This window comes from Ipomoea nil, unplaced genomic scaffold, assembly GCF_001879475.1.
Source record: "Ipomoea nil cultivar Tokyo-kokei standard unplaced genomic scaffold, Asagao_1.1 scaffold0579, whole genome shotgun sequence".
Lineage (NCBI taxonomy): Eukaryota > Viridiplantae > Streptophyta > Magnoliopsida > Solanales > Convolvulaceae > Ipomoea > Ipomoea nil.
Window position 1 is genome coordinate 467,258 of NW_017617007.1, and position 144,179 is coordinate 611,436.

The 144,179-nt window shown below is 37.5% G+C and overlaps 9 protein-coding genes and 1 pseudogene across 11 annotated transcripts in view; 4 read left to right on the forward strand and 6 right to left on the reverse strand.

The window, feature by feature from the left end:
• The window catches only part of LOC109174253 (probable sugar phosphate/phosphate translocator At2g25520), an 18,491-nt gene extending 407 nt beyond the window's left edge, over positions 1-18,084 (reverse strand). Inside the window, exons 1-2 of the mRNA XM_019323497.1 lie at positions 17,641-18,084; positions 8,594-9,182 (exon numbers count right to left, since the gene is read on the reverse strand). Of these exons, the coding sequence (XP_019179042.1) occupies positions 8,594-9,182; positions 17,641-18,084 (1,033 nt within the window). The remainder of the gene's footprint in view (positions 1-8,593; positions 9,183-17,640) is intronic.
• LOC109174290 (high affinity nitrate transporter 2.4-like) lies at positions 9,780-12,028 on the forward strand. Its single transcript, XM_019323537.1, has 2 exons — positions 9,780-10,735; positions 11,192-12,028. The coding sequence occupies exons 1-2, from the start codon at positions 9,810-9,812 to the stop codon at positions 11,856-11,858; spliced, it is 1,593 nt and encodes a 530-aa protein (XP_019179082.1). The 5' UTR covers positions 9,780-9,809; the 3' UTR covers positions 11,859-12,028.
• A 1,092-nt stretch (positions 18,085-19,176) lies between the features above and the next one.
• LOC109174254 (clumping factor B-like) lies at positions 19,177-20,859 on the forward strand. The gene is made up of 2 exons (XM_019323498.1): positions 19,177-19,185; positions 19,780-20,859. Exons 1-2 carry the CDS (start codon positions 19,177-19,179, stop codon positions 20,857-20,859), a joined length of 1,089 nt encoding a protein of 362 aa, XP_019179043.1.
• Positions 20,860-43,656: 22,797 nt separating this feature from the next.
• Positions 43,657-67,600, forward strand: LOC109174256 (annotated as a pseudogene).
• Positions 47,505-49,642, reverse strand: LOC109174289 (high-affinity nitrate transporter 2.1-like). The gene is made up of 2 exons (XM_019323536.1): positions 48,688-49,642; positions 47,505-48,313 (listed from the first exon to the last, which is right to left on the reverse strand). Exons 1-2 carry the CDS (start codon positions 49,611-49,613, stop codon positions 47,647-47,649), a joined length of 1,593 nt encoding a protein of 530 aa, XP_019179081.1. The 5' UTR covers positions 49,614-49,642; the 3' UTR covers positions 47,505-47,646.
• A 3,557-nt stretch (positions 67,601-71,157) lies between the features above and the next one.
• LOC109174257 (pre-mRNA-splicing factor CWC21-like) lies at positions 71,158-71,616 on the reverse strand. Its single transcript, XM_019323499.1, has one exon. The coding sequence runs from the start codon at positions 71,614-71,616 to the stop codon at positions 71,158-71,160; it is 459 nt and encodes a 152-aa protein (XP_019179044.1).
• A 1,263-nt stretch (positions 71,617-72,879) lies between these two features.
• LOC109174284 (pentatricopeptide repeat-containing protein At4g21065-like) lies at positions 72,880-81,966 on the reverse strand. Its single transcript, XM_019323529.1, has 2 exons — positions 81,955-81,966; positions 72,880-75,014 (listed from the first exon to the last, which is right to left on the reverse strand). The coding sequence occupies exon 2, from the start codon at positions 74,816-74,818 to the stop codon at positions 73,025-73,027; it is 1,794 nt and encodes a 597-aa protein (XP_019179074.1). The 5' UTR covers positions 74,819-75,014; positions 81,955-81,966; the 3' UTR covers positions 72,880-73,024.
• On the reverse strand, positions 75,869-80,010 carry LOC109174285 (delta(7)-sterol-C5(6)-desaturase-like). 3 transcript variants are annotated; one of them, XM_019323532.1, is made up of 5 exons: positions 79,784-80,010; positions 77,781-78,195; positions 77,583-77,634; positions 77,329-77,447; positions 75,869-76,394 (listed from the first exon to the last, which is right to left on the reverse strand). In XM_019323532.1, the coding sequence occupies exons 2-5, from the start codon at positions 77,998-78,000 to the stop codon at positions 76,102-76,104; spliced, it is 684 nt and encodes a 227-aa protein (XP_019179077.1). In that variant the 5' UTR covers positions 78,001-78,195; positions 79,784-80,010; the 3' UTR covers positions 75,869-76,101. The 3 variants fall into 3 exon arrangements, with proteins under 3 accessions (XP_019179077.1, XP_019179075.1, XP_019179076.1); XM_019323530.1 differs by having other exon boundaries at positions 77,329-77,634; XM_019323531.1 differs by having other exon boundaries at positions 77,329-77,634; positions 77,781-78,004; positions 79,784-79,999.
• Positions 81,967-113,736: 31,770 nt separating the features above from the next.
• On the forward strand, positions 113,737-115,812 carry LOC109174258. The gene is made up of 3 exons (XM_019323500.1): positions 113,737-114,561; positions 114,677-115,228; positions 115,348-115,812. The coding sequence occupies exons 1-3, from the start codon at positions 113,737-113,739 to the stop codon at positions 115,810-115,812; spliced, it is 1,842 nt and encodes a 613-aa protein (XP_019179045.1).
• Positions 115,813-119,540: 3,728 nt separating this feature from the next.
• On the reverse strand, positions 119,541-138,586 carry LOC109174240 (kunitz-type elastase inhibitor BrEI-like). The gene is made up of 2 exons (XM_019323485.1): positions 138,215-138,586; positions 119,541-120,057 (listed from the first exon to the last, which is right to left on the reverse strand). Exons 1-2 carry the CDS (start codon positions 138,549-138,551, stop codon positions 119,711-119,713), a joined length of 684 nt encoding a protein of 227 aa, XP_019179030.1. The 5' UTR covers positions 138,552-138,586; the 3' UTR covers positions 119,541-119,710.
• Between the last annotated feature and the right edge of the window lie 5,593 nt (positions 138,587-144,179).

The following is a 144,179-nucleotide window of genomic DNA, read 5'->3' on the forward strand; positions in this document are numbered from 1 at the left end:
TTGATGTAGTATTGGATACGGTGGATCTATGGGTCCAATTGCACGGAGTGCCGAAGGGATACTCGTCCTCTCGGATCTTGGAACAGATTGGAAATTTCTTGGGCAAGTTTGTTAAGAGTGATGACCGCTTCGACAATGTACCGTGGAAGGTGTTTCATCGTATTAGGGTTTCGTTGTCTGTTGATAAGTCCTTGAAAAGACGGATGAATTTTATTAAACGGGATAAGATAAGCTGCTGGGTCACATTCAAGTATGAGCGCCTACATACGTATTGCTATTTTTGTGGGATGCTTGGACACTCGTATCAGTTTTGCCGGGGAGCCAGGGACTCAAAAATCTCGGTTGGGGAATACTTGATCGGCCCGGAATTGCGGGCGGGGGGGAGTCGTGGTCCTAGGCCGGTGGGCGGTAGCTGGCTCCTACCGTCAGGAAGGCACGCCGTGGGGTGGAAACAGCAGACTGACCACGTGGCTGCGGGGCAGTCTACGGTGGTTGATAACCGGTCCGTAGAGGCCGTAGAGGCGGATGTTGTAGCGGTGGCCAAGCGCCGCCGGGAGGATGTGGAGGGTGGGGGACGGTGGTATGAAGGAGAGGATGTTGTTATGGCCGAGCTTTCAAAAAACTTGCAGCTGGCGGGTTCTGGTTCCCAGACCCGCCCGGATCAATGAGTACCCTCAGCTGGAACTGCCGTGGCTTGGGTAATCCACGGACAGTTCGGGAACTTGTGGACATGGTGTCCCGTAAGCAACCCGACTTTGTATTTCTGATGGAGACTAAAGTTGCACGTGATCATGCAGAGCGTTTTCGAGTTAAGATTGGTTATGAGGGGCTTTTCTATGTTGATAGTGATGGTTTAAGCGGTGGTATAGCGTTATTGTGGAAAAGGAATAGTACGGCCCGGCTACTAAGTTACTTAACGAACTATGTTGATGTTGTGGTAACTATTGCTGGCTTTCCGGAATGGCGAATGACAGGCTATTATGGTTACCCTGAACGAACAAAGCGCACTGAGTCATGGGATCTCTTGAGAACTTTATCGGGTCGGTTAAACCTCCCATGGGTTGTCATTGGAGATTTTAATGATTTACTATATCAGAATGAGAAGAGAGGGGGGAATCCGCAATCGAATAGCCTTCTACGTGGTTTTGGGGAGGCTATTGAGGACTGTGGGCTTGCTCAGTTGCCTATGAATGGATATCCGTACACATGGGAGAAGGGGAAGGGGACTGAAAACTGGATGGAGGAGAAGCTCGATAAGGTACTGGTAACAAATGAGTGGCGGGGTATAGTGATAGGGGCCAAGGTGATGAATCTGAGAACCCGGAAATCTGATCATTCGGCTCTCTTTCTGGGGATCCATGAGTCTGTTGGGAGAATGGGACCTGGTAGGAGGGGATTCTGTTTTGAGATGGCATGGTTGCATGATGAGGGGTGCAGGAATGTGGTAGAGCAGTCTTGGCAAGAGGGGAGGGGGCAGGGTTTACAAAGCTGTATTCAGTACTGTGGGAATCGGTTAACACGTCGGGGTGGAGATCGGTACCACAAGTATGGAAAATGAATTAGTGAGCTGACAAGAGAACATCAGCGACTCAGGGGACGCACCGACCCGGCCTCGCTCGCAGAGTTTCAGCGCCTAGAACAACTGCTAAGTTGTACTGAAGCTCAGGAGGATGCCTATTGGAGACAGAGGGCCAAGCAACACTGGCTGAAGGAGGCGGACTCTAATACGAAGTTTTTTCACAGGTATGCCTCTCACCGAAAAAAGAAGAATACTATTTCTAGATTGATGAATGATGATGGGGATTGGGTGGAGGGGGAGCCTATGAAAAATGTTATTTTACAATATTATAAACGTATTTTCTGTGCTGGAACCCCGAGAACTGGGGAGGGGTTTTTTGAGGGGATTGCTCCGCGAGTCACGCAGGCACAGAATGAGTCTCTGCTACGGCTTTTTGAGTTGGATGAGGTTAAGAGTGCACTGTTTGCAATGTTCCCGAATAAGGCACCGGGCCCGGATGGAATGAATCCGGGTTTCTATCAGCACTTTTGGGATGTGGTAGGGGGGGATGTGGCGAGCTTTATAATAAATTGTGTTGAATCCTGTGATTTCTCGCCTGGTTTGACTGAAATCGATGTTGTATTGATCCCTAAGAAGAACACCCCGGAATATGTGACTGACTTGCGCCCTATAGCTCTCAGTAATGTGGTTTATAAAATTATGGCAAAAATGCTGGCTAACAGAATGAAGCCGTTAATGGAGGATGTAATATCTGAGTCACAAAGTGCTTTTATCCCGGATAGGCTGATTACGGATAATATACTTTTAGGTGCGGAAGTGGGGCATTTTTTGAACAGGAAACAGTGTGGAGTGGGGGGATGGAGTGCTCTCAAATTGGACATGGCAAAGGCATATGATCGTGTAGAATGGTCATTCCTTCGCAAAATGATGCTGGCTTTGGGCTTTCATGGTGGCTGGGTGGAATTGATTATGAAGTGTGTAACATCAGTTTCATACAATATTCAGGTGAATAGCTCAAGGTGTGATCCTATTATACCCACTCGTGGATTAAGGCAAGGGGATCCTTTGTCCCCATATCTATTTATTATTTGTGCAGAAGGATTGTCCCTATTGTTACAGCAGGCACATAATGTGGGAGCAATACATGGATGCAGGGTAGCGAGGGGTGCCCCCCCAGTTTCCCATTTATTCTTTGCGAATGATAGTCTTCTGTTTTTTAAGGCCAATGTGGAGGAAGCAAATGAAATTAAAAGGTGCTTATCTGTGTATGAGGATCTATCTGGGCAGGCGGTTAATTATCACAAGTCAAGCATATGCTATAGTAGAAATACAAGTAGTGTTGACAGGAACAATGTGGCTCAGATTCTAGGAGTGACGCAGGCCCCGAATTTTGGCAAGTATTTGGGACTCCCCTCCTTTGTTGGACGACACAAGAAAGCAGTTTTTGCATATGTTGAGGATAAAATCAGGCAAAGGATTGGCTCATGGAATAAGAAACTGTTGTCGCAGGCAGGTAAGGAGATTTTATTGAAAACTGTGGCACAATCTATGCCCACGTTCTCAATGAGTGTTTTCTTGCTACCCATATCAGTGTGTACGGCGGTGGAAAGAACTATGAATCGGTATTGCTGGGATTCTGGAACTGACAGGCGAATACATTGGAAGGCATGGGACAAGTTGTGTGTCCCTAAGAAGTATGGGGGTTTGGGGTTTAAGGATCTGCGTGCGTTTAACTTAGCAATGCTGGGAAAACAGGCATGGCGAATGTTGACTAAACCTGAATCTCTAGTGGCACGGGTGTATAAGGCTCGTTATTTTCCGAAAGGAACGTTCTTTGATGCACAAATGGGAAATAATCCCAGCTTCTGCTGGCGAAGCATCATGGCAGCAAAGAGTATAGTTTGTGGTGGGGTCAGGCGCAGAATTGGTAACGGGGAGACTACATTTATATGGACCCACCCCTGGTTACTGGATGAGAATGACCCTATGATACAAACGGAAATGCCAGTACAATTGCAGGAAGCCAGAGTGGCAGGGTTGATTGATCAACATATGGCTACTTGGGATCCCTCAATCTTAACAGATTTATTTCAACCTGATGATGTGGCAAATATTATGAGAATACCCATCTCCTCGGATTATGATGATGCCTGGTACTGGCATGGGGACCCAAGAGGTGTGTACTCTGTTAAAAGTGGATATAGGACTAGTAGTTGGGGACTATCAAGAAAATAATGAGACATTTACTAAATGGCTACCCTTATGGAAACTCAAAATCCCACCAAAATGGAGAATTTTTCTCTGGAGAGCTATTAGTGATATATTGCCTACCACTACAAACTTTCTTATGAAGAGGGTGGATGTGGACCCACGATGTGCCATGTGTGGAATATTTCATGAGAACACAATGCATGCCTTAGTGTTGTGTGATCTTGCAAAAAACATTTGGGACAAATCCAACCTTACAATCCCCAATATAGTCACAAATGTTTTTCATGTTTGGTTTGGTGAACTTCTAAAAATTCTAGACTCTGATGGGATGTTATATGCAGCAGCAATTCTTTACAATATATGGTGAGCAAGGAACCGGGCGGTTTGGGAGGCGACGTTACCACGCCCTGAGACTGTGCTAAGAGCCGCCGCTGCCGCCAAGCTAGCGTGGACACGGGCACATCCACTGCCCATGACCCGTGCTGCCCAGCTGCTACCCGAGCCGGCCCTGCTGCAGGAGGATGCCAAACTGCATGGCACCGAAGCCTATGCTGCCGAACCGTCACATGGACTGCCGAGGAGAATTTGTCGAGTGGATGGGGGTTTTATGCAAGAAACAAGCCGTGCTGCGGTTGGGGCAGTCCTACTCGACACGGATGGGGGTTATGTCTCGGCGTACACCGCACCACTCCGGAATTGCTCCTCACCACTTATGGCTGAGGCGCTGGCATGTAAAGAAGCTCTATTGTGGTTGAAGGATCGGGGAGAACAGAATGTTGAGATATACACAGATTGTTTGACACTGCACCGCTATCTTACTACACCAACTGTTGGGTTGTGCACGTACCTAGGCTATGCCATTGACAGTTGCAGACGTATTGCATCTTTGTTTCAGTCTTGTTCGTTTTGTTTTTGTCCTAGATTAGACAATTATCTAGCTCATGCTTCAGCTACTACGGCTTATCAACAGTTCGTTCCTATGTACTGGGATTTACTCCCACCTGATATTATTTCGGCCTATTTTTAATGGAGCACCATATATTTTTCAAAAAAAAAAAAAAAAATCTCCCTTGGGCACGTACTGCACTACTCCAAATTCTACTCTGTTCCGCCACCGGACAACCACCGCAATGGGGAAAGGAGCCGCCCTCTCTGACGGAGTGGTGAAGAAGATAATCCTCTCCTACACCTACGTGGCTATCTGGATCTTCCTATCCTTCACCGTCATTGTCTACAACAAGTACATCCTCGACCGGAAACTCTACAACTGGCCATTCCCCATCTCCCTCACCATGATCCACATGGCCTTCTGCTCCTCCCTTGCCTTCTTCCTCGTTCGCGTCGCCGGAGTCGTCCACCTCCCTGCCGCCACCCTCTCTCGCCGCGTCTACCTAACCTGCATCATCCCCATCGGCGCCCTCTACTCCCTCTCCATATGGTTCTCCAACTCCGCCTACATCTACCTCTCCGTCTCCTTCATCCAGATGCTCAAAGCCCTCATGCCCATCGCCGTCTACACAATCGGAATTCTACTCAACAAGGACTCCTACAAACCCTCCACCATGGTCAACATGGTCTCCATCTCAGGTATCAAACTAGTAATATAAATTTTTCTGACCAAATACAAATTTTAGTTCCACGAGTATTAACAAAAAAATAATTTTGGTCTCACATGTTCAATTCCTACCAATTTTCATCCACAACGATTGTTTTAGTATCAAATTTTATCTACGACTATTGTTTTAGTGTCAAAATTCATCACGCTGATAACCCTTCCGTTAAGACATGCCGAAATCGAAAATTTTAAGGGTATTTTCGTCCTTTTTAACTTAAGATCCCAATTTGAGCATGAATAAAGAGATTTAAGCCCTAAGATCAATCCCAATACGCAGTTGTCTTCCTCATCCGGTTTGCTATCATCTTAGCCATAATTCTGTAAAGCACATTACTCAAAGCAATCGGTCTCATATCCCCCACCGTCTCAGGTACATTTTTCTTAGGAATTAGAACCACATTTGTATCATTCAATCCATGTGGGAAGACCCCTGAGTTGAGGGAATTTACAATGAACACAGACACATCCTGCCCAACTACATCCCAAAAATGCTGGTAGAATCCTAGATTCATACCATCTGGCCCCGGGGCCTTATCGGGAAACATAGAAAATACAGCTGCTTTAACCTCCTCAATATTAAAAGGGCGCATTAAACCAATATTATGGGTCGGGAAAACCCGTGGAGTAAAATCATCAAATAACGGATCACTGCATACAGAATTACTATAGGCAAATATTTTTTCAAAATAATCCAAAACAATCAAATTCATATTCTCCCCTTCAACCCACTCCCCAACATCATTCTTTAATTTGGCAACATAATTCTTTTTCTTACGGGCAGAGGCATACCTGTGATAAAATTTCGTATTGGCATCAGCCCCACGTAGCCAGTGCTGCTTTGCACGCTGCCTCCAAAAAATATGAAACTCAGCTATCGCATCTGGATCACGCATGTGTCTAATAGCTTCCTGACTCGTTCGCAACCGCTTAATACGGTCCCCTAACCTGTGAAAATGGTCGCCACCCCACCGCATCAGACTGTGTCCACAATTTTGCTGACAATTCAGCAAACCCTCAGTCCGACTATTCGGCCAAGCCGTCTCAACCACCTCCCTACACCCCTCATCCAACAACCAGGCCATCTCAAATCTGAAACCCCTCAGACTCCTTCCCCTTTGCATGCATGGTGCATTGATGTTGAGGAATAAAGCCGAGTGATCCGATTTACGAGTCAGAATATTCTGTACCTCCGCATGGTGATTAACATCCCCCCACGATGCTGCTGTCAAAACCTTATCCAACCTTTCGTCAATCCAATTACTAGTGCCCTTACTCTTTTCCCATGTAAACTGATGACCTCGCATAGCCATCTGCGCCAAACCACACCCTTCCACTGCCTCCCCAAAACTGCGCAGGAGACTATCTGGGTGCGGGTTCCCCCCCCCCCCCCCCCCCCCCTTTTTTTCTCGTGTTGATATAGGAGGTCATTGAAATCCCCTATTACAACCCAAGGAAGTGAGGATCTCCTGCCTAGCGTTCCTAGTATTTCCCATGATTCCCTTCTTCTATGTCGTTCTGGGAAACCATAAAAACCTATCATTCGCCATACCTTATCATTACCCATTCGTACCTCCACATCCACATGGTTTTTAGAGTAGCTCAGAAGTGTAGCAGTATTGTTTTTCTTCTAAAGCAACGCTAAACCACCACCATAGCTCGTGTTGTCAACATAAAATAACCCCTCGAAACCAAGCTTGATACGTAGGCGTTCTGCGTGATCCTGTCCAACCATAGTTTCCATTAAAAATACAAAATCTGGCTTCTTATGGGACACCATGTCCACAATCTCCCGAACTGTCCGTGGATTGCCCAAACCACGGCAGTTCCAACTTAGAGTACTCATTGGGTCGGGCGGGCCTGGGAACCAGTGCTCGCCTGCGGTAAGTTTTTTGAAAAATCTATCATCACAATATCATCCCCATCCAACCCATGCCGCACACCTCCGTTTCCCAGACCTTCTCGCCGACGCTTGGACACGGGTACCACGGCAACCTCATCGTCAGTACCATCCATACCCGCCGGCCTCCCTTCCGCCGTTTGCCGCCCCACGGTAACACCCCTCGCCCGAGCAGTACTACATATTGCCGTAGCCAGCGGTAGCAACCAGCTGCCGCCAACTGGCCGCAGTCCCCGGGTTCCACCCGCTCGTAGCTCCGGCCCATACGGATAATCCTCCACCGGCACCACCGAGTCCCTCGCACCACGACAAAACTTGTAGGCATGCCCAAGCATCCCACAGAAAAAACAATATGTATGTAGCCACTCATACTTGAAATAAACCCAACAGGTCGTCTTATCACGCTTTATGAATTTCATTCGGCGTTTCAAAGGTTTATCCACTGACAGTGTATCCCTAATTCAATAGAACATTTTCCATGGCGCATTCTGAAACCGATCATCCCTTTTCACAAGCACCCCCAGGTAGTTTCCAATCTGCTCTTGAACCAACTCAGATGTATACCCTGTTGGCAAGTCATGGATTTGTACCCACATATCAACCGTATCAAGCTTAACATTCACGGGCAGAATACCATCAGGAACTTGTTTGCACACAAAAGTACTATTATCAAACGACCGTGGCCCCTCATCAAGGACCCGGTGCACATCCGTTATATGATGAAAAATGAATAGAAACAGCCCCGGTTGTATCTCAGAAGCCTGTCCCCTACTTACCGGTTGCCAGACGGATGCCATAACCTGACTCATAAATTCAAGCTTAACAAGCTTCCTCGTCACGAAACGACCTACCACTCCCCCACGACTCCTCCTACACCGCGTCGTCCTGCCCACCGCCGTTCTCCTCCTCCTGGGGCACGAACGCTGCCTCCTCCTCCTCCAAGACGAGGTTGGCTCACCTGGCCGTGATACCTGCCACCGCCGTAGCGTCAGATGTCGACGAAGCCATGCGACCAGACATTCAGAGATTTCACATAGTAGTATTCCGTCCGCTCACTGTAGCCTTCCGTGCGCTTGGTCCGTTCAGTTCGTACGTGATCGCCGGGAGTTACCAGAGAGATTGTCCAGAGAACCGACCGAAACCCTAGAAACCCTAGGTAGATAGGTGATTATCGTTCCCAATTAGCTGTTAGCTTATTACATGCAAAATCATTTTTTTCAAAAAATTGATCGAAAAAGTTACTTACAATTTTTTGAATTTTAGCATTTTGGAACAATAAATTATTACAAAAACTTAATTAATTAAGGCTTTTAATCAAGTCAAACATCTAATAGTACTCAAATAAATTAAAATTCTTTGTCACTCAAATTTCTCCCACTCTCATCATCGCCCTTTGAGCCTTCTTCTGGGCTTCCTTGGCATTCAGGCTTCAACGCCTGCAATTTGGAGTGATTATAGTACCCAACCCCCCAGAACGCCACCCCATAGCCAAGCAAGTTAACAGGGGTGACACTATCCTTAATCACAGACCAAGAAAACGCAATGAAGAGCCAATCTTTAACCACTCCACCCACATTTATGGTCAGGGCCGAAGTCTTGCCCACCAGCAAGAAAACAGCCAAGTTGAGCGCAAAGGCGCAGAGGGAATTGGTGTCGAAAACCAAAAAATCGAACCGGAAGCCGCCGGAGCTCTCTCGGAGAAGCGGCAATTCGACCAGAACCCAAGGGATACACAGGAAAACGAAGCAGCTGGGAGCGACATAGTACAAGGATTTTATGGGGTTTAAGCTTATCCCCTTGGAGGTTAGCAAGATCTGTATCATAACCAGCCGGGTGGACTCGGGATCGAAACCCACCGCCATTAATTGCAAAAACACTCCCCAGGAGTCATTTTTTGCCTCGCCGTACGGGGCCACTGCAACGCCGATTGAAAGGGCAAGAATAGAATAATAAATAGTAGTAGAAGCAGAATCTTTATATATAATAAAGCAGAATCGTGCGATGAAAACAGAAAATGGAAAACAGAAAACAGTTTTCTGTTAGTAAACGGACTCAGAATATTTTCTAAAAAATGACACATTTTCTGGAAAACATTTTCTAGAAGTCATTTTTCGGGTTTCTAAACGGAACTTAAAAAGGAAAAGCTTTTTTTTTTTTTTTTTTTTGAATGCTTAAAAAGGAAAAGCTTAGTTTGGAAGTACTTAATAGGTTGCGAGTTACCCTAGACTGCTGCGTAATTTTTAATTCAATGTAAATGTATACAAATATCTAATTAAACAAAGATAAGAACCAATTACAATGTAGTTGATTCTTGGGATATTCAGAAGCCCAATCCAGTTGGCGATGACTAATGAGGTGAGATGTGGCGAATATGGAATCCTCAAGTGGATCAATATATATGTTTTTTAATGTTGTCTTTTAGCCACTGGAATCTCCATAGGCTATATAGTGACGTTCGCAATATAATGTCAACGCTTAATCCCTATATAAACGGTCATTGTTTCCCAAGATTCAGCAGACTTTTAAGTATCCTTAAATAGTACTAATTTCAATTCGAAGAGACATTAATGGCGGATATAGAAGGTTCTCCTGGAAGCTCCATGCATGGAGTGACCGGCAGAGAGCCGGTTCTGGCTTTCGCCGTGGCCTCCCCGATTGTGCCAACTGATACGACGGCGAAATTTGCCCTGCCGGTGGATTCAGAGCACAAAGCCAAAGTGTTCAAGCTCTTCTCCTTGGCTAATCCCCACATGAGAACTTTCCACCTCTCATGGATCTCATTTTTCACCTGTTTCGTGTCCACGTTCGCCGCCGCTCCGCTTGTTCCCATCATCCGCGACAACCTTAATCTGGTTAAGTCCGACATTGGGAACGCCGGAGTGGCCTCCGTCTCCGGGAGTATTCTCTCCAGGCTGGTGATGGGCGCGGTGTGTGATCTCCTGGGCCCGCGTTACGGCTGCGCTTTTCTCATCATGTTAACCGCCCCCACCGTGTTTTGCATGTCGTTCGTGTCCTCCGCCGGCGGCTACGTGGCGGTCCGGTTCATGATCGGATTCTCACTCGCCACCTTCGTCTCCTGCCAGTACTGGATGAGCACCATGTTCAACAGCAAAATCATAGGGCTTGCCAACGGGACCGCCGCGGGATGGGGGAATATGGGAGGCGGCGCCACCCAGCTTCTAATGCCGGTTCTTTACGACATAATCCGGAAAGCCGGGGCAACTCCGTTCAGCGCCTGGAGGATCGCTTTCTTCATTCCGGGTTGGCTTCACGTCGTGATGGGAATTCTGGTCCTCACCCTCGGCCAAGACTTGCCCGACGGCAACTTAGGATCGTTACAAAAGAAAGGTAACGTTAACAAAGACAAATTTTCAAAGGTGTTTTGGTACGCTATCACAAACTATAGAACCTGGATCTTTGCCCTCCTCTATGGATATTCTATGGGTGTTGAATTGTCAACTGATAATGTCATTGCTGAGTATTTCTTTGACAGGTTAGTTGCTTTCTTTAATTTATTTTATGTTTTACTTTTTATATATATATTTTTTTGTAGGTCACTGCTGAAAATTATGGAATTTCCGACCACCTGAAAGTGATTTAAGCAAAAGTGGTCGGAAATAGCAAAAAAAGTTTTTTCGGATACCAAAAGTGGTCGGAAGAAGCTTTCGACTTTTCGACTTAATTTAAGATCAGTTTCATCTGATTGGAAATTTCATAATTTCCAGCAGCGGGTATAGATGTTTTTAGTGTAACATTTAGTATCTAATAAGACTAATTCAGATTTTGTTAAAATTATGTTAATTATGTAGAGACAATTTGACTTGGTAATTATAAGTTTTCAACTCTGAATTATATTAAAGTAATTTATTGACATTCTTATTAGTTTACCTACTTGTAATTTTTAGTATGTTAGGGTTTTGTATGGTTAATTTAAATTTTGTGTTTCCAGGTTTGATCTAAAGCTCCACACCGCTGGGATAATTGCGGCGACCTTTGGAATGGCGAATCTGGTGGCGCGGCCATTCGGAGGATTTGCGTCGGACTACGCCGCGAAGTTCTTCGGAATGAGGGGGAGGCTATGGACCTTATGGATCTTGCAAACGATGGGAGGACTTTTCTGCTTCCTTCTGGGGCGGGCGAATACGCTTCCCTTAGCCGTGACATGGATGATCATCTTCTCCATCGGAGCTCAGGCGGCCTGCGGGGCCACTTTCGGCATCACACCCTTCATTTCCCGGCGGTCGTTGGGGATCATCTCGGGGCTGACCGGGGCCGGAGGCAACTTCGGGTCCGGATTGACGCAGCTAATATTCTTCTCGACCTCAAAGTTCTCGACGGCGTCGGGGCTGTCGTACATGGGGATAATGATCATGGCGTGCACTCTTCCGGTGACTCTGGTCCACTTCCCGCAATGGGGAGGCATGTTTTTCCCTGCGTCAAAGGATGCTGTGAGAGGAACCGAAGAGCATTATTATTGTTCTGAATGGAACGAGGAGGAAAAGCAGAAAGGTATGCACCAAAACAGCCTCAAATTCGCCGAGAACAGCCGCTCTGAGCGGGGGAAACGCGTCGCTCCGGCTGCTACGCCGCCTAATGTCACGCCTGATCGTTTCTGATGATTCCCTGAACAATCCAAACTCTATATTCTTGGAATCAAATACACATTAAATTAATCCACGATTCAATTCACTGTTTATCTGCAGTATTTTGTGCTTTGAGTTTTATGTTGGGTAAATCATTAAAACCAACAATATCGGTAACTGCTGGGTACGGTGTTAGTTTTCGCAAGCCAAAAATGTAGAACTATGGTCAAAATCATTCATGTTATTGTGTAATATCTCTAATTTACCGGGTATGTTTGTGAGTAAACAGAACTGTATTGCTTCAGAGTCTGAGTACAAGTTTTAGTGTGTCCTCTGTCTATCAGAGGGTCTAATATTGGTACTCGTCCCCTGTCTATTAGAGGGTCTAATATTTATACTCCAAGAGTACAAGGGCTTCTATGCCTAACGTAACGAATATCTAATAACTAAAGAGGTTTGGAAGGACGAGTCCAACCAGCATCCTGACATTGCAATGTGGCGTTAACTACTGTACAAGCAAAGTATATGAAATTAAAGAGGTGTATTTGCTACTAACACTAATATAGAGGGGATAATTAGTTTTTATTATTAAATTTTTGTTTTAAACTAAATATATTTCCGTCAATTTTGAATATACTAGTAGTTGCACCCGTGCGATGCACAAGTATATGTATAGTATAATATATATACCGTATATAGAATATACAGTGTAATATAATCAGATGGAAAATATACAGTTTGAAAACCTAATAAATTTAAAATGATAAACTTTTAAATTTTATTACACGTTGTGGAATACTTATTTGTACACAACATTTTTAGTCGTACTTAGACATGTTACATTTTTGCCACAAATCAAAATTTTTGAGCCCCTTGTGTTACTAACTCTTGAAACAATCCCACTTCTGAGAGTGTTTGTCCTTGGCTTTTGTTTATTGTCATGGCATATAAGATAGCATCAAAGAAAATTACTTTATTTGAAATTTGAAATGCAATCTTGGATCTGACGGTGTTAGTGATATTTTGGAGAATTAAGACCTTTGTTCCTCCTAATTATTTTCTATATTAACATCAAATGCAATCTTTTTATATATGAGATTCACAATTGTTGTTGAAGCTTGAATTGTGCATCCTCAAACAGATGGTTCCACACAGCTTCCCAAATAATCTATCATTATGTAATTGAGTTCTCCTCAAATTACATTCTACCATCTATTGACTTGCTTATTCTATTGCATCAACATATTCTCTGTCATCATTAACTAACACTCTAACGTAACACACATCTCTAAAAATATTGTAATGTACACCATCAATTATTTTTATATTAGAATAACTTGTAGGACTGCGAACTTGATTCAATAAATAAAACATAATAAGACAATAATATATCTTAAATTGTTAATTATATTAATGAAAACAATTTAAACTTGCAACTATTACAAATTAATTAATGATTAAGCATTTAGTAATAACAATTTTTTTACAAATGATTGAAAACTTTCCAATAAATAACATTTTTAGTTGTACTTATTGATTCTCCATTTGCCCATGTGCGATGCATGGCATAAATTAAAATTTATGTAACATTACTGTTGATCATGTTTTTATTTTAAAATGATAAAATCAAACATTAATCATGAATATTCATTTTGAGATGTATTTTTCTTTAGAAATATGAATTGAAATTGGATGTTATATTGAATATCCTGTGATACTATTAGCATATATTATAAAGCATTGTGTTATTAGATACCACATCATGTTTGAAAATTTTACATTTAAATATATATATATATATATATATATATATATATATATATATATATATATATATATATATATATATATATGGATGTACTTAGGTGCGAATAACTGTCCAGGAAGGAATATGCGAACGAATCAGCACGCGACACGTGTCCATATCTAATAGCTTAAACAAATGCGGTGGCATTTTCGTAAATAATTGAACATCGAAGTGCAAGTAAAATCACTTACAAGTGCACCTACTTTCATCTATAAGTGCATGTAATTTTGTCTTGTTAACATTCACTTCCCACATGGGTGCACCTACTTATAACTATAGGTGCAACTATTTATAACTATAGGTGCACCTACTTTCACCTATAAGTGCATGTAATTTGCCTTGTTAACATTCATTGATCTGAGTCCAACGGGTAGTAATACCCATAAAAACCACCCGTAAACATTCATGCACCTAGGTGCAACTACTTATAACTAAATGTGCAACTACTTAGAACTATAGGTGCAACTACTTATAACTATAGGTGTACTTAGTATTGATGCTCAGTATAAATTTTTACTTGCACCTATAATACATTTTACATGCACTTGTAATACATGTTACTTACACTTCGATGTTCAATTATTTACAAAAATACCACCGCGCTTATTTTTAAAAATCAGTGTTTCACATCCATTAGATCTGGACACGTGGACGGACAAAATTCATTCCTATTTGGCACATATATACATATATATATATATATATATATATATATATATATATATACATACATACATACATACATACATGTATGTATGTATGTATGTATGTATATATATATATATATATATATATATATATATATATATATATATATATATATATATATATATGGCCATCATTTTTCTAATAGCCAATAATGGTATATATATATATATATATATATATATATATATATATATATGGCCATCATTTTTCTAATAGCCAATAATGGCGGAAAAAAAATAGCCAATAACAAACAAAGGCTCTTTGGTTACTGGATTACATTTATTAAGAGAAAATTGTAAAAAATGCCCCTCTATAATATGTCAATTATCAATGTCACTCTTGAATTATGAGTGGTGTAAATGTTGCCCCTCAATTATTAAAACGGTGCACATATAGCCCCTCCCGTAACGGACATGTGGTTCCCCATTAGTGTATGACACCGTTAAGTCGGAGTAAATATGTAATTTAGTTGTTTTTTCCCTCCCTCGATTCGAAGTACCAGCGATGGACAGCGGTGGAGAACCACAGGTCCGTTACGGGAGGGGCTATATGTGCATCATTTTGATAATTGAGGGGCAACATTTACATCACTCATAATTCAGGGGTGACATTGATAATTGACATATTATAGAGGGACATTTTTTACAATTTTCCCTTTATTGAATAAATACCCGTGGGACTCGTTGGTATTTGCAATAATTGAAAATAAGTATTGATGTCCAATGAGACTCTTTGGTATCCACAATAATTAAAAATAAATATAACTATCCTATAAATACCTCAACTTCAATCTCAAAGTTAAATATACCTTATCATGAAGAAGGTGGCAAAAAGATGAAACATCTACCAAAAAACAAAGGTAAGTACAAAATGTATCCTTTTTATTATGTTTACAGTTTAGGTATACAAAGAAAATTTCTTCTCCCATCTATCTGCATACTTGCAGATTGGAAAAAAAACTCTTTTTGTTAATTGGAAAAATGTGGAGCTACACGACTGAACAAACCCAAATCATCTGCGGTAAGAGAGAGTACAAGGTAAGGTAAAACGATTGCAGTAAAATAGACTACAAGGTAGAGGTTAACAAATTCAGAATAAAAAGAATTTATCTTCTATAATAACATCGTAATCTTGCAAAAAATCTTGTGGTATAACTCTATTTTTTTCCGATCCATCCAGTGTCGATAAGGATTTTTCAGCCACTGAATTGTTTAGAAGAACAGACGTGAGAAACATATCGTCCCCGTAGAGGATCTTGACGTTTTTCAAGAGGCGGTGGAATATGAGTAGATTCTATTGGTGGATAAAAGAGAGATGAAACCAGAGAAGAAGCTGACGAATTTTTTTGATTGGAAGAATATGAGGAAGATGAACCGTTTTCAACTTATATAAACCTGTTAGGGTTTAGGGTGTTAGTTGGGCTTGGGTAACAGTAAAATGGGCTTGGGAAAAATAATTTTGTTAAGTCTCATTTGTTTATTAAATAAAATTTTTGTTGGACTGATTTTTAATATGTAGTTATATTTTTTTATTTTCGTTATAAGTTATATATATATATATATATATATATATATATATATATATATATATATATATATATATATATATATATTTAATAGGTAAATTTTTTTTATTATGATTATTAATTTTGTAATCTTCAAAAATAATATTATTGCAAACTTATATTTCAACAACATAATTAAAATTAAAATATTCATAATGGGTATCCTTATTCGAATTAACGAATATGTAGGCTTAGGGTTATACCATGGGTCGGGCTTTTGTTTATTATTATTGTATTTGGACCTAAAGAATGAATTATTTATGGGTCCAAAATATTTGTTTAATTTGTAGGTAGTTATATTTTTATGTATCTATACAAGATTGTTTGTATTTTTTCCTTTTTTTTTTTTTTTTGGAACTTCTTTATTACTCCATATTATTTAGTAAATGGTGATGGTGAATAATAGTCATTCATTTTTTAAAATAGACATGCATATTTTTTTGAAAGTAAATACACATGCATATATTTATTTATGGATACTCATCTTTAATTCGTGCATCGCACGGGACAAATACTAGTTAATATAAAATTAGAAAAATTTGAGCAAATACCAATTTTGGTCCCGCAAGTATTACTAAAATGACAGTTTTGGTCAACATGTTTAATACTATCAATTTTCATCCACGACTATTATTTTAATACTAATTACTATTATTTTAATGTCAAAACTCATTACGCGGTCACCCCTTTATTTAAGACATGTCGAAATATGAAATTATTAAGGGTATTTTTGTCATTTTTAAATTAATATCCCGATTTGAACATGAATAAAGCGATTTAAGCCCTAAGATCGATCTCAATTTGCAATTCTTCTCCTCAAATTAAGGTAGGATGAGGAAGACAGTTGCGAATTGGGATCGATCTTAGGGCTTAAATCTCTTTATTCATGCTCAAATTGGGATTTTAAGTTAAAAAGGACGAAAATAGCCTTAAAAATTTTTATTTCGACATGTCTTAAGCGGAGGGGTTACCAGCGTGATAAATTTTGACAATAAAACAATAGTCGTTGATAAAAATTGATACTAAAACAATAATCGTAGATTTAAAATTGGTAAGAATTAAACCTGTAAGACCAAAATTATTTTTTTTGTTAATACTCGTGGAACTAAAATTTGGAGAAAACTTCAATTTTGGTTCTATGATTATAGAGGTCTTGTTAATTTCAGTCCTCGACTTTTAAAAGTGTCAATTTAGTACCTTGACTATGCAATTTATGTCAATTTTGGTCACTCTGGTAAAATTGTCGGCCAAATTTTGCCGGAAAATTTTAATAGTTGAAATAATGAGGGTATTTTAGTCATTTCACATCTCTTTTCTTCTTCTCCTGCGAGTCTACCATGTTTCAATTGTTTCCGGCGAGTTCTCCCGGCTTTGAAAGTACAGGCGAAGTGGCTCAAGGCCTCTTTTAAAACCAAAGTGGCCTTGAAGAAAGGAAAACTGAGGAAGTACGAGGTCGCCAGCAGGTCAGAGAAGAAAGGAAAAGGGTAAAATGACTGAAATACCCTCATTATTTTACCTATTAAAATTTTTGGGCGAAATTCGACCGAGAATTTGGCCGGAGTGACCAAAATTGACAAAAATTGCATAGCCAAAGTACTAAATTGACACTTTCGAAAGTCGAAAACTGAAATTAACAAGACTCCTATAGTCATAGGACCAAAATTGAAATTTCCTCTAAAATTTGTATTTGCTCAGAAAAATTTATATTACTAGTTTGATACTCGAGATACGGAGACCATGTTGACCATGGTGGAGGGCTTGTTGGAGTCCTTGTTGAGTAGAATTCTGATTGTGTAGACGGCGACGGGTATGAGGGCTTTGAGCATTTGGATGAAGGAGACAGAGACGTAGATGTAGGCGGAGTTGGAGAACCAGAGGGAGAGGGAGTAGAGGGCGCCGATGGGGATGATGTAGGTTAGGTAGACGCGGCGGGAGAGGGCGGCGGCATGGAGGTCGACGAATCCGGCGACGCGGACGAGGAAGAAGGCGAGGGAGGAGCATAAGGCCATGTGGGTCATGGTGAGGGAGATGGGGAAAGGCCAGTTGTAGAGTTTCCGGTCGAGGATGTACTTGTTATAGACGATGACAGTGAAGGATAGGAAGATCCAGATAGCCACGTAGGTGTAGGAGAGGATTATCTTCTTCACCACTCCATCGGAGAGGGCGGATCCTTTCCCCATTGCAGTGGTTGCCCGGTGGCCGTGGCGAAACAGAGTAGAATTTGGAGTAGTAGAGTACGTGCAGGGAGATATATATCACTTGAATTAGATTAATTGTGTCTAATATATAATAAAATGGATTTCATTTGGGCTTCCTATGAATTTATTTAAGATATTATGTTATATATTTGGTTAATGTTTTATTTTTGATAATTAGGAGTTTTAATAATGACACGATTTTATATTTTATATGCTTGCATTTAATTTCGATCTAATATGATTTTTAAAAAAAATATGTAGATAAATAATCTCTATTCCTCATTCACTTTATTTATATTCCGAATAGAGATATGACTGGTTTGGGAAGTAATGGAGTGCCTATATTCACCACCCCACCTAGCTTATCATTTCAAAATCTACCCTGCCCCACCCTGCGATAAATGTACATTTTTAAAGTGCATACTAATTTTTACCTTAATAACTAGTTTGCACGAATTAGCTAATGTCCATTGTTTATATTTAAATAAGTATTTAGAAATATATCAATGCAAGATTATATAGGCAGGATAAGTTCATACATAGGTAATTGATGAATGTCGAATTTATTTATTTAAATAGGTAATTCAAAATATATGAATTCAAGATAATATAGGAGATTCATTATTGACAGAGTAATGGCTAGCACCCGACCCGGGTTGTCAACAAGCACCTGACTCGGCACCACGTGGAAATCCAACGGACAGAATGCCAATGGGGGAAACATTACTACGGGTCATTTACTACGCCCATTGAAGAAAGAGAAATAAAGGCTCAGCTCCTCATTATGTCTCATTATGTCATTACCGTTAGGGACTTGATATAAGTAGAGCTCTCCTCAACTAGAGGGGGGACACGCTGAATATTCTGTACTGAAATACTGAAGCAATACAATTCGTTATTCTTATATTATATTTCCGGTAACATACTTACCGTCATTGGTGCTTTTATTGAGAGCCTGAGATCAATACTCAAGCAGGCAAATACACACAACTTTCTCTTTCAACAACAAGCTTGAAAGAATGGCACGCTCAGGATCCGGCAGCTCCAACGGTTCCTGCAACTTGAACAACGGCAATGCCTCAGGTGATCTTCGAGACCAAATCACCAACAACCGTGGAGGGGACCTCCGAGAACAACTCAATAATGGAGGAACAAACCAAATCATGAACCTCCAGGGGTGACCGCCGAAGCCATCTAGTAGGCGGCGACGACACTAACTCAGGCAGTACGTGGCGGGATTGCAGGGCCAAGTGCCCCCGCCGCGGTCCCAAGAAATAGAAGTGGAATCCCCACGAACGATGGAAACTCAGCAACAATAGGACACAACCCGTGCGGCGATGGACGCAGGGCGCCACACTAGGACAGGGGCCCTAGAGGAGGAGGGCGCCCAAAGAAGTGGACCGGCCAGACGACGACCAGGACCCTCCCAGTCTGCCCTCGAACGGTTGGGACAAATGTCGTCCGCATGGCAATGGTTGGGATCGCGGGCCGAGGGGTCCTCCACCCGTCTTCTTTACCTGGTTTAGTATTCATGTGATATGATCACAAGTTATACTCCTCGTTATGGGCCTATGAGAGACAGAGTTTGAACGATTGGTTATGTTCTTCTCAATTGTGAATGCGAGGAAGCGAAACGACAGGAGAGAGTTGTAGGAAGAAACTTCCTTTTGGAAGAAGCGAAACAAGCGTAAACGTCAGATCCAACTCAAGCTGCTCGTCCTCGAGGAGAAGCTCTCCGAGCAGGGATACACCGATGTGGAGATCGCTGAAAAGTTAGAAGAGACTCGGAAAACCTTAGAGGCTGCCGCTGCGTCTGGAGCTGCCGGTGGGCCAACTGCTCCTTCTGCTTCATCATCTGAAACACAAACCCACCAAATTGCTGCCTTGAAGGAAAAACAGATGGAGAAATTGAAAGCAGCACTTTGGATAGGAGCTGAAAACGAGAATAAAAAGAAACAGTCTGATCTGGACTCTGTGTTGAGTGATGATGAAGATGATAGGGCAAAAAATCATAAAAATGATGGGGGGAAGGATGCAAGAAGAGGGAAAGATGAGCCTAAGCATAACAAAATGAAAGAAAAGAAGGGAGACCATAGTGATAGTGATAGTGGTAAGGAGAGCATTGAAAGGATGAAGAAAAAGAAGAGCAAGAAAGGTCATAGAGAGTCTGATTCCGAAATTGATCTTAAGAAGAAGTCAAGACAAGCTACAAGTAGAAAATACCATAGCTATTCTGATTCTGAATCTAGTTCTAGTTCTTCCTCGGAGTCTGATTATGAGGATAAACGCCCAAAATCTAAAAAAAGACACAACTCTGATGACAATGCGCAAATGAAACGCCGAAAATCTGATAAAAAACGTAGTTCTGATAATGATGCATCTAATAAAAGGAAAAAATACAAAGCTCAAAAGGGGAAACTGCCTGAATCTGAAACCGACAGTGATGCTAGCAGTGATCATCTTATCAGGAGCAACAATGAAAGTAATTCAGATAACAAGAGTAATTATCGTAAACATGGGCAGACGGATAAGATTAAGTCCAATGAGAAGAGTGGAAGTGGTCATGTTAGTGATTCTGGTGGCAGAGGAGAACCCATGACCAGGAGGGAGAGAGGTGATGCACTAGAGGATGATAAGAAAAAAGAAGTGGATTCTGGATTGGACACATTCAAGAAGTTAGAACAGTTGCGCCAATCGAGAGCAGACATCACAGAGGCAAGAGGAAGCTTGATGCCAACCAATTCGATGAGCAACTAAAAGCTAAGTCAAGAAAAATGAAATCTACTAAAGAAGAAGAGTCTTACAGTACAAAGGTTGAATCTGAAAAACAACATACAGACCGGGATTATTACAGCAAAACATGAAAAACATTGAAGAGAGCATGAAGGGGAGAGTGGCAGTAGACGGAATGAGAGAGATAGAGAATATGATTCTTCCAAGAGAGCAAGATATGAGGATTCACGCTCTACTGGAAGAAGAAGACACTGAAAATACCCGTATATCTTGAAATCAATTTAACACTAAGGATTCTACTTGATTTTAAGTTATGAGACAATTTCGTTATTTAATTAAATCAATTTAATCAACGAATAAATAACGAAATTGAAAGCATAAATAAAGTAAAGACACAGTAGAATTGTTATGCAGTTCGGAGCGCTTCTCCTACGTCTGCGGGGCAACCCACGTCTGCCCAATCCACTAGATGTTCACCACAGAGTATTAATTACAAGAGGTAACTACAAACGGCTCACAGCCTTTACCACTACAACTCTTCTAAAACACCTATTCAGGACTGAACCGTGCATGCCATAACCATCTTTGGTGTAGCGCTTCAGCTGTCACAGGTACTGACTTGAAGTACAGAATTAAATCACAAATATAAAATAATCAGTATTAAGGCAGTGATATAGGAAGATTGCGTAGGAGATCAGAATTTCAGAATTGGCAACTTCCTCTTTCGTTTTCCCTTCATTATATACTGTACGCAAATTCCATTTCCCCACGCCTTGATTGTAGCTTTCATGTGACTTGAATTCTTCTCAACCACATATTCCTTAAATTGAGATCTTCAGACTTGCTCTTGGTTCAACTCATTAAAGAGAAATCTCCACCACACATTTTAGCTTGGTCCAATAATACTAATTACAACTCATACTAATTAGCATTACTTACTAATAAAATAAACTAATAAATTAGCCAATCTAACGTGTACTAATTTGTACACTTACAGACACGATGATGAGAGGTATGAAATGTGTAGAGGTTAATACTTGGTTCTCTGTCAAGTGGCACTTGGGAAAGGCCTGGCCACTGTACTACATCACCTGATGCTTTGGTTAGGGAGTTGCTGTTACAAATTATCTCATTTTTGTATCTGTTTTTTGTTCAATATTAGATGTCGTTCCAACACTGACCAATCTTGGTTGTGTTTGCAAATCCACTTGTTTTCATTTTTCACTATGAATGAATTTCATGGTTTACGTGGAAAAAAATACCGATATACTTTTAAATACAAATCACGCACCTTAAGAAGGAAAACAACGCACTTAAAGCTTTAGGCTGACGCGCATTAAGTTTCAATAACTGACGCACCTTAAGTTTCAACAATTGACGCACCTTAAGCACACAAACCACGCACCTTAAAAACGAAAACCACGCACCTTAAAAAAAAAAATCACGCACCTAAAACTTTAGATCGACGCACTTAAATTTTCAACACTTGACGCACCTTAAGCCACACGGCCCACACAGTACAAAAACTACGCACCTTAAATTTGACCTAGATGTAAAAAAGACCAAATTGCAACCGTGTGTTTTTTTAATCACTGTTAATTCTGGACGTTGATTTAGGCAAGATCAATGACTCAGATTTAACCGCACAACCGCACATGAATTGAATTATATATATATATATATATATATATATATATATATATATATATATATATGTGTGTGTGTGTGTGTGTGTGTGTGTGTGTGTGTGTGTGTATATCAAGTGAGGTCAAGTTGCCACATGAGGTCTGTGGACAATTGTGAACCTTAGGATTAGAGAGATATACAGTTGCGATTGCACAATATGAAAGATTAAAAATTTGAGAGAGATGCGCTGTAACATAAAAGTTAATTTGACTGGGGTTAAGAAGGTAAAAACGCAGGCAGTTGTGCAAGTCTCTTGATGGTAACTGCGAGAAACCCGCATCCATAACCTACAGCTTCCATCTTAATGAGTGTTTATTATGCACTACATCCCCCAAAAATCCCATGGCTAGCTGTTCCTGAATATCGTAATCATACGAGACTCCCTAGTCTTCCCTCCTTGATGAATTAGATTCTATACCCAATTCCTTACCCTAACGAATACTTACTAGTGTAGCCGAGTGATCACCATCCGCAGCCATAGCCGACGGTTCACATGACGAAGCCAACAGAGGGCATCGTTAGCAGTGGCAAAGAAAATAGGTATGTATCTATCCCATTTTGTTTTGTTTGTATGTGATGATTAACACTAAGCCGCCATGGGCGTAGGTTTAATTTATTGAAAAAGCACGTGAATCTTGAATGCAAGATTTAGCTTTAAGAATTTTAATTTTATTTCAATTATAAGGCTGGACTAGATGCAAACATACTCCAGATATAATAACGAACATAAAATAAATAGCAGTAAAAGAAAGCATGCACCAGGATATGTTCACGCAGTTCGGAGCCTCACTCCTACGTCTGCGGGGCCAGTCACATCAACCAAAATCCACTATGATAAAAACAGAGTACAAGAGGAGAGTTAATTACACACTAAAGTATAACCTATAACTACTCCAGAACCTACTCCAGTGAATCCGATGTGCAGGCGATCTTCATTGCTTCATGATCTGATTATGAGCCTTTCTTCACACTCAACAGTACATAATATATTTGGTATAGATGAACCAAGATTTTCAGAGTAAAGCTATGTGAAAGAGAGCGTAATTGAATGCTAATTAAGGTAGCATTATATATAGGTTGTAAAGGATGTTTTGATCCTCAAAACATGCACTCTTCTCTTCCTTGATTTTGGCTACTCCATTAGATTTAGATCTCCCTATTGATAGGGTTTTGAATAAATAATTTGAAGAAGCTTCATACTTCCTGGATTACTTTCTTGCGCTAATCCAGTCAACTACTCCAGACGTTGTGACTAATCCAGCAACTAATCCAGAACTACTTTGACAACTAATCTAAGCCAATATTAAGAGGTTTAAATGTGCAACATATTTACACTTACATTTATGAGTCAATTACTTTGTGTAGTGGTGGGGGAGTAGCATAATTGAGCGTCGAATTAAAGGGTAAATAAATCCTGTTTTCACAACATTTTCATGGTGATTGTTTGCGTCGGTGCACTAACGATTGATGTGGGTGTGCGATTAAGGAATTGGCAGTGTGAGTGTGCAAAAACGCCAAGGTAATGGTTGTTTAAACTGGCCGAGGTAGGGAATGTCGGCGACGGTCAAAACGTGTGTTTAGGAATTTCCTTTATGACAATTTTTTAGGTTGTACATGTGCAACCATATGTGATCTTGACAAATGCTTAATCTTCTAGCTTGATAATTTTTTTTGAGCATTCTACGTTTGTCGTAGTATGTATTTGTGGACCTTGATTGTGCATTTTTTGGTTTGCACGTGTAGTATTTTGTTTTGAGCATTTATTGGCAGTGTGGATTTGAAATCCTAGTGTGTGCATTGTGGTTTGTTTATAATGAGCATATGCAGCCAAGAAGCAAAAATCCACTAACAATTAGCAAGGTTAACCTGGTGGACTCGACCCCGATGACGATTTTGAGTCCCCTCCCGTCCAAGTAGCAAGAACGCAGCAGAATGAAACTAACTATTCCACGGCATGTCAGCAGAATGGATGTAATGCAACACATTTGGTTATTGAGACAATGAAATGTGGACATGTCTTTAAAAAAAAAAAAAAAAATTTGACCGTGGTGATATGAGATAAAGATAATTTGTCAATGTGTCGTGATTAGTGAGCCACGATAAAGATAATTTGTCTGTGTGTCATGATTAGTGAGCCACATTACGTTAACAACCAACTCCATTTTTTTGTTGTGTTTGAATTTGCGTTTTGAATAGAATTTGAAGAAGGTACGGGACAATGACATATTGTTAAACACATGAATATTAATGGTAGAAATGCACTCAGCTTTAGGTGCTATATTTCTACCTTTTGTATTTAACTTTTTTTTTTTTGTTGCAGCTGTGTGGAACTGCTACGCCAAAACTAAGTTCATATACATGTGTATTTTTTAAAAGTGAATATGCATTGCAGTGTGATATACAGATATGTACAAAAGGCATACATGGGGACATGTTTTAACAAATGATCATATGTACAGTAATGTGCATTCCAGACAGTTAGATTGATAATTGTATAGTTTGTTTAATCACAAGTCCATACCCGTGTTAATTCCCAGTTTCAACATTTGTTTTTTGGAGTGTTTTTCCAGTGTGTATTTGTGGGTGTATAATAGAAGCAGCTTAATGATGGCCAAAATACTGATTTACGAAATGTGCATTTGTGCTTGAGATGTCAGTGCATTTTTGTTTTATTTTCGTGTGCATCCAATATTTTGTCCCACCCCGGAGACAGGTCCATAACACCACTTTGTACAAATTTGGATGGCTCTATACACACAAACAACCCAATTAATCAAGAAGTATGATAGATTGAATGAAATTCAAACAAACCTCCACAAACACACTGACACCAAAAACATGTAACATACAAAACTGAAAAACAAAAAAAAAAAACAAAAACAAAATTACAAAAAACAAAAAACAAAACAAAAAACAAAAAACAAAAAAAAAAGGTAAACAAAAAAGAGAGACAAAAAAAAAAAAGAACAAATATGCACAACATACAAAAAAAAAAAAAAAAAAAAAAAAAAAAGGTACAACAGACTGTGTGCTCAATTAGAACATCCATACATGCACACTAAAAAAAACACTCCCAGCCACAAATAACAAATAAATACGAAAAAAAAACACACACGCAACACAACAACAAAAAAAAAAATTACCAAACACAGTGTACATATTTAAAAACGAAAACAAAAACAAAAACAAGGACAATAAATAGGATTAACAAAGGAAATTGATGAATGCAACACCAAAGTAATAAAAAAGAAATTAAAAAAAAAAACATGCCCCACGCCAGAAATGTTTATAAACAAGAAAAAACAGTTTAGCTATATTAAAAATGCATTTCCCCGAAAATAAAAAAGTAAGAGTCATTACAATAAATAGATTTAAAAAAAAAAAGACATCGCCAGTAGATAATAACACAATGAACGTAAAGAGTGCAAGCACCAAGAACCCCAAAACCCAATGCACCCCACCGCAAACAAAACGCTTATTATAAACACGAGCACATAACTATGCACAAAACAAATTAATAACGAAGCAAAATAAATATATATATATATATATATATATATATATATATATATATATATATATATATATAACACAAAGAAAAACACAAAAACCTGGAGAATCTATAGCACCCAACGAACGGAAAACGACTCTAAAAAAAAAAAAAAGAGGCAGAAATCATTGAAAAAAAACCGTAAAATCATTTTAAAAAAAAGGCAAAGAATATAAAAGGTTCCATGCTGAATCACCATGTGAATCAAATCTATCATTAATTACCATATGTAAGTAAGCTAAAAACATGCTGATCAGCCAAAAAAATTACACGAAATAAGGAAAAAAAGTGCAAAGACAATAAAGCCCCTAAACTAAAGACACGGCAATAATGAAAAAAATCCTCCCAAAAATAAACCAAAAAATAAGTCATAGATCAAACTAAAATCAAAGGTGAGAATCCAATCACAAACCTCATGTAGAAACATGACCTCATTTAATCCTCTCTCTCTCTCTCTCTCTCTCTCTCTCTCTCTCTCTCTCTATATATATATATATATATATATATATATATATATATATATATATATATATATATATATATATATATATATATATATATATATATATATATATAAATATAATAAGGCTCATATGCGGCAGTGGCTTTAAGTGCGGCGGTGCGGTCATATCAGCGTCGTCCATTTTGCTTAATCTAACGGCAGCAGCTAATTTCCGAAGATTTAAATATTTAAGCGCGTCCTGGTAAGTGGGGGGTGTTATGGTAATTGTAGTGGTTATTTATATTGGTCGCTTGTCAGTATACACCAACAGTGTTAACAAAAGACACCAATAGTGTTAGAAAAAAGCACCACAATGAAATGCAAAAATACACCAAAAAGCACACAACACACCCAAAAAATACACCATATAACTCACTACCCAATGGTGTATTCTGAACACTGTGTGATGCTTTTAGGCATACCTAGTGGTGCGTTCTGGTGATGCGTATCTAATTTGTGCATGTTTTTTTGGTGTGCATTTTATAACATAGATGGTGTATATTCGTATAACTATTAGTGTGGTCGTACTGACCGCTCGGGAAGGCACCAACATGAATTCTCAAATACACCACAGTAAGGTTAATAATGCACCAATAATGAACATAAAACACACAACACTATGATTTGATATATTCTGGTGCCCAATGATGACTTTAACCTTGCAGTTCGCGTACTGTGAGAACGCGCGCGGAAATATCAGAAAATCCTGGATGAATGTGATTCGTTGGATTTATCTAATCTAATGGCCTACAATTAACCGCACTGCCGCATTTGAACCTTCCTCTATATATATATATATATATATATATATATATATATATATATATATATATATATATATATATATATATATATATATATATATATATATATATATATATATATATATATATGCACAACATACAAAAAAAAAAAAAAAAAAAAGGTACAAGAGACTGTGTGCTCAATTAGAACATCCATACATGCACACTAAAAAAAAAACACTCCCAGCCACAAATAACAAATAAATACGAAAAAAAACACACACGCAACACAACAACAAAAAAAAAAATTACCAAACACAGTGTACATATTTAAAAACTAAAACAAAAACAAAAACAAGGACAATAAATAGGATTAACAAAGGAAATTGATGAATGCAACACCAAAGTAATAAAAAAGAAATTAATAAAAAAAAAAAAAACATGCCCCACGCCAGAAATGTTTATAAACAAGAAAAAACAGTTTAGCTATATTAAAAATGCATTTCCCCGAAAATAAAAAAGTAAGAGTCATTACAATAAATAGATTTAAAAAAAAAAAAAGACATCGCCAGTAGATAATAACACAATGAACGTAAAGAGTGCAAGCACCAAGAACCCCAAAACCCAATGCACCCCACCGCAAACAAAACGCTTATTATAAACACGAGCACATAACTATGCACAAAACAAATTAATAACGAAGAAAAATAAATATATATTTAACACAAACAAAAACACAAAAACCTGGAGAATCTATAGCACCCAACGAACGGAAAACGACTCAAAAAAAAAAAAAGAGGCAGAAATCATTGAAAAAAAACCGTAAAATCATTTAAAAAAAAAAGGTAAAGAATATAAAAGGTTCCATGCCGAATCACCATGTGAATCAAATCTATCATTAATTACCATATGTAAGTAAGCTAAAAACATGCTGATCAGTCAAAAAAATTACACGAAATAAGGAAAAAAAATGTAAAGACAATAAAGCCCCTAAACTAAAGACACGGCAATAATGAAAAAAATACTCCCAAAAATAAACCAATAAATAAGAGTCATAGATCAAACTAAAATCAAAGGTGAGAATCCAATCACAAACCTCATGTAGAAACATGACCTCATTTAATCCTCTATATATATATATATATATATATATATATATATATATATATATATATATATGAGCATTCACTTCTGGCTAAGTGCTGATGGCGCTTATCAGCAAGAGGGTATGAACAATGTGATGGGGAAACTTTGGGAAAAGGGAAAAAACTTCCGTGGTAAATTTCGTCCAACTACGATTTTTGGTCGGAAATAGCATCCAACAAACAAAAATTGAACGAAAATTTCGGCAAATAACCCACCATTTTTAAAACATGGGAATTTCCGTCCAACCACGTGCGTTGGCGGAAATTCCGTCCAACTACGTGAGTTGGTCGGAAATTTCGAGATTTCATGTTTTTATGTTTTTAATTTAGGGTTTATACTTCAACGAGGCTTAGATAACAAGTGTCACCATCAACTCTCTGGTAGGAAGAGGATTTCCGCCAACTTCGAATCCGGTGCACCCCTTCTAATAGATGAGACCATGAGGCCTCCTAATATCCATTGATTCAATTTCCATCAATGGTTGAGATTATAAGAGATTAGGATAGTAATTAAGGACATTTTTCAATGTAAAGGATATATTAGTAATTGTAATTCTAATTTATTTATGGACATAATATTATTGGAATATGTAGCATTAAATTAGGGTGTTTATGGATGGAAATTAATACTTTGAATTACTACAAAGGCTGATGAGGTGAACTTGGCGTGAACAAGGCTTGAGGAGAAAACGAACGGGTAAGTGCATTTACGTGCCATCGTCTGTGTTTGTCTTGCGAAACCGATATGTTGACAAACCTCATGTGAAACCGATATGTTGACGGGAGGATGCATAGACAACAATGAGTGTATTTCGCCTGTGAAAGATTTTGAAAAAAAAATCACAACCACAATCCTTATAATATGCAACCACTATATGCACAGGCCTTTTCTTGTGCGTGATTTCTTGTGGTTGGCTTGTATAACAAGGAATATATTGTAAAAATTAATAGGGGTTTTTTTTTTTTTTTTTTTTTTTTTTTTTTTTTTGTACAGTGGTGTGTGCATTTGTATGATTTGGCGTTTGTAAATTTTTGAAAAATGAACTTAGCATCATGTCATTTTTTTAGTTTTATTTTTACACTGGTGTGTGCATTTTTATGGTATGGCGTGTGCAAATTTTTGGCAATGGAACTTTGCATCATGTGGTCTATTGTACACGTCATAACACTCCAATGCACACACCAAATACAAAAAACAAAAGCATATGAAGAAATGCAATGGTCATGCGCTTTTATATTTTACATGCAATAACATTAAAAAAATATCATGGTTTATATACATTAAAAAAAAAAACCAACAAGAACTAACGCACACACCATACTATAACAATGCACACACCGCTGTAAGATTGAATTTTAAAATAAAACGGTAATAAAGGCGTGCGCATTAAACTGGTGTGTGCTTAATGAAGTAGGTGGATGCGTAAGAATGAGCACGTAGATATTTGCTAATTAGGTTTTATTTTACAATCTATGGCCTGTGCGCACACGGGTGACAGTGTGCATTCGAGGTATAAGGCGCATGCGTTATGCTGAAATTCTATTATTGCACAGACGTCATTATTATCATGCACATAACAAAATGTGACAGTGTATATCGCGTAGCAGATTCCCACATACCAGAAATGTGATGCGCACAAACTACAATGTGGTTTGCACACACCTAAAATACAAAACGAAAAAGAGAAAATGTAGTCCCAACAAAACATAAATTGATCATTGACCCGGCATAGCCATTTACTAATAAAAACTTTAGGAAAAGAAAACAAAATGAAACAAATCAAGATACAATCATCTAAGGCTCATGGAATAAAAAAAAAAAAGCAATATCAATTATATAGGATATAGGGAATAACACATTTAATGTAAATTAGCAGCAAATAAGGCTCTTTAAACTTCTAGATGCCAGATGAACAGCTTCAATCCCTTCCTTTTCGTGAGCAACAACAACATTAGGAACCCACGTCCATAGTTGAGTATAATTTGTGATCGTGGGAATATAAGGCAAAAGCTACAATAGAAATAAATATGATTATAGACATTAGCAAAGACTAACATGCATCAAAATAAGTTAACAATATTCCATTGTCAATGAGAAGATTGCAAGAGCAAACATTAATAGGGGTTTGCAAAAACATTTAGCATCATAAATAATTCCAATTTTCCACATCAAAGTTGAGTATAATTATGATGGAGGGATGACAATTAAAAACCAATCTGCAGGCACCCACTCTCACCCAATACGCACAATTAAGGTTTTTTCAAGGGTGGTGGGTGGGGATTGGGTGTGGATGTGAAAATCCCACTCAAATCCATTGCCAGCAGAGGGTGAAAATCCCACTCAAATACATCCGAAGCACAGACCATATATAGCAAAATAACAGAGATCATATATCTTAAACACAACATGACTCTTGTTTTTCAAGAAACTCACTTTATAAAGCTAAAATCTTCCTACAATTTTTTAGCAACCAATCACAAATATTTCGACTAAAGTTATGAAACTCCAGATCTACTTGCATCAAGTCCAAAAACTGAAAACAAAACCCCTGAAAATAAATTGGAATAAGGGTATCAAACAAGTATAAATTAATAAGAACAAACTTGTTTCCCCCATTTTTCCTAAAACTTGATAGATGAAGCAAAGCAACCAAGGGAACCTACTCATTACCATCCTACAACAGTCACCCACCATCCTACAACAAGCACCATCGAGAACATACTCTCACCGGCCGGAACCCCAACCATCCAACAATGGTCACCCAGCACTGCCAGACCAAAACCCCCCAAATTGGTACAAATTACCAGGTCCCTAACATCCAAAAAAAAAAAAAAATACACTGAGCCGTGCGGAACCCTAAACCCCCCAAAAGAAAAAGAAAAAAAAACCATGAACGAACAAAAAAAAATCACCTTCCTTTCAAAATAAAAAAATAAAAAAAATCACCGCCACTACCTATAGCTCCCACTATGCCGAAAAAATCACGGAAACAAATACACAATGAAACCCAATAGAAAACAAAAAGAAAACATGAAATCAGAATACCTTGTTGACACCCGGAAGAATTCCTCTTTTGTCGCTTTGAATGCCTGAAGAAAGAGCTAGCCATTGAGATTATCACGCCACTACAGGCAGAAGCGACATCAGAAAATCCACTAGCTCGACAAAGACGGATGAGCGAGCGCCGAAAAATTATCGAGTCGTAAGATTGAACTCTGTGGAGACGGAGGAGTGAGAGATATTTCACAAAGCTGCCATCGGAAAAAAAAAAGAATTGAGAATAAAAAAGACTTTGCACCTTCCAATAAAAAGCAAGAAATAAATAAGGTAATATAATAAATATAATGCCAAAAGACTAGAACGCTCCTGCCTAGTAAATAAATCAGCTCACAGCCTTAAAATGCAAAGCAATCTCACACGTTGAAATGAAAAAATAAAAGATCAGGATCTAGGCTCACGAGCTCACCTGGCAAGAGGGGATGCACCGGATTCAAAATCTATATATATATATATATATATATATATATATATATATATATATATATATATATATAACCACACAATTGTTATTTCAAAAGGTTGTGATAGTTAAGTGTAACAATATTAAATAAAAATATGTGTGAATATTCATTTATGTAAAACATAAAAAATAAAACTCCAAGAATCCTTCCAGAATTGGGTCCTGGACAGGAGGTCAACCTGCCCTTACCTAAAAATGGCCTGCTTCTATCAGTCTATGTCAGTATCAATTTCTTCATACATCTTCCAAAAGTCTTTATAAATTATGTCACATCAATAATACATTGCTCTCTTCATTTGTGAACACAAGGATCAATACAAGCTATCATGAGTAGCAATTGAAAGTTGTACATCATACATCATTTTATATGCTGATTTATATTTTCTTTTTTTTTTTTTTTCCAGTGGGGAATTGTAAGTTCTCTCTTTAAAAAAAAAAAAAAATCTCCATATATGTTTATTAGTTATTAAGCGAAAAATATTTTTTAAAATTTTTACAAAGATAGAACATTCTAGCCAATTATGAGCATTTTTAAAATATTTCACAAAGTAAAATCTCCCATACTATATCAAGTAAATCGTAACTATTCACTAATGAACGGTGGCTATATATATATCGGAGTAATTGATGACAATATATATAGTGCTAGATATAAATTTAAAGCTGCGTTACTTTTTTTTTTTTTTTTTTACAAAGGAAGGGGGACACCCACATATACTATCTACGCCTTCACCAAGGCTCGAAGCTAAGACATCCTACATAAGGGGCCAATCGGATACCAGTGGACTACAAGCCACTTGGTTAAAGCTGCGTTATTTGATGGTAAGTTATGTTGCGTTTTAAAATTTAATGGGTGTATTCAATCAAAACTTTTATAAACTTTTAACTTCTTTAAAAAATCTACTTATATTCTATTTAGACTTTTAAAAAATATTTAAAAGTATATCGTAATTTTTTTTTGTATGTAAACCATGAAATTCATACATAGTGAAAAGTGAAAACAAGTAGGTTTGCAAACACAACCAAGATTGGTAGAAAAATGAGTGTTGGAATGACATGTAATATTGAACAAAAAGCAGATACAACAATGAGATAATTTGTAACAGCAACTCCCTAACCCAAGCATCAGGTGATATAGTACAGCAGTTTGGCCAGGCCTTTCTCAGGTGCCAGAGAACCAAATATTAACCTCTACACATTTCATACCTCTCATCATCGTGTCTTCTTCTTCCAGTAGAGCGTGAATCCTCATATCTTGCTTGTTAGATAATAATATTAAGACTAACGCAAACTGTAGTAAACGAGTAATCTGGCTCGTTACAGCGGAAGCTTTAGGATCGCCCAAATATCCCCAGCCATAGTCGTTGGTATTGCCACGAGATGGTAAACCTGCAGAATAAAGGTTAGTGTCGTTTTGTCTACCACTTCTCTCCCGAATACGTGATGGTGCGTGTCCTGAACTCGGGAGCTGTGGGAGGACTATTTTACTTAGAAGCTTACATGCCATCAACATAGGCAGATATTCAGTTAAAGCTTAACTGAATATCCTGAGTTGCATAACAGATTAAGTCACTAATTGACTCAATCTCCTACTTGCACCACAGCCACCCAATAATACAATATATTATAATATATTGTATTTAGGGAAAATACTTACATTCTCCCACTTGGTGCAAGTACTGGCACAACCTTCATTAAAGAACAAAATACAAGAACCATAGTAATACGTCATCTACTAATCAAGTGAGTAGTATCTACTATGATCACATGCATTTAAATTCTCTAACTTAGGTTCTTTATGAACAAACCCTACGTTTATTCTTAGTCCCTTAATGGATGTTTCTCAAAATATATTATGTGCACAACTGAAGGAAGAAACCATCCAAATTCACTGTATGATCTTCAAAATCTTAGAAGCATGCCTTAAGTAGAGATCTTTTAATGTTAGCATAATGCTAACTATATTCTATGACTTGTTTATAAGTTAACATAAACACTACCTCTAACGGCTAAGAGCTTGGTGTTGACACGTCTGTCACTCCCACTCATTAAGATAGCCCAAAAGATAGCAAGTCACAGAAACATTCCAATGACATAAACCATAAGGTCTAAGTCAATAATTTGGAATCTTAAACATACACCAACTTCCCAAATAATCTCAAGGTCCACCTCGAAATTAATTGAACATTACGAGTCTTATTATGTCTTACAAAATTGTTTTGAGCCTTACAAACCAAAAAATGGCCCAGGATCAATTTTGAAGAAACTAAAGACTTTGTTAATTGCTAAAGAATTTATTAATTGGCAATGCACCACAAGTTAAATGTTTTCGTTCTAATAAATTCATTAATATTGTTACAACATTTTCATAAATATGTTGTACAACCAAACGTTCAATGAAATGAACGTATGAATTATAAGAACAAAAGACTAAATTAATACTTGTGGAAACTTTTGGACTTATTGCTAGACGCACAATCCAATTTGGAATGTATGGAAAACAATTAAATCCATCAGCTTTAGTGGAGTATTTAATGATCTTTTTCTAAATGATCACTCCCACTGATTAAGATATTCTTTAGCCAAATTAATGATATAACACTCATAATTGATTTGACCAACTAAATAATGAAGATATAATTCTCCACCATTAGCTGGGCACACTAAATAATCAATATTTGGTTCCAATTATAGTCCAACTAAATGAATGATTAATGAGGACATGATTCTCCACCATAGTTGGACATACTAAAATAATAAAATACGCCTTCTAAAACAAAGTTGGAATTCGGCTCAGAAGATATATTTTATTATTGGAATCCAAAAAAGATGTATATCATACCACGCAACTTACTATAGTTAGTCCAAATAACCAAGTAAGCTTCGTGAAAAATAATTAATAAAAGGTGTATCTAAATTTTGGGAAGTGACTAAATACATGTTTTGCCAATGCAAACCACGAAACTTAGAATTATAATTGAACTAAATTTATAAATTCTAAATTCTAAGAAATTGAGATAAAGTTATTATCTAATGGGTTGATGAATTTATTGACATAAACTTGCCTGTGGGCTAAAGTTTTAATTCTATTAAATTCAATTAAGAAATCCTTATGATAAATATTTTAATCTCAATTACTAAATGGCCAGAAGATGACATAAAACTTGTCTGTGGGCTAAAGTTTTACTCAATAAGATCCAACTGAAATTTTATGATGAAATAATTATCAAATGAGTTGAAATTATCAAATGAGTTGAAGAATCAAGTGACATAAAAACTTGTCTGTGGGCTAAAGTTTTAATTCAATTAGATTCATTACAACCATTATGACAAAAAAACTTAAGAGATCATGTTCCTTATCTTAATCCCTGTGGGCAAATTAAGATATATGACCTAAAGTTTACATCATAAAATTAAGCTTCATGATAGAGATGAGAATTATTCATAAAGTAAATAAAATTCTTTATTCATATCATCACTAATAAAACTACTAAACTACATTCCGATACATAATTGCCTGTGGGCTAAATTATGATCATAGTTCAGTATTTCATCCTAATTAATCATACAAATATAACGAAATTGCCTGTGGGCTAAATTCCATCATATTACATACAATTAATCACAATTGATATGTCTAAAACTTTATGTGACCCTAACAACTCAATATATAATTTTAACTGATTAAGGATGATGTGACTACTCCCCAACTAATTAGAATTATAAGATCACTAGACATTAATCAAATTTTATGTGACCCAACAACTCAATATATAATTTTAACTGATTAAGGATGCTGTGGCTACTCCCCAACTAATTAAAATTATAGGATCACTAGGCATTTATCATTGCCTTTATGTGATTTGAACTTTAGACAATTTTTAGTAAATTAAAGATGCTGTGGCTACTCTTTAATTAATCTAGAAATTGTAATCACTTGGCAAAAGGGGAATTTAAAGCCTAACAAACAAATTAAACCAACACATGATAAACAATTATTAGGTATACTCCCAGGAAAGTTGGTCGAGACGGAGCTCGGTTAAATACCAACTCCTTAGACAGAGTAGCGTCGCAAGGGAACTAGTAGCAACAAGGCTTTTAAGCCAGGGCCATAGAACTAGTATTCCTCCCCAAGAAACTTCCCTAAGTCATGCATTCTCATGTTTGAAGTAAAATCGTTTGGGAGATCTATAAAATTGTAGATTCACTTATGGATAAGGCTTTAAATCAATGAACTAAATCAACGGACTAAACGTGCTTAAATTCAGGCACTATCGCAGTTAATTTTATGCATAAAGTTCAACTTAATAAGGAACTAAATCCATTCTCAAACTATGCTTCCTAAAGGCATAATAAATCGCATAATCTAAAATAAAATATTATGCTTAGAACAGATATGCATAAAATTAAATAATAAACTCATATATTCTAAATAAATTGCATAACTGAAAACAATTTTAATATGAGCAATAACCTCAAGTATGCAATTAATATTCAAAACAAGTATGACTTCTAACCAAAAGAAATCCAAAATTTGAATAATAATATAATAGATATATACTTTGAAAGGTTAAAAAACTATAAGCCCACGTGGAAAAGTTTTAATTGCATAAAATCAACTTTGTGAGAAACAGGCTAAATTCACAAATATCAAGCCATAGTATATGTTTTATTCGTAAATAAAATCTCACAAATCTCAACTGCATAATTAAACTTAATATTATGCACTTAATGTGATTAAAAGCATAAAACAATTTAAAGAGTATGAAAAACACTAAATGTGTATTCAATTATTCATACTTAACTAAATGTGGGCAATGACATCTAAAATCATAATTCAAATACTAAATAAATTGCCAAGAAAACATGTTTTTCCAAAATCTGAATTGATTAAAAAAATCACTCTCCAAAACTCAATTAATAATATTATTAATGGCATAAAATTGCAAATAAACCAAAAAAGCAATAAATAGCCATAATAATAGTATTATGTTAATTTGGAGACTAAATATGAAAAACAATAGTTAAAACTTGTTAACCTTTAAAACATTTTCGGATATCACTTCAAAATTGAATAAAACTTAAGTCCGAAAATAAATGCCATATAAATCAATTTGGAAACAATTCATGACTTAATACCATAAAAATAATGTTATCATTAATTAAAATATTAATAGTAATAAGGAGCATTATAATCACTATGAACATTTTAATAATGACAAACATGGTAATACATATCTTAATGTTTCCATATTCTTAAGGATAAAATGTGACTAGTTCAAAATGGTTAACAGCTATAACAGTAGTTACCAATAATAATAGTAAAATGTAATTAATGATTTGCGTACCTTAATATGATGCAAACTGCATCTATCGATAGCACTAACAGCGATAGCGAAGAAAGCCTCCAAAATCTCCCATCTTCACGGAGAGTTTAGTTGAATCGCCCAATGGTACGCAACAGTTTATTGGTAAGAAAAATGAAGTGACATGGGTAATCTTACCAATGTACCAAATATAGTAGATTACCATGAATTAATAATTATCTCAATTTACCACATAATAATTAATCAAGACTGTAATGAGTCGGAGACTAAAATTAAGGTATAACCAAATTACCAAAAAAAATGTAAAGGCAACATAACTATGTACATTGCTTACCATTAAGAAAACAGAATATTATTGTTAAGGCCCTTAAAACTATTAATAGATTAAAACATAATCAGCTTAAACAATAGTTATAATTCTTAATGGCCAAGACAATAATTATAATTCTTAATGACTTCAAATGGTAATTGTAATCCTTAAACCCTTAATGACTCAAAATCACGCAATGATAATAATTATAGCACAAAATTGCTTAAGTCAGGCCCATAAACCTTAATGTCCCAAGTTAATTATAACATGAATGATAAATGTTCTAATATGGAAATAGATCCAAACATTATATTATCACCAACAATAAATACCGTTAACAAAATACGGTAGTTAGTAATAATTGAAACTAAATAAACATGTTATAATCAAAATAAAAAGAATGTGCTACAATTATTATTAAAATATCAATCAAATAATAGTAGGATCCATACTGACCAAGATAGGTCCTAAATAGCTTGTTCAAAATAGGTTTTAAAGTTCCAAGTAAAAAAATTAGGACTAAAATATGCTCAAAATTAAATGAGAAACCAAACAAGCTCTCTTAATAGGTTATAATGTCCAAAATTAACCTAAGGATCCAAAATTGAACGATATTTAACATAAAATCTATGAGTTAATAATATGCTATATCCAACCTTAATATATGCTTTTCTAAATGTACAATTATAATAAAATAATTTAAAAAATATACAGAGCATGTTTGGAATTTGCAAATTAATATATTATTAACTCATAAATACTAAATAAATTGCAATAATTCAAGCAATTTAATATGCACATTAATATTAAATTAAAATCCAAGTAGCAAATTCAATACTTAATATTTGCTCAAAATTGAATAACAATTTAATTGTGAATATAACCCCAAAATTGAGAAAAAACTAAAAGACATTAATTTCCCAAAAACAAGCAATTAATAATATTTACCATTTGCCAATATTCAATATTAATTAAGGTAATATTTATATAGTAATATTAGACAAAATAATTACCATTTACCAAAATTAATATATATAAACATAATTATTAAATATATGGCAAATATTAATATGGCAAATAAAACTAAATTGCTCTTTAAATGGGATACGTACCAGCCATGCATTCATCATCTTCCATTCATCGCCGGAAAATCAATCTGAAGCAGCGAAGAAGCAGGGATGCCACTGGAGTCCGAAGTCACCGTCGTTGACCCGAACACAGCAACGCCGGCTCTCCAGGTTCGCCAACGTCGCCCAAGAAGCAGGGATGCCACAACGACTGTTTCGCCGAGAAGCCAAGTCCGCCTCCGCCGGATCACCACATCGCAATGCTAGTCCGGTGACGCCCTGGTTCGCCAACGCCGCCGTCTCTGTTCCTGCGCCGTCCAAACACACCGGACGAACAAACCGGTTGTTGGTCTCGTCTTCTCCATTGCTATTGCCAACCAAAAAACACACCCTGTACACAGTTTCTGGATGGAGAGAGATCAGCGACGTCACCACCGCCGACGGCCATACACTGCCCTGGACTCCGTTCGTAATCCGCGTGAAGCTCGCAGTCGATGGAGATCGCCGGAAAATCCGAACACCGGCGATCATTTGGGGCCAAATGTGACGGAAACAGAGACAAAAAACAGGGAATAAAAAATATTTCCGGTGACGGTTAGTTACCCAAAAAAAAAAAAAAAAAAAAAAAAAAAAAATATATATATATATATATATATATATATATATATATATATACACTGTAATATGCTTAGACAAGCATGGAAAAGAAAAAAGACACCCTTCGTTGTTTTTCCAGAAAACAAAAAAATAAATATATTTTCAAAATATATATTTGTTACCGATTAATCAACAAGGCAGGAATTGATTGGGCTCTGATACCAAATGTTAGATAATAATACCAGAAGCTTTAGGATCGCCCAAATATCCCCAGCCATAGTCGTTGGTATTGCCACGAGATGGTAAACCTGCAGAATAAAGGTTAGTGTCGTTTTGTCTACCACTTCTCTCCCGAATACGTGATGGTGCGTGTCCTGAACTCGGGAGCTGTGGGAGGACTATTTTACTTAGAAGTCTACATGCCATCAACATAGGCAGATATTCAGTTAAAGCTTAACTGAATATCCTGAGTTGCATAATAGATTAAGTCACTAATTGACTCAATCTCCTACTTGCACCACAGCCACCCAATAATACAATATATTATAATGTATTGTATTTAGGGAAAATACTTACATTGCTCTCTTGGAAGAATCATATTCTCTATCTCTCTCACGGCGTCTACTGCCACTCTCCTCTTCATGCTCTCTTCCATGCTTTTCATGTTTTGCTAGCCATTGTTCCTCTTCATCTCTTTTGTGTTTCCTCCCCTGTCTGTCATCATCATTCCTGCTTTCTCTTCTATCCTCTCCATACCTAGAAAAATCTCTGTCACCTCCCCGTCTTGATCACCATTACCTCCACTATGACCTGCATCATATTGCTGATCGTGAGCGGTGAGCTGTAATAATCCCGGTCTGTATGTTGTTTTTCATATTCAACCTAAGACTCTTTTCTTGAGTAGATTCCCTTCCACTCCTTGACTGGTCATATCTTTCAACCTCTGAGTTTTGTGATAGGAGACTCCTTGACCCATGAGTTTTGTGATAGGAGACTCCTTGACCCATGAGTTTTGTGATAGGAGACTCCAACTGGTCTCTCGATTGGCGCAACTGTTCATGTCTTTCAACCCTCTGAGTTTTGTGATATTTCCTATCATGGTTATCAGAATCATGTCTTTCAACCCTCTGAGCTTTGTGGTGTTTCCCATTTTGAGCTTTGTATTTTTGCATTTTATCATATGCATCAGCAATAAGATGAATGATACCAGTGGTGGCAGCCATTTGATAAAAGGATGAAAGAATAAAAAATAAAAAAACTTCATAGAAAGTTCTGATGCTTGACGCTTGAGCCATATAAGTAAATGAACTGTTATATATTAATGTAGAAGCTAACATATATAAATAGTATACACAGGAGAAATTGTAACAACTACTCTAATATACCTATTCTAAAGAAATACAATTTGAATAAGTATAAACAGAAAAAATCAACCACATATATTCTTAACATCATCTTCATCCTCACTTGACACAAAGTCCAGAGCTAGAGTAGGTAGGATGAGGCTGTTTCTTTTGATTCTCGTAGTGCTGCTTTCAATTTCTCCATCTGTTTTTCCTTCAAGGCAGCAATTTGGTGGGTTTGTGTTTCAGATGATGAAGCAGAAGGAAACGCGGCGGCAGCCTCTAAGGTTTTCCGAGTCTCTTCTAACTTCTCAGCGATCTCCACATCGGTGTATCCCTGCTCGGAGAGCTTCTCCTCGAGGACGAGCAGCTTGAGCTGGATCTGGCGTTTACGCTCGTGCTCCAGAATCTCCTTGTTAGGCTTCCGCGTCATGCCGGCGCTTCCCTCATCCGCCCCAAAACCCCTCGCGCCGCCATCGATTACCACCTTGTTGCTCTTCGACCTCACCAAAATTTTGTTTGTCTGCACATAACCGTTCGTCCCGGAGCCCCGGGCCGTCGGTAAACCGATTCCGTTATACATCTATGCCGCCACTCGCCCGGAAATTATGTCTCTCAGATCAAAGTTGGATACTATATTGGTATTCGATTTAGAATTTATAGGGTTTTTAGAAGTCTAATACTATTCAAAAAAGAGTTAATTCTATAAATGGTCAATTAATTATTGTCATTTATCAATTTTTATCATTCAACTTTCAATTCAATCATAAATAGTCCCTTGACTATTGAATTTTACAAATTTTTATTATCGACTTTCAATTTAATCATAAGTGATCCAATAATTATAAATTTTTTTTTTCTAAATTTGGTCCACTAGTTAAATATATTTTAAATAAGTATTAAATTTAAGAGTAATAATATAAAAATTTTAGTTCTTCACAATGATGAACTCATGGGGCGTTTGGTTGGAAGGAAGGAATTAAGGGGGAAAGGAATTGTAATTCGGTGGGAAAAGAATAAGGTGGGAATAAAGTAGGAATTACAATTACATTGTTTGGTAGGGAGGAATAATGAAAATGGAAGAAGTGATATAAAGAATAAAATACCCTTTGTGTAATAATATTAATAATAACATGCAAGGACAAATATGTCTTTTCCTTCCCTTTCCTTTTGCATGAATTCATTGAATTACAATTCATAGGGGGACCTATGAATTGCAATTCAATGAATTGAGGGAATTGCAATTCCCTCCAACCAAACAATGTAGTTTATCATTTCATTGAATTGCAATTCAACACCAACGCAATTCATGCCCACCAAACACCCCCTCAATTTGCCCATCTCAAAAACAAGCTAACTTTTACATTATTATTCTTAAATTTAATGGTTGGATCGATTAACCGAACTTTTACCAAAGTTTGCACACCCCTACAAACTAGTACCCAAAATGCACTGTCATCCGCCGCGTTCCATTACCATACCTCTAATATTAAACCAGCAAAAGCTCAAATTTAAATTCCTTACCACCAGCAGAAAGCAGATTTTGAGGAGAATGTTGAGAAGGAACCAACAAACAATTTGAATGCAAGTGTGACAATTTGGTGAGCATTTTCCAGCCTACAAGCTTGATCTCCAAGAGGGGAGTGATAATGCATTCATGGGCAAATAGTACAATAGAAGGAAGCATAAGATAAGAATAATACGAAAGATCAATTACTAGGATTGAGATTTCTTATTTTCAGCAACTAAGACCTTTAAAGATCCATTGTATTTATAACATAATATTGTTATTTCCTGTTTTAGCTCTTTTGTAAACCTTGAGTAGCAGCATGCAGGTAAGTTGGAATTTGAATAAAATCAAAAGGAAGTTTCTTCCTCCAACTCTGTCATGTCATTCCGCTTCCTCGCATTCACAATTGAGAAGAACATAACCAATCGTTCAAACTCTGTCTCTCATAGGCCCATAACAAGGAGTATAACTCGTGATCATGTCACATGAATACTAAACCAGGTAAATAAGACTGGTGGAGGACCCATCGGCCCGCGATCCCAACCTTTTCCGCGCGGACGACCTTTGTCCCAACCGTTCGAGGGCAGACTAGGAGGGTCCTGGTCGTCGTTTAGCCGGTCCACTTCTTTGGGCGCCCTCCTCTAGGGCCCCTGTCTTAGTGTGGCGCCCTGCGTCCCTCGCCGCACGGGTTGTGTCCTATTTTTGCTGAGTTTTCATCCTTCGTGGGGATTCCACTTCTATTTCCTGAGGCCGCGGCGGGGGCACTTGGCCTTGCAATCCCGCCACTGCCTGAGTTAGTGCCGTTGCCGCCTGCTAGATGGCTTCGGCGGTCACCCCTGGAGGTTCATGATTTGGTTTGTTCTTCCATTATTGAGTTGTTCTCGGAGGTCCCCTCCACGGTTGTTGGTGAGTTGGTCTCGAAGATCACCTGAGACATTGCCGTTGTTCAAGTTGCGGGAACCGTGGGAGCTGCCGGTTCCTGAGCGTGCCATTCTTTCAAGCTTGTTGCTGAAAGAGAAAGTTGTGTGTATTTGCCTGCTTGAGTATTGATCTCAAGCTCTCAATGAAAGCACCAATGACGGTAAGTATGTTACCGGAAATATAATATAAGAATAACGAATTGTATTGCTTCAGTATTTCAGTACAAAATATTCAGCGTGTCCCCCCTCTAGTTGAGGAGAGCTCTACTTATATCAAGTCCCTAATGGTAATAACATAATGAGACATAATGATGAGCTGAGCCTTTATTTATCTTTCTTCAATGGGCGCAGTAAATGACCCGTAATAATGTTTCCCCCCATTGGCATTCTATCCGTTGGAGTTCTGCTCGTTGAATTTCCACGTGGTGCCGGGTCAGGTGCTTGTTGACAACCTGGGTCGGGTGCTAACCCCATTAATTTATTAGGCACAATTAATCTAATTCAAGTGATATATATCTCCCTTGGGCACGTACTGTATTACTCCAAATTCTACTTTGTTCCGCCACCGCGCCACAGCCACAGCCCCGGGCAACCACCTTAATGGGGAAAAGAGCCGCCCTCTCCGACGGAGTGGTGAAGAAGATAATCCTCTCCTACACCTACGTGGCTATCTGGATCTTCCTATCCTTCACCGTCATCGTCTACAACAAGTACATCCTCGACCGGAAACTCTACAACTGGCCTTTCCCCATCTCCCTCACCATGATCCACATGGCCTTCTGCTCCTCCCTCGCCTTCTTCCTCGTCCGCGTTGCTGGAGTCGTCGACCTCCCTACCGCTGCCCTCTCCCGCCACGTCTACCTAACCGGCATCGTCCCCATTGGTGCCCTCTACTCCCTCTCCCTCTGGTTCTCCAACTCCGCCTACATTTACCTCTCCATCTCCTTCATCTAGATGCTCATAGCCCCATGCCCGTCGCCGTCTACACAATCGGAATTCTACTCAACAAGGACTCGATCCTACAAGCCCTCCACCATGGTCAACATGGTCTCCATCTCGGGTATCAAACTAGTAATATAAATTTTTCTGAGCAAATACAAATTTTAGTTCCACGAGTATTAACAAAAAAATAATTTTGGTCTTACATGTTCAATTCCTACCAATTTTCATCCACAACTATTTTTTTTAGTATAAAATTTAATCTACGACTATTGTTTTAGTGTCAAAATTCATCACGCTGATAACCTTTCCGTTAAGACATGCCGAAATCAAAAATTTTAAGGGTATTTTTGTCCTTTTTAACTTAAAATCCCAATTTGAGCATGAATAAAGAGATTTAAGCCCTAAGATCGATCCCAATTCGCAACTGTCTTCCTCATCCTACCTTAATTTGAGGAGGAGAATTGCGAATTGAGATCGACCTTAGGGCTTAAATCGCTTTATTCATGTTCAAATCGGGATATTAATTTAAAAATGGCACAAATACCCTTAATAATTTCATATTTCGACATGTTTTAAATAAATGGGTGACCGCGTAATGAATTTTGACACTAAAATAATAGTAATTAGTATTAAAACAATAGTCGTGGATGAAAATTGATAGTATTAAACATGTGGACTAAAACTGTCATTTTAGTAATACTCGCGGGACCAAAATTGATATTTGCTCAAATTTTTCTAATTTTATATTAACTAGTATTTGCCCCGTGCGATGCACGGATTAAAGATGAGTATGCATAATAAATATATGCATGTGTATTTTTAAATATGAATGACTATTATTCACCATCACCATTTACTAAATAATATGGAGTAATAAAGAGGATCCAAAAAAAAAAAAAAAAAGTTAAGAATACAAACAATCTTGTATACATACATAAAAATATAACTACCTACTAATTAAAGAAATATTTTGGACCCATAAATAATCCATTTTTTAGGTCCAAATACAATATAATAATAATAAACAAAAGCCCGGCCCATAATATAACCCTAAGCCTACATATTCGTTAATTCGAATAAGGATACCCATTATGAATATTTTAATTTTAATTATGTTGTTGAAATATAGGTTTGCAATAATATTATTTTTGAAGATTACAAAATTAATAATCATAATAAAAAAAATATACCTATTAAATATAAAGATAAATAAATAAATAAATAAATATATATATATATATATATATATATATATATATATATATATATATATATATATATATATATATATATATATATATATATATATACACACACACACACACACACATACTAACTTATAACGAAAATAAAAAAATATAACTACATATTAAAAATCAGTCCAACAAAAATTTTATTTAATAAACAAATGAGACTTAACAAAATTATTTTTCTCAAGCCCATTTTACTGTTACCCAAGTCCAACCCACACCCTAAACCTTAACAGGTCTATATAAGTTGAAAACGGTTCATCTTCCTCATATTCTTCCAATAAAAAAAATTGGTCAGCTTCTTCTCTGGTTTCATCTCTCTTTTGTCCACCAATAGAATCTACTCATATTCCACCGCCTCTTGAAAAATGCCCAGATCCTCTGCGGGGACGATATGTTTCTCACATATGTTCTTCTAAACAATTCAGTGGCTGAAAAATCCTTATCGACACTGGATGGATTAGAAAAAAATAGAGTTATACCACAAGTTTTTCTGCAAGATTACGATGTTATTATAGAAGATAAGTTCTTTTTATATGAATTTGTTAACCTCTACATTGTAGTCTATTTTACTGCAATCGTTTTACCTTACCTTGTACTCTCTCTTACCGCGGATGATTCGGTCGTGTAGCTCCACATTTTTCCAATTGACAAAAAAGAGTTTTTTTTTTCCAATCTGCAAGTATGCAGATAGATGGGAGAAGAAATTTTCTTTGTATACCTAAACTGTAAACATAATAAAAAGGATACATTCTGTACTTACCTTTATTTTTTGGTAGATGTTTCATCTTTTTGCCACCTTCTTCATGATAAGGTATATTTATAGGATATTTATATTCTGTACTTAACTTTGGAGTTCAAAAATTTTGGGATTGTTATTGAAAAGGACTATCTTTAATTATAGCCAAATGTACGTAGTTGTTTCAAGAGTTAGTAACACAAGGAGTTCAAAAATTTTGATTTGTAGCAAAAATGTAATATGTCTAAGTACGACTAAAAATGTTGTGTATAAATAAGTCTTTAACAATGTGTAATAAAATTTAAAAGTTTATCATTTTAAATTTATTAGGTTTTCAAACTGTATATTTTCCATCTGATTATATTACACTGTATATTTTATACACGGTATATATATTATAGTATACATATAGCCGTGCATCGCACGGGTGCAACTACTAGTAGTCGTCTAGTATATTCAAAATTGACGGAAATATATTTAGTTTAAAACAAGAATTTAATAATAAAAACTAATTATTCCGTCTATATTAGTGTTAGTAGCAAATACACAATTTTAATTTCATATACTTTGCTTGTGCAGTAGTTAACGCCACATTGCAATGTCAGGATGCTGATTGGACTCGTCCTTCCAAACCTCTATCTGCCAACAACTAGTAGAGCGGTCAAACGCCAAATATGCTCAAGATTTTTACTCAATGGACTCGAATTAAGCCAGAAGAGGTTCTTAAATGATAGACTTAAAGGCAACCACAAACATTATCTTGTAAAAAATATGGAATAAACTTGATAAAGAGTCAATAAAAAAAGCTTATCGGTAAAGGTTCCAAATTCAGTAGATAATTGATTAGGGCATACAAGAGGAATAACAACCGACATTTAATCAAAACTACCAAAAGCAATAACATTGACAGCAGATTATACTCAAACAGTATACACCTAACATTGACAAAAGCCATGATCAACAAAGAAGTATCTATTGGCAAAATACTTAACTAAAAGAACTAAGTTTACTTATAGTCTCTAGCAGCAGAGATGACTATAGTTAAAACCAACAAACCTAGCTAGGCTAGAATCTTAGCAGAGATAAATCAACAAGATCTTATTCTATAATTCCGAGAAAACATAAGTATGAGGGAATAAACGATAAATGTATGCTAATACATTTACTGGAAAAGAATTATTGTGCTCAAATATTAAAAAAGATGCACACCATTTAATGAGGAGAGCGTGTAATTAATAAGGGCCATAGTTATTAGATATTCGTTACGTTAGGCATAGAAGCCGTTGTACCCTTAGAGTATAAATATTAGACCCTCTAATAGACAGAGGACGAGTACCAATATTAAACCCTCTGATAGACAGAGGACACACTAAAAAGTGCACTCAGACTTTGAAGCAATACAGTTCTGTTTACTCACAAACATACCAGGTAAATTAGAGATATTACACAATAACATGAATGATTTTGACCATATTTCTACATTTTTGGCTTGCGAAAACTAACACCCATGCCAGCAGTTACCAATATTGTTAGTTTTAATGATTTACCCAACATAAAACTCAAAGCACAAAATACTGCAGATAAACAGTGTGAATTGAATCATGGATTAATTTAATGTGTATTTGATTCCAAGAATATAGAGGATAGTTGAGGGAATCATCAGAAACGGTCAGGCGTGACATTAGGCGGCGTAGCAGCCGAAGCGACGCGTTTCCCCCGCTCAGAGCGGCTGTTCTCGGCGAATTTGAGGCTGTTTTGGTGCATACCTTTCTGCTTTTCCTCCTCGTTCCATTCAGAACAATAATAATGCTCTTCGGTTCCTCTCACAGCATCCTTTGACGCAGGGAAAAACATGCCTCCCCATTGCGGGAAGTGGACCAGAGTCACCGGAAGAGTGCACGCCATGATCATTATCCCCATGTACGACAGCCCCGACGCCGTTGAGAACTTTGAGGTCGAGAAGAATATTAGCTGCGTCAATCCGGACCCGAAGTTGCCTCCGGCGCCGGTCAGCCCCGAGATGATCCCCAACGACCGCCGGGAAATGAAGGGTGTGATGCCGAAAGTGGCCCCGCAGGCCGCCTGAGCTCCGATGGAGAAGATGATCATCCATGTCACAGCTAAGGGAAGCGTATTCGCCCGCCCCAGAAGGAAGCAGAAAAGTCCTCCCATCGTTTGCAAGATCCATAAGGTCCATAGCCTCCCCCTCATTCCGAAGAACTTCGCGGCGTAGTCCGACGCAAATCCTCCGAACGGCCGCGCCACCAGATTCGCCATTCCAAAGGTCGCCGCAATTATCCCAGCGGTGTGGAGCTTTAGATCAAACCTGGAAACACAAAATTTAAATTTGAATGTGAAACCTATAATTACCAAGCTAAATTGTCTCCAGATAATTAACATAATTTTAACAGAATCTGAATTAGTCTTATCAGATACTAAATGTTATACTAAAAACACCTATACCCACTGCTGAAAATTATAAAATTTTGGACCACCTGAAACTGATCTTAAATCAAATCGAAATTTTTGTTCCGACCACTTGTGGTATCCGAAAAATCTTTGTTGCTATTTCCCACCAATTTTTGCTTTCGACTTGATTTAAGATCACTTTAGTGATGGGAAATTCCATAATTTTCACTTAAAAAAAATATATATAAAAAGTAAAACATAAAATAAATTAAAGCTAAGAAAGCAACTAACCTGTCAAAGAAATACTCAGCAATGACATTATCAGTTGACAATTCAACACCCATAGAATATCCATAGAGGAGGGCAAAGATCCAGGTTCTATAGTTTGTGATAGCGTACCAAAACACCTTTGAAAATTTGTCTTTGTTAACGTTACCTTTCTTTTGTAACGATCCTAAGTTGCCGTCGGGCAAGTCTTGGCCGAGGGTGAGGACCAGAATTCCCATCACGACGTGAAGCCAACCCGGAATGAAGAAAGCGATCCTCCAGGCGCTGAACGGAGTTGCCCCGGCTTTCCGGATTATGTCGTAAAGAACCGGCATTAGAAGCTGGGTGGCGCCGCCTCCCATATTCCCCCATCCCGCGGCGGTCCCGTTGGCAAGCCCTATGATTTTGCTGTTGAACATGGTGCTCATCCAGTACTGGCAGGAGACGAAGGTGGCGAGTGAGAATCCGATCATGAACCGGACCGCCACGTAGCCGCCGGCGGAGGACACGAACGACATGCAAAACACGGTGGGGGCGGTTAACATGATGAGAAAAGCGCAGCCGTAACGCGGGCCCAGGAGATCACACACCGCGCCCATCACCAGCCTGGAGAGAATACTCCCGGAGACGGAGGCCACTCCGGCGTTCCCAATGTCGGACTTAACCAGATTAAGGTTGTCGCGGATGATGGGAACAAGCGGAGCGGCGGCGAACGTGGACACGAAACAGGTGAAAAATGAGATCCATGAGAGGTGGAAAGTTCTCATGTGGGGATTAGCCAAGGAGAAGAGCTTGAACACTTTGGCTTTGTGCTCTGAATCCACCGGCAGGGCAAATTTCGCCGTCGTATCAGTTGGCACAATCGGGGAGGCCACGGCGAAAGCCAGAACCGGCTCTCTGCCGGTCACTCCATGCATGGAGCTTCCAGGAGAACCTTCTATATCCGCCATTAATGTCTCTTCGAATTGAAATTAGTACTATTTAAGGATACTTAAAAGTCTGCTGAATCTTGGGAAACAATGACCGTTTATATAGGGATTAAGCGTTGACATTATATTGCGAACGTCACTATATAGCCTATGGAGATTCCAGTGGCTAAAAGACAACATTAAAAAACATATATATTGATCCACTTGAGGATTCCATATTCGCCACATCTCAGCTCATTAGTCAACGCCAACTGGATTGGGCTTCTGAATATCCCAAGAATCAACTACATTGTAATTGGTTCTTAACTTTGTTTAATTAGATATTTGTATACAATACATTGAATTAAAAATTACGCAGGAGTATAGGGTAACTCGCAACCTATTAAGTAGTTCCAAACTAAGCTATAAATGACAGAAATGTGTGTTCAACCAAGCGAAATTCTCAAAGTGTGTCGCCTTTTTTTTTTTTTTTTTTTTACAATAATATGCAAAACTCCTTTGGGAGTTGCGTTTTTGGTTGTGTCCCGGCGTGTATTTTTTTTTCGGTATTTCCGTAAAACGCAAGAGTTGGTTGCGTTTACGTATTCGTATACGTAAAACGCATTACCTAAATGCTTTTTCTAGGGGATACGGTATAGGCAAAAACGCAACTTACTCTTGCGTTTTACGTATTATACCGAAAACGCAAAAGTAAGTTGCGTTTTTTTGGATTTTTTGTACCGGCAGTTTCCGGCGATCGCGAAGAACGGCTAGAAGCACAAAACACAATTAGCACATGCGTTTTTGGTTTGAATAGGTAAAACGCAAACTGTAATTGCGTTTTCTAATTGTTATAAATTTTCCGGCCACTTTCCGGGGAGGAGAAAGCAACGTAAAACGCAACTGTGAGTTGCGTTGTGTATTGTTGAAGTAATTGTAGTTTAAATAGTAGAGTAATTAGTATTAAAAATGGAGCATTTGTTAACAATAGATGGGTTAGTGTAGTTGGTAGAACCTTTGTTTTGTTATGTGGTTTGTCAGGGTTCGAATCTTCTTAATTGCGTGTACATTTGTTATTTGACGTTATTCGAGTTTTACTATAAGTATTAATAAATGCGGTAATATGAATGAAAGATGTGTAGCTTAGTTGGGTGAGCATGTGTTTGAATATGTGGTTGTCTAGGGTTTGAATCCCATTTATACATTGGCGTTTGTAATTGTGTTTGTCCAAAGATCGATTCCTCGCACATGCGGAGAAATATGGCAATATGTTGTAATTTTAATTTGGTTGATGAACTTTGTGTTTGTCCGAAGATCGATTCCTCGCACATGCGGAGAAATATGGCAATATGTTGATATTGTAATTTTAATTTGGTTGATGAACTTTATTGATTTTGATGTTGACAAAAGTGAAACGATTTAGTCGGTTGATCTGAAATTTCGGTGAAGGCATGTTGTGTACTGTGAAATCTGTCGAATCTCTTTGAACTAAGCGAAATGAGATGAGGAACAAGACTTCTTCAACTGAGAAGAAGATTTCATTATCTGAAATGTGAGAGACCAATACAATCGAAAGAAGAAAGGGAAGAAAAACTAAAAAGGCTACTAACCCTCCACTTATCCGTTTCTAACCAATTTAGAAGGGAAATTACAGATATGCCCTCAGGGACACTAACTGTTACTAAACAGATTAACTAACTGTTTTGCTAGCTTCATCTTCCAATTCTTCTGCTTGCTTCATCAAAATCTAATTTCCAAAAATTGTAAGGACGTATTAGTTTAAAAGTAATTTGAGTGTATCCGGCTATGTGACAATTTTTATTTTTTCAACATTTATTTACCCAAATAGTTTAACAGTTGATTATTAGTGGAATGTAGTTTTATTGGAGTTGTATTGTTGACGTATTTTCGTAGCCCTAAACGAGGGTAAGGATATTGATTGTGTGTAACGAAAATTGTTTTTTGTACGGAATTATGTCAAAAGCCTTGCATTTGAACCGGAAAAAAATATAATTGATATTCATCATAAATTCATACATTTACATGTGCATCTAGTGAATTCTAATTTCTCTACTGCAAACACATATTGTCGTACAAACGGTTGGGGAGGGCCGCATCTGTGGATTTTTGGGGTGGTGGTCCCCAATTTGTTCAATTGGCCAGTTGCAAGTCTAAGTTGCTTTGGTGTACTTCCTCTTTAGGTAGTACATGATCAACCTTCCTTGCTGACTGGGCAAGCCGGAGTGTAGATGGCTCGTCTAGGAAATACGGAGTTTGTAATGGAAGACATTAATCTTCCTTTGAGTAGAGCTCTACGGCGGCAAATATGGGCAGGCCCCTTAAACGGAAACCGAAATCGCGAAATTTAGTTGAAATTCTTTTGGCAATGGAGACACCCTGGGATAAAATGTTGGTACGTAGTATTGGGCATGAGATAGTTGGTATGAAGAAAACAAACTTCCCATCTCGTATGCAATAGATAAAAGAAGTAATGTTTAGTAGGAATAAAATATGGGGTTTTCATTGTGAATCCGCGAAATGTAAGAGGTGAATATATATAGGGAAGCTATTTCGGGACAAAATAGTTTGAAAACGCAAGTGCGACTTGCGTTTAGTCCTTAAACGCAGGCCCATGTTGCGTTTTTTTTATTGTACAGTTCGGCCAAGTTTCCCGTGTTGTAGGTGGCCCGTGTTGCAGGTCTGTCATAAGTCACACCCGGCTTAAGAAAACGCAACTGGGTATTGCGGGTTGCCTTAATATGCAAGTCCAAGTTGCGTTTTTCTTATGTTCTATGATAGCCCATGTGATGATATGATAGCATGGGCCACCATGTGATGATATGATAGTATAGGCCCATGTGATGATAGTACCATGTGAGGGTTGAAAACGCAAGTACGTGTTGCGTTTTATACCCATCATTTTGTCATGGGCTGTCAGCTATGGGCTGACAAATGAGATATGATATGGGCTGACAGATGATATGATAGTATGCCAGGGTTGAAAAAGCAACTACGTGTTGCGTTTTATACCCTTTGACAGGCCATGGGCGGTTGACAGGCCATGGTCAGCCGCGACAGGCCATAGCCCTGGCCTGTCAGAGTATAGGCCCAGGGTTGAAAACGCAACTACGTGTTGCGTTTTACACCCTTTGACATGCCATGGGATAACACATGCGTTTTAGAAAGGTTGAAAATTGAGGGCCCATTTGCTTTTTTGTTAATTAAATTGTTCGAAAAAATGGCCGTCCGATTAATTATTTTTAACACTCCAATATAAATAATGTAAAATAATAATGTTATATAAGGGGGTTAGTCATATGGTGGGTTAATGTTAGATGAGAAAAAAGGTTGTGATTAAAAGAAGTATAGAACAGGTATCATAACGTTGTTGATGTAACCGGATTGTTTTATTACTAAAAATCATTACATTGACATCGATAATTGATGGATTTCACCAAATTCATTATCGATAATATGGTAGTTGATTGACCATGGATAAATCTTCTCTACGTTACAGGCGATAGCAATTGGTAGCATGAGTATGACATGTTGGTTGACATTGAAGAACACAACACGGTCACAGCCATCTAACTGAAAATGATCATATATTTGCTCCCATTGTTCGTCATGGAATACTAAACTGTAGTCATAGTAGAGTTCTAGTTTTCTATCTCCTAGGACGAATATTAGGGGCCCATCGACTTCGATGGAATCTCGGAGAAATTCACTCAACTGCTCACGCTACATTTATGAAAGAATATAATTGTTAGTACTGGATAAGGAATCTTAGTTAGGGTATATACTGCGTTAGTGATTCTTACCGCGAATAGCGTACCGAAATTGTGATACAAGGATCTACAACGCTCTAATTGTTCAAAGTCAAATGTCGGCGGTATTGCTGACCGCGCTGGCACGTTGATGGACACTGTAATTTGGACGTAAGATTTAGATAGTAAAACTCAAATATTACATTGACGTTTAGGGATGCAATTGTAATCTTACCGCTATCGAACCGTCTAGTATTTCTTCTGGGGCCAAATTGATTGAACTCTCTCTTTGGACTGTAAGAGTCGACGCTAAACAAGTAGCATTCGAAAATGAAGTAACCTGTATGTCGAAATAAGACAATGTCTCCAGGGTATAAATCATTTTCTGTCTTAAAATCGCTAATTCCGGTTGTAAATTGCATATCGTCTACCCAAACTTCTATCCATGCGCTATGATGCCATAATATTGCTTTTGTGGTCAGATGTTGCATTAGATGGCGATGCATAGAATTTGGAATTCTCTAAAATAAAATCATACGCAACTTGTTAGAAATACAGTAGTTATACTACGTAGATAAACGGTAATAGTATTTTGTTAACGTATTACCATGGGTAGTTCAAATGATACTTGGATGGTAAACCAAGCAGTTGCGTACTCACTGACATCTGGCATATGCATTATATCGTTGCAAGCTATGAAAAATAAAATACATGCATATTCAGATAAACGAAGGCAAAAACGGTGTTTATTAATTACCAACATAATGTAAATCTTACGCGGAGGGAAGTAGAGTTGACGTAGACTTTCAAAAATTTGGATCGCATATCCTTGGGATTGATTTTGATTTGCGAAGATCCGTGTTTCGGGCACTGATATACCCAAAATCAATAGATATGTTGCCTATCCACGTGTTGGATAACATACAAAAGTATTGCATGTCCTGCGATCAACATGCGCATACCGTAGCTTCCTTCCGTGTATGCTGATTGCATGGTACAGAAGGCGATGACCAAAGTTGGAAGTGATGTCCGGTAGTATTTCAAAATCATCAAAAAGATCCATTAGTTATCGAAATAGAATAATGTAGGCGAGTTCGAATGTGTAGTAGAGGACGGAACCGTAAGCAGTAAAATGGTGCCCCCCCGCTTCAGACCAAATATATAATGCGAACCCATACAGTTCTATATTGTTTGGGCAATCACGGTGGGGTCTCTTCGATTTGGGCAATAGGTTTTTGGTCAGTGCAAAACGCATGTGTGACATGCGTTTTAACATGAAAACGCAAGTCAGCCATGCATTTTACCCATTTTCCTATAAATATGGTTTCCTAATGCGTGCTTGACTAAATTTTTTTAGCACTGAAGTTGAAATGTACGTAGAGTATGCCAGACACCCACAAAAAAGAAGACGAAAAGATGTTAAAGTTAGTGTTATGTGTTGTATCTACTATGTCGAAGGAAAAAAGGAAAAAGTTTACGGTAAGAATGTTGTTTATATATATATATATATATATATATATATATATATATATATATATATATATATACACATACATAATTACTCAGACGCACACACCACAAACCTATACATATTGTATATATACTTATATTCTGTATAATTTTTATTTAATGTACAAAATGTTTTTGTTTTATTTTGTAGCGATAATTCCATGCCGGAGCAGCGTTTCAATGGGCCTCAATTAATTCTCGCGATGTGTTGACGAATTTCAACTAAATTTCGCGACATAATTAAATTGTTCAATTGGAAAATTGTCGCGAAATTTTTATTAAAAAATTTATATGTAAATGATGCTGGTTAGATTGTTTGGTCTTCTTTTGCCCCAATGATTCTAGCCAGTATTCATATTTATAAAATTTGGAAATGGGTGTCAATTGTAGTCACAACTGAACCCATTAAATATTTATGTAGACATTTTTTGCCATTATATTATATTGTTCGACGTAGTGTGTAATGCCAGTAGTTGATGTACAATTGTAGGAGTCACACAAAGTACGGGTGTGTTGATGGGATGCCATGTTTTATGTAATTTTTTTTCTTTAATTTCTTGATAGTCACAACTGAACCCAAACAATGATTAACTTGTATAAAAGGATCCAACTTCTACGTCATTAAATTTACAAATTATTTACTATTTGTTATTATACATCCAATTTTCCACTTTTTAAAATGTTCCCGATTTCATAGTATATTATTCATATAATAATAAAAAAAATAGTTGATTGATTTGTCCAAAGGCGACCATGCGTGGCAGCGTTTTCCACGCTTGGAACCTTGCTCTTCTTTCAAGTTTTTTAGCCATGTACGGTTAAAAATTAAAGGAAAAGTTAAAAACCATAAATAAAATTAGTACAAAAACGCGGTTGTGATTTTTGTTTTATTTTAGCTGCCCGAGGAAGAATTAAAAACGCAGCCCCCACATGCGTTTTGCATGACACCCCTATAAGTAAGTTGGAGCAAACACTACATCATCCTACATCAGTTGAATAGCATTGACGTAGGGTTTTCATGAGTTGATGGAACATTTTTGAAATTCAAATCACATAGGTAGCAATCACTTCACCTTCTTCATATTCCAACCCCCTCAACGCAAAACAAAACTTATACATGGTTAGTAGACTAAATTTCAAAGTCTCTATGTGCATAAATGTATGTGAGTATTTCTTGGTGGTCATGTGTTTGGTTTTCTTTGTAGGTACACAGTACGTGATTTGAGTCTCATTTAACTCTCGCGAATGAAGAATGGGTCCCATTTAATTCTCGCGACATATTTTTCTGTGTATTCAATATGTCGTGAGAAATTAAACTTATTAGCAAATAAGCAGGGGGTCAATTGCTTGCTTGTTGTTTGCTAATAACATATATCATATGACAGCCGTCAACGAAACTTATGGAGTACGAGTTCGTCATCGGTAAATAAGATAAGTGGAAAAATGTAGTTTGGTCACAATCCTACGTGGATTTGTTTCATATACTGTACCTACGTAATTCATTGTAAAAACAATTTATAGTCGTATAATAAACCAAGATTTATTTTGTTTAATGCGTTAAATCTATGATGTGATTGTAAAATTTTAAATTCGTAACTAAATTCTGTACAAATATTTAAATGTGAATTACTTTGTGGTTTTTACCGGATTTTGTAGTTATTAGAAATTTGTGGAGTTCTTTAAAAAAAAAAAAAAAAAAAAAAAAAAAAAAGAAATTTGTGGAGTTCTCAAAAAAAAAAAAAAACTTTGTGGAATAGCGTGACTTCAGTCACGCTATTCGACGTTACTGTGATCAGCGCTGTTGTCAGCGTCTGGTCACGTCGACTGACACAGCATGTTAGTTGCTGCGTCAGTCAGCGGCATAGACTGCCGTGTTGACTGACGCAGCGTGTCAGTCAACACGGCAGTCTATGCCGTGTCCATTGGGCGGCATGCTTATCACCTATGCCGTGTCCATTATGACCTAGCTGACTGACGTGACATTTGTAATGGTCACGTCAGTTAGTATTTAAAATCAGATATTTTTGTGCATATATAAATATAGTTCGGTTATAAATGTAGTAAACTTTAACCACAACTCTCTTCTTCTACGCACTGTAAACCCTAAATCCCGAAATTCAAACACCTTAGTTAAACAATGAGGCGAAATTATCTACATCCAGGTCCAATTGATCCCACCTTGTTAACATACCAACAATTGCATCAATCAGAGTCGGTATGGCTAAATCCTGAATACCCAGCGCAATTGTCATGTGTGCGTAATGCGGGTGGTGTTTTTAGGAATATTCGCCTCAATAATCGCGTTGAGAATTTGTTACGGGAAGCTGGTTTTTTCCCAATAATGACACGGTTTGGTAACTTGAAACTCGACCACCACCTCATCAGTGCATTAATCGAGAGGTGGAGGCCCGAGGTACATGCGTTCCATATGCCATTTGGGGAGGTATCAATTACCCTACAGGATGTGGAAGTCCTATTGGGACTAAAAATTGATGGTAGGCCAGTAGTTGGTAATACTGCAAGAACTCAACCTGAACGTTTTTTTCAAATCCAACAGTTTTTAGGCTTCACTCCACTCGACGAGGATGCTTTCTCCAGTACCCTTATAAATAAGGTCGTTTTAGATCAACACGTGGCTGCCATAAACATAGATCAGGCAAATGATGAAGAGTTACAACAATATGTGCGCGGCATTATTTTGTTATTTATGGGCGGGGTCTTATTTCCTGAAACTACTAGAAATAAAATTAAATTATATCTACTAGATATGTTAGAAGACCTTTCTACTGCCGGGCAATATAGTTGGGGATCCGCAGTTCTTGCATTCCTATACAGATCACTTTGCCGCGCGGCTAATTTTAGGAATTCTATCGCTGGGGGTTGCCTAACCCTGTTGCAGTTGTGGGCATGGGAGCGTTTGCCATGTACACGCCCTTGTAACGTTATTCCATCCATCAACCTAAACGATGGACCTTATGGTGCACGGTATGCATTTTATCGAATTACTAAAAAAATAAATTATATACTAACTACAATTTTCGTCTGTAGGTGGCATTGTCGACACACGTGGACCTTTACATCAACCCACACTTTCAGGATATACCGGGATTTATTTGATAGATGTCAAACTGATAACGTATGGCCATGAAATATATATATATATATATATATATATATATATATATATATATATATATATATATATATATATATATATATATATATATATATATATATATATATATATATATATATACACACACACATTTTACACATGTATGTGTCTACGTATTATGTAATTGAATATTTTCAATTTTGTAGTTTGTTTGGATGTCATACAATGTAGACATGTTGCCACTCTGTTCTCGCGCCGGACAGTAAATTTGGACGGCACGTGTTACGTTATTATTTTTTTTTTGCCGTCGAGTGGCATTATCCAGATAGGGTTATCAGGCAGTTTGGCGGGTACCAAGACATCCCTGACCATGTTATGTACGATCCCAATTTGCACAAATTGGATGGGCGGTCCAAGATTAGTGATTGGGCAACTCACCACCAAGTACATGTTGCAGTTTGGGAGAATCGTTACAACAACGTGATTGCAATTGCCCCACATGCCCCGTTAGGTCCATACTGTAGTTTGGCGTACGAGCAATGGTTTTACCGGGTCGGAAGGCGTTTGATTGGAAATCCTGAACATCACCATACGGAAGGATACATACACACATCACCGTCATACGCGGCGACGGTGACACCCGAATTATCCTCGCATAATATTTTTAAATTTCTGGATTTCATGTTTTTCACTTTAATACCCAAATATTGACATTATTCGTAGGTGGAAGCTTTGCGGCACATCCACATTTGTGGTGAAATGGCGGCGGAGCGCAGAGAGACTGGGCAATTTACGAATGAAATGCAAGAAACAGCCCGCTCAGAACTGAATCGTCTAAACTATGGCTACCTGATGGATTTTCCTCGGCCGGAGAATTACGAAGATATATATTACCAGCCTTTTCAGCAAGTGCGACACGCTGACAGACGAAGAGACGTCAACAGGCGCGGCCGTCAAGCTCAGGGTGGTCATCGTCGTCAGCAGGTTCCCCCGATGAACTACAACGGCGATGATGTCCCCCACGAGGAACCGGAAGAACATGAACAGGGCACACAAGAGGAAAATGTATTTGGAAACCAATATATGGGCGACAACACACAACTTCAAGTACAACAATTTCCCATACCACATTCCCCCAACATGATGCTTACTCCATATATGCCATTGCCCTATTCTGAGGTCGGAGAATCCTCCCATGAAATGCCTGTACACGGTGGTCGTGAAATGCCCAGCTCTTCTCATGCGCTGTCTAACGCGCCATTTCACCACCCTTCCATACATGAGCTGTTTGACGCTGACGAACAGTTGGATCAATCTCAAGTGGTTAATCCTACCCAACACAACGATGCAACACTCGTACGTTATGAACGCCGAAGGCCATCTCGCAATACTAGGCGCCCCCCTTGTGGAACGTAAATGTATTGTAAAATTTCGGACCAAAAATATTAATTATATACTGTTGGTTTATTACCGTGGTTTATTACCGTAACGCGCCTATTCTTTAGCGATACTCCTAAAAAATTTGATAACGCTAGCTGAAAAACCGAAAAGCAATAATTTAATTATTTACATATATTATATTTTATGATGTGACAGCAGGTACTTGCTGTCACATCTGCGTGCGGTGCCACCATTAAAGTGACAGTCAAATGGGTTGTCACATTATTTAGGGTGTCATCCGTGACACCCACCTTGGGGCTTGCAAAGTTTTGAAACAGTACTTAAATAATAAAACTAATATGTTAAGCACACATAAAAAAAATATTTATAAAAAGGTAAATTACACAAAGGCAATCGTGGGGCAATTAAAAGGGCCGAAAAAAAAAAAACGAAACCAGTCTACTAAAGTAAATGAAAATGTCGAACGGAGACAATTACAACCACAATGAAATTGGTTTCGTGGAGCGTGACATTCCTATTCACGACCATCGCTTGATACGTGAATACATTTTCTAACATCATGATTGGCTGATCGGCAGATGCCACATCTTCTTCCTTGCAGATCCATTTCGTTTGGAATTCTTCTACTAGGACGCCTACCCCGTCTCTGGGGAACACCTTGCGGTGGCAACACGGTGTAAGGTATCAAAGGCCAATACTCGTCAGACAACAGAGGCATTATTGTTCCTTCGTAGCATTTAATATACTTTTGAAGGGAATATTTTTCCGGAACCATACCATCAGGGACTCTTCCCACATAATGGGAAGCGGCGTGAGCGTGCACACACGGTAATCCATCAACAGCCCATTGACCGCAACTACAGTATCCTGCATGCATGTTAATGGTTTCGACCTTTGGCCTTCCCGAAGGAGTTACAACGCCTTATATTGCAATTGCGTAAACCCCCTGAACGTCATCGTGTCGTTTCACTTTTGCGCGAAACTTGTATGTATCCCTTTTCAACATTTCGTCTAAAATTTTCCTTGGCCATTGCAAGCCGGCTTGACGCATCATCAATCCCTTTGTTTGCCTGTCCGCAAATTGCAACGCCAATTTCTCTAACGTGACCTTAACAATGGCCGAGATGGGAAGGAATCGAACACCTTTCAACGTGTTGTTGAAAGATTCTGAATTGTTAGTTGTCATTAGACCATGTCGAAAACCACCATCATGGCTAAGGATCCAAAACCGCGGCGGTATCTCATTCAGATAATTGTATGCCGCCTCATCAACAGCCTGAATTGTGCTCATTGTCGAATTAAAACCCCTCTCATCAGGTGCACACCCCGCTTGCCAAACCAAACTGTTTAATTCTTTGTTTTTGAATTTCGTCATTACATTGGACCGTAGATGTCGGAGGCAGTATCGTCGTTGTACCCTTGGCTCGCGCAATTTGTCCACGCTGCGAAATGCCACGTCAATCCCAACATGACGGTCAGATATAATGCATGTGTTCGCGATCCCCAAACACGTGTTGCTAACAATTCAGGAACCATGTCCAACTATCCCCGGTCTCAGCGTCAACTACCGAGTACGCTACCGGATAGATCTCTTTGTTAGCATTGTAGCCAACCGCTAGCAATAGATGGCCTCTGTACTTCCCGTAAAGATGCGTACCGTCAATGGTAAGAATGGGCAAGCAATATTTAAACCCGTCCAATGCGGGCTTAAGTGCCCAAAATGCGTACTTGAACGCAAACTCATGCGTAGTCGGTGTGGCCACTAATTCAAAATCAACAACAGATCCGGGGTTCGTTTGTTGTACAGCCAGAAGAAGTTTTGGCATTATATTGTAGGACTCATCCCACTTCCCGTACAGATTTTCCAACACAAGAACCTTGGCATACCAGGCCTTCTTGTACCCAACACGCACACCCCAGTGTCCATGAACATCATTGATAATATATTTTATCTTGTATTGGGGATCCCCTTCAATTTTAGATAGAATGAAATCGGCTATGACTCTGCTCGTTAGGTTGTAGTCCGCTCCCCCTTTCGTATAATCAACCCGACATGTGTGCTCTGCATGATACTTTTTGACTCTCCACTTTTCCGTGTTGGAAATTTGGCTGGCTAAAATCATCCACTTGCACTGTTCGGGATACAAACATCCCGCCTTCCAATAATTCGCCCTTTTGCACAACGTCGTGAAATGTCTATGCGTACATAGATTATGGTGTGTCACCATTGCCTTCAGCAGTGCGTAACTGTCGAATACCATGCCAGGATGTAGGGACGAAGTTCCATGTGGAACACCATGATCATACGCTTCATCGTCATCATAAAAACTCACACCCGCCGTTGGCGCGGAAGATGATGCAACGATTAATTGTTCCGGAGGACTATCACACATATCATTAGAAGGATCGTACTCATCATCATCGTCCGAGAAGATTCCCAAAAACCATAATCATCCCCGCTATTGGTCTCGGTAAAACCACCGCTTTCGCCTACGACGTGTTGGAAATCATGAACCACTGGTTGTTGGGCCAACGTTGAACGCGATGACACTCCAATATCAGTATGCCCTCTAGTCCCCGGTAGTGGATCCAACGACATTCGACTGGGGAACAAGTCCAAAGAACCATCCCTGCGACCAACGCTTAGATTCATAGTAGAGGACGAGACCGTTTGGCGTTTAACAAAAAGTACTAATGGTACGGAAAACATAGACATTGCACCCAAAAAATATAACCATGACTGATTATTATTAATTGGAAACGGAAAAACAATGCCGCCATCATGAAGTGGATTTTGCTGAAATTTACCCCAGATTTTAACAATCTCATATTCACCACGAATTTGAAGACAATTATTCACCCCCGCCACTAGTTCCTCAAATGAACTTGTTTTAGAGACAAACAACCCATTTTGTGGAGCAATATTGAAGTCAATATCATTCGTACAATCATGCGTAGTTGAAGAACATAACAAAACCGGAACGTTCGTACCTACAAAAACAAAAATAATGTAATACCAAAAAATTATCGAACATATAAAATTCGTTACAGATCCATACCTTCCATTTGGTAATGAATAACTTGGAAAAAATAAATAAAAAATTAACAAGCATATTATAAACAAAACGATGATAAAATTCTAATACACAAATTATTTAATGTGCCTTACCTGAATTATCTTCAAAAAAACAAAATACAATTGTGAAAGGCACAACTTTCACCAACAAAATAACACACCTAGAACTGTGAAAAAACAACCGCGAAAATTGCTCAACATATGAACACAAATAAAATGTAAACGACGTCGTTTCACGCCCTGACAAACCCATGAGGCTTGTCAGGGTTGTGACAGCCCTAGTGAGCTGCCCGAGAAGTAACATGGCCTTGTCACTTTGTTGACAGCCCACTTGGGCTGTCAACAAGTTGACAGCCACGTGGGCTTGTCAGAAATTGACAGCCCATGTGGCTGTCACCGACGTGACAGCCTAATAAGAAACGGGCTGTCAGCTTTGCTGACAGCCCATGTGATAATGGACAGCCCCATGTGGGCTGTCCATTATATTACTCCGTATGTACCACATATAATATATATATATATATATATATATATATATATATATATATATATATATATATATATATATATATATATATATTATGTAGTATATATATGTAGATATATACATACATCTATTCGGTTTTTCGTTTTATATATGTTTGCCTATAAATATTTCGATTCATTTCATTTTATATCACATACACACTCAACTATCTTTCGTCTACATTACAGTAATATGTCTTATACAAATAGGTATTCATTTTTTTTTTGATTTGTCAGTTGTAAATTCTACTTTTAAATTATCCAATCTCAATTTAGTTTTACTGTTATACGACAGTGAATTTGAGTTGGAGTTTAAGTGAATTTCAACTAAATTTCGCGAATGGTGGGTATGGTGCTGGAACGTAACCCCCGTAACCGAAGGAACAGTGAGGAAAAGAAAGCGGCCAATGCCTCCTCTCTGAAACAAATTCCTCCGCCGCCACATGAAGTTGGAGACAGATTCTCAAATCTTCGAATCCTACTCCACTCCTCTCCTCACAGCTGGTCTTTTCTTGGGTGAACGTACGCCCTCGGGTTCCGTTTCAGCTTCTTCTCTGGAAAAATACACCAAAATATTTGTGTGTAGACCAACTTCATTCTTGTATAAAATTCTGTTTTGTAAATTTTATTTCAATGTTGTTTTTATAATGTATGATTCTCTGCAATTCAAAATGTACACCTCCATTAACAATTGCCATCAACTGGTTGTAATTTTTTTTGTGAAGTACAACTGACTCCAATGAAATAAATTGTTCTGCGCCTATAAATACCCACAAAATCATTCATGCACTTTTCACTCTACTATTTCACCACGGTAGCATTTAACAACCTTCTTCCAAGGACATTCAATGGTATGCATTTTTCCTTTACTTTACCTCTTCTTTGCATTACACCTATGTGGATAAATTTATGTTTATTACTAGGGAAAGACATATGTGGTGTTTGTCGGTCGGCAACCAGGGATCTATGACAACTGGGAGGATGCCAAAGCTCAAGTACATCGCTATAGCGATAATTTGTACAAATCATTTACCTCCAAAGAAGACGCCGTTCGTGCGTTCAACATTTTTACGGCTAAACATCAGCACGATTTCCACCCGAGCAGTTCAACTGCCGGTTCAACTTCAAATTCAACGACAACAAATACTAACAAATTATCCAATGCCGAAATTTTACGTCGTATGGAAGATGAACTAGAACGTGCGAATAACGATCATGTGATCAGAATCCATTCAATCGTTGAAGATTTTAAACAACTTCTTTCAAAATAAATTTACATGTATCTATATATTGTTCAAATAAACATTTGTATGCGTTCCCTTAAACATTTTATGTCGTCAAATTATTTATTTTTGGTTTTGTCAACAGATTATAACAACATCTGCGGTGTTGCAACTCGCCGACGGTGTAAACGCTCCGATCAGCAAAATTAAAAAATAAATAATAACAAAAATCCAAAAATAAAAAATAAAAACGCAATTACAATTTGCGTTAAACTGTGCACAAAACGCAAGTAGGACTTGCATTTTCGCCCATGCCATGATGACAACCCATCACTGACATGACAACCCATCACTGCTAACAACCCATTCGCAGCCCATCAGTAAAACGCAACTGGGACTTGCGTTTCACATATTAACGCAAGGACCACTTGCATTTTAACCAATTGTACTTTATTGGGCCTACACATTTTTTTGAAAACTTCCCTTTTTTTTGGCCTATATATACCACATTGCGTTCGATGATTATGAGTAAAACCAACTTCTTTTTTTTTTTTTTATCACAGCATTGTTACTTTAATTATTTAGTATGTGTAATTCCTTTTCTTTTTACCAACTACCTCATGCTCAACATTTCTCCTTTAACGCTATACTGCGACATGAAACAAGCGCCCAATGAATTTCAACTAAATTTCGCGACTACGACGTTCAACAGCGTAATGCCATCCTCCAAATGCCCTAGCAGACATAGTTGAGTCATTGTTGGGAGCAGTATACATCGACTGGGGATGATCAGTGAACAGTTTTCACATCGAAATTCTGTAATATATAATTTAACGTCGCCTTTTAATGTTAGTGTACCTTTTTTATCGTATTTTAAGGTTTTTTTTTTTTTGTATTTGTAACTACCACAATACTCACCAATAATAATATCATACTACTACAAATTTCGCACCTTGGAAAACGGATCTAGGCTTGCTAAACGCAAATGGTACATGCGTTTTCAATGCCTATAAATATGTCATGTCCTCTTTACTCCCACTCCAACCTCTATCATGTTTAAACTACCAATGTATGCTTGTTACTTTTGCTTGGCAAATTTCGAAAATTCCAAACACAACCACCCACGCATTCATCTGTTTTTTATATTTCAACCAACAAATGGGAAAAAAAATTTCACCGGCGGTAAGTAGCATATATAGATATACATACATATATATCGTGATTACATATATATATATATTCCGTGTTAATTATTATGATTATAATTTCTTTCACTTTCACTTTTTGCAGGTACAAACTATGACAATCGATTCGCAATTAATTCTCGCGAAAAAATTTTGATCCCCAATTAAGTCTCGCGACATATAATATTATGTATTCATAATAAATATGTCGTGAACTATAAAATATATATGAAAAAACAAGCGTGATGGATATTATGACAGACTACACAAACTATGTTTGTTTTTTACAATAATAAACTTGAATAACACAGTAACTTAAGCCAATGCTGTTGCAGTTACTGCTTCGTTATTATACCTTGGCCAGGAAATGATCCTTGCCCGACTTGCATTTCCAACATTCAATATTGTACACATATAGCTTGTTCATTTGTAAAATACACAAAATATCAATTGTACCTGAACTTTATATTGAAATAAAATAGCCCGTGCATTATTTTATATATATGAAAACCAAATGATATATATGTTTGTTTTCAATTACTCATTAAATACGTTTCGAACGGCGGTCTACCAAAACCATTCTAACCAATGAAAAATAAACCCTCGAAAAACTTATAAAACAAACACACTAACCCGCTGCTTACAATATGTTTCGAACCGAGGCCAAGCAACCCTAACACACATTCAAATAAACACTAAACCAACTACACAACCCAACCTTATGTTAACATTTGTTTAAAATATTAACACTAAACCCATTCAAAACTTTAAAAAAAAAAAAACCAGTGCTGCTTAATATGGGTTTTGAACCAAAGACAAGCAACCCTCACAAACATTCAAATACACTCTAAACCACTTACACAACCCAATCTTCTATGAATGTTTCTCTAAAATATTAAGAATAAACCCACACAAAACTTTTTTTAAAAAAAAAAAAAAAAAAAAGACTGCTTAATATAGGATTCAAACCACAACTACGTGGCCCTAACAAACTCTCAAATACACGCTAAACCAGCTACACAACCTAACCTTCTGTTAACATTTGTCTAAAATATAAATAATAAAACCACTCAAAACTTAAAATAAAAAAACACTGCTTAGGATAGGTTTTGAAACAAGGCCAACTACCCTAACACACATTCACATACACGCTCAACCAACTATACACGCCCACATTATATTAACATTTGTTTTTTTTAAGAATACAAACTATGGTCTGAAAAACCCAATGACCAAACAAACTATGTTCAACGATTCGAACACGGACCAACCTACAGAAAAAACACACCCTAGACCAACTAAGTAAACAATTACTATGATTTACAAGCCCTATTCTATACTATTAATACTCGCCCATGTACGGTACAAAAAACGCACTTGCACAATGCGTTTTATACCAAGTCACCGGCGCCGGAATAATTGTAATACGCAAGTGCTTCTAGCGTTTTTTGTATAATTCGAAAAACGCAATTGAGTCTTGCGTTTTTCACACAATTCCGGGGAGTAACACTGGTAAATAGTCCGCATTTCGGAGTTGCGTTTTACGTATTTTTTTGGATTATACGTAAAACGCATCTCCCAAATGCGTTTTAACGTATTCTATACGTCACATGAAAACGCATTTGGCAGATGCGTTTAAGGTATACAATACGAAAAACGCAAGTCGCTTTTGTGTTTTACGTAAATAATGAAAAAAAAATACACCCGGGACAACTCCAAAAACGCAAGTGGTAACTGAGTTTTACATATTTTTGTCAAAAAAAAAAAAAGTCAGCACACATTTTTGGAATTTCTCTTGCCCCTCTACACATTTCGGTCAATTATCCTTTCCTTTAAGTTCCGTTTGGAAATTCAGAAAATGACTTCTGGAAAATGTTTTACAGAAAATGAGTCATTTTCCGGAAAACATTTTGAGTCCGTTTACTAACAGAAACTGTTTTTTGTTTTTCATTTTCAGTTTTTGTTTTCATTGCACGATTCTGCTTTATTATATATAAAGATTCTGCTTCTACTACTATTTATTATTCTATTCTTGCCCTTTCAGTCGGTGTCGCAGTGGCCGCGTACGGCGAGGCGAAATACGACTCCTGAGGAGTGTTTCTGCAGTTAATGGCGGTGGGTTTCAAGGCCACCCGACTGGTTATGATACAGATCTTGCTAACCTCCAAGGGGATAAGCTTAAACCCCATAACATCCTTCGATTTCTCGCGCCTACAATATTATTCTTAGCTCATTCTTTGGGCTATATATATAGCTTGTATTATTCATTTATTATTTGGGCTAGTATCTTGGGTTTTTTACGTACTATTTTAGACCTAGCGCCCCAGGTAATAAAGCTACTATTTTCCTACCCACCACTCTGTACCTCTATACTCGATTTATGGTAGACTCGATCCTGACAAAACCATCTTAACAAAGCTAATTTGAATATTAACTGCCTTACACTAAAAAGTTAAGAATTTCAACTGCCAAAACCTTAAGGTGCGTGGATTTAATGTTTAAGGTGCGTGGTTTGAAAGCTTAAGGTGTATTAATTTGAATATTGACTGTCTTAATGTACAAAGTTAAGATTTTCAACTGCAAAACCTTAAGTGCGTAAATTTAAACCTTACAGGGCATGAATTTAGTGTTTAAGGTGCATGGTTTTGAGGCTTAAGGTGCGCTAATTTGAATATTGACTGACTTAGACCAAAAAGTAAAGAATTTCAACTGCCAAAGCATTAAGTTTGTAAATTAAACCTTAATGTGCGTCGACTTAGTGTTTATGGTGCGTGATTTGAAAGCTTAAGGTGCGCTAATTTGAATATTGACTACCTTAGACTAAAAAGTTAAGAATTTCAAGGCTTAAGGTGCGCTAATTTGAATTTTAACTGCTTTAGACTAAAAAGTTAAGAATTTCAACTGCAAAGCCTTAAGTGCGTAAATTTAAACCTTAAGGTGTGTGGATTTAGTCTTTAAGGTGCGTGGTTTTAAAGTTTAAGGTGCGGCACTAATTTGAATATTGACTGCCTTAGACCAAAAAGTAAAGAATTTCAACTGCCAAAGCATTAAGTTTGCAAATTTAAACCTTAATGTGCATCGACTTAGTGTTTATGGTGCGTGATTTGAAAGCTTAAGGTGCGCTAATTTGAATATTGACTTCCTTATACTAAAAAGTTAAGAATTTCAAGGCTTAAGTGCGCTAATTTGAATTTCAACTGCTTTAGACTAAAAAGTTAAGAATTTCAACTGCAAAGCCTTAAGTGCGTAAATTTAAACCTTAAGGTGCGTGATTTTAAAGTTTAAGGTGCGCTAATTTGAATATTGACTGCCTTAGACCAAAAAGTAAAGAATTTAAACTGTCAAAGCCTTAAGTGCGTAAATGTAAACTTTAAGGTGCGTGGATTTAGTGTTTAAGGTGTGTGGTTTTAAGACTTAAGGTGCGCTAGTTATTCTTTAAGAATTTCAATTGCAAAGCCTTAAGTGCGTGAATTTAAACCTTAAGGTGCGTAGATTTACTATTTCAGGTTCATGAATTTACTCTTTAAGGTGATGCCCCTAGAATCTGTTAATGAATGTTTATAAGGAATCAAAGTGATGCACCTTAACGGTTAAATTGATGCAGCTTAAGTTGAAAAACTATGCACCTTAACCCTTAAATCAATGCCCCTAGAGTCTAAAACTTGTTATTCATAATCCTTAATATTTGAATGTAATTTAAAAACATCATAAAACATATTGCATACAGGTTAAATGATTTAAATATATGAGCACAATTACAATTTATGTGTAACAATGATCGAAATTGAATGTAAAAAACATACCTTGATTGAATTCTTCCATCGGAGACAATCGCCGCAATTTTGCCTAATGTTTATGTATGGAGAAAGAAGAAAAGAGAGCGCTGAAAAGTTAACAATGGAGATTAGGAAAGAGATATGCGAAGAGGATACTATCGAAGGTGGTTAGGAGAGTTGGTTATGGATATTACTAAAGGATTAAAAAATTCCCTAATTACCATTAAACATTAAAAAAGACGCTGATATTTGGGCCATTTGGTAAACCCTTATCAATGGTTTAGATATAACCCTATTTTTCACAAGAGAAACACTTTGCATGGGAACAACCCCTATATAAGTGAAAAGGTCCCCTTAGGTGGAAAATAGGGTTTAATCACATACATTGATTCAATCCAGATCAAGGCCAGGGTTAGAATGAAGCAATTAAAAAAAAAAAAAAAAAAAAAAAACAACAACAAAAACAAAACAAAAAAACAAAACAAAAAAAAAAAAAAAAAACAAAACAAAACAAAAAAAACACGGTGACATTATAGTATTTTTGTGTAAGTTATTCTTTTTTTTTATTTTATATACTTTCGGAGCATTTTTTTTCCTTCTTGCAGAGCATAATGTTGTGCCTTCCAGAGCAAACTGATGTGCGTTTAGAGCACATTAATTTTCTTCCAGTGCATAGTATTGACCTTCCAGAGCACATTGTTGAGCCTTCCAAAGCATATTGTTGTGCATTCCAGAGCACATTGTTATGCCTTCGAAGTGTATATTATTTTACCTTAGAGTACACATTATTGATAAGTGGAATCTTGTTTGCTCATTTATTATTTATGGTCGTTTATGATTTGTGTTGAAGATCCTATATTAAATTTAGTCTTTTCAATAATTGTTTCACATCTTTGTGCCTTCCAGTGCACATTGTTGTGCCTTCTTGAGCATATTGTTGTGCCTCCAGAGCACATTGTTGAAGATCGTAGGTGGCAATTTTTTTTTTTTTAAAGCATTTGATCTAAGACTTAGATAGTTAGATTTATCCGTATAAAAGTTCCTGTGCGGTTAAATCTGAGCCATTGATCTTGCCTAAATCAATGTCAAGAATTAACTGTGATTCAAAAAATGCACGGTTGCAATTTGGTCTTTTTGCATCTAGGTCAAATTTAAGGTGCGTGGTTTTCCTTCTTAAGGTGCGTAGTTTTTGTATTGTGTAGCAGTGTAGCTTTAGGTGCGTCAAGTGTTGAAAACTTAAGTGCGTCGATCTAAAGTTTTAGGTGCGTGGTTTTCCTTTTTAAGGTGCGTGGTTTTCTTTCTTATGGTTCGTGGTTTGTGTGCTTAAAGTGCGTCAGTTGTTGAAACTTGAGGTGCGTCGGCGTAAAGCTTTAGGTACGTTGTTTTCCTTCTTAAGGTGTGTGATTTGTATACTTAAGATGCGTCAATTGTTGAAACTTAATGTGCGTCATGTAGGTTGTGTATTTAAGGTGCACCATATTAATGCTTACTTGCTTAGTCTTTTTGTGTTAACCACACAATCACACGGAAAGTTATATTTGCACCTGATCCACTCCCGTGTATATATATATATATATAATATATATATATATATATATATATATATATATATATATATATATATATATAACCACACAATTGTTATTTCAAAAGGTTGTGATAGTTAAGTGTAACAATATTAAATAACAATATGTGTGTGAATATTCATTTATGTAAAACAGAAAAAATAGAACTCCAAGAATCCTTTCAGAATTGGGTCCTGGACAGAGGCCAACCTGCCCTTACCTAAAAATGGCCTGCTTCTATGTCAGTATCAATTTCTTCATACATCTTCCAAAAATCTTTATAAATTATGTCACATCAATAATATATTGCTCTCTTCATTTGTGAACACGAGTATCAATACAAGCTATCATGAGTAGCAATTGAAAGTTGTACATCATTTTATATGCTGATTTATAGTTTCATTATTTTTTCCAGTGGGGAATTGTAAGTTCTCTCTGCTGTACATCATTCGAGAGTAGCATGAGGCTGTTTCTTTTGATTCTCATTTTCAGCTCCTATCCCAAGTGCTGCTTTCAATTTCTCCATCTGTTTTTCCTTCAAGGCAGCAATTTGGTGGGTTTGTGTTTCAGATGATGAAGCAAAAGGAAACGCGGCGGCAGCCTCTAAGGTTTTCCGAGTCTCTTCTAACTTCTCAGCGATCTCCACATCGGTGTATCCCTGCTCGGAGAGCTTCTCCTCGAGGACGAGCAGCTTGAGCTGGATCTGGCGTTTACGCTCGTGCTCCAGAATCTCCTTGTTAGGCTTCCGCGTCATGCCGGCGCTTCCCTCATCCGCCCCAAAACCCCTCGCGCCGCCATCGATTACCACCTTGTTGCTCTTCGACCTCACCAAAATTTTGTTTGTCTGCACATAACCGTTCGTCCCGGAGCCCCGGGCCGTCGGTAAACCGATTCCGTTATACATCTATGCCGCCACTCGCCCGGAAATTATGTCTCTCAGATCAAAGTTGGATACTATATTGGTATGAGATTTAGAATTTATAGGGTTTTTAAAAGTCTAATACTATTCAAAAAAGAGTTAATTCTATGAAATATCATTCCAGAATCTATGAACTAAAATTTTAGAATCTAATCTATGAACTAAAAATTCCAAAATGAATGAACTAAAATTCAAGAATCTATGAACTAAAATTTCAGAATCGATGAACTACAATTCCAGAATCGATGAACTAAAATTCCATAATCTATGAACTAAAATTCCAGAATGAATGAACAACATAATGTTGTTGCTGGGAATCGAACATGAATTTTTTTTTTAAGGGGAGACGCGCGTTTTTAATAAAACGACGTCGTTTTTGCATCCGTATGCACCATACATGGTGCATACGGATGCACAGCATAACTACTCAGTGATATGCATTCATGGGCAAATAGTACAATAGCAATCGTTATACCGTGCACTAGGGCGCACATAGCAATGTGCGCCCCGTGCCTCCCAAAATAACGTCGTTTTGTATTCTGTTATAAAATTATGTGTTTTCATATATAAAATTCTGTACCTTCAAAATATGGGATTTTTATCTTTTAAAAGAAGATTATGTGTTTTCAGATATAAAATTATGTGTTTTCTATTATATAATTCTGTACATTCTGAGAATTTTCAGTTATAAAATTCTGTGTTTTCAAGTATATAAAATTCTGTGTTTTCAAGTATATAAAATTATGTGTTTTCTATTATATAATTCTGTACATTCGAAACATGAGATTTTCAGTTATAAAAATTATGTGTTTTCAGGTATAAAATTTTGTATTTTTTATTTTACAATTCTGTACAATCGAAACATGAATTTTTTTTAAGGGATTAACAGCAAACACGCGAAAAGTATCAAAACCACGTCGTTTTAGGGCAATGCTCACAATGCACTCTGCGCCCTGGTGTACGGTATAATTTGCCGTACAATAAAAGGAAGCATAATATAAAAGATCAATTACTAGGATTGAGATTATCTTATTTTCAGCAACTAAGATCTTTAAGGATCCATTCTATTTCTAACATAATATTGTTATTTCCTATTTTAGCTCTTTTGTAAACCTTAAGTAGCACCATGCTTTGCAGTAAGAGGTAAGTTGGAATTTGAATAAAATCAAAAGGAAATTTCTTCCTTCAACTCTCTCTTATAGGCCCATAACGAGGAGTATAACTCGTGATCATGTCACATGAATACTTAACCAGGTAAAGAAGACTGCAAATTAGTGTTTAAAAAATTTTCTTTCATCTGTGAAGAATGCAAAACCACCAAAGTTTAAGCACCAGAAAGCAAAACAAAGTTACTATATATATTCTAAAGAATATTGCATTTTACAAACTTGTATTACCAGAAGTCTTTGCAGGAACATATGCCATCTTTGAAATGGTGGAAACGGTTCCTATCCCTTACCAAAATTTCGCGTTTATAAACCTTAGAGATGAACTTAGTTGCAGAATGACAATCCTCACAAACGCGCAAGTTCTTCACAATGTGTATACAAGTATGAGGCGGTGTCTTCATAAGTGCAAAAGCGATTGCCAGTTTTTCGCTATGCCTATTCAAAGTGTCCTCCTTATCTTCTTCATCGATATCAAGTAACACTTCCGATGTTGTGGCTACATATCCAGCCTTCTTGATCTGTTTTGCCATTTCATCCATCATCTCGTATATCTCTTTGTACTGACCATGACTTTTATCTCCTGCCACGAATTCGTAAATTTCATTATCGAGCTCAACCATAGTGCTTCCTGGAGTCTTTCTCATTCCCTTCTTCACCATGACCTCCCGGACCATGGTTTTCTTCTCCCAGTTCAACATTTTCGCGTAAATATTGGAAAGAAGTACGTAATTTGAGTCGTGCATTGGCTCATCTTTTATTAACTCTTTGGTTATCTTTTCTCCGAGTTTTAGCTCTCCATGAGCACGACAAGCAGTGACTAGGGTTCGCCAAATGACAGCGTTTGGCTCAATGGGCATTCTGTGGACAAATCTCAGTGCTTCTTTAACAAGTCCACCCCTGCAGAAGAGATCAACCATGCATCCATAGTGCTCGATTTTGGGTACAATTCCGAATTCCTTTGTCATCGAAGTAAAATACCTCCTACCTTCTTCGACTAAACCTGAATGGCTACAAGCAGTGAGTAATCCAATGAAGGCAACTTCATCGGGCAATTCTCCAGCTCTTCTCATTTTCTCAAACAGCGAAACTGCCTCCAAGCCCCGGCCATGCATCGCTAAACCATCGATAACACAAGTCCAGGAAACGATGTTCTTCTCTTCCATATCGAAAAACAAACTCAGTGCCTTATCAACATCCCCACACTTTGCAAACATGTCAACGAGAGCGTTGCAAAGCTCCAAACTTTTCTGAACTTTTTTCCTCTCGATATACCCCTCGAGCCACTTACCAAGCTCAAGAGCTCCCAGCTCCCTGCAGGCAGATAAGACAGAGACCATTGTGATCTCATCAGGCCTCACCCCTGCCATCTGCATCTTCCTAAATAACCCAACAGCCTCTGTGGACATACCCCACCGTGCATACCCACCGATCATCACACTCCACCCAACCGAGTCCCACTTAGGCATTTCATCGAACACCTTCCTCCCATACTCAACCCCGCCGCTACAGCAACAGTACATGTGAACCAGAGTGTTCAAAACATTCCTATCATCACCGAACCCCAACTTCACCACTAATCCATGCACCGTTTCGCCTAGCCTCAAGTCTCCAATCCCAGCACACGCCTTGAGAACAAAAGGGTAGGTAAACTTATTAGGCAAAACACCAAGATTGCACATTTTCTGGTAGTGAAACACCGCATTGCGCTTAGAATCACGGGTTTGAGCGAAACCTCTGATCACAGTGTTGAAAAGGAAAGAGTCAAAGGCACGAGGCTCCGTGGCTGGGCCGAAAATGAAGGCTGAAGCGTAGTTTATGGCGCCGAGCTCAGAGGAAACTGAAGCGAACTTGGTGAGGACGAGAGGGTTGGATTCGAGGCCTAACTTGAGAATCTGGGTTTGTACTTGGGAGAGTTTGGGGAGAGAATTGCAGAGTTGAAGGAGTGCTAAGCAGCTCTGTTCCGCTGCCCTGCTCTTGCTAGTAGTAGCTCTGAGTGGTGTTGCCGCTGAGGAAAGCATGGAGGGAAATTACGAACTGAGATTTACAGAATTACATGGCAATTTAAGAAATTTGCTTTTGTATTAGCTGCAATCTTGGCATGAACTCATCACAGATTTTAATGGAAATTTCTTAAAAGTAGTGAAGTACATTACTGGGATTCAATAAGGTCTGAGATTCTAAAAAGGCTAAATCTCTGATTCAAAAATTTTCCTCCTTCTAATTCCTGATTTCGTAATTCAATTGCACCAGCTTTATGATCTCAAAGTCCGTAAGAAACTTTTTTTTTTTTTTTTTAAGAAAATTTTGTTGTGAAGTTGTTACCAACTCATTTATCACAGCATTTTATGACGAGAACAAAAGGAAAGAAGTGTTATCATTCCAAATGGAAGGTCACAAGTTAGAATCTCATCCAAATAAAAAATGTGACATAATAATATTGAACACAATCCTAATATGTCTTTTTAGTTTTTACATTCAACTAATTCGAACAATTAATTTTACTAAACATTTTAATTTCAACTGCTAAGTTTTAGCTAACTTTTCAGCTAGACATACCGAACAAAACCAATATATACACTAAAGGTCCGTTTGGAAACTCAAAAAATGACTTCTGAAAAATGTTTTATGAGTACTCAGAAAATGACTTCTGAAAAATATTTTATGAGTTTACAGTGTTTGGATGCAATAGGAAAATCCAGTCAATGGAAACTGTTTTCCGTTAACGGGGGAAAATGAAACCATTTTGGCGGAAAATGACTTCCACTAAAATTTGGAGAAGTCATTTTCCGCCAAAATGTTTAAACATACAATTCTACTTATTTTTTCAAAAAATAAACTAAACACACCAAATTTTTCAAAATGTAACCAAACACTGGAAAGGAAAATATTTTCTGAGAAATAACTCATTTTCCAAAAAACATTTTCCAGAAATCGTGTTCCTGCTTTCCAAACGGTCTAAGCTTTGTAACTTTAAAATAAGTAGCTTTAAAATAAGTTAAGAACATTGACTTAATTAATCTATTCAAATATATACATTTACCACTTTAAGTAGCATTTAGCACCAAGAATAACAACAGCAACAACATCAATAACAATTTTATTAAAAAAAACTGCTAATAACAGAACAGAGCATGAACAACTTAGCTATAACAACACTGACAGTTCATGATAAAGGTCAAATTTTTGTTAATGGCAAAAAGAGTTACAAAAAAAAAAATTGTTCTAGCGCAGCAACAAATATAAATCAATCATATAGAACACAGATGGGAGAATAAACCAGCCATAATCGCAGCCGTGCAGACTACATCTTCTTGAGCTCGTCTTCCTTGGGATCACGAAGGGTTCCGAACATCCAGTCCATCCATATTGTGTAGTGACCATAATTATGACGATAAGTGGTATGATGTATGGTGTGAAAGGCAGCCCCCATGACGGGCCATATTTTACCGTCTATGCAGTCGTGAATATTTGCAGTCCATACGGCTTCCATGAACAATAGGGCTATATGTGTCCTGAAGTGTATTGGTACCAGGAAAAGAGCGATTACGTGTGGCACTGCTTGCAGTATCCCATCCAACGGGTGGAATGCCAAACCTAGAACGACAAGTAGCAAGAGAAATCACTGCATTAACACGCGTTTCAAATTAAATGGGTGTTGGAGATGCAAGAAGTTGTACAAATTCAAATAACAAAACTGAAGGTTTTTTTTGGAGAAAAAGGAGGGGTACACCCGAAGAGGATAACAAAACTGAAGTTAAGAGACTATCTAAACTAAATTTCATTCATTTGCAAAATTATTAGGGATTCAGAGAACTCAACACCACCCAAGCAAATTCTTGGAATATATGTCAAAAACACCATTTCTAGTGACAGGAATTCCATTAAAGCCAAAACGAGTTAATACCCAATTTAGTCATCAACTATAGTGGTTTTTCTCGATTTAGTCCTAAACATCTTTTTGTGCTTAATTAGGTCCTGGATTTTGATGGTTTTACCTAATTGAGCCTTCGACTGTTAGAATCAAGGATTAAATCGAGAAAAGCCTGTTGGTTGAGGACTAAATTGGGTAAAATCACTATAATCGGGGACTAAATTGGGTATTAATGGAGGGGGTCCTGGACTTTAATGGTTTTACCTAATTGAGCCTTCGACTGTTAGAATCAAGGATTAAATCGAGAAAAGCCTCTATAGTTGAGGACTAAATTGGGTAAAATCACTATAAACGGGGACTAAATTGGGTATTAAAGGAGGGGAAATTACCAAGCTATCTTAACAGAGGACTCAATTAGGTTAAACCATCAAAGTCCAGGACCCAATTAAGCACAAAAAAATGTTTAGGACTAAATCGAGAAAAACCATTATAGTCGAGGACTAAATTGGGTATTAACTCAAACCAAAACATATATATTTAAAAAATAATAATAATAATAATAAAACGATATGAGCAAAGCACACATGGGAGTAACTACTAACTAGGTATTGTCAACAAATAAATAAAGAATTTAAATGAGTGGATGGTGGAACATACCGGCAAAGGGAGAAAGTGTATTTTGCTTGTTGTAGATATGGTGTGTAGCGTGAAGATACTTGTAAAGTGGTTTTATGTCATGCAACTCTCGGTGCATCCAATAGATTCCAAACTCCACAATAACAAGATAAGCAATTAGATAGACAACATAGAGAAGCCATCCTACATCACTTACACTTGAAACACATCTAGTCCATCCACTTTCAATCATGTGTTCGGACACACTGGGGAGAGCAGAGTACCACGGCATAGCCTTCATCGCGACTCCTATTTGCAAGAGCATAGCTTTATTTGAAGGGATCGCATCTACAACAAGCATGTCAAGTGCAATGAGAAACAAGCAAGTATTCATAGTTCATTGAAATTAAATAAATCAACAATGTATATATACATACACAATTATCTATGGAATTTAAACCCTTGAGATTATCAAATGGAGGAAAAGAAAATACCTTTAGGGACATAATGGCCACGTTTCAAGTAGTAGATGTAGAAGCACCAAAGAAAACCAGACACGAAATAGAGTAAGGTTCCGCCAATGTAGTTGCGGAGCCAACTTTGGAAGAAGTGGGGCAGAGGACCCCACAGTTTTTCCGGCAACAAGGCTCCCAGCACCAAGTGGTTGTACCACGATGTCTCCTCCACAAACAGTTTCAAGTATTCCACATCCATCGGACTGCGGTGAAGATAGGACAGGGTTTTATGAGATTCTGGCAACCGTATACAAAAGAGAACAAGTGGCAGAAGACCCTTTCAGTGGCTACGAGAAATGATCGTGTAACAATGAGGTTGTTTAGAATATTGTACTTGAGCCAGAACTAGCAGTGATGTACTGTGATTTTCTGATTGGTTTCACAGCCTGGACCACTGGCACACCAATGGCAGATGTAGAAAATAGTTAAAATACAAAACGGTTCAAATAAAAAAACAAATTAAAACTAAAACAAACAATAATAATTTGTGAAGTATTAAATTGGAAACAACATTAATCAATTAAACTAGCAACAGACATTCATCAATTAATCTGGTGTAGAGTTAGGGATGATAGAACTACATTTGTTCATATGATTGAGTGAAATAATTTAGCTCAAGGATCACTTTCATTAGTTTTAGCAGAAGAATAAAAGGAATTGGGAACTATCAGCAGAAATCTTAAAGAACATATTTTTCACTTAAAACAGCATAAGATTTTCCTTAAAGAACAGCTTAAGGAATTAAGGTACAGAGAGCTTAAAGAACAGAATTTTCAATTTACCCTAAATAAAGAACCAAAACTAGAATACTGGTAATTGAACTAAATTAACCAAAATTAAATAATAAAAAAAAAAAACAAAACAAAAAAAAAACAAAAACAAAAACAAAAAAAAACAAAAACAAAAACAAAAACAAAAACAAAATGTGCAAATTGCAACCCACTGATTTCTAGAGTTTGAAGCTGAGGACAAAGGGTAAAACCTTACCATCCACCAGAAATCTTGAACATTTAAATATTAATAATTTTCCTATTCTATTTCGTTCTTGGTTTTTGATTTTTTTTTGGGTGAATCCAGAAACACATTTTATCTAACATTCTTTGATGTGATTTATCAATGAATGAATCAAAACTATATAGATATATATATATATATATATATATATATATATATATATATATATATATATATATATATATCAACATCAGATTTATAAATTTTTTTTTTTAAAACAAAAAAAAAAAAAAAAAAAAAAAAAGGCACAATACACTACACTGTATTCCATTAAATATTCTTATGAGAACCCAAAATTCTGCTTCATTGCCCCAATAACTTCCCAAGTTCCAAACATCCATATATTTAAAACTCAAATGCATAATAATTAAAAGGAAAAAAGCAAGCATACAATTTGCATTTGTATGACTGAACAACAGTTGCATGTGTAAAAAGAAAAAAAAAAAAAAAGGCACTTTAATTGTATATCTGTGAATACATAAATCTTTGGGAAATGCAAATGGAGATGAAGAAGCAGACCCAGTTCGCGAAATCTATACACATAACACTGATTTCTAGAGTATGACGCTTTAATGTGGACAAAGGGCAAAAACTTTACCATCCACCACAAATATTGAACAGTCAGAAGAAATAATAAATAATACGGAGTACTCCGTAATAATTAGTGTAATCCAGAAAAAATAAGAGTAGGTCAAAGCCACAAAAAATCCAGCAAAAAAAAAAAAACTGCAGCTGCGAAAAATCAAGAAAAATCAACAAAACGAATTTAATCCAACTACTCATTGTATCAAAACGAGAGAGCACGTTCAAAAATTAAGAAAAAAATCTGAAAACAAAATATCAGCACCCATTCGATGATTCGAAAATAGATAAATCCAGAGAAAACAAAATATATACATATCAAATTATCAATGCACCTTCGACGATTCGAAAATATTTAAAAAAAAAAAAATCTAGCCAAAACTCACCTGCATCCGCCTCAGATTTGCGATGCAGCGAAGGTTTTCCAGCCACCACGAAGGCGCCGGCGGTCTGCCGTCTGGAGGTCTCCGACTCCCGGCTGAATGTCGTGAAGCCGCGAAAACTAAGGCTATCGGTGTCGCCGGTAACCTCTTGGAGTCCCGGTTTCAGTCGAACCGTCGAAGGTAGATAGTAGATTCCAAAGTGGCAAGGACTACAGGACTAGGTACAGTGTAAACCAAAAAAAAAAAAAAACTAAATTGATTTTAATTTATTATTACTCCGTACTATTATGTTGAATTAAATTGTCCTTTAATAGAAAAGGGAAAATGGCACTTTTTCCCCCTGAGTTATATACTTATAGCATTTTTTCCCCCTGAATTATTTATGTAAGCACATTAGCCCCCTCAATTATTTTAAAAGTGGTGGTTTTTCCCCCTAATATATTTTATTGACATTTCTACCCTTAAAGTAAACATTTTATTTATTTTTCCTTTTCAATAAATTATTGCGTATACATAGGGATGACCACGGTTCGATTCGAATTGAACCAGACACTATAGCAATCGAATTAAAAGTTTCTGGTTATGATTCAGATCCAGAACCCAATATTTTAATTTCAATTCATTAAAATTATGAATCGAAAAAACTGGATTCTGAACCGTGAACCGGCGGTTCTAGATCCGGTTAGCAATTTTAAACCGTCTTTATTTTTAAAATTTTAATTTTTTATTTTAAAATAGTCTAAATTCAACAATAAATGTATTTTATTTTTTTCAGTTTGGACCATGAACCGGCCGTCCCGGTTCACGATTTTAATAAAATCTAAATATCGTGTTTCGATTCTAAATTGTAATTAGAATATTTCGATTTGATTTCTATAGTGTCTGTTTGGTTTGAACCAACTTGTGGTCATAATTTGTTAGAGAAAAAAATAGTTGAAATATTTATTTTAAGGGTAAATATGTCCATTTAACATTTCAGGGGGAAAAACAGTCACTTGAATAATTTAGGGGGGAAAAGTGCTATATGTATATAACTTAGGGGGAAAAAGTGCCACGGGGTAACTTCCCAAAATGAGAGGTCATGAGTTTTATTGGATTTAAAAATGATTTTTATCATATTAGAGGCCATAGCCAATGACATTATGATATAGTGACACGGGGTGACTTCCCAAAATGAGAGGTCATGAGTTTGAGCTCCCGTGGAGGCGATATTGACTCTTTATGTTTTGGTGGGTTGAAAACAAGACAAATCAAAGAGAGAGAAAGGGAACCCAACAGGGTAACTCAAGTGGCAAATAAGCTCTCTTTGTGGGGGAGAATTCCGGGATAACCCGGGTTCAATTTCCACAAGTGATGACTCCTTTGGGCTAGCTTCAGTGCCTCTCGGAGCGAACCGGGTGAACCTAGACTGTTAAATGGACAGAGAAGACGTGGGCTAGCTTCAGTGCCTCTCGGAGCGAACCGGGTGAACCTAGACTGTTAAATGGACAGAGAAGACGCGGACCATTTTATGGTTTACATCAAAAAAGAGAGAGAAAGGGGAGTTCATTGCAAAAAAATAATAATAATAATAATAAAATAAAAAATAAAAAAAACCTGGGCAGTCAAGTTACATAAAAAAGACCGGCAAGAAAGTCTAAAGAAAAAAACTAAAACTACTATTCTAGTTGGCTCACCCTGTTGGTCCAGGGGGAGCTTTACAGGAGCAGCAGTAGTCTGATTCTAGCAGCGTCTCAACAGCAGACGTTATGCCATGGAACCGTGTTCACCATTCATGGTGAACACGGTTCTAACGGTGTTAATACACCGTTATCTTTTTTTTTTTTTTTTTTTTAAATTAATTGCGTGACTTTTCTTCTTTATTTTCACATTTTGCGGTTTCACTTTAATTTGAGGTGAACAAAGATTTCGGACATTCATAAATTATGAATTCATGCCTGCACATTCATTCACTTTGGAACCACGCCTACACATTCCCGTCCGAAATCACGGACATTCATAAATTATGAATCCATGGCTGCACATTCACTTTGGAACCATGCCTACACATTCACTTTGGAACCATGAGATTATGAATTTTCTGTTATGAGATTATGAATTTTCAGTTATGAGATTATGAATTTTCTGTTATGCAATTATGAATTTTCTGTTATGAGATTATAAATTTTCATTACATTCATAATTTCGGACATTCATAAATTATGAATTCATGCCTGCACATTCACTTTGGAACCATGCCTACATATTCCCGTCCGAAATCACGAACATTCATAAATTATGAATCCATGCCTGCACATTCACTTTGGAACCATCCTACACATTCACTTTGGAACCATGAGATTATGAATTTTCTGTTATAAGATTATGAATTTTCTGTTATGAGATTATGAATTTTCAGTTGTGAGATTATGAATTTTCTGTTATGCGATTATGAATTTTCTGTTATGAGATTATGAACTTTCATAAAATTCATAATCTCATAACAGAAAATTCATAATTTGATCAAACGCGCGCCGTTAACTCCACATCCGCGAAAATTTTTTTTTTTTGGCCTAAAAACGACGTCGTTTTGCCTTGTGTTCACCATTCTCGGTGAACACGATTCCGTGGCATAATTTGCGTCTCAACAGTTACTCGGTAAGCTCAACTACGTATTCGCCATTCAGGTCCAATAACGCCGGTCCATGGTCCAACGGAACCTGCTGACCGCCTACCTGTCCGATCGCCTGATAGTCTAGGTTAGGGATGGCAATTTCAATCCGCCCTGCGGATATCCACACGAATCCACCCCCGCATGGATTGGTTTTTTTTAGGTGATGGTGGGTGGTGGGTCGGGATGGATCTTAAAAAAAGTAAAGCCACGGTGGGTAGGGTTGGATTCGGGTTCTATGTACAAAACCCGTCTAGAACCCCACCCGACCCACCATGTGTGTGTGTTTATATATATAATAGTAAAATAAGTACTAGTATGTACTTATTCATAAAAGTTTATATAGCTTCGTGTATCTTTTTACTATCTTTTATATCTAAACTACTATGTTTATTTTTTAAAATTAACAATTTAGTTATTATGTTTAAATATTTCAATTATTTTATATTTTAGTATCACTAATAAATTTTATTATTTTATTATGTGTAAGTAATTTAAATATTATTTTTTGAAAAAAATGATAAGATGATAAGGGGTGGGTACCTGTAGTGGACACCCGCACCCGGTGGTTTGGGGGTGGATTATGAAAATGTCCACCCGATGTGGGTTGGAGGTGGGGGTAGGTGGAGAAATTATAAGGTGGGTCGGGTGATGGATGTAGCCCTCCCTGACCCACACCCGACCCATTGTCATCCCTAGTCTAGGTCGAACGCCCCTTGGTCATGTGCGATGGTAGCTGGGTCCACATTATAGTCCGCCAAGGCAGCCGGGAGTCCATACCAGTGCGGACTGAAGTCGTTGTACCTCCTCATCATGACAGCGTAGATCTCCTTCTGAATATCCACCATCCCAAGCTGGTAATCTTCCGTGCCCGCATAATGCTGAAGTCGACCAAATTCTTTCGTTTGGTTATAGAGAATTACAATACCGCGAAAATGAAATTCCCTCATTTTAATGGAATTAGAATCTCATGTCGCCCTTGGTATTTCAATTCCATGGACCTTAGGAAGAAAAAGAAATAACTTTGACAGAAAATTACCTCTATCCCTTTTTAACATAAAATTGATGTTTGATATCTCTCTTTCAATTTTATAATGTGTCTTATTCTACTCTCAACACAAAACGTCAATCAGTATGCCAACCTCAATGAAATATGTTTTCTCCAAACTCCCTTCTCTATTTTAATGCTTTCGTTATGCAATTCTGTGGTTTTTTTACATCGTGTTACATAAATTTTCAAAAGTAAAATTTGAATTTGGTCATTTAAGAATAATAATAACAACAACAACAATAATAATAAGCATGATCATTTTAGACTTTATTCTACTTATTCCCTTTTAATTTTCATGTATATTAAACATTGAAACTGAAATTCCCAGTAATTCTATTTCTACAAACCAAATACTGAAATTAAAATTACCACTTTACTCCCACATTATTCATCTTATCTCTCATGAATTTACAATTCATTTCCCATCTAATTCCCTCCCTTCAACCAAACGCCCTGTAAAATTGTAATGTAAATTGTCTAAATTAAATTAAATATGTAAATATAATATTAAATCATTAAAAACAATAAATAAATCAATACTAAGGTTGCATTTGGTTAGAGACTTTTGTACCTTACTATCAGATTTGATACCCATTATCATATTTGTTGATCTACTTTAAACAATCATTTAGTAATCATAAAACATATTACCTTAAAAAAAAAAAAAAAAAAAAAAAAAAAAAAAAACTCATTACCTATTCTCTTTAAACAACATAATAAAAAATGAGGGAAAAAATAAATACATAAAAAAATGTGATTCTTTATGCATTCAATATTAAACTTATATATATATATATATATATATATATATATATATATATATATATATATATATATATATATATATATATATATATATAGGGAAGGGATCAGGTGCATTTGAGGCTTCCCATGCGGTTGTGCGGGTGGACACACGTTAAGTATTAATCTGATGCACTTTAAAGTACACAACACACGCACATTAAGCACACAAACCTCACGCATGTTAAGCACAATCCTCACACAAGTACAAGTCTCACGCATGTTAAGCACAAGCCTCACACATGTTAATCACAAAAGCACACGCACCTTAAGTTTTAAAAACAACTCACATTAAGTACAGACTCACGCAACTTAAGGACACGACACACGCACATTAAGCACAAAACTCACGCACATTAAACATAAAACTAATGCACTTTAAAGTTTCAACAACAACTCACATTAAGTACACACTCACGCATATTAAGTACAAGACTTACGCACATTAAGTACAAAACTCACGCACATTAAGCATAAGACTCACACACATTAAGTACAAAACTCGCGCACATTAATCATCGCACAACCGCGCGGGAAGCATTCATACGCACGAGAACTTTAACCTATATATATATATATATATATATATATATATATATATATATATATATATATATATATATATATATATATATATATATATATATATATTTATTTATTTATTTATTTGGTTTAATTTATTAATTAATTATTTATTTCGATTTCACTTTATATTTATTATTACTAATAAACAAATATACTTCTCAAACTTATAACATTATTACTAAGTATTTGAATTCTACTTCCAATGTTTGAACCAAACACTATGGCTAAATATAGCTAGCTAGATCTCCGGGGTCTCTCAATCTACTGATTTTTTAATTTTTTTATTTTAATTTTATGTACATTATACCGTTTGTTCGATCGTATGATTTTTTTTTTTTTTTTTTTGAATGTTACTGGCCCTATTACATTGTAGTATCTGTTCATATACTTTCTCAACCTACTGAAACACAAAGAACCAATAACGCCTCCACTGAGGCTTGAACTCGCAACCTTCCAAATGGAAGTCCAACCCGGATACCATTAGACCACATAGTCCTGATTCGATCGTATGATTTAATTTATTTACATATTATTTTTATTATTACTTATTCTTTTATCATATTGAAAACCAAATAACAAACGATTAATTACAATTACCTAAGAATCGTAATCCAAATTGCCTATATATAATTAATTATTAGTTATAAATATTAACACGTTTAAATTATGTAAAAATCCTAATATAATTATCTATGCTAAGTTAATCAATTTAAGTCAGGAGGTTTTTTTTTTTTTTTTTTTTTTAGTACGACTTTGTTATAATGCAGTATATGTTCATAACTACTTTCTCAACCTAGTGAAGCACAAAAAGTCAATATCGCATCCACTGAAGCTTAAACCCGCAATCTCTAATGTGGGAGATCAACTTGATGCCACTATACCACAAGGTCCTTTGGCAATCAGGAGGTTAATGTCACGTTGCACCTGTAACACATTTTACTTGTACCAAATTTCGAGTTAGTTATGAAATTGCCACCACATCGTTTTTTTTTTTTTTTTTTTTTAAATTACATCTGATTCGTTGAATCTGGACACATGGATGACTGTGAGTGGTTCTGATTACTCTCATGGATAACCGTTCTCACTTGAGTGTACCCCTATATATATATATATATATATATATATATATATATATATATATATATATATATATATATATATATATATATATATATATATATATATATATATATATATATAGGGATGCACTCGGTGCGAATAAGTGCCCAGGAGGGAATATGCGAACGAATTCGCGCGCGACACGTGTCCAGATCTAATAGATTAAAAAAAACGCGGTGGCATTTTCGTAAATAATTGAACATCGAAGTGCAAGTAAAATCACTTACAAGTGCACCTACTTTCACCTATAAATGCATGTAATTTTGCCTTGTTAGCATTCACTTCCTGCAAACATTCATGCACCTGGGTGCACCTACTTATAACTATATGTGCAACTACTTATAACTATAGGTGCACCTGCTTTCACCTATAAGTGCATGTAATTTTGTCTTGTTAACATTCATTGATCTGAGCTCAGCGGGTAGTAATACCTCTTAAAAGCACCGGCAAACATTCATGCACCTAGGTGCAACTAATTATAACTATACGTGCAACTACTTAGAACTATAGGTGCAACTACTTATAACTATAGGTGCAACTACTTATAACTATAGGTGCACTTAGTATTGATGCTTAATGTAAATTTTTACTTGCACCTATAATACATTTTACATGCACTTGTAATATATTTTACTTGCACTTCGATGTTCAATTATTTACGAAAATGCCACCGCGTTTAAAAAAAAATAAAAAAATTAGTGTTTTTCTCATCCATTAGATCTGGACACGTGGACGGACAAAATCCATTCATATTTCGCGCTGGGCGAAGCATTCACATGTGAGTGCAATTATATATATATATATATATATATATATATATATATATATATATATATATACACACACACACACACACATTTAAAAATGATTGCAGTTTCACTTCATTTAAAAAATTATTTTCTTTCATCAATAAATTTTTTTCCACACTTATTCTCTTCTTCTATCAATATATAAATTTTTGAGTACATCAATATATAAATTAATTTCAAATATTAAAAAATAAAAATAAGAATTCAGGAACAGTCGACTAATGGACCACAATGACAGTCTGTTTATAATAGAATATGGATGCCAGTCTCATATGAATATATGATGATCTGTTTGAAGAAGGCCAGGGTGTGCTAAAGATGTACAACAGAATATAATAATGCTACTATATAATTTGCTATTGAACTGTGGACCTTCACAGATTCCATTTTGTTTACATTTGTGTTGAATTCTTTAATGTGCAGTTTCACTACACTAATTGATCTGTGGATATTTTCCTTTGATTATTTATTTATATATTTATAACATGTGGTTGGTCAATCTACAAAAAAAACAATTCAAATTTCATAAAGTTATTTTACAAAATTTGGAATAAAATAATTTAGATTTTGCAAATATTTGGAAAAATTGTAATACCTAAAAGTTTGAAATAAATAGTTCATATTAAGAAGATTTTAAAATTACGACAAATAAGTGAATAACATTAATTAAAATTTAAAAATCAGAATACATCGAAATCATTAAAGTCACTGAAATTTAAAACTCGAATAATAATAATAATACATAAATAGCACAAATATTTTTATACATTTAATCATTTATTTCTTCTCCACCAAAGACGTTCTGTGTAAAAAACAAAAAAAAAACTTTTAAGTAAAATGAATATTCTTGTAACACTACACGTCTATACCAAAATTGTCATTTAGCGACGGTATTTTGTTGTTTAGCGACAGTTGGTAACCGCCACTAAATTGTTTAGAGACGATTCTCTAATCGTGGTGAAATAGTGTCTCGTGAAGAATTTAGCGGCAGTTTTCAACAACCGCGAACTTATTTAGTGGCGGTTTTGTAACCGCTACTAATTATATATTTTGTTGTTCCTTTAAATTTTAGTGGCGGTTATTAAGCGTCGCTAAATATTTTTATTTATTTATTTTAAAAATTTTAGTGGCGGTTATTAAGTGTCGCTAAATATCTGTCTTTATTTATTTTTAAAAAGTCTAGTGACGGTTATTAAGTGTCGCTAAATATTTGTCTTTATTTATTTTTAATAAAAATTCTAGTGACGGTTATTAAGTGTCGCTAAATATTTGTTTTTATTTATTTTTTAAAATATTAAAAGCGGTTATTAAGTGTCGCTAAATAATTGTTTGTTTTCATAATTAAGTGTTGCTAAATATTTTATAATTACAGTATTTGGATAAGAAACTATACACAAATTCATAATTAGAACCACACTTTCTAATCATTCAAAGCTATTAGGGAAAGAAACAAGTCTTTCACAAATCCAAAAAAGAGGGGAGTATCACCACTATTCTGCTTATTACGGAGATTTTCAAAGGCTATCGGTGGGTGGTAGATGGCGAGGCTGGAGGGTGGCTTTCGGTGGTCCTGGCGGCGGTGGACGGAAGAAATTGCGACGGACAGAAGAAGAAGAAATTGCGGGGTTGGTTAGATTCGAGTTGACCGCGTCCGGGGCCCGAGCCCCGGGTCTTCCGCTTGACCGGCCGATCGCTACTCGGCCGAGCCCATTTAGCACGACCCCGGGACCCAAACAGGCCGAGGCCCATGGGCTTGCTCCGTTTCCCGGATCGGTTTGCTCCGCTCATAATATATCCATGCATCAATAAGAATTGATTATTCTACCTGCCTTTGAAGAATTCATAGCAGCCGGTAGTAGGAGCTTTTGAGTACAAGGCACGGTAAAATCTATTGCTAACAATTTGATACAACTCACTCGTATGTAGTCGATCTGCTTCCATTTATGGTCTTTTCCTAATTATTCCACATTATTCAAGTTAAGTTAAGATGATTTTTCCTTCATTGTTTTATGTTTTTTTTTTTTTCCTTTTTTCATGCAGTTATGTGATTAGCACCGGCACACAAGATAAGAGTGGAGCTAAAAGGGTAATATGGTGTAGCCCGATGTAATTTTTGGTTTTGCTAAGCGATCTGCGAATCACGCTCGCGCTGTGCCGATTGCATCTTCTCCAAATGCTTGGCCTATAAACCCAACACTCATCATTCTCTGGCACCATTTCTCTTTACACTCATTCATTTCTCCCACATTTGTCAATGTCTTTGCTGCTTCTCCTTCCATCATATATAGTGTAGGGATGGAATCCATGAAGGCCGCTGTGGACCGCCAGTGGCCACCGGAGATTCCGCTCGGGGAGGTGCACAAGAAGCTGATTAAAGGGCTGAGCGGCTGCGAAATGGCGCGGTTCAAGTTCAGAAAGGGCTGCATAACTTTCTACATCTACGCCGTGAGGAGAGCCGGAAACTTGGGATTCTCTCGCGCCGACGATCTGAGAATGGTTTTACAGTCGACTGTGGAGCTCAAAGATTTCTTGGATCACACGACGATGTTGGCGGTGCCGAACCAGAGAAGCATCCACTGCGCCCCGTCGCCATGGCTCACTAACCATATCTTCTTCTTACTCAATATTTTCCTTCTCACTAGCCCGTCGGCATCTTTCTCTTCCATGGAACCACACTCCGGCAACCACGCTCGCGTTGTGTCGATTGCATCTTCTCCAAATGCTTGGCCTACAAACCCAACACTCATCATTCTCTGGCACCATGTCTCTTTACACTCATTCATTTCTCCCACATTTTTCAATGTCTTTGCTGCTTCTCCTTCCATCCACAAGTACTCCACCCTCCTGGTAAATCGGAAGTGAATAAACAAATGAAATGACAAAATTGACCCTGGTAAATCGGAGGTCTAACCGGAGTGTTGCCGAAAAACGGACGGAGGGACTAAAATGACTAAAAAGAATTATTTTCGGGGACTAAATTGATGATTAAGGAATTAGAGGACTACATTCACAATTTGGCAATAATTGAGGGACCAAATCGTTGATTAACTCTTTTATTTCCTATTTTACACTTTCTCTCTTTCTCTATGTCTTTGAATCTCTTTCAACGCTTCCGGAGGACACCGATCATCTACCGCAACCAAACCGAGGCCTACACCACCCCCCTTCGTTTACAAAGACTTGTAAATGCCGAAAACTCGCCTATTGTCCAACAAATCCCAACAATTACGGGGAGTTCTGATCAACCAACTGAGCAATGGGAGAAGGTCGCGACCCATCCTTGACTCCATCTACGGCCTTCGAATGTCCATGTAGTGACTGAATCGCCGGAGAAGCCATCATCGACGGAGACTAGGTGGGTCGCGTCGCGAACCTTCGTATGAGCTTGCCGATCATCAAATTGGGGCCGTCGATCATGCTGCTAAGGTCGCGGGAGACAGGGCCGGCCTGGGCATGTTTGCCCAGGAACCCCAATTTTTGGGGGCCCCATAATATATCTTATGTATATATACTATCACATGCACCATTTTTTTTCGAAAGTTAATTACCGAAATGATCCCTTGACTATAGCAAAATTACCAATTTGGTCTCGAGTTAACGGGTGTCTAACGGAAAAATAAACGGAGGACCAAATTGGTTTACATTTTCAAAGTCAAGGGATTTAATTGGGTACGAAAAATTGTCGATGACCAAATTGGTAATTTTGCAATAGTCGAGGGACCCTTTCAGTAATAAGCTCTCTCTCTCTCTCTATATATATATATATATATATATATATATATATATATATATATATATATATATATTTATTGATCTTGACATCACTAATGGCAGGGGTTTGAGGGCATTATTTTTTAATTTTCTTATTAGTTGTATGGGAAAGGGTAGTCCTGTAATTAGTCTGTGCAATTAAAAGTGGTAATATATTACTTTTTGGAATTTTGCATGATTTTAGAGAGTGTTTATGCATTTACTGTAAAGTTGTTCTAGTTGCGAACTATGCATCCTTCTTAAAGTGCGTGGTTTTTGTGCTTAAGGTGTCTGCTTTTTGTGTTGTGTTCTTAACGTGCGTTAGTTGTTGAAAATTAAGTGAATCGGTCTAAATCTTTAGGTGTGTTGTTTTCTTTCTTAAGGTACATAGTTGTTTTCTTTTTTAAGGTGCGGGGCTTGTGTGCTTAAGATGCGTCAGTTTTTGAAATTTAAGATTTTAAGGTGAGTCGCCTTAAAGTTTTAGGTCAGGTGCGTTCTTTTCCTTATTAAGGTGCATTATATTATTTTCATACTTAAGATGCGTTGGTCTAAACCTTTAGATGCGTGTGGTTTCCTTCTTAAGGTGCGTTGTTTTTTTTTTTTTCTTAAAGTACGTCATTTTTCACAGTTTGCTTCTTTAATTGCGGACCCATTTTTTTTTAAAATTTTTTTATTTTTTGTAATCCCAAAAAAAACACAATCATTTTCCAATCATGTTTCAGGCTTTCAGCAATTAGAATAGAGATCAAGGGAAGTAGAAATTTAGGTTTTATTGCCATATGTTATAATGCCTTTTTTTCCCCTTAATTTTCATTGATTTCAGCCATTGATCTAGATTTGATCAACGGCTCAGATATAACTCCATCTTTCACTTCGGAGCATCTTCGCACTAGAACCACTCACTATATATATATATATATATATATATATATATATATATATATATATATATATATATATATATATATATATATATATATATATATACACACACACACACACACACACACACACACACACACACACACACACACACACACACACACATATATATATATAGAGGCGAGTTCAGGTGCGGCGGTGTCTTACGGTACGGCGGTGCGGTATCACCAATAGTTCAACAAATATATATATACACCATCAACGTTAGGAAAATACACCACACAAAACAGAGGAAAATTAGGTATGCATCACCAAACACACACCATTAGGTGTGAGTAAAAACACCATACACTGTTCGGAAATACACCATTGGGGGTTGTGAGTTATATGGCGTAATTTTTTTTGGTCTGTTGTGTATTTTTTTTTTTTTTTTATGTTTTATTGCATTTCATTGTGGCGTATTTTCCTTACACTGTTGGTGCATATTGTTAACACTGTTGGTGTATTCTGGAATTCCGCCGCACCGCCGCACGGGAAGACCCGCCGAATTTGAACTTTCTTTTATATATATAGGGAGAGATAGGGAAGGGATCAGGTGCATTTGTGGCTTCCCGTGCGGTTGTGCGGAGGATTAATGTGCGTGAGGTTTATACTTAATGTGCGTGAGATTTGTACTCAATGTGCCTGAGATTTGTACTTAATGTGCGTCATGTTAATATGCGTGAGTTTTGTACTTAATGTGCCTGCGTATTGTGTTTAATGTGCGTGAGATTTGTGCTTAATGTGCGTGAGTATTTCAGAATTACGAGCTCAGAAGGAAGCAGAACAAAAACTCACGCACATTAACGCCCAAGCTTCTTGTTACTTCTTCCTTCAATTTGGCCATGGATTCTGGATTATCAGCTACCTTCAGTGCAGTTGAATGTTTATATAGATGACGCACGCACAGTAAAATTTGCACAGCAACTAAGTGTGGATTTCTGTTGTATTATTCCCATAATTCTTAACCACCATAGTCCGCCTGCGCATCATCATCATCAGGGAGAGGGCAATGGCTACTGGGGATGGGAAGAAGCTGACATCAATAATTTCTGCTGCAATTTACACATTCACGCACATTAAGTACAAATCTCAGGCACATTAAGCACAACACTCACGCACATTGAGTACAAATCTCACGCACATTAATCCACCGCACATCCGCACGGGAAGCATTCAACCGCACGGGAACCTTTCAATATATATATATATATATATATATATATATATATATATATATATATATATATATATATATATATATATATATATATATATATATATAGTTTATTACCAAAATGGTCCCTCGACTATTGCGAAATTACAAATTTGGTCCTCGATAATTTTTCGTGCCCAATTAAGTCCCTCGACTTTGAAAATGTTAACCAATTTGATCCTCCGTTTATTTTGCCGTTAGGCATCGGTTAACTCGGTACCAAATTGGTACTTTTGCTATAGTCAAGGGACCATTTTGGTAATCACATGCACCATTTGTTTTCAAAAGTTAATTACCGAAATGGTCCCTTGTCTATCTCAAAATTATCAATTTGGTCTCGAGTTAACGGATGTCTAACGAAAAAATAAACGGAGGACCAAATTGGTTTACATTTTAAAAGTCAAGGGACTTAATTGCGTACGAAAAACTGTCGATGACCAAATTGATAATTTTGCAATAGTCGAGGGACCCTTTCGGTAATAATCTCTGTGTGTGTGTGTGTGTGTGTGTGTGTGTGTGTGTGTATATATATATATATATATATATATATATATATATATATATACTATGGATCATGTGAGAACACTTCCATACGAGAGAAATAAGAACCAATTTTAGCTTCACATCATAAAATTTTGACAGATCTGATCAGATTTTTAAAAATATGGTGGTAGTTTCGTAATTATCATCTACTCCACTGTGCAAACTTTAACACTTAAATATGCAAGCTTTTACAATTAAATATGCAAACTTGGTAAATTCTAAAAAATCAACGAAAAGACTAAATTTTAAATCTAAACCGTAAATGTTTGACCTTAAGCAGCAAAAAGTGAATTACTGGACCAAATAAAATCAAATATTCAGTCATAAATTTCTAAAATCTAAACCCTAATTGCATTGTACTTTCACATGTTTTCAAGTGCAAATTTTTATTACTAAATATGCAAAATGTCCGCACTAAATGTGCAAAACATTAATACTAAATGTGTAAATTTGGAAAAGTCTAAAAATTGCAGACTTTAGTGTTCACGTTTGCATAGTAAAGTTTGTGATAATTATGAAACTGGTATCATGTTTTTTTATTTTTTATTTTTTATTTTTTATTTATTTTTAAATTTGATCTATTGCGTTCAATTTTTCAGAAGTAAGTTTGTGACTAGTTCTTAGTTTTCTCCTACGGACTTATTCTCATATGATCCAATACCTATATATAGCTTCGGGTATATTTACACGTGATAGAAACGAAGGCATAAGTAGCCCGGATTCCACTAAGTCACTATAATTCACCTTTATAAATTTTAATACGTCGTTATTTATCTCAAACCCCTCACTGTGTAATTTGTTCATGAGTCACATAATCCCCGGGGACCCCTTCCTACATGTATATTAAAATGGTTTAAATTAAGAGATGTTATTAGGTTATACCGATTATATAAATAAAAATTAAATCATAACAATTGAATTTATCAAACCTAAAATGCGCATGTTAATTTGTTAGAAACAACTCATCTAAAGTTGTTCAATTAAATCACAGTATGTTACCAGGACTATGTGGTCTAATGGTACCTGGGTTGGATTTCCATTTTGAAGATTATAAGTTCGAGCCTCAGTGGAGGCGTTATTGGTTCTTTGTGTTTCAGTAGGTTGAGAAAATATATGAACAGATACTACAATGTAATAGAGCCAGTAAAATTTTATATTCATAAAATTCACGGTATAAATTAAAGAATCTATTCATAAAATTCACGGTATAAATTAAAGAATCAAAGTCATAAACAATTCACATTAATATGTGCCAGTAAATTCATAAATGAGCAAATTAGTATGAGTAGATGATGATAGAGGGACTAACCATTCACAATATATAAATAAAAATTCGAAGGAGATCTCCAGATCTAGGGTTTGCTAGATAGAAAGGAAAAGAGAATGAGCAAATTAGTATGAGTAGATGATGATAGAGGGACTAACCAGAGATGCGGATAGCCGGAGACTGGCTTATGAACCCATGAAGAGTCGGAGAGGCGAAGCTGGAGATGGAGTAGCTAAGAGGATCATAGGGTGAGAAGCGGAGAGGTGGAGACGGAAAAGAAGACTCAGGCGATGGGCCGATGGTGTCTGGGCGTTTGGCAATCTAGGTGAGAGGCAGAGAGATGGGTGCGGTTGAGACTGTGGCGTCGCGGTGTCCGTTGCGGGGGTGGGTGCGGTGTGCGTCGCAGTGGTGCAGAGTGCGGTGCGGTGGTGAATTGAAGTTCCGGTCTGTTTTTGTTTTGTTTTGGTGAGTTAAGGTAGACGATAACTCTTTTAATTGGTGTATGTGGATTTAGTATCCGCGGCACCCTCAAGGATAGGTGCCGTGGAAAATTAAAATATTATTATTATAATAATATATATATGTTTCCGCGGCACTCGCAGCTGAGGGAGTCGCCGAAAGCTATATTATAATAATAATAATAATAATAATAATAATAATAATAATAATAATATAGTTTTCGCGACACCCTCTCTCGCAGGTGCCGCGGAAAGTATAATTATTAATATAATAATATAATATCTGCGGCACCCATTCTTAGTGGGTGTCGTGAATTCCCTTATTATTATTTTAATAATATAATTTTCGCGGCACCTTTTCCCAGTTGGTGTCGCGAAAAGTCTTACATTTTTCTTTATACAACACCTTCACCATGAAGGTGTAGTGGAAAGTGTGTCTTGTATTTCAAATTTTGAAGTAGTGACCCTTGAAGAAGGTGGTGGATTAGCGTAGAGTGTGCAACTTGGTGAAGAAAGTTTTGACGGGCTATCAATTTGGTGAATAACAAGTAACCTAGTTGGCTTGGTATGCAACTGGAGTGAGATAGAGACTATAATTACACGTGTGTTGCAAGAATAGTAGTGCAACCTCTTGTGTTAAGGAGAAGAGTGGAGCAGGGTTAACATGAGCCATTATATATAAAAATTCTTGACTCTCTTTCTCTCTCTCTCTCTACTCCTACATTCTTAGGGGGCTGTATTCAATCATGACTTTTGTAGAGTTTTAAAGACTTTTAAAATGATAAATTTTAATCAACTTTGATTGACTTTCATAGAGTCGTTCAAAACTTTTTAAAACTTTATAAAACTCTATAAAAGTCTATATAAAAAATATTCATAGGCTTTTATCAACTTTTTATTTTAAAAAGTCTACAAAAATCATTGAAATTCTAAATTGAATACATTCTTACAAACTAACTTTCAATGATTTTGATTGTTATCATTTATAATTTTCTTACAAAATATTTATAATATATCATAAAGTTCTTCTTATTATATAGTTTTTCACCCACATCAGCATTCTCAACATCATTATTTTTATCCATAGTATGTTGAGACTTATATGCTAATTACTTTTATATATATATATATATATATATATATATATATATATATATATATATATATATATATATATATATATAAAATTAATAAACATCAACAAAAAAAACTATTTCATTAGAAATTCATAACAATATTGAACAATAAAATTTATATTAAATGAATTGATCAAATAAAGTATTTAAAAGTATAATTACAAGTTGCATAAAATAAAAAAATAAAAATCTAATATTAATAATATATATATAAAAATTATACTTTTATTGCTAGGCTTCACGCAAAGAAATATTATTTGCAATAATAACAATTTGAGACTGCGAACAACAACAAGGTGTTACTGTTTGCAACCCCAAATTGTTGTTGCGAACACTAGTTCGCTATTCGTAGTAACATGTTGTTAAAAAAAAGGAAAATATATATTACGAATATAAACATAAAAAGAATAAAAATTAAAATATATAAGTATTTATATGAATATTGTGAAACATATACTAAAATTTGACGATGAAAAATTTGCTTTGTTCATGTATTTAGGGAGAATTAGAGAAAGTTAGGGATAAAAAATTCATAGAAAAAATAAAAATCAATATAAACAAGCAACAATGAAGTAAAAATAATATTATTTTGAATTTTTAGATGAAGATTGTAAATTGTAGAGCGAGAGAAACATTGGTAGAGTTTAGGTATGAGGAAAATATATGATAAAGAAGAAAAAAATAATTTTATTGAATTTAGATTGGTTTATAAAGTTTAAATAGGGAGAAAAAATATAGTTTAAATAGAGATAGAAAATATTCAAAGTTGTTAGAAAGAAAATTTTGAAATCTTGGGGTTGATGGTTGGATTTTAACTATTTATATTTGAAAAGGAAAAATCTACAAAAGTCTTAAAATTTAAAAGTCTACAAAAGTTTATAACTTTTTGAATATCACATGACTTTTAAAGACTCTTTAAAAATCTTGATTGAATACCGCCCGACTTTTAAAGGCTCTCTAAAAGTTTGAATTGAATACCTCTAAACTTTTAAAGTTCATAAAAGTCTTTAAAACTCTACGAAAGTCATGATTGAATACACCCCCTTAGTTTATTTGTTGAGAAAAACACACACTCACATGCAAACAAATGTAACAAATCGTTTTAGGCAAAACTCTTATGACTTCCGCAACGCACAAACTCATCAACAATATTTTTGAAAAATTTTCAAAAAATTATTTAAAAGTCTATTCAACTCCCTTTTAGACTTTTACTTTGCTTTAGCACCAACAACGGGTATCAAAGAGCTAGTTTGTTCACACTGGAATTACTAAACAAATCTTAACTTTCTAAAAATTAAATTTGTAACGAAATTTTCAAAATGTCTCACCTAAGTTCAACCCTTAACCCGGGCAGAATTTGATGAATTGCATACTCGTAGGCAGATGTTGAACAAGTCAACGTATGGAAAAGTGAAGGGCTACACCAACTTAGCCAGCAAAGGAGTTGTTGGACAAACTAATCAAGCTTTATCTCAGAATATAGAAGAGATCAAGGAGAATAAGCTTAGTATAGTAATGGAGCAATTTAATTTGTTTGAGATGTTGCCGGGTAAATTTATTGAACAAATGGAAACCATTTTATAAAACTTTGATGCTTCAATATAATGCTTTAATTGACTCAATTTCTTCCAAAATACATAAATAACGCGAATAAGAGTTCTTATGAACATGATAGCTACATTTTGGACATAAAAAAGAGTTAAATATGAGCTAAAATATGTAGTTATCATCAGTTATAGAGAAACCTAAGAAATTAAAGATAGTTCACATAGTAGTGGCTCTCGTCTATTACAATTTGTCCGAAGTCTTATTTGTCATTAATTTATAGAACACCTTTTTTTTTTTTTAACCACAAGGTGACCTAAATCTTTCTCTGAACCGTTAAGAGTCCAAGGAGAATCGTCACTTGTGAGAATCGAATCCAGATTATCTTGAGCTACCCCGGATTATAGAAACCTCACTGTATATAGGCTATTCTTACTGTCCCTTCTTGATATTCTTACTGTCCCTTCTTGATTTGCCTTACTATCTAGATCCTTTGTGATCATCCTCTACTGCTCAACTTTTACCGTTAGTTTTAGCTGTTTTGAAGACATTTTGAATATACTTTTTTACAAGTAAAAAATATATAAATATTAATTATATCATAAACTTTTCTACTACTCAACGTAACATCGCCATAATTTGATATATAAATTTTTTTATAGAATTTGAAATAAGCAAATATATATTATAAGAACATTACTATTGATTAAATATATCCCTTATCATTAATACTTGATGCAGCTTCTTCAATTATATGTTACGTTTTATGTTTTGGAAACAATGTTCTACAATATGACTCTCCTGTGATCTGAGGCCGTTCGATTCCACATATCCTTATTCATAAAACGGGTTAGATCAAAATGAAAATATAATACTTATATTGAAAAATGTAATACTAATAAGAAATAAAGTGTTTATATTACTTATAAAGGAAAATGTAATACTTTTTAAAGAAAAATGTAATACCTTTAAAGAAAAATGTAAAAGTAATAGATTTTTCTTCAAAAGTATTACAATTTCCCTTATAAGTAACAAACACTTTGATACGGATAATTCCCGTGTACGTAGGATGTATGTATGTAAGTAATGTGTATGAACAAGGGAGATATAGCTCGAAGTGGTATTTTATTCATATGTGTTCTTCTTGCATGTTTAGAGAGAAGGGAGAGCCTTAGCTAGAGAGAGAGTGTGTAGTGGAAGTGAAAGGGAGGAAGCCCCTAAAATGAAGGGTTAAAAGCCCTTATATAGGTCAACCCAAGTCGGGTTTGACCTTGACCCGAACCGTTTGACCCGACCCAAATAGGAGCACGGAGCGTACGGGGAGTCTGAACCCGGGGTATATTCCCTATCATGAAGCCCCTCAGTCCGTGCCCTGACGATGAGTTAGCGAGGAAGGATTCGGGCTGGAAAACTGATCACACGGTCCGTGACTTGCGCCGGTTACCTCGTTAAAAACCTTAGGCTAATAAAAAACCCAATGGGAAAAACTTTAGCTAAGGAAAAAAGAGCACAACGCTAAACCCAGTCTGGTGGACTAAAAAAGGGAGTTGCCCGACCTAGGGGTCGGTTTTGCAACATGATTCGAGAGGTCGAACCTTTACGGGACGAACGACCTGGAAGCTAGCTAAGATCTGGAGATCGGGTTAGCTGCGATCTAGAGGTCTACTTTACCGGTCTGCTGACCGGGTTTCTAGGTACGACCGGGAGGTCGGATTTATTTACGATTTGGGGATCAAACTTTCTATGACTTAACACTAGGAGACCGGGAAGGTAGATCTACGGGGGAGCGTGACGAGCTACTACCGATGTAGCCCTTCACTCCCTTAGTTGCGAGAATCGTCAACATACGATAGTAGATATGATATCTTTCCGAGTTTGCTTTGCAACTTTAATCGCGATATGTAAATGAATCGATTGAACTCACGATGCCGATGCATCAAACTATACTTCGGCCGACCGGGCGTAGAGCGCCGGTGGTGGCTATGCCAACCTAACCTGGCGTAGAGCGCCGGCGGTGGCAATGATTCCAACCGGGCGTAGAGCGCCAGTGGTGGTTATGATGCTGACGGGACCGGACATAAAGCGCCGGTGGCGGCTATGCCGACCTAACTGGGCGTAGAGCGCCCACGGTGGCAATGATGTCGACCGGGCGTAGAGCGTCGGTGGTGTCTATGCCAACCTAACCGGGCATGGAGCACCGGTGGTGGCTATGCCAACCTAACCGGGCGTGGAGCACCGGTGGTGGCTATGGCAACCTAATTGGGCGTAGAGCGCCGACGGTGGCAATGATGCCGACCGGGCATAGTGCGCCGGTGGTGGCTATGCCAACCTAACCGGGCGTAGAGCGCCGGTGGTGGCTATGCCAACCTAACCTGGCGTAGAGTGCCGGCGGTGGCAATGATGCCAACCGGGCGTAGAGCGCCGGTGGTGGCCATGATGCCGACCGGACCGGACATAAAGCACCGGTGGCGGTTATGCCGACCTAACCGGGCGTAGAGCGCCGACGGTGGCAATGATGCCGACCGGGCGTAGAGAGCCGGTGGTGGCTATGCCAACCTAACCGGGCATGGAGCACCGGTGGTGGCTATGCCAACCTAACTGGGCGTGGAGCACCGGTGGTGGCTATGCCAACCTAACCGGGCGTAGAGCGCCGGCAGTGGCAATGATGCCGACCGGACCGGACTTAAAGCGCCGGTGGCGGCCATGCCGACCTAACCGGCGGCTAAGCCGACCTAACTGGGCGTAGAGCGCCGGCGGTGGCAATGATGTCAACCGGGCGTAGAGCGCCAGTGGTGGCTATGCCGACCTAACCGGGCGTAGAGCGTCGGTGGTGGCTATGCCGACCTAACCGGGCGTAGAGCGCCGGCGGTGGCAATGATGCCGACCGGGCGTAGAGCGCTGGTGGTGGCTATGCCGACCTAACCGGGCGTAGAGCGCCGGCGGTGGCAATGATGCCGACCGGGCGTAGAGCGCCGACGGTGGCAATGATGCCGACCGAGCGTAGAGCGCCGGTGGTGGCTATGCCTAGCCCCCCGAGTCCGAGCGGCTATGACGGTCGGTCAATCGCCGGTCGGACTTAGTAGAAGGGGACTCGAAAGAACGCGTGTTTAGCCCCCCGAGTCCGAGCGGCTATGACGGTCGGTCAATTGCCGGTCGGACTAAAAGAGGAAAAGGGAACGCGAAAGAACGCGTGTTTAGCCCCCCGAGTCCGAGCGGCTATGACGGTCGGTCAATTGCCGGTCGGACTAAAATAGGAAAAGCGGGGAACGCGAGAAGACGTGTGTATAGCCCCCGAGTCCGAGCGGCTATGACGGTCGGTCAATTGCCGGTCAGACTAAAAGAGAAGAAGGGGGGAACGCGAAAGAACGCGTGTTTAGCCCCCCGAGTCCGAGCGGCTATGACGGTCGGTCAATTGCCGGTCGGATTAAAAGAGGAAAAGGGGGGAACGCGAGAAGACGCGTGTATAGCCCCCCGAGTCCGAGCGGCTATATCTCCCTTGTTCATACACATTACTTACATACATACATCCTACGTACACGGGAATTATCCGTATGACACTTTATTATTAATTAGTATTAAATTTTTCAATATAAGCATTACAATTTCATTTTGGTCCGATCTGTCTCACAAACAAAAATTCGTGATACGATCTTACACAAGTTTTTGCCTATATTTTGCAGCTAACAAAGTTATATATACTATGTACAATGTAATTTAATAATAAATAAATATGACTACAATTTTAAAAATAAAATATATCTACAAGAATCTTTCATTAATACATAAATTCTGTTAGGAACACTTGTATTAGGATTTTGATGATACTAATGTAACCTAGAAAGTAGACCCCTAACCGTTATTACTTTCAATCGTCGCTTTCGTCATAGACGGAAGTTGCCATAACTTACATGTAATTCGTGTTAAGCTAGTCAAACACATGCACGAAGACGAGTTATGCTTAGTTGTTAGGGTTATCAAGACGAAAGAAGACACGAAGCATGAAGCAACTGCAACGAGAGTTTACCAGGAGTTGTCATTTAGCACGAAAGGATAGTCTTATTGATGACAATCCTTCAAGACATTCCTTCTCATCAATAGCTAGAAGAATGTCTCCACTGTCTGACTTGACAACATCCTAGGAACAAAAGGACCTCAACTTGTGGGACACGCATACCAAGGAGCATTAATTGAAGATGTACTATTTCCTGAAGCTAAAGGACAAAACCCTAAGGCTCTCCATGCCATCGACGGCTACAAGGTACAACCTCATTAATGGAGCATTTGATGCGGGAAGCTCCCCGGTCCTTACCCACTGGACAATAGGTTTAAAAATTCATCTCCCTCCAACAGATGAATTTTTCCTCACCTATATAAACCCACCTTCACCAACTAAGAAGGTGCTGGTTCTTATCACTCGATCTATCTATAAGCAAAAGCTCTTAAACGCTCTTAGCTCTCTCAAGCTTTTGTGAACCAGTGTTAAGGTGCAAAGATACTTGAAGAAGTTCATTGATACTCATCTTACACCTTAAAGAAGTCTTGCAACTTGTACGAAGCAATTATTTCTCATCAGTCAAGACTTCATCACGTTGGAGAAATCAGAAATCATTTTCTACCAACCTCAACTCTGAAGAAGACGTTGATAGAGGCGGAGTAAACTCACGGAGTTGAAAAACCTACGAAGGCTGTCCGACTTAGTGATCAAGGAAGTCTTTGTGTAATTGTACTAACGAGTGATAGTGCAATCCTTCCATAAGTTGTGGAAGAAGAGTGGAGTTGGCAAAGTTGGCCGAACCACTATAAAAACTCTCGCCTGCCTATCTCTTTACTTACTTCATTTATTTCCTGCATCATACCATCTCTCACGAAAGTTTCCTTAATAACGACAACCCGTGCAAAGCAAGTAAACGAACTTAACATTTTCGCTGCGCCAAAACACAGAAAGGTTGTTTTTTCGGCAAAACACGACAAGAGTCTATTCATCCCCCCCTTCTAGACTCTCGCTACAACTCTACCGGGACCAACAAGTGATATCTGAGCCAAATACCTTGATTGGTAAAGGCTTTGCATTTACTGCCTGGTAGATCCCTTATCAAATCTCTGAAAACTTGCACATTTTCAGCTTTGCACAAATTTTTCTTGCAAAATGGAAAAGGATCATGCTAATCGCTCTAAGCAGCTTGTTTTTAGCCTCTCTAAATTTGGTGACTGGAAGGTCAGAATGCAGGCCCTCCTCTACTCCATACGTGACGAGATGTGGGACGTCATAACAACTGGACCAATCACAGTCATGATGACAAACACACAAGCCGCAGCTCAAGGAGCCGGTGTTGAGCAGATGATACCAAAGCCAAAAGATCAATATACCTCGGAAGAAAGGACAAGGGCAAACCTGGACAATGTAGCACGAAACATCCTCTATAACTCCCTTGATGATTCTTTGTTCCCCAGAGTCCGAAAATGCAAGAATGCCATGGAAATATGGAACGTTCTGATGAATATGGGAGAAGGTGATGAACATGAGAAGGACAACAAACTGACTGTGGCTATGAAGAAGTTTGAAGACTTCAAAATGTTGCCAAATGAAACGATCATGGACATGGAACTGAGGTTCACCAGACTCATGGGAGATTTGTCAGATCTCGGGAAGGAACTGACTGAGAAAGAAAAGAATCTGAAGATTCTTCGTGGTCTGCCAAAGTCTTGGGAAATGAAGGTCATTGCAATGAGAGACAACCGAGACATGAAAATGACGAGCACAACCAAGATTTTCAGTGATCTTAAGGCGTACGAGTGTGAACATGAACCGAAAGATGTCGAAGAATAAAAAACGAGAAATATAGCTCTCGTGGCCAACCAACAAGCAACAACATCTAACAGGTCAAAATATAACTCTTGTGAATTTTTATCTGATGAACAGTATGCCCTATTTGTTAGGAAGATGAAGAGGTTCATGAGGAAGAACAACTTTCAAGACTCATATCGTTCGGGCCACCGAAAGCAACACGAAAGTTCACCTCAAACCTCAAAGCCAGAAACTTCAGACTCGCAACTGCTGTGCTACAACTGTCGGAAACCAGGACACTTCAAGGCCAACTGTCCTCACCCAATAGTAAGCAAACATCAAGACAGCAACGCTACCAAAAGCCCATCCAAGGAGACTGGAGAGAGATACAAAAGAAATGACAAGCCGGAATCATCAAGCTCCAGAAACGAAAGAAGAAGAAAGGCTATGGTAGTGAACGAAACTCTTGACACTGTTGAGGCCGAAAGCAGTTCCTCAAGCTCAAGTTCAGACGACGAAAGCACTGAAGAGGAAAAAGGACTGCTATGCCTGTTCAGCCAAGAATCAGAAGATCTATGCCTTATGGCTGACGAGAATGAGGTAAATTCTCAATCATCTTCTTGTTATTCAGCAGAGTCCAGTTCTGTGGGGAGTCAAACTTCCAATGAATCTATTACCGAATTGATGAGGAAGTTCAAAGTGATCAAAAGCACATACTCCAAGCTTAAGGAGGAGAACTCTCGGCTCATGATTAGCTATAATGCGCTAAGGCAAGTTCGAGTTGAGAACATAATGCTAGCCATTGCTAAGAAGCAACTTGAGGAAAATGTTCTCGTTCTGAAAGAGCAGTGCACAATGAGAGAAAAGAGAGAGCAAGAACTACTTGAAGTCTTGGATAAATTCAATAATTTGTCCAAATTAATGGACCGAATGATGAATGAATCTAGACTGCCCGGGGAATGATAAATTCAATAATTTGACCCCTGCTCTTCTTCACAAGTCGGCTTGAACAAATCCACGAATGCCTATTCTCAAGAAAGCTTTCAAGCTGCATTTGTTCAAGGTCCAACCCAGGTGTCTAAGCCTATGACGAAAGTTAACAATGCCGCCATACCACAATCAACAAGCCAACCGAAAGGATGGGCTGTACAACAAATTGTGGAACCTGGAATAGAAAAATCCTTTAAAGGCAATCCTAGACATAATCATGTCAAAAGGAATGGACCAAATGGCAATAGACGAGATCTAAACCATAAAAGAGGTCAGCCTAACAGGAATATTCAATCCGGGAAAAGGACGAATGTTAACCAGAGGCAGTATCGTCCGAAACCAACACAAAAGAATCCTGCCCAAGGAATTCCAATGAACGGACGATTCAGACAAAACGAAAGATCCTTCAAAAGATCTGGTTATGGCAATGGATGGACTGGGCCATCAGAGGAAGATTGGTTTGATTACCCAGAACCTCTTTCTAAAGCTGAACTTCAGAAAATTCATCTGCGTAAACAAACCAATCATCTCAAGTATTATGAAAATCCTCCTCAAGAATATTTTCGCGAGAGATATAATGCTAGAACCTTTGCCAAAATCCACTATGATTACCATACATCTAATGGATATAGAGGACCAAGGATGAGTCGTGGATACTCTAGGTTGATGTGGGTTCCAAAATTGACATCTAACCCTCAAGGACCCGAAGCTCAAGGGGTACCTAAAAACATATAATCTTTGTTGCAGGACAAACAAGTCATATGGTATGTTGATAGTGGATGCTCAAGACATATGACTGGTGATAAAACAATGTTGAGCAACTTCAAAGAAGTAGATGGACCTAAAGTCATATTTGGAGGAGAAAACAGTGGCAAGACTCGTGGAAAAGGAGACATCATCAAACATGGAATAACCATACAAGATGTATCATATGTTGATGGACTAAAGTTCAATCTCCTAAGCACAAGCCAATTTTGCGACAAAGGCTACAAAGTCGAATTCTCCAAAAATGAGTGTAAAATCGTGAACACGAAGGATGACAAAACCGCGTTAACTGGTCAACGAAAGAAAAATATGTACGTAATCTCTTGGAACTCTTCTAACGCTAATGTTTGTTTTGTGGCCAAAAGTAATGCAGATCTTAATCAAGAATGACACAACAAATTGAGTCATCTGAATTTGAAGACAATCAACAAACTTGCCAAAAGAAATCTCGTGAGAGGATTACCCGAAACACCATACACAAAAGACAAAATATGTGAGGCATGTCAAAAAGGGAAACAAATCAAGTCATCTTTCAAGTCTAAGGATGTGGACGAAAACTCTCGTTCTCTAAGCCTTCTACATATGGATCTCTTTGGACCAGTTGATCCAGCTAGTTTAAGTGGAAGAAAGTATACTCTCGTCATAGTAGATGATTACACGAGATATACTTCGGTGCTTTTCTTGAAGAAGAAGAACGAAACAGAAGTTGTTCTCCCCAATCTCTTGAGGCAACTTCAGACAGAAAAAGAAGTCAAAATCATTCGAATAAGATCAGATCAAGGAACTGAGTTCGTAAACAAGATCATAAAAGAATTCTGTGCACAGAATGGAATCTTTCATCAACTCTCGGCAGCACGAACTCCTCAACAAAACGGAGTAGCCGAAAGGAGAAACAGAACCCTGAAAGAAGCAGCACGAACTATGATCGCTTACTCAGGATTGCCAAAGCGGTTTTGGGCCGAAGCCATAAACACGGCATGTTACACACAAAACAGATCCCTGATCAACAAATTCTACAACAAAACACCATATGAACTATGGAAAGGTAAAGTACCGAGTATTGGTTATTTTCATGTTTTTGGTTGCAGGTGCTTTATCCACAACAATGGAAAGAATCATTTGAGAGCCTTCGACGAAAGAGCAGACGAAGGATTGTTCATGGGTTATTCCTCAGTAAGTAAGGTCTTTAGAGTCTTAAACAAACGAATAATGGTGATTGAGGAATATATTCATGTCAAATTCGATGAACTATCTGAGAAAAATCCAGCTGGTACTGAATCATCAAGTGATCCATGTCAAAACCTTCAATCAAATGAAGAAGAAGTTTCAGATGATGAAGAAGATATATTAACTTCCTACACGAAATATCAGTTAAAGATCTCTGAGCCCGAAACTACATCTCAAGAAAATGTTGTCGTACAACAAGACACTCCTAATGTTCAAACACCATCCGAACCTATGATCTATGTTCAGCTACCTTATATTCCTGAAATGGATGCACAAAATCAACAAAATGTTCTGGAACCCGATCTTAGATGGTTAAGAGATCATCCCCCGGATCAAGTGATTGGAAATGTTCAAGAAGGTGTACGAACAAGAGCCTCTCTACACGAAAGTATGATTGCTTGTTTCTTATCACAAATGGAACCAAAATCCATTGAAGAAGCTTTATGTGATCCGGACTGGGTGATAGCCATGCAAGAAGAACTTAATCAGTTTGAACGAAATGACATATGGGAACTTGTCACAAGACCAACTAAATGGGTCTTTAGAAATAAAATGAGCGAAGATGGACTCATTGTTAGGAACAAAGCGCGTCTTGTAGCTAAAGGATATTGTCAAGAAGAAGGAATTTATTTTGATGAAACCTTCGCCCCAGTGGCTAGACTTGAAGCTATACGAATCTTCTTAGCCTATGCAGCTTACAAAAACTTCAAAGTCTATCAAATGGATGTCAAAAGTGCCTTCTTGAATGGACTTCTTGAAGAAGAAGTTTATGTTGAGCAACCACCTGGCTTTGCAGTTGACTTTAGTCAAGAAAAGGTCTATCATCTCAAAAAGGCTCTATATGGCTTGAAACAAGCTCCAAGAGCTTGGTATGATACACTTTCACACTTTCTTATTAACTGTGGTTTCATGAAAGGAGCCGTAGACAAAACACTCTTTCGTATCAAAGATAATGATCATATCCTTCTAGTACAAATCTATGTTGATGATATCATTTTCGGGAGCACGAATCCTGCTTTATGTGAAAAGTTCTCAACTCTCATGCAAGGCAAGTTTGAAATGAGCATGATGGGAGAACTTAACTACTTTCTGGGATTGCAAGTGAAGTAATGCTCAGATGGAATTTTTATCAGTCAAGCCAAATACACTAAGGATCTAATCCGAAAATTTGGCGTTAATGGAAAAACATCCGTCAAAATTCCTATGAGCACATCTCTTAGAATGAATATTGACAACGAAGGAAAAGATGTGGATCAGAAAAACTTTCATGGTATAATTGGATCTCTTCTATACCTAACAGCAAGCAGACCTGACATTTCGTTTGCTGTTGGTGTATGTGCAAGATTTCAAGAGAAACCGAAAGAAAGTCACTTGAGTGCAACTAAAAAGATCTTGAGATACCTTAAAGGGACGCAAAGTGTTGGACTTTGGTACCCGAAAGAAGGAACTTTCGACCTTGTTGGCTATTCGGATGCCGACTTTGTTGGATGCCGAATTGATCAAAAAAGCACCTCAGGAATTTGTCAGTTCATAGGGGGAAGGCTTGTGTCTTGGTTTAGTAAAAAGCAACATTCTATTGCTACCAGCACGGCTGAGGCCGAATACATAGCAGCTGGAAGTTGCTGTGCTCAAATTCTTTGGATGACCCATCAGTTAAAAGATTATGGCATAAATGCACGAGAAGTGAGCATTAAATGTGATAACACTAGTGCAATTTCCATTACGCATAATCCTGTCTTACACTCACGAACCAAACATATTGACATTAAGAACCACTTTATTCGTGATCATGTTGAGAGAAATGATATATCTCTTGATTATGTCAACACTGATGACCAGCTTGCAGATATTCTCACAAAACCCTTATGTGAAGCAAGATTCTCTACTTTAAGACATGAAATCGGGATGATTGAGATGGCATAAAACTCGGGAATCAAATCTGCAAAGATTCTCACAATATTCTCATGAAATCTCCTCGATATTCTTCATAAAGATTTGATTCACTCTTACATGCAACCTCTGCATCTATAAATTGAGACCTTCATTCATGAACTTTTCTCACACAATTAATCTCTTAAGTAAATTTTGTAGGTATGGATAAGGGCAAAGGAAAGATGGACGAGGCTGAGGCACGAGCTATTCGACGTGATCATCATCATCAGGAAGCAGGCAAACTAACTAGTGCCGCGATAATAAAACTTGTGGAAGATGGTGACAGGGTCCATGTAACATTCTCCATGCCAAACTCGGCCACCCCGAAAGAAAGAGAAACTCTGGATAACATTGTCAACGAGTCTCGGGCCAAGAAAACCTATCACCTAGAACAAGCTAAGAGGCTAGCCAACGAAAGGATAATGGTGCTAAAAAGCGCTAACAAGCACTCATCAAATCCACCCACCTTTCGGTGGTACCCAATTTCTGAAGTTCCACAACAAAGTGAAGAAACTTATGAAGACTTCACTTTGGTTCACTCTCAGTCACCTACTTACTCTAACATGCCCACCCTCTCTTTAGAGGAACTGGACGAATATGCGAACAAGACAAGTTTGTCTGATGTGACTGATGAGCTGACTCGTCTGGAGGTTCACGTGCCTTATCAATTTATCTGAATATTGTTTGTTTTATTTTTATGGCTTGGAGTATCTCTGCACAATTCCTTTCAATGAATTTATCTACTTTTATTACTGTTACTAATTGCTCTTTTGATCTTGAATCTTTAATATCAGACTATTTCTCTCTCGGGTCAAAGACGGAATTATGTCATAAAGTATTATCTCTTAAATGACAATAAATGCATAAATCTAATGCTAATTGGCTCTATAGGAACCATAGACTCTCCTAATGGTTAACCTCTGGATAAAACATTAATCCTTATCTCAAACTGCTATAAAAGGAGGACATTGGTCTTGCTCAAATGCATCCTAACATCTTCCTCTTCAGAAATGGCTCCTAAAGTTTCAATCACCAAGAAAGTCTCAAGAAGAACCCGAGCTCACCTGGAAGAGGGTGAACAAGGCAATCATAATCCCGGCAATAATCTTATTAATCCTCTAAATATTTTATCCGACTCAGAAATTGAGGATTTTGATGAATTCATCAAAAGAGATGCTGATGAAGACGCCAGATCTTTTGATCCCAATGAGGAACCCCCTCTAATTGTTAGAAAGGGCTTCTTGACACTGGAAGCCTGGAACGATCTCACCATGGACAGAGATCTTAGGGACTTCTATCGAAGATATGATTGCAAAACTGAACTTGTGGGGTACATTGAAGGACAATCTGATGAGGAAATGCATTCTGACGTTGGACCATCTCGTCCAAAAATCCCTACATCAATGAAAGTTCCTAAGGTCACCAAGGGCGAAACCAGTAAACCCAGGAAAGGAAAGGGAAATAAGTGATAGTTTCGTTGATCTTATGTTCAAATTATCGTCCTTAATTTCTGTATTTCTGTTCTTTTGTGTCTCGTGCTCGTATTAATGAAGATTTTCTGGTATAAATCTCTGACCGTCTGATACTTGCATACATTGGAATCATCTCACTGACCCTGAAATTATGATATTCTTGAAAATATCCATTCAAAGTCTTCTACGACATTAATGGTCAGTTGAAGAAATACATGGTCATTAATTACAGCATTGAATGCTGTGGGTAGTTTCACATCGATATCTCTTCTCGATCTACCTATAAAAAGGGGACATATCTCACTCTTCTCTACCATTATCATCTTCACAAATGGCTCCTAAAAAGCCCTTTACTAGGGGAGATTCTCGCAAGAAAAGAGAACTCGCCAAGAAAATAAGAGAAGAACAAGGAGACATGTATCCAGGCAATAGCCTCCAAGCACCCTTAGAGATCTCATCTGATACTGAAACATCATCTCAGTATGATGAAATGGCTGGCTACATAGTCGAGGAACCCGAGGAAGCCTATCCAGAAGAGGAAGTTCCTCAACAAGAAATGAGTCTTGCTGACGCGCCTAATGATTATCATGACGAAGACTATGTAAGCTATCTCAATGAAGAGATCAAATCTGAGAGCAAAGAAGAACCCACTTCGTCCACGGACTCTAACGTTCTGCGTACCGGGAAATGGTACAAACGAATGTGGGCAGAACTTAAGAAGCCGAAAGCTGAGACTCATGAGGAGAAGGAGAACGAGAGGAAGAAAAACTAATCTTGTGGATTATGTATCTTATTTTCTGTATCTGTCTCTCTCATTTTGTTGAATAATAAAATTCTGGTTTCAAGTTTCGAGTTTAATCTTAATCAAGTGATGAACGAAACTTTATTTGTTTCTGTTCACACCTACCATGGAATATCTATGACCAGAGCTCTCTTTATTGGAAATATATATATTCCTTCACGCGTGCTTCTTATGTTCATGGCTAGTCATTCGGTCACACCTTTTGATAAAATATTACATTCTTTATAAGAGACTCTCTCGGGAAATATTGGTTTCACTCTTCTTCAACAGATATCACCATGGACAAGGGAAAAGCAATGGCTCTCACAACCGAAAGTCTGTCTAGAAAAACTAAATCCAAGAATGCTTCTCGCCATGAATCAGAGAATTCAATGCTGGAGGGTTCATCTTCAGCTGATGGATCCACCAAGGTTTCAAGCCTATCTGAGTTTCTCACGCTTGTAAAGCTTGCACCTCACCTCAAAAATGATGACAAGTACATGGCTACTTATGCTGTTGCTGAGGTTCGTGTAAAGGCCGAACTCGATGAAATGGAAAGATGAGGTCTTTCAAGAGATGCTATGGGCACCGATCATGAAACAATTGTGGGAGAAGTTTTCGCTTTTGAGGTTCGCAAGAAGGAATATCTTGATTATGCCCAACAGAAGAAGAACGCCAAGAAGTTAACAACGAGAGATGTAGTGACAGTGCTCAAAATCTTTGTTTCGTGTAATAAGACATCTCTCGGGTTATCTCATCAAGTTTCGTTGTATGTTGTGTTCATTAGACTTTATTTGTCTAATGAACCTTTCGTCCAGTAAAAGTTCAACTTGTTTCGGTTTTCAGTCGTACTTAAGAAGCTTAAAAATATATGAATCATCTGAACCGTTTACACGTTTCATCATGGGGATCGTGTGGCCAAGGAAAATGGTCCACTACCCCACGATGACTGACAGATGAATTGATGTGCATTTAATGCCCGTACAGGCACTTGAGTGGAATTATCTCTCCACATTTAATATGGAATGATCAAAACTGATCTGAGCATGATCTTATCACTCTCTTATAATCAGATAAGTTACCTTTTGAAGAAGTGGAACCGGTTGAAAATTTGAAATTCAAACCATCCACCCCAAAAATGGGTTACCCGTATTTAAATACCCGGAAACAAGTGAAACCCTACATAAACCCTCTCCCCTCCATACTTCACCTCTTTCATTCATCCTCCGTCTCAAAACCATATCGCCATACTTGTATTCTTTCAACACTTCAAAATGGCGAAGAAATCTCAAGTTACCCCTTCTGATACAGAACCAGAAACCCCAACCACCTTGGAAATTCCTTCTTTCCCTACGGAAGATATACGATTTATCGAATCCAGGGCTCCGCTTATCGTCGGAGGAAGCATGTGGGATGCTCATGGGTTCCTCGAATATGTTCTTGATCGCGAATTTGGAGAAAACATCATCAATATGCTTACAGAAACTGGGCTATACAGGTTTATTATTCATCTCTATACTTTATGGTACCCTACTGATGTTGCTCAATTTTATATGAATGCAACTGTCTCCTCCGACTCTCTAACCATCACGTCTAGAGTTCACAATCATCAAGTGATTATAACATCAGAGGACATACGAGCTGCATATGATTTTCCTCAGAGGGATGAGACATACAAGCCCAACCTCTCCTTCTACCACTATGACCCCAGTGAGTTTTACGATACCATCAAGAACAACCATGCACCCTTGAAAACGGAGATTACATGGTCTTTGAAGAAGAAGTGGTTTCGTCTGAACTATGAATTCACTGTGGACATCTTCAATAAGATCGTAGATCACAAAACGTCTGGAACAGATGATGTCACAAAGGAGAAGCTCAAAATGCTGCATGCATTCCTCCACGAACACAAAGTCGATTGGTCGAAAGTTATCTTCAACAACCTTGTTCATACTGTCACCTTCAACAGAAAAAGTCCTGGTGACATCACAAAGAAACTGGGCTATGGATTCTTGGTTAGTCATCTACTTATCACAAAGGATATCCTTATGAGACCGGAAATTCGTCCAGGACCAAAAGCCTGCCACATGAAGCAGAAGCCCTCCGGGTTATGACAAACAGAAAGCCTTGGAGCTGGGAATTCCTTTGGAAATGGTAAAATCCAAACGAAAATCAAGAACGCCGAAAGATTCAGAAGATGACCAACCAAAGCCAAAAAGGCAAAAGAAGGAAAAGCGCTCTTCTCGGGTTAAGTCGAAAAAGGAAGTTGTCAGTACACCCACTCCCACATCTCCAAAATCTCCCACAGAAAAGAAAACTCCTACCTCACCTATTCCTCCTCCAGACACAGTTGTTGTCGAAGACTCATCTGATGAAGACAATTTGGCTCTGTCGAACCTCGGAAAAATAGGACGTTTTCGTTCTCCTATCAAAACGAAATTTGGCTCAACTCTCTCCCCGAAGGAAGACGCCACACCGAGAGAAGCATTCTCTCAGAGGGAAGAAGATACGAGAGAAGCACCTTCTCAGGGGGAAGGTCAGCTGAAAGAAACTTCCCCAGAAAAACCTTCTGAACAACAAGTGCCAAACCTTGGCAACAGTTCTCCTCAAGTCCTTCATCCACAAGAACCCATTTCAGCAGAGCGAAATATTCAAAGTTCGACACAAGAACCTGCTGTCATGGAAAAGGAGGTCGCTCACTTAAGTCTCCCACAAGAACCTGGCTTGCCAGCAGAGACGAGAGAAGTGATTGTACACACGAATGTTGCTGATGACCCTCATACCGAAAGCATCCTCCCACAAGAACCTACCTTTGTAGAGCAGGTACCAAATACTCTGACACAAGAACCTGCACTGGTAGCTGAGGAAAATCGAGAGATCCCAAATGTGATCACTGATCCAGAAGTGGTGATCACACCACCAGTTGTTGCACCCATTCCTCCATCTCCAGATCAATTACTTCGTGAGTCTATTGAAAATGACTACACCCGAGTGTTGCAGTGGCAAAAATGGCGCACAGCCCTCTTGGACACGTTCATAGAAACTTTTGAAGCCATGAAAGATGAAGAAAAGTTTGCTCTAGAGTGAATTGGCACAAAGGATGTCAGTGAAGCACTGCGTCTTGAAATGATAAGACGAGTGTTTTCTTACAAAATGACCAATCGCACTCTCGGAAAGGATAAAGCTCCGATTTGCATTGAGCTCAACAAACTTCCATTGGACCCAGCGTTTGTAGAAGAAATGAAGATGGTTCGATATGCCATATTGATATTTAAAGTCAAAACCATCCTGGAAAAAGAATATCAAAATGATCCTAACTGCAACGTTAGTGGCTTGAAAGATGAGCAAGGCCGAGAGATTGACATGGCCGAAGAAGAAGATGAAAAGAGTAATGAAGAAGATGAAGGCGAAACTGACGATGTCGAGGATGCAGATGATGAGAACGATGATGATGATGATGATGACAATGATAATTCGGGTAATGACAGCGATAATGGGGCTGACCCAACCTATGACAGTGAATCTCCTCTCTTGGTCGGTCCTGATTACGACACTGTTCCCGAAAGATTTCCAACTCAAAAATCACCCTCCAACAGTGATGACACAAGGGAAGCTTCACAACAAGATGAAGACGTTTCAACTGATCATCCTGAGGATCTGTCTCGAGCTCTCGTCCCACATGTTCAACCCATGGACGAGACTCCGATAAAACGAGAGGAAGCAGTTGTACGTGGGGGCATACTGGAAGCCTCACCAATCCTTCTTAGCTCAGCTAGTGGTGGCAAAAAGGATGCACCACTTCAAGAAAACCAGGTGAATACCCCACAAACCAATATTGAAGATGAATCTCCTCCAGTGTCCCCACGAAATGTCATGAACCTCATGAGGGATACAGTTCATGCTGCCGAAATTACACATCAGCAATACTTGACTCTTCGGCAAAGGGACACCGAAGTTCTGGAAAACTTATCCAAGAAGGTGGATCAGTTGATGGCTGCCCAAAATCCATCAGTCTCGTCCGCCACCACAAGAGCCATCTCAACCTCCACCGCAAGCTAAACCTGACCAACAATTCAACAAGCAATTGGCTAAGGAACTCCATGAACTTCATACCGCTGTCAACAAAGTGGCTCGTCAACAGCACAAACTTAAGCACTCCCACTACAGCCTCAAAGAGCGTGTTAACTTAGCTTGCTCAAAGATAGAGACTTCACAAGACAATACATACCAACTGGGACAGTATGCTCTTCAAATTCTCGGGTATGCTCAAAACATTCTGAATGCAGTTAATAAACTTTCCACCGTTCCTCCTACCACGTGTGCCGATGATGCCAAAAAGGGGGAAAAGCGAAATCATGATGATAAGGATGACGATCATCCGAGGGAGAACACGAGAGAACGCTCTCCATCTCATACACCAAGAGACTATGGGCAAAGAAGTACAAAACCATCATATCCTCCATCCAAGTCTCGTGGCCATCATCCTTCCCAGTCAAGACATTATTCAAATCGTGGTCATTCTCAACCCAGATCACAGTCTTTCAAGCCTCGTCAATCCTATGGTTCTGAATCAAAATTTGTATTCACTGGGCTCTCCAAGAGAGAAAAGACGAACCGAAGGCAGAAACTCATGAAGAACAACAAGGTAACTATGGATGGCGTAGGAAACTTTGTGGAGTTCAGACCTTATGAAGAAGGCAGTGGAAAACGTTTTGAGGGTTGCAATGTCCCTGTCTGGCTGAAGATAAAGGACAATCACACTAGACAACATCACATAAGCACCCAAAACGAAAGAATCAAGAGACAAAGCAGAGAACTATGGAGAAACACGAAGAAGAAGCCCGAAAGAGAGAGCATGAACTGGAGGAAAGAGAAAGAGTAAAGAAGCTTATTGAAGATCTCACGAAAGTAACCAAACACTCTGAGCATGGTGTCATCTACAATGCAGCTTTCAAAGTGCATGCCGAGTCTGGAAAAATCTACAGAGAAGGAATGAATTCCTTCGAACTCATCTCATGGTGGAAAGCTGGAGTAATTGCAGGAGCAAACATTCGCGAGGCTTACAACAATTACATAAGTCTCAACACTCGAGGAAAATACGAAGATCTAGTCAGGACAAATCCAATCAAGATCTTCAGAGAACGAATCAACAAGGAGATCGACACCGATAGAATGCTCAAACAGCAAGAGGAAAGGGAAATTCGTGAACGAGAAGAAGCTAAGCTATAGAAGTCGAATCTTCTAGATTTGTAAGATGCTCTTCATTATGTCTTTCTTAAAAAGTTTTTGTAATGATCTTTATCCTTATATAAAGTACTTGTTGTTATACATCTCGTGTCACTTGTCTGAGTCACTTGTCTTTGTCTTACTTATTATTTGCATTTATCTAGAAAAGACTTGTAAACTCTCGAGTATGGCTGACTTGTAATAGAAAATCCGTTATGGAACTTTTTATCAGCCTTATAAGAAGAGTATAGGTTTTGGCATCATCAAAAATGGGGAAATTGTTAGGAACACTTGTATTAGGATTTTGATGATACCAATGTAACCTAGAAAGTAGACCCCTAACCGTTATTACTTTCAATCGCTGCTTTCGTCCTAGACGGAAGTTGCCATAACTTACATGTAATTGGTGTTAAGCTAGTCAAACACACGAAGACGAGTTATGCTTAATTGTTAGGGTTATCAAGACGAAAGAAGACACGAAGCATGAAGCAACTGCAACGAGAGTTTACCAGGAGTTGTCATTTAGCACGAAAGGACAGTCTTATTGATGACAATCCTTCAAGAGATTCCTTCTCATCAATAGCAAGAAGAATGTCTCCACTGTCTGACTTGACAACATCCTAGGAACAAAAGGACCTCAACTTGTGGGACACGCATACCAAGGAGCATTAAATGAAGATGTACTATTTCCTGAAGCTAAAGGACAAAACCCTAAGGCTCTCCATGACATCAACGGCTGCAAGGTACAACCTCATTAATGGAGCATTTAATGCGGGAAGCTCCCCGGTCCTTACCCATTGGACAATAGGTTTAAAAATTCATCTCCCTCCAACGGATGAATTTTTCCTCACCTATATAAACCCACCTTCACCAACTAAGAAGGTGCTGGTTCTTATCACTCGATCTATCTATAAGCAAAAGCTCTTAAACGCTCTCAGCTCTCTCAAGCTTTTGTGAACCAGTGCTAAGGTGCAAAGATACTTGAAGAAGTTCATTGATACTCATCTTACACCTTAAAGAAGTCTTGCAACTTGTACGAAGCAATTATTTCTCATCATTCAAGACTTCATCACGTTGGAGAAATCAGAAATCATTTTCTACCAACCTCAACTCTGAAGAAGACGTTGATAGAGGCGGAGTAAAGTCGCGGAGTTGATCGAAAAACCTACGAATGCTGTCCGGCTTAGTGATCAAGGAAGTCTTTGTGTAATTGTACTAACGAGTGATAGTGCAATCCTTCCATAAGTTGTGGACGAAGAGTGGAGTAGGCAAAGTTGGCCGAACCACTATAAAAACTCTCGTCTCCCTATCTCTTTACTTACTCCATTTATTTCCTGCATCATATCATCTCTCACGAAAGTTTCCTCAATAACGACAACCCGTGCAAAGCAAGTAAACGAACTTAACATTTTCGCTGCGCCAAAACACCGAAAGGTTGTTTTTCGGCAAAACACGACAAGAGTCTATTCAACCCCCCCCCCCCCCTCTAGACTCTCGCTACAACTCCACTGGGACCAACAAATTCATTTATATAGAAGTTTTATAGGAATTGACATGTGTTGAAATATAAAAGTGTGGTGTATTAACAGGGCGTTTGGTCAGAGAGAATTCCACTTAATTCCCACCTAATTTCAAATGTCATTAAATTCCCTAGTTTAGTTGGAAGGAATTGCAATTCCCTCATTTTCATGGAATTAAAATTTCATGTCCCCGTTGGGATTTTAATTACATGAATTTTAGGAAGAAAAAAAGATAATAATGAGACAAAATTATCCCTCCTATTTTTAACCTAAAATTAATGCCTGACAACTACAATGAGCATTTTGGACTTTATACTACTTATTCCCTTTCAATTCCATGCATACCAAACAGTAGAATTGAAATTCCCGGTAGTTTTATTCCTATAAACCAAACAATGGAATTTAAATTCCTACTTTATTCTCAGTAATTCATTTCTCATGGAATTGCAATTTCTTTCCCACGTAATTTCACTGCTGGAAATTATGAAATTTCCGACCACCTGAAAGTGATCTTAAATCACTTCGAAAGCAAAAAGTGATCGGAAATAGCAACAAAGATTTTTCCGGATACCAAAAGTGGTCAGAACAAGACTTTCGACTTGATTTAAGATCACTTTCAGGTGGTCGGAAATTCTATAATTTCGAGCAGTGTATTCCCTCCCTCCAACCAAACGCCCTAAATAAATAAAATATACAATGTAATTTAATTATATTACTACCATTTTAAAAATAAAATATACCTACAAAAATTTTTCATTAATACATAAATTCATTGATATAGAAGTTTTTATAGGAAATGACAGGTGTTGAAATATAAAACTGTGGTGTATTAAAACCATGACATGTGAACGGTTGCATGCATTCACTTGGAAGATACTGTATCATTATTCATTATTGCCTGATTGTCTCCTTCGCTATATCTTGTTAGAGAATGATCAAACATGTGAATTGAAAACGACGTCAAAGATGGAAAAGAAAAGAAGAATTAGGTAATAGAATTGCAAAAAAAAAAAAAAAAAGTAATAAGTGAGCATTGGAATTTAAAAAATTTATAATTAGACTTTTATTTACTAGTAATCCATTTAACTTTGATTATTCAGCAAAATTTGCTCCAAAATACTAAAACTTCAAAAAGTTGTTTAAAGAATTTTTTTGATCAGCTTTTTGAGAAAATCATTTTACATGTAATAAATTATCAACGAATAACTAATTTATCAAATATCTTTTTACAATCATCTAATTAATGCTATCAACTAGTCAAACTCACTAACCTAATCAGCTAAAAACAATCAGCTAACAACAATTTACCAAACATCTCAAAATCTAAACAACAATGGCTATGTTTGGCAAACGTAGCTGAAAGCTAAAAAAGGAGCTGAAAGCTGAAAAACTATAAGCTAGGAGCTGAAAACTGAAGCACTGTTAAGTTAGCTATTATGCTTGAAAGTGTTTGATATAATTAGCTTTTTAATAAGCTGATAAATATAAAAGGACAATAAAGGACATTTTTATAAAATTTAAATTCATTTGTTTACATATTAAAATTTAATATTTTGTCTTAAAAAAAATTAACATTTCGAAATAAAAGTAATAGAATAATCATGATCTGACATCGCATAATGAAGTAGCAATATTGTTGCGAATCTCCTTCATCTAATAATAATAATAATAATAATAATAATAATAATAATAATAATAATAATATTTACAGTGAAAGTTGTGGATAAAAGAGAAGAGAAAATGAATTTAATTCGAAAGAATAAAAGATGTCATTTCTTTAAAATATGAAGGACAAAGAAAAAATAAATTAGGAAGCTCCTAGCTTATTTTGAAACACTCTACCTAAGTAGCATTCCAAAATAAGTTCTTATTTTAAACTCTAAGCATATTTTAGGAACATTACCAAATAGAGCTTATAGTTTATTAGTAGCTTAAAATAAGCTCATAAATAAGCTCTGTTAAACAAACTCAATGTGACAAGTTCAATTCGAATCTTAGTTTTTTTTTTTTTTTTTTTTTGTTTGTTTGAGCTGTCAGCTATGGGTAGCTTAAATCGATTTACCTCTTTATGACTACGAGTTAAGCTAATTTACCTCTTTGTGATTCTGTATATACTATGATCACAAAGTAGAATTTATCAGAACATACACTCACATAATGAAGCATACACTCACATAATGACTTTGAGTTTCCTTCTTCACCCAAAAAATATAACACAAAAAAGTAAAAGGAGTTGATATTATTAGTTCACCAAACACTGTTGCATGCATGGGATACAAGCTAGCATAGGCTTCCCGGGTACAGACGCCATTATTTATATGTTAATAATAATAATATATTCCATGCATGATTCTTGGTGGTCATCAGCTCAAAGCAGCAGCCTACTTTGCTTTAAGGAACCTAAAAGGATATGGATTTTTATCATTGATTCCCAACTGACGACCCTGTTCGTCGACGGTGCCAATACGCCAGTATTTGCTGCTGCAGTGAGGGCAAAGGGTTGGCCAGAAGGTGAAAACATACCCATTATTATTATAGTCATCACTATGCTTCTCGATCCTAAACCAGTTGGAAACATCATCTTGGTCACCTATTTTGCCGCCGGTCCCTATCACCGGCTTCCCCGACCGCTCGACGAGCTTCCACACCGTTTCATTAGCACAGGGATCCGACTCTTCAAGGTAAATCGCCGCGTTCAGTGGGAGGCTTTCCTTGACTTCTTGGAGTCCTAGGGGGTAGAAAACTATGGGAAGGGGTTCGGCGAAAGTGCTGGTGGGGAGGAAGAACATGCTCGTGTTAAGAACTACGGTGTTTGGGCAAGTGGGTTGGCCGGTTCCTTGGATTGGGTAACTGTCCACGCTTATGCCGCCTGCGACGCCGTTGAAGGCCGGAACGGCGTAGTATTTGTTGCCATAAATGAGAGGGTGGCCGTCACGGTCTAGCACGGGCTGGTTTCCGGGGTAGTCTTCCTGGGTGGGGAGGCGGATGTGCGGACGAAAAGAAGAGATGGAGAGCGGAAGGAAAGAAACGGAGAGGATGCAGAGAATGATTAGGGTTTTCATTTTGAGGATGGTCTGATGTGGTGCATAACAAGTGTCGCGGGAGCACAAATTTATACATAGAGCAGTGCATGGAATACTTAACACGTAAGTTGTCAATCAAAAAAATTTGTCCGATCCGGTGCATAAGAAGTGTCACGGGAGCACAAATTTATACACAGAGGAGTGCATGGAATACTAGTTTTTTACGGTGATAATGCCCAATGTTTTTTTTAATAAGTAATTTAAAGTATATCAAGGCAAGATTATATTGAAATTGTTCATGCATAGATAATTGAATGTTAAATTTGTGTATTTAAATAGGCTTTTCTAAGTTTACAAATGAGTAAAAGACATTTTTGGTCCTAGACTTATAGTGGCTTGGACAATTTTAGTCCTTTATAAAAAAATTTGCCATTTTATGGACAGAGTTATTGTGGCGAGGACATTTTTGGTCCTCCGTCTATATTTCTGTTCGATAACCGTATGAGAGAGGGGAAATTACGTCAATTTAGGCTATCTCCTTCTATCTATTATATCTATTTGTGTTTGGCGGCTTCGATTCTCCTTCTATCTATTTGATTAGTAACCTGTTTGGCGGCTTCGATTCTCCGACAATTTCTTCGTATAACTGCAACTTGGACTCTCCGACTCCTTCGAATTATGACCGAGAAGAAAACAAATCACACATAGATATAATAGATAGAATGAGATAGCCTAAATTGACGTAATTACCCCTCTCTCAGACGGTTATCTAACAGAAATATAGACGGAGGACCAAAAATGTCCTCGCCACAATAACTCTGTCCATAAAATGGCAAATTATTTTATAAAGGACTAAAATTGTCCAAGCCACTATAAATTTAGGACCAAAAATATCTTTTACTCTTTACAAATGTAAGATAATATAGTCAAGATTTATGATAATTGTCAATAAAATAATTGTATAGGTATGGTTGAAACCGAATACGGGACATAAGGGAGAGCAAATACAAATTAGGGCATAAAATATTAAATATATACTAATATTGAAGAGCTAACTGCTGATTGCCAAACAAGGACATTGCGAGATAGTTTCCCACTTTAATTTGCTGTGTGATTTGAATACTCTTTTTGTCAAAAAATCACCAAAGTAGTTAATATGATTGGCTTAATTATATATATATATATATATATATATATATATATATATATATATATATATATATATATATATATATATATATTTAAACAATTATTATTATTATTATTATTAAATATATGTATACCCTTAGGTGTCATTTTAAAAGTTAATCTAAAGAGCTAATTTTTTCAAATATCTTTTTACCAACCATTGATATAATTTGCTGGTCAAATTTACTAATATAATCCGCTAACCGCTAACTGCTGATTGTCAAACAAGAACATTGCGAAGTAATTCTCAATTCAATTTGTTGTGTAATTTGAATACTCTTTGTCAACAAATACCTCAAGTAGTTAATATGATTGGCTTTATTATATATATATATATATATATATATATATATATATATATATATATATATATATATTAATTTTTTTCATGATATTAATAAAATTCGTGGTAAATAAATATATAGCATTATTTTGTATTATAACTCTGATATTTAATTAAAAAATAGTGCACAAAAAAGATAATAGACAATAATGTAGTGAATATAATTAATTGATGAATTTAAATGTAAAGAATTTTTACATTAGGAGAAATGTAAAGACAATATAAATAATAAAATTATTTCTCATAAAAACCTCTCTACCTAGGGTTTCTCTAGGTCTTCTGGTCGATACATCGACAATTTTTCTGCGGGTTTATCCGAGTAACAAACAGTGCTTGGCGAACGGCCTGCATGCGGGATGGCGGAATCGGCTGTGGAACCGGAGGTTCCGGGCGTAACGGCCAGGTGGGCAGATATCGTTTTGGAGGAGGAGGCGTCGGCTTTCATGCCGGACGAGGGGACGGAGGGCGAGGTGGCAAGCGGCGATGTGGAGGAGAGTTGGGGGGTTGTGGGGAGATTCTTGACACGGAAGCTAGTCAGGTTGGAATTCATGAGTCAGGTCTTGGCATCGGTATGGCAACCGGTGAGTGGAGTTGAGGCTACGGAGATAGAACCTGGCCAATTCCTGTTTGTTTTCCATCATGTAACGGACATGGAACGTGTTCTGAATGAGGGGCCCTGGTCCTTTGACAATAGCACACTGGTGTGTAAGCAAGTCCCTGACGGAGTCATGACGGTTGATGTAGTGTTGGATACGGTGGATCTATGGGTCCAATTGTACGGATTGCTGAACGGATACTCGTCCAGTCAGATCTTGGAACAGATTGGAAATTTCTTGGGCAAGTTTGTTAAGAGTGATGATCGTTTCGACAATGTCCCATGGAAGGTGTTTCACCGTATTAGGGTTTCGTTGTCTGTTGATAAGCCCTTGAAAAGACGGATGAATTTTATTAAACGGGACAAGACAAGTTGCTGGGTCACGTTCAAGTATGAACGTCTACATACATATTGTTATTTTTGCAGGATGCTTAGACACTCGTATCAATTTTGCCGTGGGGCCAGGGATTGCGGGTAGGGGGGAGTCGTGGCCCTAGGCCGGTGGGCGGGAGTTGGCTACTGCCATCGGGACGACATGCGGCGGGGCGGAAATCGCAGGCTGACCACGTGGCCGTGGGGCGGTCTCCGAGGTTGAGAATCGGGCCGATGAGGCCGTAGAGGCGGAAGTGGTCGCGGTTGCCAAGCGGCGCCGGGAGGAGGTGAGTAATGGGGGGCGGACGTATGAAGGAGGGGATGTTGTTATGGCCGAGCTTTCAAAAAACTTGCAGCAGGCAGGTTCTGGTTCCCAGACCCGCCCGGATCAATGAGTACCCTCAGCTGGAACTGCCGTGGCTTGGATAATCTACGGACAGTTCGTGAGATTGTGGACATGGTGTCCTGTAAGCAACCCGACTTTGTATTTCTGATGGAGACTAAGGTGGCACGCGATCACGCAGAGCGATTTCGTGTCAAAATCGGTTATGAGGGGCTATTCTATGTTGATAGTGATGGATTAAGTGGTGGTATAGCGTTATTGTGGAAAAAGAATAGTACGGCTCGGCTGCTCAGTTACTCAACGAACTATGTTGATGTTGAGGTAACTATTACTGGCTTTCCGGAATGGTGAATGACGAGTTATTATGGTTTCCCTGAACGAACAAGGCACGCTGAATCATGGGATCTCTTGAGAACATTATCGGGCAGGTCGAACCTCCCATGGGTTGTCATTGGAGATTTTAATGATTTGCTATATCAAAATGAGAAGAGAGGGGGAAATCCACATCCAAATAGCCTCCTACGTGGCTTTGGGAAAGCTATTGAGGACTGTGGGCTTGCTCAATTGCCTATGAATGGATATCCGTACACTTGGGAAAAGGGGAAGGGGACAGTAAACTGGATGGAGGAGAGGCTCGATAAGGTTCTGGTAACATATGAGTGGCGGGGTATGGTAACAGGGGCCAAGGTGATGAATCTGAGGACTCGAAAATCTGATCATTCGGCTCTCTTCCTGGGAATCCATGAGTCCGTTGGGAGGATTGGGCCTGGTAGGAGGGGGTTCCGTTTTGAGATGGCATGGTTGCATGATGAGGGGTGCAGGAATGTGGTAGAGCAGTTTTGGCAGGAGGGGAGGGGGCAAGGTTTACAGAACTGTATTTAGTACTGCGGGAACCGGTTAACACGATGGGGTGAGGACCGGTATCACAAGTACGGAAAACGAATTAATGAGCTGACAAGAGAACAACAGCGACTGAGGGGGCGTATCGACCCGGCCTCGCTTGCAGAGTTCCAGCGCTTAGAACAGCTGCTAAGCTGCGCCGAAGCTCAGGAGGATGCCTATTAGAGGCAGAGAGCTAAACAACACTGGCTTAAAGAGGCTGATGCTAATACGAAGTTTTTTCACAGGTATGCCTCTCACCGAAAAAAGAAGAATACTATTTCTAGATTGATGAATGATAATGGGGATTGGGTGGAGGGGGAGCCTATGAAAAATGTTATTTTGCAATATTACAATCGTATTTTCTGTTCTAGAACCCCGGGAATTGGGGAGGGGTTTTTTGAGGGGATTGTTCCGCGAGTCACGCAGGCACAGAATGAGTCTTTGCTGCGGCCTTTTGAGTTGGAAGAGGTTAAGAGTGCACTGTTTGCAATGTTCCCGGATAAGGCACCGGGCCCGGATGGAATGAATCCGGGCTTCTACCAGCATTTTTGGGATGTGGTAGGGGGAGATGTGGCGAGCTTTATAATAAATTGTGTTGAATCCTGTGATTTCCCGCCTGGCTTGACTGAAACCGATGTTGTTTTGATCCCTAAGAAAAACACCCCTGAATTTGTGACTGACTTGCGCCCTATAGCTCTCAGTAATGTGGTTTATAGAATTATGGCAAAAATGTTAGCTAACAGAATGAAGCCATTAATGGAGGAAGTAATATCTGAGTCACAAAGTGCCTTTATCCCGGATAGACTGATAACGGATAATATCTTATTAACTGCGGAAGTGGGACATTTTTTGAACAGGAAACACTGTGGAGTGGGGGGATGGAGTGCTCTCAAACTGGACATGGCGAAGGCATATGATCGTGTGGAATGGTCTTTCCTTCGTAAAATGATGCTGGTTTTGGGCTTTCATGGTGGTTGGGTGGAATTGATTATGAAGTGTGCAACCTCAGTTTCCTATAATATTCAGGTGAATGGTTCAAGATGTGATCCTATTATACCCACTCATGGATTAAGGCAAGGGGATCCTTTGTCCCCATATCTATTTATTATTTGTGCAGAGGGGCTGCCTCTATTATTACAGCAGGCACATAGTGTGGGGTCAATACATGGATGCAGGGTAGCGAGAGGTGCTCCCCCAATCTCTCATTTATTCTTTGCAGATGACAGTCTTTTATTTTTTAAGGCCAATGTGGAGGAAGCAAATGAAGTTAAAAGGTGCCTATCTGTGTACGAGGATCTGTCTGGGCAGGCGGTTAACTATCATAAGTCAAGCATATGCTATAGCAGAAATACAAGTAATGTTGATAGGAAAAATGTGGCCCAGATCTTGGGAGTGACGCAGGCCCCGAATTTTGGCAAGTATTTGGGACTCCCCTCTTTTGTTGGAAGACACAAGAAATCAGTTTTTGCATATGTTGAGGATAAAATCCGCCAAAGGATTGGATCATGGAATAAAAAACTGTTGTCGCAGGCGGGTAAGGAGATTCTATTGAAAACTGTAGCACAGTCTATGCCTACGTTTTCAATGAGTGTTTTTTTGCTACCTATATCAGTGTGTACGGCGGTAGAGAGAACTATGAATCGGTATTGGTGGGACTCTGGAACTGACAGACGAATACATTGGAGGGCATGGGACAAGTTGTGTATCCCCAAGAAGTATGGAGGTTTGGGTTTTAAAGATTTGTATGCGTTTAATCTAGCAATGCTGGAAAACAGGCATGGCGGATGTTGACTAAACCTGAATCTCTAGTGGCACGTGTGTATAAGGCCCGTTATTTTCCAAAGGGATCTTTCTTTGATGCACAAGTAGGAAATAATCCCAGTTTCTGCTGGCGGAGTATCATGGCAGCAAAGAGTATAGTTTGTGGTGGGGTAAGGCGCAGAATTGGTAACGGGGAGTCTACACTCATATGGACCCACCCCTGGTTGCAGGATGATCATGACCCTATGGTACAAACAGAAATGCCAATACAGTTGCATGGAGCCAGAGTGGCAGGATTGATTGATCAACAAACTGGTACAAGGGATCCTTCAATCCTAACGGATCTATTTCAACCTAGTGATGTGGCGAATATTATGAAAATACCTATCTCCCCAGATTATGATGATACATGGTACTAGCATGGAGACCCAAGAGGTGTGTATTCTGTTAAAAGTGGATACAGGCTGATAGTTGGGAACTATCAAGAAGATAATGGGACATTTACAAAATGGTTACCCTTATGGAAGCTCAAGATCCCCCCAAAATGGAAAATGTTTGTCATTAGTGATATATTGCTTATCACTGCAAACTTGCTTATAAAGAGGGTGGATGTGGATCCAAGTTGTGCCATGTGTGGAATATTTCAAGAAGACACAATGCATGCCTTAGTGTTGTGTGAATTTGCAAAAAACATTTGGGACAAATCCAACCTTACAATCCCCAATATAGCTACAAATATTTTTCATGTTTGGTTTGGTGAACTCCTAAATGTTCTAGACTCTGATGGGATGTTATATGCAGCAACAATTCTTTACAATATTTGGAGAGCAAGGAACAGGGCGGTTTGGGAGGCAACATTACCACGCCCGGAGACCGTGCTCAAGGCCGCCGCTGCTGCCAAGCTAGCGTGGACACGGGCGCACCCTCTGCCCACGGCCCGAACTGCTCCGCTGCCAACCGAGCCAGCTTTGTTGCAGGAGGAGGCCGAGCTGCACGCTGCCGAGCCACCACATGGACCGCCAAGGATGACTTGTCGAGTAGATGGGGTTTTATGCAAGAAACAGGCCAAGCTGCGGTTGGGGCAGTCTTACTCGACACGAATGGGGGTTACGTCTCGGCGTACAGCGGACCACTCCGGAGCTGCTACTCACCACTTATGGCTGAGGCGCTGGCATGTAAAGAGGCACTATCATGGTTGAAGGATCGGGGACAACAGAATGTCGAGGTATATACAGATTGTTTGACACTACACCGCTATCTTACCACACCAACCGTTATGTTGCGCACGTATCTAGGCTATGCCATTGACAGCTGCAGACTTATTGCATCTTTATTTCAGTCTTGTTCGTTTCATTTTATTCCTAGATTAGACAATTATTTAGCTCATGCTTTAGCTACTACGGCTTACCAACAATCTGCTGCTATGTATTGGGATCTTCTCCCACCTGACATTATTTCGGCCTATTTTTAATGAAGCACCATATAATTTTCAAAAAAAAATAAAATAAAATTATTTCTCATAATTAATTTATTGATAATGAATAATTTTTTTGTTAATAAAAACATTGTAGGGACAATGTAGCGAATATCATCAATTGATGAATTTGAATGTAAAAAATTTTTATATTGGAGAAAAATAGATACAATATAACTAATGAAATTATTTCTCTTATTTAATTTATTGATAATGAATAATTTTTTTTTTTGAATAAAGACATTGTAGACACATAATTCTAAATCAAAGAAATGCATATGTATTATTTTTTGTTGTAGCTACTGAATTATTATTTAATTTAATAAGAGTAAAATAGAGTACTAATTATGCCAACTTTGATTGGGATGAGGTTCGAACCTAAGACCGTTCTTATTGAAATCAATGAGTAAGTTAACGGTGAACTAACAGAAATTAACGGAAAAGATAATATTTAACGAAAAAGTTAACGGATAATCATATTAATTAAGGATAAATGAGGAAATCTTAAGGAAAAATTAAAATCTGATCAATTGAGTTTCATTTGAATAAAAAATTTGACTGCCATTTTTTCGACCGTTTTTGCTCGGAATCCTCGTCCAGCGAATTCTACGGGAAGAAGAAAGGAAAGAGATATAAAATGACGAAACTACCCTCAATTTTTTAACCATTAATATTTTCTAGCGAAATTTGGCCGGCAATTTGACCGGAGTGACCAAAATTGACAAAAATTACATACTCAAGCTACTAAATTGACACTTTTAAAAGTCAGGTGCTGAAATTAACAAAGCCCCTATAGTCATATGACCAAAATTGAAATTTTCTCAAGTCTATCATTTAAAAGTCTTTAAAACTCTATAAAAGTCATGATTGAATACACCCCCCTAAGTAAAGAAACGGCACGCTGTTAGTTTTAACGGAGCGCGCATTTTTTTGTATGTTAATTACCAACTGAGTATATCTAAACTGACACTGCCTCACGTATTATTTTTATATTATCAAATGAAACTACAGTTATATCAAAATGATACTGTAGTTGTGATGAAATGAAACTGAATAACATTTCACATATTTGAGTATATATTGTACAATGAAGCTGTAATTATATCAAAATGATCATGTAGTTGTGTTTTAATAAAACTATAGTGTATATAAAATAAAATTAAATAATATTTTCACATATTTGAGTCTATAAATATCGAATGAAATTGTAGTTATATCGAAATGAAATATTCCAAGTGGCTTGTAGTCCACTGGTATTGGGTTGCTCCCTTAAGTGGGAGGTGATAGATTTGAACCTCACTTGAGGCAAGTAGTGTGTATATGTAGGGTATCCCCCTTCTTATAATAAAAATCAAAATGAAACTGTAGTTGTGTTGAACTGAAACTGCAATGTATACAAAATGAAACTAAATAACAAAGTTACTTTTGTGGAAGGGTGCGGAACGGATGCCGTTTTTTTTTCATTAAACAAAACGCGTCGTGTTGATGCGTGGTGCATAATTGATTATGCACCATGGTGCACGATATAATTTGCCGCTAAATAGTGTGCTGCGAAGAATTTAGCGACGGTTTTGTAACCACCACCACTATATATATATATATATATATATATATATATATATATATATATATATATATATATATATATATATTTGTTCCTTTAAATTTTAGCGGCGGTTATTAAGTGTCCTTAAATATTTTTATTCATTTATTTTAAAAAATTCTAGTGGCGGTTATTAAGTGTCGCTAAATATCTATCTTTATTTATTTAAAAAAATTCTAGTGGTAGTTATTAAGTGTTGCTAAATATTTGTTTTTATTACCAATGACCTTGTGGTCTATTGGTACCTGGTTGCTCTCTTAAGTGGGAGGTGATAGGTTTGAACCTCAGTTGAGGTATAAATAGTGTTGCTAAATAAATAAATATATATATAATTTTTTATTTTCATAATTAAGTAATATTTTATAATTACAATATTTGGATAAGAAACTATTCACAAATTCATTATTAGAACCACACTTTCTAATCGTTCCAAGCTATTAGGGAAAGAAACAAGTCTTTCACAAATCTAGAAAGAGGGGAGTATCACCACTATTTTGCTTACGGAGATTTTCAAAGGCTATCGTCGGTCGGCGGTAGATGGCAAGGCTGGAGGGTAGCTTTCGGCGGTCCTGGCGGTGGTGGACGAAAGAAATTGCGACGGACAGAAGAAGAAGCTAAGAAATTGAAGAAGTGCGAGGAAATTGCGATTGCCGATTGGAAGTCAGATTTGGACGAGAGAAGCCAGTAGAAGTGATAATGTTTTAGAAGTGGGTACGTGTTCGATAGTCACTAAAATAAATTAATAAATAGCCGTAAATTAAACTATCACCACTAACATTTAGAAGTGATATTTAATTGTAAAAATAGCAACGGTTGTTGCAACTCCACTAAATATATATTTAGCGGCGGTTATATATAATTTTCGCTAAGTGCATGTGTATCGTTAAATATCCAATTTTTTGTAGTGTAATTACATAATAATTTATCATTAATTTATATTATTAACTAAGTAGTAGTAGTAGTAGTAATAGTAATAATAATAAGGAAATTAAAAATGACATTTTTAGCCCATCAATTGTGTAATAAGGGTATATTCAGTTATTTAATTATAAGAGTCACTTCATTTAGTCCCTGAATTGTTTGGGCAGTGGATATTTTAGTTCTTTAGGTATTTGTTAAAACTTGAACTGGCATCTATTGTATTCAATTTAACTATAAAAATAAAATGACATATGTTCTTAAATCAAACCGACGTCGTTTAATTTTTTAAATTTAGTTCTTTAGGTATATATTTGTTAAAACTCCAACGCCGGCTCTCTTTAGCTCAGCTCCACGGCCTCCATTGTGAGGCTGCAACGGCGCAGTTCTTCGTCTCCGAACGTGGCGGCTCTCTCGTCTTCAAACAGTGCTTTGTCATCCTTAGTTACTCGAACCTTTGTTTAATTCTCATTAACTAAAACCCTATAACTTGCTCTCTACACCATATATTACTTAAACTAGGGCAGTAGTAAAATAGTTTGTTTTTGTCTTCAAATAATCTTTTTGTTATCTATGTTTTACCACCCAGTCAACCTTTCACCTTTACTGGTGTTTTTTTAGCTCTATGAGCACGAAATCAAAGGCTTCAACAACGAAAGATCACCTCAAGTTATCAACCATCTCGACAAGACAGTAACCTTTATGGAGATTTATCAAGACACTCATTCCTTCCAATAACGAGAAGAATGTCTCTACTGTCTGAGTTGATTAACTATCATAGGGACAAAAAGGACCTTAATGTGTGGGACACATATACCTAGGAGCATTAAATGCAGATGTACTATCCTTCAGAAGCTAAAAGACAAAAACCCTAAGGTTGTTCATATCTCCAACGGCTACATGGTACAAACCGCATTAATGGAGCATTTAATGCAGCAAGCTCCCCGGTCCTTACCCACTGGATAATAGGTTTGAAATTTCATCTCCCTCCAACGGATGAAATTTTCCACACCTATGAATACCCACCTTCATCAACTTAGAAGGTGTTGGTTCTTTTCACTCGATCAATACTCTCAAGCAAAAACTCCTATACAAGCTCACCTTCTTACCAAGCTTTTGTGAACCAGTTTTTAAGGCGTGAAGATTTTTAACGAAGTTCATCAATCTTCATCTTCCACCTTGAAGAAGTCTTGCATCTTTTACGAAGCAATCATCCATCATTCAGTCAAGACTTCACCGTGTTGGAGAAACCAGAAATTATTTTCTACCAACCTCATCTCTGTAGAAGACGTTGATAGAGGCGGAGTAAACTCGCGGAGTTGAAAAACCTACAGGAAGCTGTCCGGCTTAGTGATCAAGGAAGCTTTTGTGTATATTTGTACTAACGAGTGATAATGCAAACCTTCCATAAGTTGTGGAAGAAGAGTGGAGTAGGCAAAGTTGGTCGAACCACTATAAAAACTCTCGACTCTCTATCTTATTACTGTCGTGCTTTACTTTCTAGCATTGCATTATCATACGTCCAAACCGAAAGTTATCTTAAAACTACAAACTGTGCAAAGAAACTAAAATCTATTTAATCTATCCGATGCGCTACAACCCCGAAAGGTTGCTATCTGCCAAAAATTGAGAAGAGTCTATTCACCCCCCCCCCCCCTCTAGACTCTCGTTCTAACCTTACCGGGACCAACAGTATAGTAGCTATATATATATATATATATATATATATATATATATATATATAGAGTGAAAGGTTCCCGTGTGGATGAATGCTTCCTGTGCGGATGTGCGGTGGATTAATGTGCGTGAGATCTGTACTCAATATGCGTGAGTGTTGTGCTTAATGTGCCTGAGATTTGTACTTAATGTGCGTGAATGTGTAAAATGAAACAGAAAATATTGATGTCAGCTTCTTCCCCATCCCCAGTAGCCATTGCCCCCCTCCTTGATGATGATGATGCGGAGACGAGCTATGGTGGTTAAGAATTATGGGAATAATACAACAGAAATCCACACTTAGTTGCAGTGCAAATTTTACTGTGCGTGCGTCATCTATATAGGGTTGCAAAAATCCCGCCTATGCATCGAGTAATCGGCGCCAAGGCTCTAGGTGCCCCTAGGCCGTGGCGATTTCCCCCCTAAGCTCCCGCCTAGGAGACCGGCCGCCTAGGCGCCCGCCTAGCGCCTAATTCGGCCGCCTAGCGCCTAACTCGACCGATTACGCCGAGTTAACTCGTCAATTTCTGTCGAGTTAGACGAGTTAACCCGGCCGACCGAACCTTGCTAATTATATATATATATATATATATATATATATATATATATATATATATATATATATATATGTATGTATGTATGTATGTATGTATGTATGTATGTATGTATGTATACTATGACATATATGCACCTGCACACGTGCACTGTTTTTTATTTTTTTAGTTAGCCGCCTAGGCCACTTAGGCCCCGCCTAGGCCGTCTAGGCGTTAGGCGTTACTCTACCGCCCGACTAGCTCCTAGCGCCTATTGCAACCATGCATCTATATAAACATTCAACTGCACTGAAGGTAGCTGATAATCCAGAATCCATGGCCAAATTGAAGGAAGAAGTAACAAGAAGCTTGGGCGTTAATGTGCGTGAGTTTCTGTTCTACTTCCTTCTGAGCTCGTAATTCTGAAATACTCACGCATATTAAGCACAAATCTCACGCACATTAAACACAATACTCAGACACATTAAGTACAAAACTCACGCATATTAACATGACACACATTAAGTACAAATCTCAGGCACATTGAGTACAAATCTCACGCACATTAAGTATAAACCTCATGCACATTAATCCACCGCACATCCGCACTGGAAGCCACAAATGCACATAATCCCTTCCCTATATATCAAGATTGCAAAACTCAGCCGCCTAGCCGCCTAGGCGCTAGGCGGCACCAAGCCTTGGAGTTTTGGCCTAAATGCGGCCAAAACTCGGCCGGCCGGCCAAACTCGGCCAAGTCGGTCAACTCGGCCAACTCGGCCAAGTTGACCGATTTCGTCCGATTTTGACCATTTTTGACCGATTTTGTCTGATTTTGACCAATGTTGTTCGATTTTGACCGATGTCGTCTTTCATTAATTATTGATTTTAATATTATTAAGACATTACGACTTATAAATTATCATTATTTCATTTATTTATATGTGTTATTTGAGTGAACGTTGAAAACAACCTCATTAAAATTGTCGAACTACAAGTCTGTTACTATTTTTTAAAATTTTTTTGGTGCCCGCCTAGCACCGCCTAGAATCCGCCTAGGCGCTAGGCGCTGTCCGGCCGCCCGACTAGCGCCTAGCGCCTACTACAACCATGCTATATATATATATATATATATATATATATATATATATATATATATATATATATATATATATATATATATATATATATATATATATGGATCATGTGAGCTGAGAACACTTCCATAGGAGAGAAATAAGAATCAATTTAGTTTCATAATTATCATCAACTCCACTATGCAAACTTTAACACTTAAATATGCAATATTTTACAACTAAATATGCAAAACTGGTAAATTCTATAAAATCAACGAAAATACTATATTTTAAATCTAAATGTAAATGTTAGACCTTAAGCAGTAAAAAGTGATCTACTGGACCAAATAAAATAAAAAAAAATTCAGTCATAAAACTCTAAAATCGAAACCCTAGTTGCATTGTACTTTCGCATGTTTTCAAGTGCAAACTTTTAATACTAAATACGCAAAATATTAACACTAAATGTGCAAAACGTTAACACTAAATGTGTAAATATGAAAAAGTCTAAAAATTGCATATTTTAGTGTTCACGTTTGCATAGTAAAATTTATGATTATTACAAAACTACCACCGAGTTTTTTTTTGTTTAATTTTAAAATTTGATCTGGTGCGTTTAATTTTTCCAGATGTAAGTTTATGACTAGTTCTTAGTTTTCTCCTACGGACTTGTTCTCATATGATTCAATACCTATATATAGCTTCGGGTATATTTACGCGTGATAGAAACAGAGGCATAAGTAGCCCGGATTCCACTAAATCACTGCAATTCACCTTTATAAATTTTAATACGTCCATATTTATCTCAAACCCCTCACTCTGTAACTTGTTCATGACGTCGCACAATCCCCGGGGACCCCTTCCTACATGTATATTAAAATGGTTTAAATTAAGGGATGTTATTAGGTTATACCAATTATATAAATAATAAAAGTCTCCTATTAATACAGTTAAGTGCCCGGCTTTAAGATCGGATAGTGTTCGAGGGGGCTCCCCTCCAGTTGACGCGGCCCAATCCTGGGGTGGACATATCATTGGCAGATTGTATCTGACCAGTAAAAGGTCAATATCAAAATTACATACAGCATATAATGCTTTCTTAACTGCATACATACCATCCATCATAATCAGTGCCGGAGCTAAGTTTAAATCATTAGTTAAACAAAGAAACTCTCTATCCAGTAAGAATTGAAACAATATGGTACCCATAGTATAAGGCTATCCTCATCCAAAAAAATGCTTCCACTTGCTAAATGACATGGTCATTGAAGTGGCATTTTAAATTTCTTTTTGTTTTAATTTTTGTGCTATGTGTCTAGCAAGCTTTCTTAATATAGAAAGCTTGCTAAAACTGACAAAGGCAGCCATCTGTGTACATTTTTTTTTTCTTATTTGTGTACTTTTAGTTATTTATTATAGAGTAAATACCAGCAAATGTCCCTCGAATTTGGTGGTTTCACCACCTATAGTCCCTAACTTCCGTAATTACCATCTGTGATCCTCTGAATTACAAAAGGAGACCTGCTACCATCTTTCCGTTAGTTCCTGCCGTTTAAACCGTCTAAAATAGGGATAGAAATGTCATTTGGCATATTCACATTCACATTCACATTCCTTCATTTAAACCCTTCAGGTTCAAAGACTACTTGGTAACCATTCAGACTTTGATCCAATATGGGTTAATTGAATCTATTTTCTTTCCACCATTATTCCATGATTTGTCATAATATTTTTCAGAATTTTTAGACGTTCGAACAACTAGTCATTGTAAACCCAACAGACACCCAATTAAAATTTGTCTCTCTTTACCCAGATTTTGAACAAACATTCCTTCTTTCCTTCATATAGATGTCTCCTTCAAAGACATAGATGATGAATATATAGACTTCCCAATCCAAAATATTGGACCAAAGACTATTAAAATTGAAGAACCATTACAGACACAATTGGATCTGGTTTGAACAAAGATTATTGCCAATGAGTTTGGGTGAACAGGAAACAAATTTGTTACTAAAAAAATTCCTGAGAGATGATAGATTTGTAAAAATTTATTGTGATTCAACCATTGCATCACGTTGCTTTTTTCCTTTCGATGTTGACTTTTGGCATTTCGATGAGGAGGCAGCGCTGCTAGATGACTGGTGGCCTCTCGTGCTGCTACTTCTGCTGCTCGTGGTGGTGTACCCGACAGAATGGCACCGGTCCATGGAATTGCAGCGGATTCCGGCGTTGCCGTCGGAGCTGATGGAATGCAGGAGGGGCAAAATCTGTCCCCGGAAAAACACTTCATCCGCAGCGCACATCTCCGATTCCTTCAACAACCCAACCCACGAGAAGAAATCAAACTCCTCTTCCCCGCCGCCGCCGCTAGTCGGAGATTCTTTCACACAGCGATAATGCTCTTGTTCTTCCTCGTCTTCCTCGTCTCCGTTTTCTAAACCCCTCCTCTTCCTCGTCTCCGTTTTCCTATTCTTTCTCCATCCCTTTTTAATTCCCCAAATCTTCTTCAAATCCTCCTTTGTTGTTCAACCAATGCGAATCAAATTGGGATCGGAACAATTAAATACAAGATTACAAACACTCTTCGACCTTCTTTCTTGAATTGATTGTGTGTATGGCTGAAATTGAGTGGAGCTTAGCTTTCAGTACAGCGTGGAGGAGCTCTCTCCATCTTTTGCTCCTGCATAATTATGTAAAGGAGCGTGAAGAAGATGATAAATGTGATAAAATACGTATCCTATGAGCTATTGCCATTAAAAACGAATTATGAAAGGTAAATGACATTTTTACCCACCCTTTTGATGGCTGAGACGGAAGGAGCTAATGGAAGGATGGTAGCAGGTCATATTTCGCAACTCGGAGGATCACGGATAGTAATTACCGAAGTTAGGGACTATAGGTGGTGAAACTAACAAACTCGAGGGACCTTAACTGGTATTTACTCTTTATTATATTATTTTATTATTATATTTATTATAATATGAAAGTGAGACCATTTTAGAAAGTGAGAAAATATTACAGGAATGTAGAACAAATAGGAGATAATTTACAAAATTGATGATGTAAAAGTAAGATTCATTTTTAAAAGTGAGAGAAAATTACTGGGATAAGAATATCCTAGTATCCTTTTTTCCAGCCGACCACGATTCCTCTTTTTCTTTCTTTGCGAATAATGATAATGCGGGTGAACAGTGCTTGGTGAGAGAGATCTGCGGTTCAAATCCTTATGTGCATATCTGACTTGTTTCGGTTGTCTAACCTTATGTTTTCAGGTGCAGTTAGTGACCCGAGAGCGCGTTAGATGGAGCCCGATTTAGACTAGCTTATTTATCTAGTTTTAGATGTTTGGGCCTGTGAGCCATTTTGGATAATGATGACTTTGGATTTGTAGTTAACTTTGTTTTAACCTGTGCATCTAGGTTGATGGCCTAGATGTGGCATGACATCCCCTTACACTTATGTTAGCTTCCGCAATTTTTATATATTGATGGTTAGACTTTATATTATTTGTATAGCTGCTAGGAGTGTCTTAGGATTGGGGATCATGTAAAGACTTTATTATTAATAAGTATTAAATTTTCTAATATATATATTATATTTTCCTACTGGCTCGACACATCTGACGGACAAAGATCTGTGTGATGGTCCCACACAAATTTTTGCCTATAATTTGCACTTAACAAAGTTATATATACTATGTACAATGTAATTTAATTATATTACTACCATTGGAATTAGGTAATCGAATTAAAAAAAAAAAAAAAAGTATAAGTCAGCATTGGAATTAAAAAAAAAAATTATAATTAGACTTCTATTTAGTAGTAATCCATTTAAATTTGATTATTCAAAAAAAGAGTTCTAGTACATGGACTCCTAAATCTTATTCCTTCAAATTCTAGTCCCTTGCTTGTACTCGCGAGATGACAAACAATGATTGGTTAATTTTCAATCATGTGGATCCACAGAAAAGTGTAAGAACATGCATGTGAGAGGGAGTAAAAGTTACAAATACACTAAGTATTTTCCAAAAGTTAAGAATAGAAAATGATCGTACATATAGTATTTTAGATCAGCAAAATTTGCATACGTCATATATAAAATAAAATAAAATCATATATAAAATAAAAATAATTTTTCTAAAAAAAAAAAAAGACAAAGGGAAGACGTGGAACGCCTTTAATTTGTAAATGATGTGTGATAATTTGTTATGGTACATCAAAAATGTTTAAAAGAAGAGCTCCTCTATACAGCTTTTGCAAAATTGGCGATTTTGAGCAAATCACTGCTCCAAGTTCCTGCAACAAACCACTATCAGCTGACAATTATTTACCAAACATTTTCAAAATTTAAACTACAATATCACAAGTTCGAATACTAAGCTTTTTTGGTTTGAGCCGTCAGCAATATATGAGTAACTTAAATTGATTTACCTCTTTTATGACTGCAAGTTAAACTAATTTATCTTTTTGTTATTCTTCACTGACTAAGATCACAAAGTAGAGCTGTGCGTTACCCTCGTCACTCAAAAAATATAATAAAAATAAAATTAAAAAAAAAAAAGTAAACGGAATTATTTTTATTACTTCACCAAAAAACTGTTGCATGCATAGGCTTCCCGTGATTCCATGAACCTGGTACGGGTACAGACGCCATTATTTATATGTTAATATATTCCATGCATGATTTTTGGTGGTCATCAGCTCAAAGCAGCAGCCTACTTTGCTTTATAGAACATAAAAGGATATGGATCTTTATCATTGATTCCCAATTGACGACCCTTTCCGTCGACGGTACCAATACGCCAGTAATTAATGCTGCAGTGAGGGCAAAGGGTTGGCCAGAAGGTGAAAACATACTCATTATTATTATTATACTTACTCTTCTCGATCCTAAACCAGTTGGAAATATCATCTTGGTCACCTATTTTGCCGCCGGTCCCTATCACCGGCTTCCCCGACCGCTCGACGAGCTTCCACACCGTTTCATTAGCACAGGGATCCGACTCTTCCAGGTAGAACGCCACGTTCAGTGGGAGGCTTTCCTTGACTTCTTGGAGTCCTAGGGGGTAGAAAACTATGGGAAGGGGTTCGGCGAAAGTGTGGCGGCTGACGACGCTGATGTTAAGAACTACGGCGTTTGGGCAAGTAGATTGGCCGGTTCCTTGGATTAGGTAAGTGTCCATGCTTATGCCGCCTGTGACGCCGAGGATGTGGTTGAAGTTCGGAGAGGCGTAGTATTTGTTGCCGTAAATGAGCGGGTCGCCGTCTACATCTAGCACGGGCTGGTTTCCGGGGTAGTCTTCCTGGGTGGGGAGGCGGATGTGCGGACGAAAAGCTGAGATGGAGAGCGGAAGGAAAGAAACGGAGAGGATGCAGAGAATGATTAGGGTCTTCATTTTGAGGATGCTCTGATCTGGTGCATAACAAGTGCCGCGGGAATCACAAATTTATACACACAGCAGTGCATGGAACAGTTAACACGTAAGTTTTCAATCAAAATTTTTTGTCCGATGTGCATAACAAGTGTCACGTACTGGGTACGGGAGCACAAATTTATACATAGAGGAGTGCATGGAATACTTTACACGTAAGTTTTCAATCAAAAAAATTTTGTCCGATCCGTTGCATAAGAAGTGTCACGGAAGCACAAATTTATACACAGAGGAGTGCATGGAATACATAGATATATAGGCCATTATTCATGTTTGTCTACCCTTACCATAAGTCTGTCCCATCACTAATGCCTAGGATTTGATAGCATTATTTTTGAATTTCCTTATCAATTATATGGGCAAGGGTAGTCCCGCAATTAGTATGTGCAATTAAAATTGGCAATATATTATTTTTTGGAATTATGCATGATTTCAGGGAGTGTTTATGCGTAGCTTTTGCCGCTGAAGAACAGGATGTTACCTCTGATCCAGACGAACTAGGTGATGATCCAATTGAGTTTTTAACTAAACAATTTTCTAAAATTTTGAAATAGGTTTCACAAAAGAGTTCTCGAAATAACAAGTTTCAAAAAGGATCAAGCTCGAATGCATCAAAAAATGGTTCCAAATCTGACACGTCAAATTATAAGTCTTCTACCCCTCGTCCAGCCTATTCCAAAAACAAGTCCAGCAACAAGGGGATTAGATGTTACGAGTGTGAAGGCTTTGGTTACGTTCAAGCTGAATGCGCCACTTATCTAAGGCGAAAAAAGTCTATGTAGCCATAACCTGGAGTGACAATGAATCTGAGTCAAAAGTCGTTGGATCTGTCGTAAAAGAAATATCTAGTAATTTTGTTGCCTTCAACGTTCAAACCTCTGAATATGTTGATGACCCAGAAGGAGGCGAATACACCTCAGCTGAACATTTTGATTTACCTGCTTTATCTTATGAAGTAGAATATAAAAAATTGTATTCCAAATTGGAAGCATTACTCAAAGCTAATCGTTCCTTGTCTAGTGAAATATGAATATTAGACAATACTAGAAAAGTGTATAAGAATCATGTAGCTGATAGGGATTTGTTACTTAAAGAGGCTTCTGACCGAGAAGAGAAGCTAAAGCAGGAAGCAAAGGCACTGAACCAGGAACGACTGAACACCCTAAAAAAGCAAATCCAAATGGTGGACACTACTTCGACTCTTGACGAGATTCTCGATTCAGGAAGACAATCATCTACAGAATTTGGCATAGGCTTCACCGGTGGCAACAACAAAGACAAAACTGTCTTTGTTAAAGCTTCTGGATCAGATCCAGAAGGTATTCCTGAGTCAAGTTCAGCGAGACAAAATCATGGTAAAGTATGGCAAAATAAACATCTTTACAAGTCTTATAACCCCATTTGCCATTATTGCAGGTTGCGTGGTCATATCAGACCCGAATGTTATTACTTCTACAAGGATCAAAGGACTGAAAAATAGCACAAGTATATCACTCCATTTACTAAACAAATTTGGGTTAGGAAAACAAATTTTATTCTCTCAATCAATTCTTAAAGCCTCTCAAGAATGGCAAAATGATAATTGGCAAACATGCTGATTAAGGATTGCAATTAAGAATAACAGGTAAATTTCTAATTTTATTTATTTTAATCTAATAACGTTTGCTAATATTTTAGGAACATGTTTGTAATTTCTTGAATTATTCAAAGGCTTTTTTTTTTTTGAATGCTACTGACTCTATTATATTGTAGTATCTGTTCAATTGGGCACTCCGTCAGACTCAATCCACTAACAGGTAAATTTCTAATTTTATTTATTTTAATCTAATAACGTTTGCTAATATTTTAGGAACAGGTTTGTAATTTCTTGAATTATTCAAAGGCTTTTTTTTTTTTTTTTTTTTTGAATGCTACTGACTCTATTACAGTGTAGTATCTGTTCAATTGGGTACCCCGTCAGACTCAGTCCAATTGGGCACTCCTTCAAACTCAATCCACTAATATATATGTTCACCTTTGTCAATTTATTGGCAAAAAGGGGGAGTATGTACTAAGGGCAGAGACGGAGTCAGTATGGGGGCAGCTGCCCCCACTCCCCCCACCCCACCCCTTTATATATATGTATGTATATATAAACATATATAGCATTAAATGTTATATAAAATTTATATTTATGTTTAATGTATTAATAGTTAGAATAGCTTAGTTGGTTAAATTTTAAATTTGATTTTTAAAAAAGTGTATGGTCATAGGTTCAAATCTCATTACAAACACTTTTCCTTATCTTCACTTATTTATTTTATATCTCATTCATTCTCAAGATAAATATTTTTTAGCTTACTTTTATGAATAATTTAATTAACAAATTAAATGTTCTTTTAGTTTATTTTTTATGAATCATTTAATTAATGTAGTAATGTAGTATACACGTTTATATTATACTTCATTTTATTCAAATTATTTTATCGAATTGATTATGTTTCATATTTTGTCATAAATATTTTTACATTTTCACCTCACTCAAGTATATTTTTTGCTCCGACTATAACTATCGTTTAATCTATCAAAAATATTCTATTGCAATCTATTATAATATATTTTGTATTTTAACCTTATGACTGTTAGATATTTCGTAATTGATATTTCTAACCGTCATTTAAACTTCGCCCCCGCTCAATTATTTTTCTGGCTCCGTCCCTGACTAAGGGGGAGTATGGTTGGAATAAGGGGGAGAATTACGATCTTTGGTTGAAGTATGTCTTGTGTTGGTATGTTTGGAAATATGCTAATGTGGGTAATTTCTCCTGCTTGATTAAGCTTTTATTTAGCTTGTCTGTCTCTTATTATTGATCGACTTTCAAACATTGAAATTTTGTTGGAAGATATCTCTATACAGCTTGCTTGTTGAGTATGAAGTTGTATGGATGGAGCATGGTCCAAAGTGTCTTAGTAATTGTCAATAAATTCTAAAATCATAGGATTTCTTGTCAAGCATATATACTAAGGGCTATTATTATGAAATTAATTGATTAAGGTATTGTTCTTTGCCCAAAGTTTTATATGTTTCTTAGTTTTTGCTAAATAAATTGCCAAAAGGAGAGATATGTCAAGTGGACCAACTCCTATCAAAGTTTTAATTATCTATAGTCAAAAACAAAGAAAGGAATTCGTGGTTTACAAATTAAAAGATTTGCTTTGGTATTAAGCTGGTTAAAATAATGAGTGGATGACATTTGTTGAAAGAATATTTCCTACCGCATGGAAAGGCTTTGGTTTGGAATGTTTGTTAAAGGAAATTGCTATAAAAGGAAAACTCTTCATCTCAATGAATTCTCGCGGCATTCTATTATTATTAAGGAGTACAGAATTCACATATTTATCTGTTTTATTATTCTGTTGGGATCTCGTTGGAACAATCTGACTGGATCTGACTTAGGGACGGTTTCAGCATAACACTTGGGGGCGTTTGGTTCACGGAATTTTGGATTACCCAGTTAATAAGATTATCTCCAGAAAGGTAATGTGAGATTATCGGAATATAAGATTACCTTATGTGTTTAATTTGAATTGTGAAATATAACATTACCTTGTTTAGTTAAGAGTTATATTTTAGATTATATGGATCAATTTACAATAATATTCTTTATATATATATATATATATATATATATATATATATATATATATATATATATATATATATATATATATATATAGAAATCGGTTCTTGTGCGGGTGAGCGCTTCAGGTGCAGTTTAATCTGAGCCATTCATCTCGCTTTAATCAACGTCCAAAATTACCAAAATAAAAAAAAAACGTGGTGACAATTTTGTAATTTTTGCATCTACATCAAAATTAAAGTGAGTGGTTTTGTGATTAATGTGCGTGAGTTTTGTGCTTAATGTGCGTGTGTTTGTGTTTATGTGAATAGTTGTTAAACTTAAAGTGTGTGGGATTTTGTGCTTAAGGTGCGTGAGATTTGTTCTTAAGGTGAGTGAAGTTTCAAGTTTGTGCTTAATGTGCGTGGGGTGAGTGATTAATGTTAGTAGTTGTTGAAACTTAAAGTCTGTGAGTTAAAACATAAAGTGCGTCAGTTTAATGCTTAATGCACGTGAGGTTTGTGCTTAATGTGCGTAGGTTTTGTACTTAATGTGCGTAGGTTTTGTACTTAATGTGCGTGAGTTTGTGCTTAATGTGAGACATTTTAAAATCTTAAGTGTTTGAGTTTTGTGCTCAATGTGCTTTGTTCTGTGCTTAGCGTGCGTGATTTTTGTATTTAAGGTAAGTGATTTGTGTTCTTAAGGTGCGTGGTGATTTGTGGACTTAAGGTGCGTGGTGATTTGTGTACTTAATTAAGGTGCGTCCAACCGCACGGGAAGCATCAACCGCACCTGAACCCTTTCATATATATATATATATATATATATATATATATATATATATATATATATATATATATATATATATATATATATATATATATATAGTGTATATATATTACACACATACATATATTATTTATGTGTGTATTTATTTTATTTTATTTATTTATATGCATGAATGTATATCAATGTTCAAATATTAAAAAACTAAATATATAAATATACACATGTATATTTTATTGTTTAACGATATTATTATTATTATTATTATTATTATTATTATTATTATCATTATCATTATTATTATTATCATTATCATTATTATTATAAGGATTAGTTAACAAGGGTAAAGTTGGGATAATTCAAGGTAATCTAAGATTACCTAAGAAAATGGTGGTAATCACATTACCTTGAAACATTACCGCCACATCAACTTTCAGGTAATATAACATTACCAGGTAATCTCATAACTTGAACCATACAAGGTAATATAACATTACTAAACTCAGATTACCTAGGTAATCAAAGATGATGTGAACCAAACGCCCCCTTGAAGTTTATAATGGTATGTCATGGGGTGTGAACGGCAAATTATTGTATGGACCATGGTCCACACAATGTTATGTGTACCATAATAAAATGTATATTTTTAATATACTAATGTACATTATTTTTGTACTGAATGTGCATTATACAATATAATGTACACTCAGAACAAAAATAATGTACATCCTCTGAATATAATGTACATTATTTTTGTACTGATTGTACATTATTTTTGTACTAAATGTACATTATTTTACAGTAGACAAAATATGGTCCACACAACTTGTGTGGACCATGGTCCATTCAATAATGATTGGGTGTGAACCCCATGGGCTCGGGGCCCAAGAAGAAAAGAGATCAAAGCACAGGAGAAGAAGAGAAACCCAAGAAGAAAATGGAGCAAGCTCAAGAAGAGATATGGGCCAAACCGATGGGTCGGCTCGAGCCAGGAGTCGGCCCGACCTAGATGTCGGCACGGGTAGAGGGTCGGCCTAAACTAGCCGTTATTCCTACATTATCACCCATGAAACCTATTTACTACCCTATTATTGCCTAATTACTACCCTACTTACTAACTAGCCATTAGCCTCTTTATCAACCAACTTAATACCCATAACCCCCCTAATTATCACCCATCAATACCCTACTAATGGTCCAACGGACA

Excerpts from the sequence above, each read along its gene's own strand:
- LOC109174289 (XM_019323536.1), bottom strand. The coding sequence starts at position 49,613 with ATGGCGGATATAGAAGGTTCTCCTGGAAGCTCCATGCATGGAGTGACC. Across the intron at positions 48,314-48,687 it reads GCTGAGTATTTCTTTGACAG|GTTTGATCTAAAGCTCCACA; the intron begins GTTAGTTGCTTT and ends TTGTGTTTCCAG.
- LOC109174240 (XM_019323485.1), bottom strand. The coding sequence starts at position 138,551 with ATGAAGACCCTAATCATTCTCTGCATCCTCTCCGTTTCTTTCCTTCCG. Across the intron at positions 120,058-138,214 it reads CATAGTTTTCTACCCCCTAG|GACTCCAAGAAGTCAAGGAA; the intron begins GACTCCAAGAAG and ends TCTACCCCCTAG.
- LOC109174285 (XM_019323530.1), bottom strand. The coding sequence starts at position 78,000 with ATGGATGTGGAATACTTGAAACTGTTTGTGGAGGAGACATCGTGGTAC. Across the intron at positions 77,635-77,780 it reads TGGCCATTATGTCCCTAAAG|ATGCGATCCCTTCAAATAAA; the intron begins GTATTTTCTTTT and ends TGCTTGTTGTAG. Across the intron at positions 76,395-77,328 it reads TACACTTTCTCCCTTTGCCG|GTTTGGCATTCCACCCGTTG; the intron begins GTATGTTCCACC and ends TTGTCGTTCTAG.
- LOC109174284 (XM_019323529.1), bottom strand. The coding sequence starts at position 74,818 with ATGCTTTCCTCAGCGGCAACACCACTCAGAGCTACTACTAGCAAGAGC.
- LOC109174258 (XM_019323500.1), top strand. The coding sequence starts at position 113,737 with ATGACCAATCGCACTCTCGGAAAGGATAAAGCTCCGATTTGCATTGAG. Across the intron at positions 114,562-114,676 it reads TGGAAAACTTATCCAAGAAG|GAACTCCATGAACTTCATAC; the intron begins GTGGATCAGTTG and ends CAATTGGCTAAG. Across the intron at positions 115,229-115,347 it reads AACTCATGAAGAACAACAAG|ACAACATCACATAAGCACCC; the intron begins GTAACTATGGAT and ends CAATCACACTAG.
- LOC109174290 (XM_019323537.1), top strand. The coding sequence starts at position 9,810 with ATGGCGGATATAGAAGGTTCTCCTGGAAGCTCCATGCATGGAGTGACC. Across the intron at positions 10,736-11,191 it reads GCTGAGTATTTCTTTGACAG|GTTTGATCTAAAGCTCCACA; the intron begins GTTAGTTGCTTT and ends TTGTGTTTCCAG.
- LOC109174257 (XM_019323499.1), bottom strand. The coding sequence starts at position 71,616 with ATGTATAACGGAATCGGTTTACCGACGGCCCGGGGCTCCGGGACGAAC.